We start from the raw sequence: 134,482 nt of genomic DNA on the forward strand, positions 1-134,482 counted from the left end.
TGGTTCACGAGATGTATTTTGCTGTTCATTTGTTTACTTAGGTGTAGCAGCCCTGTCCAACAAGAGTAAGTGACAGTTCACGACAAATGCTATCTATGTATCTTCCCGCCTTGCAAGATGCAGCCCTGGCTGACTGCCATTGTTTCTTGTGTAGTGTGGCGTTGAGAATAAATCCTGTATCATCCAACATAGAATGTATTATTGCAACCCACAGACATAAAAATGACATCAATTAAGCCCATGAACAAATCCGCAATGAGTGCTATTGCTCAGGAGCTCTGTGGGGGGACCTTAAAGATAACCAACCTGATGTACTCCAGGCTAAATTGAAAGGAGGTGAGACAGCCTGTAAGAGTACCAACACTGGGATAAATACAGTACACTCCCGATTATCCGGGTTAATGGTGGGGAGAGATGGCACGAATAATCGGAAAACATGGATAACCCAAACTTCTACTTCAATGCCTTGTAATGTTCATAATTTACATAAAACAAACAATATATTATTTATTTATTCTGTTATTTTAGAGTGCTTCCCGGACTCAATGAGAGCTTTCTTTGCCAGTTTGCGATCTTTTTAGCGGCGATAACATAGTTGAACTCGTATTATTAATGCTCCATGTTAGGCCTGGTTTCGGAGACCACACATCGGTGGCTGTGTGATCACGGATATAGCAAATTGGTTTGCACAAATGCTTCAAAACCACTGCTCAACGTTGGAAACTACATTGTCAGGCACCACGCCACATAGTAGTCTCTCGTACAAGTTGCCCGGGTTGCAACTGCTGCGGGACGTGTATCCGTGATCACGGAGAGCGGTCGTGCACTGCGAGGCTTGGAACACAGGAACATGTTGCTCCCATGAATGCAGCTACCACGCGATTGCTTCCATTTTACGAAAGGGATTTAACGGAAATGATAAGTGCGGAGTATCATAGCATTAATGCAGTAATTCCGATGATTTTGCGTCCGATTTTATTTATTTATTTAGTTTTTTTTTAAAGATCGTGGAAAAAATTGAGCGAGAGTGAAAATCATGCACGGATAATCCGCAACCCGGATAAACTGCAGCCGGATAATCGGGAATCTGCTGTATCATGAAATGGAATGTCACTTAGTTATCACTGAATTTGGTTATGAACATGTCAATGTTACCACAGCCAGGGATTACTCTGTCTAAAAGCCCTAGGCTGTAGCAGAATACAAAAGATGTATGGGGGCAATGTCCATGCCAACATTTTATAAAGAATTTAGAAAAGAGCAATGAGATAAGGGGTCCAAAAGCAGTGCAGCCAGAGCTTAAGACAGGTAAGAAGGCCCTACTAACCACCTTCCACCCTAATAACCCAGAAAAACCTGGCCTCTGCTTGCTTTATAAGTATAAATATACATTTAAATAGAAGATAAAACAAAGAAGTACGAGTACATGGTAACAGAAACACATGATGTGGACTCAGCAGTGGTGTGGAGATATGTAGTATGATGGCTGGCACTACATGGAATAAATATTTTCTTCTCTACCAGGAATCGAACCACTGACCTTATATTTAGACACATGGACCTTTCGAGGCATTGTCAATATTCTGTTTTTTGTTAGATAGGGTGTGTTTTGATATTATTCAGCTATGTTTGGTTATTAAGGTATACTTAGTCAGCTAGATATCTTTAAATGGAAGAGAAAAGATCCCTTGCCAGAATAAATGGGAGTTGAGGGTTGAAAGCCTTACTATTTCATCAAAAAAATTAGGCTCCCTTACAATCCCCAATTTGGTCCTAGGGTCAGAGTCTTTTTGAGGAAAACCATCATTAACCTTTTTGCATAAGAAAGAGACCCATATTCAGCGGCTTAGATTTACAGCCAAGTTCTCCCCAAGTGTATGCCAGGAGGCTTGTGGATTAGGTTGACTCTTAGGAATGGAGGGAGGGGGTACACATGTTCACAACTAACCATACATTATTCATTCTCAAATTAACTCTAACATAAAAACAGCAGATTAGTGGTACCATAAGTCAGAATCCACTCACTCATCTGAGCCAAGCTTAACTTGAAGTTTGCGTGCACTGGAAGTTTGCTCCCTGTGGAAGGTAAGCACGCATAACATTTATCTGTCAATTCTACTAAAGGCAGACAATGCAATGCTAGAGAGTAAATGATGGAAAGTAAAAGAATCACCTTCATCTCACAATAAGTAGAGGTTGGCTAAATGAATCCTCATATATGAAAGATATGTATTATGATAAAATGGTACAATAGATGAACAGAAAAAATGCTAATATTAAAAAAAATTAAAATAGCATTTCTGAAAATTTATCACCCATCAACTTATATATCAACCTCAAAAAGAAATTATGTGGTATTGGTTGGAAAACAGGATTCAAAAAGTTGCTACAAATGATTTAATACATACTTCACAAAGAACTGATCTATGGATGATGGCAAATAAAATTCATAGAGAAAGCTTAAGGTTAATAGAGCAATGACTAAATTAGGTGATCTCTGATATAACCCTTCCAAGCCCAAATGATTATATAAAAACATTTTTTTTTTTGGATGATGATAAAGTAAACATTTTTACCTTCGGACTAAAAGAGTAATCCTATTCATTTCCATTGATTAATAGGACAAGTAAGAGAAAAAGGTGTATGCTCTTGGTTTATTGAGCTACTCAGGTTAAGTTTTTAAAATTTATATTTAAAAAATATGAAAGAAATATTACAATAAATACTACCATGAAACAATATATGGATAGTATTAACAAGGCAAAACGATATATTTACTATACATTGTGCATACTATAGTTTCTGGACAACTCATTTACTGAGGAAAAACTGTGACCAGCCTCAAACATCTGAAATTTTCCTTTTTCTGCTGTTTGTGCTAGCAGAATGACTCTCGGGACCAAATCCACTTTCCTCATTGATTCCATCCTCCACATCCCATTCAGCAGAAATATTTCCCTCACCAATCATCACTACTAAACTGCTTGGATCATTATCAGTCACATCTGATTCATCTTCACTGGATTCCTCCTCTTCATCAGCTTTCTTTGCTTGAGGATCAGTTTGAGTCTCTTCCAAAAATAAGTTGGCGATCACATGTTTCTTCCCAAAGAATGATAAAAATAGCTACATATTAATATCCATGAATTAAAGTTTTAAAGTAAATAGACTAGAAAAGTAGAGAATGGCATCAAAAATTCAGATTATCTGTTATAAGATCTTTTTATATTATTGATTTTGCTGGATGTACAAATGTTTCAAGTGAGTAATTAAAAATATAGTTCAGCAAAATATAATAATATATATGTGGACCCCAAAGGTCAAAGTGACATTGATTTTAATATCTGTTTTCTACTAGTGGTTCCATTCCTTTACTGTGGGCTACAGCCTTGTAATGATAGATAGGTTTGTGAATTTTAATGACTCCTAAATTTGCACTGGAGGAGGTAATTCTCTTTTACTCCTATCAGGGACTCCCATGCCAGATAGGTCAAAGAGCAGCCAGACAAAAGGTAAATCAAAAGGGTGTCACATGAACAAATACTGTTGTAGTGCTTGTGGAAAACCATAGCTACTGCCTCCAGGAATAGAATTAGTTAAGGCTTAGAAACTCATCCAATAAAACCTGGCCCTGGTAGGCTGGTGTCTTTTAAGTACGCAAGGTTGGTAATGCCCTCAATGCCTTTATCATGCAAGTTCCTTACAAGTACTTATCAGGAGAATCCAAGAAAAAGGAAAAATAAAGTGGCAGCAATGAATGTACAGATGTGAAATGTTTAGACAATCATAGGGGGATGAAAGCTATAAAACATAAAAAGGAAGAATAGATTTGCTGGGACTGGGTATGGTGAGTTGAAAGGTTAATGGAAACTAATACAGTAATGGGTAAAGGATGATGCAATTAAGGTCTGTTCACTTTATCTTTGCGGGTGAGCTGGTGTGGCTTAACCGAGTTGGGGTGAGAGGAGGGAAAGTTTATCTACACGTGACTTTCCCTCTCCCAATCAGCAGACAGTAGGCGTGGCCTAGCACTTTGGAATTTCAGTCGCTCTCAGACCTCCGTTGTGTCAACTTCGTGAATCTGCTAGCTGTGTTGCCAAATCTCGCGCGTTCTCTTGGTGCTCTTCGATTCTTCCATTTAAATCCAACTTATAACTTACTGTTCCTTATTCTTCCACTTCAATCCTTTTCCATCGCCTTTCCAGAAATGTTTTATTCACCTTTTGCATTCCCATCAGCACCGACTCCCTCCCTCCACCTATTCCCTCTCAGTACTTTTCCGATCCCTTTATTACCAAACCCTAACCCTTTTCCTCAACTCCGTATTTACTTTTGGGTATTACAACCTATATAGTTTTGTATACCTCTGATTTAAAAGAGTAACATCCGAGCGTGTTTATTGAAGGCTCCGAAAGTGACTCCGAAACTTAAGACACTGACGGGAGGGAGGACGAGGAGGTTGATTTATTAGCCACACCACTCCAGCAATAAGTTACAAAATAAATTATTTAATAAAATACCCGTCGTGCTACTTTTCTCCATTCTTTTTGCATCCTCATCCTCACGAATTCCCTTGCAATCCCCGTTTATCAGAATGTTACGCTTAGGTATGCCTTTCACCAGCGGTCTCGCATTTAGCGGACAATATCCTGGCTTCTGAGATGGGATTATCCTCAATCCCCTCTAAATAAGTAGCTATACATTGTATGCATTGTTTCGCCGCCGGGCCCAAAATATCTGTGGCCACATATGAGTCACACCTTTTCAGTGGGACACTAGGGCGCCTGTGTACATTTGGCAACATTAAGGTCGCTCCTGCTCTCTCTCTCTCTCTCGGTACTACCCCTTCCCCTTCAGCGAGGCCCCTCCCCCCTCAGCGAGGCCCTCCGATAGTGTCCGGGATCTCACGAAAGCTTACCCGCAGAGATAAAATGAACAGATAATAGTTGTAAAGATGATAAGGAAGGTGAGCAAATAGATATTTTTATCATATTTAAATGAGACATTTTTATCAGAAACTGGGTAAGAGATGACTATCCCTTACAATGTTGTCACCCGACTTTGAAAACCAATCTCAAGGCCACTAATTCAATTTTAAAACGAAGTACAAATTGAAGCTCTTTAATTTCTATGTTTACTGATGGCATGCAATCTCTTTTGATGTTAATAACTACTTCATTATGTGCTCAGACAGAATTTTAGCACATTTTTCTGGTTGTTGCATGGATGCATCACGTTTATCATTTATTATTAAGAAAAAAGACTGGAGGCATTCAAGATTTTACTTTAAAGAATTTTGTATAAATGTAGAAGATAAAATGGAAGGTAATACATAAATAGAAACAAAAAATTAAATAGACATGGTGGGTGAGAAGAAGAAATTTCGAGAGGAGACAGAGCGCTTGCATGGAGTAAGAACTTATCAGGAAGGGGAAGCTAAAAATATGTTTTGGTGGAAATAAAGTTAGATATGGGAGGAAGTGGGAGAAAAAAAATTAGATTGATTTGATCAGATTGAAGAAGATTAGAGTGAGAGATTGAAAATTAGATGATTAGATTAGGCATTGAAAGGGGCCTTACTGTGAACTAAAGAGGGAAGTTCCATTTGGGTGGTAGGCAGGCCACGGTGATTAGCAGAATGCTCCATGTAAATCAAACTTCATCACTAGAATTTCTTTCATTATAATGAGTTAGTAATATTGTGTATTCATTTGAGTTCATTGGATACATAACATAGAACAAGAGCATCCTTAAATATGAGTAATTTAAATGAAGAACAAGACACAGTACCAGGGGCGGCACATGCATAATAGCATGATAGCAACTGCACATCCAAAGATGAATAAATTATAAAAGAAAACTATGTATTCCTTCGAAAATAGAAAGATAAAAATCCTGTCCACACACAGATGGGATATGAAGCTCCAAACGCTACTGCTATCTCCTGTTGAATTCACCACTCTACAAGTGTGCGATCCCGTGGCATCGCACTGGCCATGTAATGGGTCTACGTGATCACTTGTGGGTGCTCGGGCGGGATAAGGAAAGCGGGGGGTCATGTCATGTTTAAATGGGTGCTTAGAGCAGACTCAACTCGGCACGAGTGTGCACGCCCATCGCCCATATTTGGTGAGTAACTCGCAGGTAGTGTAGTGGTGTAGATGCCACCTGCACTCAGATTTTATAGTCCATCGATGCATTCAGTGCCACTTAGCAGCATTCATTTGAACTTAATGCCCTTTTTCATCACCATTTATCTTCTCTAATGCACACCCTGGATATATAACTGCCAGCCGCCACTGCACAGTACTCATGATAATGCTATGACAGCAGAAAATAGAAATCTTACAAGGTATAAATCAAAAGCAAAGGTGATACATAATTATATGGGTGTGGACCCCCTTGGGCTCTTTTCATTCTTCATCTGTGACTGACCCATGTGTAAGTTGCTGAATATCATTTTTGTCCACGCCTCCTTAGTTCCTCTACCAATAATAATAATAATATCAAATGAAAATCATATGTGTAGTCAAAATCACTCTTTTGGCATTTCTGTTTTGAATCACCAAACTTTAATTCACATACCAAACTTTACTTGAATTTTACATGCCATTATAACAGGAACACACTCCGGTTATTAAACTAGTGTATTGAATAAAATAAAAATGGCTTACCGATAAATAGTTCCTTGTATTTTTGATGGGTTTTGGTTCAAAAAAATGCATAGGTAGAGTGGGATTCATTGACTTTGCACGTTTCACATCATATTTTTTCATTTTGAAAACTGCAATGTCACACAAGACCCAAAGTTTCTAAAGAAGAAAGGAAATTTTAAGGCATTAATTACAAGAAAAATAAATACAAAAACTCAATTGCACCCATCAGTGGCGTAGCAAGGGGGAGATCCAGGCGGTCCAGATCACCTCCTCTCCCCCCCCCCCCCCCCCACAAATATAAGAACACAATTGCTTTCCTCCACTAAAAAAATACAGTGAAATCTGCCTTTAGAGGAACCTGAGTTAAGCGGAAATCTGTCTTATCTGGAAAATTTTGCTGGTCCTGGTGGTCACAATTGGGTTTTACGTGCATTGGTGCCCTCTGTTAAACGGAAACTGTCAAATGCGGAAATGGAATCGATTCCCGGGCACGTGTTTCTTGGTTAAGCGGAATTGCAAAAAAAAATTCCATGGACAATTTTTACCGTAAGGAAATAAAATCCTAAAATGTTTTGTAAAACCCTCTCCATAGAAAATAATCCAATAGAACCAGCTAAATGACGTACGTTCACTATGGTCTACGTCATTATTGACTGACATCACATCGCAGGAGGGACTCAGGACAATATTGCATCAACCTTGACCATAACACTTCCGTGTCTCCCTAAACCTAGTGTTAATCCTCCTCCAGTGCCTAATGTCCCTCGTCCCTAATGTAAAGTGCAGTGAGTTTCGTTTCACGTACATTGTATCAAATGCTCCACAATACTTCACCCCTCTTCCCTCCCGCCACCACCTTTCTTAACCATTCTGCCAACCCATGCTTGCACACTTACCTCCCCTCCAACTCGTAGAACCCTCTCTCTACATACACAAGCATTTTGTGCATCCTTGCTCGCAACCGAATAAGAAGGAATCATTCTCCTACGTGCTGCCGACAGGGTAAGAATACAACTCAGAACACTAAGAATAAAGGGAACTACTGATTGATTTCCGCCATGCCACGAAACGTATTAATGCTGAAATATAAACTGGACTTGATCGAGTGCTTTGAACGAGAAAAGCTCTCCATGAAGCAGATACAAGAGAAGTTTAAGTGTTGAAAGAGGTAGGTTCTAAGAAACATATTTCTTCTTTTCCCATGCCACAATAGTTTGCAATACGACACACCATAAAATAATTGTTGTTTCCGTCGATTATTTTAGGCCTTTGTTTACATTCAAAGAGGAAAACACCTCTTTATGAATATGAAGAAATAAACGAATTAGTTTGGGAATGGTTTTTGCAAGCAAGATCGAGGAATATTCCAATGTCAGGTTCAATAGTCCAAGAAAAGGCCAAGGAATTTGCAGTTTTTTTAGGAAAATTGGATTTTAAGGCCCCCAATGGATGGCTAGAGAGCTTCAGAGCAAGACACAATGTTGTTTGGAACAGTGTTGTTGGCGAGTCAAATGACGTTGACATGGAAACCGTAGAGGAGTGGAAATGTATGGTTCAAGTAAAAATTAAAGACTATCAACCATGTCATATCTACAACGGGGATGAAACCGGAATGCATTTTAGGGCTCTGCCGTCTAAAACATTGTGCGTAAAAGGAGAAAACTGCAAGGGTTTGTATGCATTTCCGAGTTCTATTTCTAGAAATTAGGGTAAAAATTCACACAATGATGTTATATTTACACTTATTCTTTATTCTGTAGGAGGGAAGCACTCGAAGGAGCGTTTGACAATTTTCATTTGTGGGAATATGGCAGGGGAGCTCCTAAAGCCTCTTGTCATCGGGAAATCAGCTCGACCACGATGCTTCAAAAACGTTGAAATTGAGAAGCTACCGGTCAAATGGAGACATAATAAAAAAGCGTGGAACACGGCTTCAATCATGGAAGAGTGGCTTAAAAGTTTCAATGCCGAAATGAAGGGGAAAAATAGGAAAGTCATACGTTTCCTTGACAATGCAACCTGTCACCCTAAAATTCACCTAGCGAATATGGAGCTAGCCTGGTTTCCGGCAAACACAACAAGCATCACTCAGCCAATGGATCAGGGAGTAATTACATATATAGCTGAAGGCACAATATAGGCAGTACATGATGCGATCATTATTAGCTGCTGCAGATACTGCGAATTCAGTATTGGAGGTGATAAAAAAAATATCAGTGCTGGATGCCATTAATTGGATTAATTTGGCAGTGAAAGATATTAAAACATCAACTATTAAACAATGTTTCGCCAAAGCTGGAATTCTGCCATAACTGATCCCGAGAAAGGTAAGGGAAATAATTTACATCCTAATGTATCACCAATGTAAATGCATATGTATGCATTTACAGGATTATATATGTATATGACCTTTGCTATTTTAGAGCCAATGGTGGATCTAAGCGAATTGCAGCAAGTAATAGGCATTGACATGAATGCTGAGAGATTTGTGGATTTCGACAACAATCTTCTCACGAGCGATGAAGATGGTTCCTTAACATCCAATAATAAAGAAGACGAAAGCTGTGACACTGACAAAGAAGTGACCTTAATATGTGAAGAAAATAAAAAATCGTATAGAGAAATGTTGATCTCATCAAAAGAATTAGAAGATTGCAGTCTCACCAAAGGTAACACTGATTTGTATAACAGCTTACATGGGGCCATTGGCAACGTAGAAAATTGTATTCTACAGGAAAAAAGGGAAGACAGACAAAAATGACTGATTACTTCAAATAAACAATTTAAAAATAATGCGATGCTGTTCTTTTATTATTTCAATATAATTTCGTCTACAAGTAGAATTTGAGTCAAACCAAACTTTTAGGCAACGCATGCAATAGACGTGATATGACTTTTGCGGTCTTTTTTGAAATGTCAGACCCTGAGTTACGCAGAATACTGTCTTACACGGAAAAAAGTGAAGGGCCCGAGAGATTCCGCTTAAGACAGGTTTCACTGTACATGTATAGAAAAGGAAAGCTATGCTTGAAGATAAGAATGCACACTAAATACATGGGTATCCAAAATAAATAATTGAAAATGCACAACACCTTATTGAGTTTCTCATTTTCCCCTTTCAGTTTATGACTCTTCACCATTTCCACCTGCTTCAAGTAAAAATTCAAGTCCACATCCTCATGGCCCAACAAAAAATCCAAGAGCATGGCCAATTTCTCTTTAACTTTCTTTAATTGCTCTGAATCATTTATTCTCATGAATTGTTTACTATGTGATAATGCCAACAATCCATACACCAACACTTCATTCTTATTATCAAATTCTGGAACTAAAGGAGCATAAATTGATCAAATTTCTTTCAAGCAACATTCAAGAAACCAAAATTTTTAGTTGTTATGGAGAGTATATTGTCAAAGATAATACGAGGATTGTTCAATCAGTCTCTAAAAAAGTTGAAAGAGACGTAATATTGGGACCATTTTTTTTATATTTTTCAAATTTTTCTTCCCTTTAGCTCTATAAATTTTAATTAGCACTAAGGCATTCAAAAAGCAGAATTTTGGGATCTCTTCAAAACAAGCATTAGTTTGGGCAATAACCTTCTCCTTAGACGTAAACCATTGTCCACCAATCTATATCTTCAAGTTGGGAAATAAGGAGGAGTCTCTTGGGCCCAAATCTCGTGAGTACGGTGAATTTTGTAACTATTGGAACTTTCATTCCGTAGTTTTGGCCACGGCAAGTTGCACCAGTGTGCAACCATGCATTGTCTTGCTGAAGGAAGAACTTTTTCTGTTTCAAATGAAGATGCTTTTCCTGATTTCAACCATGTACCGGCTCATATATTTGGGCTTGCAAGAAAATTGTCTATAAAATGAGACTTAGGAGATTGCTGAATAAATTTCATTCATGTTCCCTATTTGGCTTAAAAATGAACGTCAAAAAATTGCAACCTCAGTATGAAAATAAACTTTCTGCAGAATGTTATTAAGTGACTTAATCAAGATGTGGTTTTCCCAAATTAAGCCTGAGAATGCAATGTAATTGTATTCTTAATATGTAAGATAGTAATATAAGTTCTGATAGGTACCTACCATAGAAAAACACTGCTAGAAAATGAAATTATTCAAACCAAAATGAACTACCTCGCAGATAAAATACTGTTTTGTCATTACTATACAAGTTTAGTCATTGGGCAATTACTACCTCTACTATCCAGCAGTTGTGTTATCTGCATCAACAATATGAAAGACAGAATTTTTTTGGAGTCCAGTCCTTATCATCAAAGATAATAATCAGGTGTCTATGTTCATGTACCATGAAAAAATGAGTGGTTAAATAAAGAATACAAATAGGGTCCATCTTAAGTAGACTTATCAGAGATGATGAAACTACTGAAATTAATTGATCTAAGGAAGTACATTTCTTCACTCAAGGTGTTTTAGTCAGTGGTATCATTTAAATAAAATAATTTCAATCATGCAGTTGCAAAAAAAATTACTTACAAGGCTTAATATTCATGTGAATATTGATGAAGTTTATCTTCTTAGAAAACAAGTACCGTATATAATTTAAAGTTTCCTTTTCTGTGCTTCCGCCATGCTCTAATTCTTCTACATCACCCAATATTAACAGACTTAATAGCTCTGGTGGAAGAGTGATTTTTGGGTAGTCACAATGCAGTTGTCTAAGTAGCTTTTTAAAAAATGCCTCTCTGACTTGAAGTACTTCATCCTGTCAATTGAAAATAAGAATTTAATTTTTCAGACACTAAATCTTGAAAATAAAAAAAATTTAATTTTTTTCCATATTACTATCCAAAATTGGATGCATTGGATTTTGAATATTCTGGCGAGCTTTTTTTTCACAAAGTTAAATAATTTACAATTCTAAGCTATAGTTGGAATTCATAACAATATTTATTTAAATTAGGGATGGACAGAACCAGGATTTTTTTTGGATCTAGTTACTAATCGGATCCTTTATTTCAGGAATGCTATTTTGATTGTCATACACATTTAAATATTTTCAAATTTTTCTCACACATGTTTCCCCCAAATTTTGTCACTTTCTCATCGCATACTGCAGGGTTCCCACTCTATCTGAATAATGAAATTCACGGCTTTTTCCAGGTTTTCACGGTCTCAATTTCGCTAAATTCAAGGTCCGTTAATAAGCCAACAATAAGAAAATCACTAGCCGTATATCAACAGAACTTTCGTTTAAAATTTTGGATCCAGATTCGATGTCTTCCGCGACTTTGGATCTGATACATCCCATGAAGGGCAATGTCCGCAGATATTTGGATCTGATCCAACTATCCCTAATTTAAACACTTCCTGTTAAATTACATGCAAGATGTCTTTAAAAAGTCTAAATCAAAGAGCACAAGTTTTACATGTAAAACTTGCAACAACTGAGTAAACTGATTTGGAATCTCATGGTTATGGTGTCAATTCTAACTGACCACTCTTGTGATCTGGTATATATGCTACCATTCTGACACTTAAAAACCAATTACATATAATATATATTAACTATGAATGTAAAAGCAAAACATTTTATAGAAAGGGAAGAGATTAATTAGCCATACAAGACTAGTTTCATTTGAATTGAAGGCACTACAAATAAAATCATCCGACCTATTTTTTCATGATTTTTTATGTTAACAGACCATTCATAAAATAGAAAAATCTTCAGATCATAAAGGCATTTATTTACCAAAAAACTTACAGTCATTAGGTCAGAGAGCAGATAAAATTCCTGGCAAGTCAGCATATCCATCGTCCCTCCATTAAGAATAAGTAAGATAGCACACCCAACAGAGAGTCTCATCCAGGAAGCTTCCTCATTTCTGAAATATGATATGAATGATGGACTTATTTTCCACAAGAAAGGTAGTAGAGTAGGGTGGTCAGGCCATAGCCAGAGAAAAATATGGTTATGTGGAGACAGTTCTGTAGTAAGAGCATTTGAAAGGCATATACAGTAGACTCTTCTTAATACGAATAACTTTATTACGAAGTTCTCGTTATTACGAAGCAAATCGTTGGCCCCGACGAAAAGGCATATGCTAGCTATTGTAAAAAAAACGTTATTGCGAAATTTTCGTTTTTACGAAATTACGAACCTCAGTCCCGGTCCCGGCGGCTGTAAAATGAACTTTATTACGAAGTTCCCCGCATAAGCAACGGCATTTAGGTGCATATTCACTACGCTGAGTTATAATAATCGCGCCGCGTTTAAGTTCTTCTCGTGAACTGTGCCCAAGAGCGTCAATTATGCTCTTTCTTCAGTGTACACGCAACATCATGTAATACGTTTCACTCCTGTGGAGCCATGGTGACCCACTCGTAACCACTCGTAAATTGGACGTACAGTAAGTCCTCTTCCAACGCGCATTCGATTTACGAATTGTAAGATATACGAGCATTCAAAATTTTTCAAATTTCGAATTTGGCGCCTTTCGATTAGGCCGATGCTTCGCGGTTTGGCTTGGCGTTGAGGAACTCTCACTTCGGGCACAATCTGAGCAAAGTATCATTGAATCCGGTGTGAATTTAGGAACTGTTCAGCGTTTCGCCCGTTCATCCGTAACCGCGAGTAGTGATATTTTTCGGCTCCGGCTGCGTCGCACGCCCAGCTAGATCAGTTCATAATATCGTGAGCTAGAGCACGATTGTGATTCAGTGTTGCATTTTGTAGGATGACCGTATTTCTCATGATGCAATTCCATACAGTCCGGCCGGCGACAGTAGCCCGATGACGGCACAATAGGAGGGGCGGATAACCCTACGCCAGCACGGTTTACAGTCAATCGCTGTCCTCCCAACGCAACCTTGCCTTGTCTCTCAACGTTGTCAACTGCATAAGGCGCACCGAATATATGGCTGATCATCAAAAAAATCCTTTCTTCGAATCACCAAAACAAGTGATTCTTCCTCTGGGTCCATCGCGCGCGGCGTCCCTTCCGCACCCTTTCTTCGTGGAACCCTTTGTAGGCGTTTCCCTTTCTTAGCTGGCAACCCTGCCCCTACCCCGACCTAATCCATTCTGTGTATCATCGGACAACTCTCAGCGGCCGTGCTGTAGGTTTATCAACTTAGGAACAAGGTCTTGGAACGCAACCAGTGCGTATATCGGACTTACTGTATTCGGGAAGATATCAACCCTCGATTGCGTCGTGCCGCATTCTTCTGCTGAGAAACTGGAATGACTTTTCCTGTTTAAAAAAATTTCCGCGTAATTTCATCGTGTTTATTAAATACGGTTTTTTCCCCGATGATTCCTAAAAGAAACGATACGAACTTCGTTATTACGAACCTCAGGTTTTTCGGTCCCGCGAACTTCGTTATAACGAGAGCCTACTGTGGACGGCAAATGGGTGCAGTTTCATTGGCTTGAGAGCATCAGGACATAGTAGATAGATTACATACTTGCAAGACAGAAATACATGATGTAAAAAAACTTTTGCAGCTTCCCAGCTGCGATGTGGGTTTGGACCTCTAACTATATATTACTTAATAAGATGCAATATTAGGATTAAAAGCATTATTGAAGGCAGGCAGGTAAGAAAGTGGAGAGTGTAAGCTTTGGAGAGGACTAAGCGAGAAGGTAAATAAATGGTAGAGAATAATAAAAAGGATAAATGGGATATAAAGATAGAATATGGAGGGTTGGAGAGGGTTTAAATGGGAATAATTAAAGGTTAAGAGAACTTGCTTATTTGAAGGGCAGTAAGATTAAGAAACCATGGATCATAGAAGAAATAACAAACGAATGTTCCAAAGGTTGGAGAAGTAGTCACACTGTACTCAAAAAGTCATAATATTGCGGATGAAGAGGAGAAACAATACCTAAGACTAGATGCTAAGATTAAGAGTATATAAATAGAATATGAAAAAGGAATAATAATAATATTTATTTGCCTGGAGATCTTGGACATACATGTTCCATGATATATGGCAAGTCAATGTTTAGTTACAAAAAAAGAAAAAATACCCATACAGAACATATTTACATATGTAGTTAAATATTCATCAATGGAATAAAATAAATGTATCATAAAGAACTCCTTCACCTTGAATTTAAAAGTAGACTTTTTTTCCACTCTCTTAATGTTTCTAGGAAGCTTGTTATATAGTAGAAGACCCATGTTATGGGGGGAAGGTTATAGTAAAGGCTGGTTTTACTGGTTCTGATGAACTTTACATGAAGATTGCCACAGTTCCTGATATATTGGTTGTGGATGCTATCGTTGGTAGCATACAAACCAAAATTGCATTTAGCACAAATGATTGCACTCAACATGTAAACACATGGAATTGGGAAGAATTGAGAGTTTCTTGAAAAGAGGGCTACATGGAGCCCTAAGGGGTGCACTATACATCAGTCTCACACTGTCTTCTTTTGTATTTTAAAAACAACATGAGCACAGGGTAGGGCGCCAAAAAGAATGCTATAAATAACATGGGAATAGAACTCGCCATAATAGATTGAGATTAGCACTTCATTGTTAACTGTTGACCTAATTGAGCGAACCAAAAAGCACATTGCACACAGTTTTGTACGTAGACTAGAAACATGGCTATCCCAGCCAGGGGCGGCTCCAGGATTTCCTTGAGGGGGGGGCGCGACGGGATGCTTACCCCTCCCCCCACTCTCTCTCGTGATGTGGCATACAAGCGTCAAAATAAGATAAGAGTTTCGGCATTATAGTTGAGAAAGTATGAAGGAATTTGTACAAATTGTTTGGTTTTAATGAGCGTATTGCACCGAATACACCGAGAAAATTGCAAAAGCCCGCGTTATTTTATGGAAAAAGTTGTAAAAGTAATTTCCGATTTACGTGTGGAATTTCAAACGATCTGTATATTTTTCGTTCCAACCGGGAGACACAAGCTTTGAATAGGCATTCGAGTCGTAGATTTCAATGGAGAGTTGAGGGAAATAGGGCGAGAAAAAAAAACGCTCTGCAATTTTATGGGAAAATTGTGAGTATAATTTACGACTCATGTATTATTTATGCACTTCCAATTATGATCAAATCATGAAAACAGAGAATCCACACCAAATGCAGCAAACCCCATCCCTGTAGATCAAAAATTGAGAGAGAAAAAGCAGACGTAAGTGTAACATTTATAAATAGAGGGTAGTCTACGGTACGTGATGCGAGTTCGCATTTTATACCCCTTGACAAAAGTGCTTAGTGGGCGAAATGAAGTTTTCTCTTCAATATATTAAATTCCAATTTTACCCACAAGTATTTAACTTTTGGATTTCAGGAACTACTGTATGATTGATCAAGAAAAACAACTGAAGTCGACAGTAAAATCATTAGCCGCATTTCATTTGAATACCTTGGAAAATATTTTTACGAAGTTATTACAGAGATTATTATCAAGTATTTATAAATACAATCATGTGCACACATGTTCCATGGCAGTTTTCATTGGTTTCATGTCATTAAATTCCGGGATTTTTTTCAAAAAAGTTATCTCATTATGTAATTCCGTTAACATTGTACTTTTATTTTTATTTTCAATGACGGTGCATATTTATCATATATTATTCAAGCATGCTTTCTAAAGAGTCCGAATTTTTTATTTCCATGAAAACAGCTGGGATTAGTGTATTGAACTTGAAGCACTCTATTGACTCTCCAACAAATCTGTCCTTGATATCCTAATTTACGTAATCTAAGATAGGAATAATGATTATTTTTTCCCAATACGCGATTATATCGTCTTCATCATTGGTAGCCGGGTAATTTGCTCGATTCTTTTGTCGATTGGCTGCACGTGGAATGCAGATTTGAATGTCCATTTCCTCCATAATTTTCTTAGCCTTTGCAAAAATTCCAGAGAAAATTTTATAAGAGTCCATCCGCTTATCCTTTAGTACTTCAAAAGTTTGGTCAACTATTTTTAAGCTTGAAATACATCTACAGTCTCATTTTGCAAATATCTGCTTTAAATATAAATTGCACTCAAAACATCACTCAGAATATATAAATTTCAAATGAATTCACAATTAAAAATTAATAACTATGAACATCTTCCTTTAGTTGCCGTTTTATAATCATCCCACTTTGACACTTTTTCGAGAGCTTTGGCAACATCAAGTAAGTCGTCTCTTAAATTTACAACAGATTTATGCCTTTCTAACCATCTAGTCTCGCAGTTACCTGTCATTTGATGACCTAATATATCAACAATCGTTTTATTACGTTTACTTGATGCTTTAAAAATTCGCGGGAAGAGATGTCGAATCTTGTTCCTTTGAATCATTTTCTAGCCGAGGCTTCTTCCTTATTAGTCACCTCACCATTTTGCACATCTATGCAAATAAATTAGATCTACACGTACACAAAGAAAGAGAAATCAGTTTGATAACATAAAAAAAGAATACAACCCCAAAATGAATGCAACTGTCCAAGCTCACGTGTGATTGATGAATTACTCCAACCGTTTCAGAGAGAAAGTCTTCAACTTTAGAATGTGTCGCCAGAGGAAATCTTCAACAATTTTTGCTCGTAATTGTACAGAGCTCCAACTTCAAACAGCAGGCCAGCAAAACAGATACCTGCGCTCCACCTTTGTGCTGCTTGACCGTGCGCACGAGTGGAAACGACCGATGAATCTGTTGTCGGAGTTGCAGACTTTCAAATTCGAATCATATATCTGGCAAGCTCATCTAAGGAATATAGTGTTGCAGAAATTTTCTACAAAGAAAATAAACTCGCCTGCCGATAGTGAAACAAATTATTCGGAACATCTCAACTTCGAGAAAAACTCTTTCTGGCTGTAGGAATGTATGTACCGTAGAATGGGGTGACTTCGGCCACACGCGCTTCGCTTCACAAATTGATACTTGGTAGCACAATGGGTGACGAGCCATCATTTCATTCTCGCCTTTCCTGGCATAGGTAAGAGGAGATTGCAAGCAGAAAAAAAATTCCGTCAGTCACCGCCCAGGGGGGGGCGCGCACCCCCCGCGCCCCCTGGCTGGAGCCGCCCCTGATCCCAGCTTAGTCTACTATCAAGGGTAACCCCCAGGAAGGAGGCATTGTCGCTCCTAGGAATCATTGTACAGTCGAAAGACACTTGAAATATCTGGTAAAGGCTTATTTCTGTTTACGTAAAGGGTTAAATTGTTTTTTTCTTCATTGACAAGAAAAAAAATTATTATTACATCATTCTTGTTAGAGGGTGACAATACTGTTGGCCTTTAACACCAGGCTATCGATTGAAGAGGCTGATACCAAGACATATGTGTCATCAGCATACAATATGGGGAGTGTATTAGGTACAGAATTCAGCAGCTTTGGTATGTCATTTGTGCATATGAAGAAGAGCAGTGGGCCCAGAACAGATCCCTGAGGAACCTCACAGGAAATTGTTTTTTCGGGTGATATTTGAGTTAACCCTTCTTTATTAACACAAACACTCTGTTGTCTGTTATTTAGAAATGATTTCATTCAATTATATGGAGTACCTCTTATGCAAAGTTGCTGAAATTTCGGCAGTAACACGTGGTGATTGATACAATCAAAGGCCTTGGAGAAATTGAATAATAAAACAAAAGATTCTAGTTTATTGTCTAAGTCGGACAATATTATGTTGATGCTATGGTAGGTAGCGGTGGTAGTGGATATGGATTTTCGAAATCCATGCTGTGATGTGGATAATGGGTTGTGAGATTGCAAGTATGTTATCAGTGGAGCATAAAAAGTTGTTTGGTAAAAAAGATTTTACCAAATTGCTTCGGTATAGATATTGGTATATATGAGCTCATATGCTGTTTATTGCCTTTACCTTCATAGAGGGTATGGCTTTGGTACTTTTAAGGGGTGATGGAAATTGGCCAAGCCTTAGAGATTCATTGACTAAGAATGAAAGAGGATGTTTAATGACATCAAATGATTTTTTAATGATGGCTATTGGATTTTTGAAATACATAAGGAAATCTGTATTATGGTGGGAGCATTCCAGAAAGATTGAACATACAGAAATTAAGTGCAAAGGATGAATATGGTCTTGCATTCTAAATAGAGAGAGCCTTTTGGATCACAAAAGCAATGAGCTGTGGGTGTGGACTACATCTCACCCAAACTACTAAAGAATACAGAGAGGGTAGGAATTTTTGAACTTGTCCATTGAATATATGTATGTATCAAAAGGGGTCTGGGATTGAGGAAATCATGAATAAGGTTCTAATTATGTAACCAAAAACAAATAAAGGGGCCTATTCTGTAACAGATAGCGGCTCCGCTATCACGACGAAGATGCTATTTCTGGCGCAATATTACGCCCCCCCGATTCACTATCTCAAAATAGCGGCCCCTAAGCGGAATTTGGGGTCGCTTTATAGCATCGACAATAACGCCAGCATTTGGCTCGCGTTATTCCGATAGCGGCCCCTACCAGGGGCGGAGTTTTGTACACGTCTAATCATATTTCTCGATTCTTTGCAATAAACAAATGAGACACTCCGAAAACGCAGCAGGATACTCGGCAGCCCGGGAAGAAGTTAAAAATACGATGTGGCTTGTGTTTGGAGATTTTGCTCTTTTTCTATCGGATATTTTCTAGCCTAAGTAAATAAGCGTCAATATTCAAGGGTTACAGTCGCCGATGGAAAAATATCGCCAATTTTTGAGCTTAATATATCGGAATTTACAAGTATAATTGTCTTGAAGAGGACTTCGTCCGCTACGCACTATTCGTTCACCTACGCCTATAATGATTATACTCTTATGATTAGTGGTGACGAAATTATTTTTACCAGTACGTTCATCTTCAGCCACGGCTTGTTTACATCGTTTGCCTCATTGCTCGCCGTAATTCTATGATGTCCACAGTTAATCCACAGTTGTCCACAAGGGTAATTATTTAATTATAAAACATTTTTGTCACTTGAAATCACATTTTAGGCCATTTTAAATACATTCGTTGAGGGAAACAGCTGTTTTCTAGATTACGCGGATGTCACGGAAGGAATCATCGCGGGTGTTGTGATTGTGAACTCGTGTGACATACTTTACGGTTTCTAATACCAATTTCTCGAGCAATGATTATGGATGTGTTATCATGTTTGCATTTTGATACCATTTCCATGTTCCTTCAAACAACTTAGCGTTGATATGACTCGGACTAAATATATACTGCTGTACAGTGTAAATTTGTGATATGCCGCCGGAGGAATGATGTTGAAATGTATGCAGTTTTATGATGAATAATTCATTAAATGTTTCCTTGTTTCGAGCAATCATTGTGTTTATTAGCCCCTTTCTTCCGTTGGAAATCACGGTACGTACGTATTAGTATATATTGTCAATTGCAGCGGTGCTGTCTGTGCTGTGTTATAGAATGCTCGCAAGGGCATTTATGAAGGTCGTAGAGATATTTTAATGTTAAATCCCATTCTCTGCTGATGAGCTTGATCATAAATACTGTAAGAAATTTTCGTCGTCTGCAATGCGCGGAACTTTTCGACCGTCATTTGTATCTTGCTCTCGGAGCTCGGAGATCTTGGATTTGCAAGTAATATCATAAAACCTAAAATTGGCTTTCGCTGACCGCTAGATAACGATGAAATAATTTAAAAAAAGATATTTTAATTATTATTATGTCTAATAATTAGATATTTATAAATAACTCAATGAGTTACTCGACTTGTATTATTTGCCCTACACCAATTTTCATACCGACTACAGATTTCACGGGGGCGATATATTACGCCCCCAAAATCGGCGTAATATAACGCGATGCAATTTGCTGAATCAAAATCGATGCCATTTGAAAGAGGGAAATAGCGGCGGCGCAATAAAGCGCCCCCAAGATACAGAATAGCCCCCAAAGCCACTGAATTCAAAGACTATTAGCCTATTACATATCACATACAGCAAGTGTAGTGCTAAGAATTTTAATAGATAATTGGAAGCAAAGGGAAACAATCACATGTACAATGATCAATTCAGTTTAAAGGTCATTTTGCATGGTACACGGAATTGTGCAATCTGACGTATGTGCGAAGGCGCAATCAAAATTGCGTCGTGTAAAGCAGCGAATTGCTAGAACACATGCGAGAATGCGTGGATGCGAGACGTCAAAATAGCCCGTTCTAATTTCGTTCATGCATTCGCGCAATTCCACACCATTTTAGAAATTAATGCAGCTCTAACCTGCGCAATTCCGTGTACCGTGTAAAACGGCCTTAAGAGAGTGAAAGTCAACCCATGACATGATAGGTATATTGAGAACTCTAGAACATTTTCTAGCCTTATATACTATTTTGTAAAAGCATTTGTTTGAGTGACATGAGAAATTATCAGTGGGATATGATTGGATATAATGGTTGTGTGAACATAAGAAATATAGAAAAATTAAGAACTTAATCTTAACTCTCTGGAACTTAATTGGGCAAAGTTAGATACAATTCAGAATAGCAAATCACACAATCAAAGTTTGAAATGGATATTAATGACTGAAAATAATTGTAATTGAGGGCAAAGAGAATATAAATACTAATTCAATAATTATGTAAATAGTATGATACTTAACTGATAATTATATTACCTTTGCGAATTACTGGTATTTTCTTTTTCAATTACTTTGAATAATGTAGCTAGAACATCTTTATAATCTACACCGCCTTCAAATGCAAACTGAGCCAAAAATTTTAGGTACCTTGCCTGAAAAGAAATGCATTGTAAGAAAAATGAATACAAAATGACACCAGCTTTCCATGGAAATTTCAAAGAAAATTCAATTTGAGAGACAGTAATAAGTAATGCCATGCAGGTCTTACACTATGTATTATAATTAAAATAAGGAAAAACTAATTAACAGAGAACAATGATACCAGCAAGAGAAAATAAATTAGATAATTTAATTCATCATATAACAATGTAAATGAGAGGGTGTGACAATGAAAAATGAGACATATCTATGAAGTATAGGTATGGCAAACATACATATGGTCCCGAGGAACAAATGGGATTCGTTTTTACGAACAGCGGCAAAAAATTTGTCAATAAAACTAGTTATTCCGGCGAAAGCAGCAAAAAAATCAGTGCTTCTGACTGACGTGCATCAAAGTGTAAAATTGTAAATGATAGTGCAACTTTTGAGAGAAAAGGTTCACCTAAAAACTTACAGTGGGAATGGAGGGGAACTAGGAGTTCAGTAAAAATATTGTGGATGACACAATTCCCCTATTGACGTGCCTACTCGTAAACATTGTTGACAATACTTTATAGTTTAACATGTGAGGAAGGTCACGTGGGCTATGTCTTACACTCCTACTTAAACCCTACGTAAATGAATCACACCAAGAAAATGTAACAAGTTACTTTCACAAGAACTTTTGGAAGTAATTAAGTAGATGGAAAATTTTTTAATTGATATTATGATTGGTATAGCTTTTTACCAACACTTCTGCAAACACCCTAAATCATGAAAATTTCTGGAATGTATGGTGTAAATATTGCTTGCATTAAGGAACTTAACTGTTAGTATAATAACTATTGTTACCAATAATTGTTAGTATAAATCCAGCTCAAAAGATTACCAAAATAGCTTTTGCAATAAGGTAGTTTCCTTCATCAAAGAAAACGAAAGGTATTGATTGCGATTCATTACCCACCATTAGTGTATTCATAATTTACAAATTATTTGGTTTTAGGAGTCCCAGGTTAGACGAATGTTAATGGTAAATTTAACCTTATTTGAAAAAAGCCAGATTGGCGGCCATGCGATGCCACTCCACGTGATACCACAGGGACCCAGATGCTATATGAGTAGTCAGGAGTTTTACATCGTCTAAGATTACCAATGCATGCATTAGGCAGAGAGCTCAGGAAAACATCCCTAAATTATCACCTATTAAAATTGCCTATGGTCAGAAAGTTTCCTTCGTTTGATAGGGTATTAATAATCCTTATTTAACCCAAGCACTACCTGCTAGCAGAGTATGCTGCTCCCTGCTAGCAGCCTGCATCGTAGCGGCACACATCGCACCGAGGTGGCCTCATACGGCAGCAGGTGGAACCAGAATGTCGTCACATGGGCTTTTCCCAGCATTCATACTAAGCCGTCACATTTTCACACGCCTGACTTAACTTCATTCTTCATTTAATCGCGAAAAATAGATATACATAGTCATTTAAAAATCTAAAAGCATGAAAAACGTACTCCAGGAGTAATGATCTTACGATTTAGGTAATTGAAAAAAAATAGGAAACCACCCTATTACCAAGCAATTTGATGTTTGGGAGACATCAAGAACATTAACCAGTGAAAAACCTGAGAAACTTTTCTGAACCTGATATGCCAGGAAAACCTAAGATCTGTCATTACACAAGGAATAGAAACAAATTTAACTTAGCATACTACAGGTTATCCACACCTTTTAATAGCTACAAGAGCATAGGGATGAGAATCTATAATAAATTCCCATGTAGTATGGTAGATATCCTTGCAGATAATTTCAAGAATAAAATGTTCGATTGGCTTGTTGTAAGACCCTTTTATTCCTTGCAGGAATTTTTTGAAACAAAAATAAAGAGGTGCAACAATCGGGGTTAATGGGTTATGTTCTGTGCTCATAAAATGAAACACAATGCATAGATTGATCCTTTTTTATACTTAATCTGTGTGCTAACCAAATTTTAAACCATGAATTCACTACACCTAATTAGTAATTACATACTGATTTGATCATGGGATTGCTTGTTTTTTTTAAGTGCTGTCAATGTGTAAAGGAATATGTAAAAAGGAATTGTATATGAATATGTGTAATGTTCTTGGTTTCAACTTGCATATAGCTACAATGCATACTTTTATAATATCTGTAAATGACATTGTCTATTGCTGTGAAGGCTGAATGACAATAAAATCATTATTATTATTATCATCATACAGACCTTTATTTTCATTTGGAGAGAAATACATTCATGCGTCAGCGGAGAACTGGCTACATCACTACCGTTCGTCATCATAATTTTACAAAAGACCTGAAAAAGCACAACGCTACAATAGAGCATAAATTAAAGAAAAACTCAACAACTTCTCACTGAGACAAGTAATATCCAACTGTATTTCATTGTAGGTATTTATAAATGCAAAAATCTGGGAAATGATTTCGTGCCTATAAAGACACACCACTTTTTAAAGAATTGATTCTAAGAATGCATAGTTGGGTGTATGCATATTTAAATTCACTGAATGCATGAGTTAAAATACCTTGACAAGTATTTATTTTCAACGTATATTCCCCACTAATATCTGTACATGGATAAATAAAATTCAGAATTAAGTTTTTTTCTTGTTAAGGCTTCCTAATGAAAGCTCTCCACAAAATTTCAGTATAATTAAACTTACTTCATCACTCAGCGCATCAGACAGGACATCTTTAAAATATGAGCCTAAGTATAATGATATGTAGCCCAAGCAGTAAATGGCACAGTACGCTCTAAGCTGTTCAGATGAAGTAATACATTCAACAAGTTCCTAGAAAAAAAATAAGAGATGGCTATAATTAATTCTTATATTTTTTAAGCATTATACACGTTATAAATGCAGGAGGTTGTGGTATTTTAATATTTCTCAAAACTTCAATTTCAACCTTTTAAAACATACAATGGAAGTAGAATCAATAAGCTGAAAGCATCAGGTTGAAAGGTTAGCATTTAAAGATTGCTCAAGAAAACTATTTCAATAATAATAATTTTTTCCAATTAACAAAAGAGTATATTTTTCGATGGGATAAAAAAGGTTAGTGCCCTTTTAGCCTAGAGACGAAAGTGTAGCCACAGCAAACTTAATGACATGGAATCATTTCCCATGGGAAATTAAATAACCTACCTTAACCACAGACTGAAAGTAATCACACAACTCCTCTCTCTTCGTTTCAGAAATCAAGAGGCTCTTAATGCACCATTTGGATAATTCAGTATCTGATTTAAAGCATGAGTCTTGACACATTAATATTAGTTCATTCATTATATCTGGATACTTGCTCACTGCAATGATAATGCAATAAATAAAATTACTGAACTAGAAACACAGAATTCAGAGGAGCAGAAAACTCCCGAAAACTCACTCTTGATAACAAGCACTCAAAATTTATAATTCTGTTTTAAATGAACAGTAACGCCAAATTAGGAAATAACACTAAAAAAACGTCACTGTAACCAACTATATTAGAACAAGCCACTATCATTTGCTTTCTCAGCCATGTTATCATATTTTAGGACTCATGACCATTCAGGAGACTTCAGTTCAAATACCTCTCCATACTAACAATGAACTGAAAAGTGATACAATAATGGTGATACATAAGGCTTGGAATGCCACTATTTCCACAAAAAAATACATTTAAAAAATTTTTCAAGCACCATCCTCTAGTCAATTTGGGAGAATATGCCTTGCATCAAGAAGTCAAGATGAATGAACAAGTTAATGTAAATGGGTGATATGAAAAAATAAGTTTCGGGAATACAATGGTCTGTGACGAGATAATCACCATTAGAAGGATAATCTGGAAAAAACAAACCTGCAGCTTTATCACTTTGAACTTCAAATTACTAAATTTTACTTTTTAGTACAGTGCGGGATGATTTCTCTACGAAAGAGGAATTGCATATTTGGATTGAATAGTAAACTCACATGTATTGCAATGAACTAGGAGCACCACCTTAGCAGGAGTGCAAAAATAGTATTCTCTTATTTTAATAGTCTCAGGAGTAGGAAAATGCTCAACTATGGACTAAGTGCCATTAAATAGGGTAGTTTCCTTCATCAAAGAAAACGAAAGGCATTAATTGCGATTAGTTACCCACCATTAATGTATGTATTCATAATATACAAATTATTTAGTTTTAGAAATACCGGTTTAGACGAATGGCAATGGTCAATTTTTATCCTCATTTGAAAAAGGCCAGATTGCCGCCCATGCGATACCACTCCACGCGACGTCACAGGGACCTAGTTTCTATACGAGTAGATAGGAGTTTTACATTGTCTGAGATTACCAATGCATGCATGAGGCATAGGGCTCAGGGAAACATGTCTTAATAATCACTTATTAAAACTAGCTAAGGTTGGAAAGTTTTCTTCGTTTGATAAGGTATTAATAATCCTTATTTAAGCCAAGCGCTACCAGCTAGCAGGGTACTCTGCCACCTGCTAGCATCCTGCGTTGTATCAGCGCTCAAAGTCTTGACCCAAGGTCACGTCACTTGCGGCAGCGGGAACCAGAATAACGTCACACGGAGTTTTCCCGGCATTCATACTTAGCCGTCGCATTTTCGTGCACTTGAAAATTTTCACTTTTCATTTAATCACGAAAAATAGATATCGTCATTTAAAAATCTAAAAACGTGAAATACCGTATATCTCCGAATATAGTCCCCCCCCCCCAATTTTGAGACCTCAGTTTTGGGAAAAATTTTAAAATGTAAAGGAAGGCAATTTTTCTGTGGTTAGCAAGTTAAGATTCTAGATTCGATAAAAACTATTATTTTCTGTGAAGATTAAGAACAAATCTGTTCACATATTTTCCATCACAACAAAATAACTATACCTAAAACATGTTGTGATCCATTGCATGTATCAGTAATTTATAGTTCCTTAACCAGATGTAATGAAGAAATGAGAAATTTTTTTAAGTATCCAAGGCTATTGTATTTTTTAAACCTTCACAAATTATTAATATTTTTGATTTCCAAATGACTACAGACAATGTCAATATATAAGCTTTAACTTAAAGCCCATAAACAGTATTGCATTTGGCCCTGAAACTTCCTTAGATCCAGCTTGTAACACACCCATCAAGTCATCACAAATCCAAGTGACCTGAAGAATTTAGGAAATCTAAATAAAATTGTGTTAAATAAATTATAAATATTATAAAAATATTGCTATCAAATGCATGCTAAGCAAAACAATTAAACTACAGGACTTACAAATATCAAAGTAATAAAATTAAGAAATAAACTTTTTCCAACAAACATTAAAACTGAAAAAAATTATATCAATTTTCAATGCCTCGTCGCGAATCATTGCATAAGTTACACAAAGAGCTTCTGCTCTGCATTTGCGCACAAATTCGACGATATTTTCCTCTAATTCTTTGCATCTGCCGCATCGAGACCCCCGAAATGACTTCCGCGATGTATTAGCGCTTTGCTAGCGCTGTAAATACTATGATTTACGGCGTATTCTGCAACGGCTATTTTTAAATTGGCATCGAAACTCCGTCTTTGAAGGCCTCTAATCTGCGGCAGGATTGATCCTCATCTTTCTACTTGGTCCATCACATCACTGTTGAACGTAAAATTATTTTTAATAAAGAAAATATCGCGGAAATAATTGCGAAACGTTATGCGACGTAATTTAGCGATCCTATTTACCCTGACGAATTGAAGATATTCATCAATAAATTGATTACACTTTCGATGCTGAGTCGCTGTATTTCGATCAAATGCAGTAATGCCGGCGCTTCTGGTTTAAAGTCGTCGATTATTGCGCCTTTTCAGAAACAAATGCATCACCTATTGCGCATTCTTGTTCTGTGAAGGCGGTAAAGGCATTTGTTGTAAACACGAACCGCACGGACGTATAGTAGGTACGGACGCAATGAAATGCTAAATCGTCACGAAAGGTTCACTTTATCTGTTTATTTTTCGCAATTATTTAAATCGTGTAGTTATTAAATGAGCGACGGGTACATATACTATTGATTCAATTCTAGTGTTCGATTAATGTAATGATAGTGTGTGTTTAGTTTTCATTTTAATTATTTACTGTTTTGCGTCATTAAGTGATCAGTGACGATTGAATTATTCTAACAATACTTTTCCAAGAAAAATTAGCGGCTACCCGATGGATTCCGTGAAAACGCAAATTCGATATGCTATTTGAATCGGAATAATCGTATCTGTACAACATTTGTGGTAAAAATTGTCTTAATTTCCGGTAAAACGTGGCAGTATTTACTAATATCTCCGATTATAATCCTCATAAATATACTCAAATAGAAAGACTACGAGAACATTAGCCATTATGCCGTTATTTATTACTTTATGGTCACCTTTAGTATGCTAAATTGGATTACACTCGATTATAGTCCCCCCCCCTTACTTTTCCGCGGCCATTTTTGGAAAAAAAGGGGGGACTATATTCGGAGATATACGGTACGTGCTCCAGGAGTAATAATCTTTCGATCTAGGCAATAAATAAATAATAGTAAACCACCCTATAATCAGCCAACAACTCCTCTCGCCTATAGGTTCTCTCTCCCTTATATATATGGTTCTAATTGCTCTTTAACCCATTCAATGCGGATGTCATTCATGAATTACACGGCCTCGGGTCCTTTATCATGCATTATAATGGTACCTCGCTCAGCCCTTTCGGTTTGAGCCACCACGCCGCTTTTCAGTTGCTTCCTAGCTTCTGTCTAGTGTGCTCCATTTCTGGTTACGCCAATTTTTCTTTTTTATACGGATTTTTGAATTTTGTTGTGTATTTTACGAGACTTTTGGTGAATAAGTTTTTATTTTAGAGTGCTTTAGTCTTTTATGTTTAGAATTAATGTCTTCTTGAAGAATTTTTACTTCTGTTCAGAAAATTATGGTTTTAAAAATCTTTATTGTGGTTATATTGGGATAGCCAGTAAGTTTTTCAGCATACCGATATTTCGAGAATCTATTGCAAGGGATTGTTTCCTCGGGATTTTACAAGCATTACATTTTGCAAGAAATCGCAATGAAAAGGAACCGGCGAACCGGCTTGCAAAGAGAGAGATGCTTTACAGCGACATACAGCCATGGCACCTAGTTATCGTCTTTATAAAATAAGACCTCTTTTAGACAGTTTCAAGGAGACGATGGAATGGCTTCGGGGACAATGAATTGGGCGGACAGGGACATGGTGATAAAGTCATAAAAAGTTGTTGGAAATTTTTGAAAATCGTGGCTTCAGTGTTTTCATGAACAATAATTACAACAGCGTAGCATTGACTAGGGACCTTCTTTGTCAAAAAATCTTTTGTACTGGTACATTGAGACCAAATAGGAGGGACAATCCAAAAGAGATATTTGGTCACAAATTACCGAAAGGAGAGGTTTTTTCTCTGTGGAGTGAGCAGGGAACATGTGTTTTCCACTGGAAAGACAAGCGGGACATATCAATGATCTCTTAGGAATTTGGAAGTGACCTAGAGGCAACCACTAGACAAGGCAAACCAGAGGCTGTGGTTGCTTATAATAAATTCATGGGTGGAGTTGATCATTGCGACCAGTTCCTTTTCGAAAAGTAAGGTAATATATGGAAGGCGAATATTTTTCGAAATTTAAAATGTTTTGATGCTTTAACTTCCAAATTACCATATAAATAAATAAAAATGCCATGTTTAAGGGAAGAGGGCAAAATGTGATGCATGTGTATAAAGCTAAGTACATTGGCCTCAGAAAACATAGAATTGGAAAGATTTTGGAATTTCCTATGGTAAGCGCTGAGACAAGGAACTATGGGGATGCCGGGATTGGGAGTAGGTAGGGATGCCGAGGGGCGAACGAGAAGGTATCAGAGGAAAGCACTTCTGTGGAGAGAGGACAATGGTGCGTCGCACTTACCTATCCATAAAAATATAATGACCAAGGAGGGGGTAGGATCCTAAGGACAACTGCAAGCTTATGAATGTCGGGAGGAAAGACTACGCAGTAAATGGCCCTTTGGGATAAAAGGCTGAAAATATAAGTAACAACACGTCCTAGTGTGAAGGAATTGAAATACCGGTCATCAAATGCAAAATATATTTCCGACAGCAGGGTTACAGCGGTAAAAAAACGTAAACATTTTGTCAGCAATACTATTCATCCTGTAAAAAATTTATAAAAACGACCAACGAGCCAGAGCAGAAAACACAACCCTATTATCATTTTTAAATAGAACTAGACAAAAATGTTACAAAAAAGAGAGGAGTCAAAGATATGTTATAGATATAAAATAAATATATTTATAAATATGATACCGATAACTATTAATCTCTTGCTTATTCCATACACAATGCAGTAAAAGCAAATAAAGTCCAATTACCAAAATTACCAGACACCAAAAAATTATATTTTCACAGAAGATTACGGAGAATTTTAGCAGCTAAATAAAAAGAAATGCTGGTTGCATAACGATGGATTTTCAGCTGAGCTGATGTCATTCATGAAAGTCATTTTTTTTTTTCACGAAAAATAAGGTAAAACGTACTAATTGATATTTTTAAATGGTTTATGGTTACTCAAAAAACAATTACAGATATGAGAATGCAAAAATTTGAATTCTGACAAGGAGAAAGAAATTTGCATACAGACCCGCATTGAATGGGTTAAGTCACAGCTGGCAAATCAACCTCAAAAGCCAACTCAAATTCAGACCAGGAAGTTAACTTGGATTTACTCAAATGAAAATAATAGAGAACTGTATCTTTCAGAAGCTATGACAAAACTCTTGATAACTGAACCCCTGATATTCCGCAGTCTTCCCTCAATTCTAGAAATCTAATGAGAAAATTTCCAACTCTAAACACCTGACCCCCCAGAACTTTGAATAACAGCATCTTATTATGATTATCCATTAAATATCGAGTCTATCTTGGGGACACATAGAACAGAATATTCTCCTCTTCTGCCCCTGAGTTTCCAGCTATCTTGGCCATTTCTTTTCTCAAATGGATGTTTGGATGGTCCTTCAACCATGACAAATTTCCAGTTTAAAGCAAAATTCCTCTCTAACAACTAAGCCACTAATCCACTTTCATGAAAGGTGTTAACCCTGCTTATCTAAGCTTCCCATTATCATAAACTCTGCATAAGATATACCTATGTACTAGGTACTTTTAAAGCAGCATATGCTTTGCTATGCAGCATATCAATCACTAGTAAAACTTTCTCCTACAAAAACAGGTCTTCAACCAAGTATTGTAGGTTGGAAGTGCTGGGAAATATTTAATACATAGAGGCAGAATGATAAGTTAGACTTTGAATGTTGTAAATGATCGAAAAGAAAAATGAAATAAAAGTAATTACTTGAAAAAAATCACTCACATAATTCTTTATCTTCTGACTGCAGATGTGTCAGAATTTTGAGGACTGTAATTTTCAATGTTCTACTCCCAGATAGTCGAAGCCAATTGATAAATATTCTCATTATTTCACGATCATGGATTCTAGATAAGCATGAGGCACTCAGTACCTGGAACAAATAGTTTTAAAAAATACTAAGAAAATATGGTGGCACATGCTATGCATTAAGCACAGGGATTAAGGTAACACTTTCTCAGAAGAATCCATCTAATTATAGATCAGATAGAACATGAAGCATCCAATATACAAAGGAGAACATTTTTGCAGATATTTTAATTCTTTCACGATTACTAGACTGAATAAATACATAGCACGAGAGACAGTCAAACATTTGCCTCAATACTATGTCAGATATGAATAATTTATTAGGTACACATATATAAACCCCAATCACTTTTCAATATCCTCATACCCACTACCAAAATGTCAGTCACCGATTGCCTCTAAAATATGGTGAGCATGGAATGTGCTCAAAGGCATCCTTTGTTCCTGTAACATTATTTACTGGCTGAAAGACTTACAGAAGAAATTCAAATAAGCCACAACCAAAACTTTTAACACAAGTGTCTTACGATACATGTTTTGTAATAAGGTTAGGTGAAGCACTATATTGTAATAAGGACATGATGCACTTACCTCAAGCATTTTAAAAACATTCTCAAGTGGAAATTCTTCAAGATTTAATTCATCGATCAAATCTGTTTCTCCGCTCAAACTTTCATCAACATATGACAAAAATATCTGTAATAAACATATTTTGGAAAATTGTACATAAGAACATGAGACTGCATTGTTATATAAGCTAAAACAATACACAAATCGCTGTATGAAACAGTAAACTACAAATCCAATGATGAGAAATAAAGCCATGGAACAAGGATGAAACAAAAAAGGCAAATCCAGAAAACTAATGCAAAAATAAAAACATATTTTAGCACGAATATGAAAAATGACTCCACAGACCTCACTGCCACACGATGAGATATTATGGACTGGGACAACCAAAAAAATGAATGAGAACACGCAAAGTAGCAAAGACAAAAAGGTGGGCAAGTTTTCAAACAACAGAAAATATAATATTTAAGCATGGAAGAATTCATGGGAATGGACATTGCTTATTATAGAACATACACTCAGGTAGCCCAAAAGTAACTTTTAAAAGTAGGATTAGCAGCTGAATTCTAATTTTCTGGAGCAGTTTCATTGGTTAAAAAAATTTTTTTTTAAAATCAGCTTCATTGTTTTGGTCTTCCTGAACCATTTGGTTTAATTTACTTCAAAAGTCTCTTGGAGTATTTGGGATATATCTACTCAAAAGAAAATAATTAATCCACAACAAACTTCATTCTTTGCCTTACATGGCGTATTTTCTTTTATTTCAAAATATTAAGTACATACATATAAATTGAATAAAAAGATAAGTCGTGAATCACTCCTTCCAGTGCTGAATAGTGGATTTGACAATGTTCTTAACACTTCAACATACCTCACGGAGATTTTAACCCTTTCACGCCAAACAGATGGAGTGGGTGGAGTGGAGAACAGGTGGAGCAGATGGGCATTTTCATATGAATAAGACCTAACATCGGGTATAGCTGTCATGGATTTTTCAACGCAAACAATTGACGCGAGGGAAGGGAAGTGACTGCTGAGGTAGCAATTGTGGATTGCCTTCAGGTCCGATCTGTGACCTTAAGGCCACTTCTCAATAATTAAGCCCAAACCTCCCACTCATTTATGATCATCCTCACCGCAGGTGTCCAATGCGAAGAGGCTATACTGTCAATGGTTCTTACAATGATATATTTTGTTGCAGACTGCAATCTTTTCATACTTTGAAATTAATTCTTTGTTTTTTTCTGTGTATAAGCAATTTTTAAAAGAAATTTTAGCGTTAAAAATAACAAACTTGTGGACTTATAGTCTTTTAGTACCTTGTGTTCACCAACTTTGTTGTTATCAATGCTAAAAATCCATTTAAAATTCCACAATGCTTAAATATATGTTAGTAATTCTTATAGAAAAGAAAATTATTGAAAATCAAATGCAATAATTGGCTGAAAAAACCACTGGTAACGCAAAATGCTGACCGTGGATTCGTGCTAAGATAGGGTTAGAGGATCTAGTCCAGTGGCTGGGGTATGGGACGGGCATCCCATTGAGTTGGGTCCAAAATCTGAGGGACGAAAATGCCAGGGTAACTCCACCCAGGGAGGTTTCAAATATGTATGTATACTTTTGCTACTCATAGCATGAAAAACGTTTTCCTATTGTAGGCGGTGGCAGGAAAGGGTTAGTCTGTCAAATGTCTTTCCTACAATCAAATTAATAGAGAAATAAGTTTTAGTTTCACCTCTCGTACGAAGATTCCTTGGCTCCTTTTTTTCCCTATCTATCCTAATCAAAACATTTACAAATGGCAAAATGTTTTATCAAAGCCCTAGACACTGTTTCATACAATATGTACGTACTATTTTTTTAATTCTGTCATACTTATTTTTCTTGCATCTTATCAACTAGATGAAATTAAATACATTAAAATAGAATAATCCTGGCATTTTTGCATATGATTTCATGATTTATAAAGATCATGGTAAATATCAAAACTCTCGTATGGAAAGTCTTCAAATTGGATTTATCCAAACACGGATAATCAGGAGTTTACTGTAAGTCAAATATGAACGTATAAATAGTACTTGTGAATATTAAAATAAGAACAGATCAACCTTATATCATTGATCCATTTCCACTAACCTTAAATGATACCTTGTCAAACAACCAATCTGATGATAACTCAAAAATCCACATGAACTCATTAGCACACTTTCTAATGTCCTGGAAGGATTCCTATGCATGAAAAGAAATACAATTTGACTATATTAGAATCATAAACTAATGACAAACATCTAAGTTCATAAAGTATGTCATCAAAAGTGTTATTTACTTTCGGTGAGCCACTACTTGAGCCAGAGCACAAAGCATGTCAAAATCAAACGTCTTACAATTTTACATTGTGTGGACAGTCATATTCTATTGCATGTATGTCCTACGCTTGAAATCTGCATCTAGGTCAGAGAAGAAGCATTACTGCAAGTTCTTGGAAGATTCGAATCATAACCCAGGTGGCGGTTGTGTCCCTGCCTTTCGAACTGCAATTAGCGGCAATTATGAAATTTTCATCCTTTTGTATACATTTGAAATGCTTTCCAGCTCTCTCCCATGCAGCTGGAGAAGAGTATACCATATTTTGCTTTCGTTTGCAATTTTTCCACATGCATGTCAGTCACGACGAAGGAAGTAAGCGAGAAGTCGAGAAAGATATCAAGAGGAGAGAAGCGTCGCCATTCAAATAGCTGCTAGGGAATATCATATACCAGAGTGTGCCCCTGCTGTTTTATCGGAGTTGGAAGAAGATCAGTCCGGAAGTGATTCAGAAACATCAGTTCATCATCATCTGTCAAATCCATCGTCATCTGGATGTGATGGAAGCGGATCTTCCCGTTCCGAAGTCCAAGATAGTGAATCTGATGGCGACTCCAGTGATGATAGTTCTGGCAGCGACTCCTGTTCATAAGTGCTTTTCTTCTTTTTTTATGATTTTCCTATTTCAATAATATATTTTCTTATTTATACGTTATAACATGAGATAATTATTAACTATGATGGCTCTGGTTTTTTCTGATCCAGCCATCTTAGAATATGGATTTTATAGAATTTTTTATTTGTATGTATTTTATTTTATTAAATAATTATGTATTGACTATGAAGACTTACAAAATGTAAGAGTATGAAATGAATAAATGAAAAACGCACAATATGATATTAATGCTGATATTATTATTTCTTTTATTTTTACAAAAAAAAAAGAATCAACCGAACCACGCAAAATTGCTCGAGATGGAACCAAGTGGTTTAAGATTTCAACTGATCACATCCCAGTAGAGAGAGTCTCAAGGTAAAATATTCTGTATTTAGCACCAGGTCCATCACTTTATGCCAAAATAAATTTACAAGAACCATCAGTAATGAGTGCCCTTTGCTCGTTGATGAGTGATACCCTCTTAGACAGCATTATAAAATCTACTGTGGTGCAAATTTATTGCATTGATACGAGCAAAAGTCATCTTGGGACCAAGTCATTTGTCTGTAAAACACTGCAGGGACGAAACGTGGGGTTCAAAAATATTCTCTAGCACAATGCCTAGAGATCAATTTTTGTGCATGATGAACCATATATGCTTCGATTTGAAAGTGACTCATAGTCAAGCACTGAGGACAGATAAATTTTGTTTGGTTTCTGAAATTTTGTTCCTGAAGACAACCATTTTGTCAATTATTCTCGAGCCATCTACAATCAAGGTGAAAGCGTAAAAGCTGATAAACGGCTCTATCTAATGAAATGCAGGTACCCTTATACAGAGAATATGCCAAAAAAAATTAGACAAATTTGGAATCAAGTACTGGGTTTTGACAGATGTTAAATCAAAATACTGCCTAAATGCATTTCCATATAGTGGTATAGGTGAAGATAGGCAGTCAAATTAAGCATTGGGGAAATACATAGATATACTTGATTAACCCAAACATACAAGAATTCTAGAATAAATGTAACTTGTAACAATTTCCGTATTTCTCCGAATATAGTCCCCCCCCTAATTTTGAGGCTTCAGTTTCGGGAAAAGTTAAAAAAAATACATTTGAATTTTGTCCCTCCCTTTACTCTTACCACAGGCATTTTTGGAAAAAAAAGGGGCACTATATTAAGATATACAGTGCAACCTCGATATAACGACACCCCACGGTGCACTAATAAACACTCGCTATAGCGAATTGTCGCTTTACCGGAGGTGGAGCAAATAATAGCCAATATACCTGTTGCGAACAGTTATACAGGAACAGGAGTGGTGTGGCGACAGATAAATTTCTATCCGATAAACGTAAGTATAAATCCAGACGAAAGGTGATGTTTTTTGCATCACTAAATTTCCTTACTCGAACAACGACTAACTATTCAAACCATTTATAAGCGCTGCACTGAATAGAAATCATGGAAAGCATTGTTTCATCAATCATTATGCTAATGCACAACCGACGAAGTCATTTTTCTATGCACTTAATTAGTTCATTTACGTGATCCAGGCACGCCGACTTACAAAAAATATTGGGGGGGGCCCGAACCGGGGATCTTTTCCCGGAAATTTTATAAGTAGTGAATTGTAAGTCTTTTATAAGAGTCATATGATCAAAGTTAGAACCCTGATAACTCTAATCTCGATATCTGGACACTCCGGGGAAAATCGACAAGCCTGACACTTTTTTCCTCACACCCCTAACGAATTATTGGGGGGGCTCGGGCCCCCTCAAGCCCCATGGAGTCGGCGCCACTGACGTGATCATTCTATTATTTTGGTATTTTCCACTGAAAATTCAAAAATTAACTGACAAAACAGTATCGCGGTTATTTAATGCCTCAAAGGTTTCCATTGGTGTATGTTTATTGTTTCTGTACGTTAACCGGCAGTGAAGTGAAATAACGCATTACATTTGTTTCTACAGGCGAAAACGGTGGAAGGTTGTATAACGTTCCCGCCTTGGAAGACTTTTTCTATCAGATAATGTAATATCTTCATCATCTACGGTAAAAAGTTTGCTAAGCTTGAAAAATGACGTGATTAAAATTACCGTTGTTGAAAAAAAGTTTCTTTTTGAGTGTTACGCTCGCGACGTATTTGACCCGAATAGTTCACCCTTGTAAATCCGCAACGGAGAATAAATACGTCCATCCGGACAATTCACGCTGAGTATCATTGCTTCGTACATCCTACATCATCGCTAAGGCGCACTACCTACCTTTAGAGGCATCATTGCAAGAAATACCTCATACTGCAAGGGTTTTGTCGGGGAGTTGTATGTAAAAAAAAGTTCCGTTTCGTCTATGTTATATGACGCGGGGAATACTTCTAAAGATACTTATGATCGGGGTCCTCTCTTCCACGACTTCAGGTTTACACCGCAGGCATCACCAGGGGAGTTGTGAGGGGAGATAACGCTTTGGTGCTTCGCATTAGTATAATCAACCTTCCGCATTCTTAAAATTCTCGATTCGCAATCTATCCCTAAAATACTCCGCTTCAGGCTTGGGCGTAGCCCCTTTCTCAGAAGTTCCCGCAGATTTGAATGGGCAAAACCACCCGAACAAAGCTCCTTATAACTCTTCATCGTCTGCATTCCTTGGGCGCTTTTGTTTTTTTTTTTTTTAATTTTGCAGAGCGAATAGGAAGATAAATTAATTTCGACACTCATATTACTCCTTTATTTTTATTTTCTCGCTTAGACGTGTTTGGTGTTTTTTTGGCCATGGTGACTGCCATCAAATGCTTTCTATTCACGCAACTCACGGACGTGCGGGTATGCTGCCGACTGCTTTCTGCTGCCCGAGGAACAAAAGAAGATTAAGCATTCGCGAATGCTAATGCCACAATATTTTCACCAAAATTAACTACTTATTTATCGAACGACAGTTTACCACATAAATTTGAGACTGAGCACTCCATTAACTTCATTTCTAACAGATCGCTAGCAATTACAGATGTTAAGGAGTCTTGATGAAAGTCTTCCGGCGGTGAAACCCTCGCTATGGCGAGAGCCAACACCAAAAGGGTCTCGTAAAAACGAATTTTTTAACACGCTTATTGTAGGGTCAATTGACGGTGCATCGGCTATCTCTCGTTATAGCGGGAGTGTCGCTATAGCCCGTACTCGCTTTAACGAGGTTCCACTGTATACAGTATTTTCCAATGATCCAGATAGCAGAAAATTTGGAAAAATGGAAAATTTCTCTTGTAGGGACGATCAGAAAAAACGCGTGACTTAACTCCTTTGATTCACATGAATTTTGTAATTCATTCACGTGTTCAAAAATATCTTTGGCAATACTCTTATGCAATATCCGGCAAAAAAGGACAAGAATGTACTTTTACTCAGCAACATGCACTCAGACAACACTCTTTCCTAAACAAATAAAAGAAAACCAGAGGCCATCCCATTACTTAGTAAAAAACAAAGTGGGAGTAGACATGATGGATAGCATGTATCAATTTATTTACAAGTCTTCAAATCCAACAGCCACATCCTCACGGGCACAAAACAGAAAAAATGTGCCAAATAAATTGTCCAATGTATGCCTTCAATGCAAAAAACTGTTTTGAGGAAAAAGTGCTGAAAAATTAGTATGCCTGAGATGTGAAACAAAGTACATAATATTTTTTTTTTGTGTAAATTTTGTAAACCCACTGTGCCTATTGCTAAAATATTGAACACGACTTTTGTATAGAGTGCAAGTATTTTCATGATTAGATTTGAGTTGACTACTAAATATAGTTTAATTAATTCAATTCATTGATTTAAAAATAATAATTTTTATTAATTTTGACACTGGAAATAATATTAAAAAAAGTGTTTATGATGAGTTGATTTCACAATTTATATGATAAAATTGAATATTGGATGAAAATTAGTCGTTGTGCACCAAAAAACATTTTAAGGTCAAATGACCCCAAGCCACCCTTCTAGGTAGCGTGAAACTCTCATCCTCCAGGTGTTAATATGTATTACCACTGAAAGACAGCTGCCAGAAGGAAGATGAGTGAAGGACCCTGGGCACCCTAAAATAATGGGACCAGGGATTGGGTGCTCTGAGCTGAGAGTAGCATCCATTATTCCATTGGAGAAGCAATCCCACCACCAGTGTGTCACAACACCAAAAATCCACAGCCATCGTCGAATCAATTGAGCTTATCAAGCCTACACACTGGCTGTAATGTGTCGCATAATAAACTTATTTGGTCAATATTTAAGGTTCAGGTTATTTGATCACTACAAGCACGTCCAAACTCAACTCTTAATACATAATAGGTATCAAGTGGCTTATGTCTCCAATATGCTGAGAGGTATTCAAACTAGGTAATACCTTCCTTGCCTCTGTAATAGGAAGAATGGTTGGAATGATCCAAGAAGGATGATAAATTACAAAGTACACAGCAGTTCTCCCCCATCTGCACAGAAATCAGTGCTGCGGTGATGGGATTCAGTGTATGGTGATAACGCAAGGTCAAACTTATATGTGATGACATCAGTATTCAGGTGGGACTATCACTTCCTTCTTTACAGTCGAAGCACTTCCAGTCAACTCCCCATTGATTGGGCCAACGTGTTCCTACTCCAAACTTTACTCCAGCTACTTTTTCCCAACCAACCTTATGCTCCTCTTACCAAATATGCTTTCAAAGGATTGCCAACTGATGATAAGTTCAATGTTAATCTGACATGCTGTTAATCATGTAGTCACTTAGGAGAAGAAAATAACCCCAGACAAGGTTAGATATGAGAACTCCTATAGTTTCATCATATCTTTAAAATAAAAAAAGAGAGATTTAGAAACTTATTTTACCAAAATTTGATCTATATCTTCCTGGGATTCATGAGTCAAAACACGAATAACAGCATCTACTTCTGGTCCATCTTCAGAAAGCTTCCTCACAAGAGCCTCAATACTCAAAGTACCAGCTTTGAGGGGCATGGGAAGATGAAGACTTAATGCTGAAATTTTCATCAGAGTTGTCTTCTTGCTTTCTGTAATAACAGCACCTTCTCTTCTCTCTTTCATGTCTTTGATTATATCTAGCAAATGTTTACAACATCTGAAATTGCACAGATATGAGAAAACTGAATTTTTACAAACACCAACTGTTCAAAACTATTTAAAAGTCAGGTACGGTTATTAAGAAAAATTACTGCAACTATTTAGGGAGGTATAAAAGTGTAACCAACAGATATGGTTCTAACTTTGCAGGATAATAAAAATGAAATTTAATGATGCACAAATTTAAGGAACGGCATCCAATAAGCCTCAGTTTTGAAATTATTTGTGGTAGAAACCTATGTTAAAACCAACAGGAGTAGTGCAAAAACTCATTAGACAAAGAGTAATTACAATCAGGGCCAAATTTAATAACAATAACATAAATTTACAGCTATCAACAACTGATGGCTGCTGGTAATCAAACAGACGACAACAATCTCTAAATTTTGCCCTGGTTCAAAGATCAAAAATGATTACTGACAAAACCTTACCATTAAAATAATAAACTAATATATGTATTTCAAAATTTTGGATCTTAGGCTCCTCATAGAGAAGAGAATGGAGGAGAACAAACTGACTTTCATAGCATTTGTCATTTTAGAGAAGGCATTTGGTAACGTGGAATGGAATTCAATGCTTAGAATTCTGAAAGAAATCAGTGCTCTACAATGATCACCGAATTGTTCATAGTTTGTAGACAAACCAAGTAAATGTGTTCGAATCGATACCTCCACTGCAAAAATGCTCAGCAATCACTCACCAAATCAAATCCACTCATCTACTTACCCTAGTAGCGCTGAGTATCGTTGAGCGTTTTTGCAGTGGAGATATCGAAATACGGACCCAATGGTGCAGAAATAAGAATAGGAAAAGAGGTGAGACAAGGGCATGCACTTTCCCCAATAATTTTTAATGTTTACATCGAGAAAGCCATCAATGAAATCAAGGAGAAGGCTTTGGGTGTCAATATCCATGGAGAAAAAATCAGTATGCCATGATTTCCTGATGACATAGCACTCATACTCAAGACAGAGAAGGATTTGAAGAAGACTTTGAAAATTATGGAAAGGACGATGGCCAGATATCAGCTGAAAATCAACAAAAAGAAGACTAAGATATTAGTATTCAGCAAAAGAGAGGAGGCCAAGACAAACATTAACCTAAGACAGCATAAGCTTGAAGAGGTGAAAGAGTTTTCTTAACTGGGAAGCGGAATTACCACTGATGGACGAAGCAGAAATAGTCATTACAACAGCGCAGGCAAAGAGGGCTTTCTACAAAAACTAGAATCTTCTTACAGCTGAGAGAACAAGCATAGATGTAAGGAAACAATTCATAATGTGCTAAATATGGAGTATGTTTCTCTATGGAAGTGAGGATTGGACATTGACAGCGACCAAAATGGATCGACTGTGAAGTAACGAGGAAGGGCTAAGAAAAGTGGGAGAAATGAGAAGTCTTCTTAAAATCTTAAGCAGAAGACAGGACAACTTAGTTGGCCACATTATGAGGCATGATGGCCTGATGAAGACAATTGCAGAAGGACAGGTGGAAAGGAAGAAGGGCAAGGGACGGCCCCGAATGAGTTACATAGGACGGACTATAAAATATGTAAAAGAGAAAAAATGTCACTATGAAAAGGCTAGCAGATAGGAGAGAGGAATGGAGAGCTGCATCAAACCAATCTTAGGATTGATGACTGATGATGATGATATTTAAAAATATGTATCCTCATGCTCCATTCACTACCAAATTGAAAGAGGCAAACACCTGGAAAAGCTCTGGCGAATAGGTATACAAGATGCAAGAACTGCAGCTCTCATAAGATTAGTTTTGCATCACCAAGAGCCAATAAGAACAGGCATGCACGAAATAGTGAAGGGAAAATTCAAGTCTAGCCACAAGGGTAGTTGCCCAAGTAGAAGGATCATAATGAGGAGCCTCAAGTCCACGGTTTCACTGTTCCACGAATAAGAGAACTATCCTCAGGGCTCACACATACATAGTCTAGAAAAGTTGATACCAGTTGGATACCAAAAATATGAACAATACAAAATTTCATTTTCTATAAGACAGAGAAGTTTAAGAGTTATATGTTGTAGGCACCAGGGTATCCTGCCTTCTACAAAAGAGGCGGCCATAATAGAATACTTACATATGCTGCCTGTATTTAATTACTGATAATCTTGTGCATGAAGTATAGTCCAAATCTGACAAGACCTTAAAGAGCCTTCTCATTCTTTGATCTGGAGGCATTGAATATGGCAAAATATATCTGTTCATTAGCTGGATTACAGCCAGCCTAATAACAAAAGAACAAAAAAATAATATGCATGATATTGTTTCCATCTATTTTCCAATTTCTACTCATATATTTACAACTAAGTAGGGGTACTTTTATAGCATTAACTTTTTTCTAGAAATAAATTTAATTATGAATTGATAATACCTTATGGCCAATGATGAATATAAAACGTAAAATATTTTAAGAGATCCAGAGCAAATAGAGGTGTCCAATCATGAGGGAATATTATACTATCATCTCATGAATCCATTATGGAGAATTAAGAAATGAAAGTTGGAAGGGAAAATATAAATTTATGTGAAGGCAACTTTAGCATGCTTTTCATGGTTTAACCCCTATTAAATATATTTATGAAAATTCCTGGATACTGCCGCAATAGGTAAACAATAGGTCAGTCTTCATAACTAGCCATGCAAGACTGAAGCAAATAGTATTCAATGTATTGGCCTTATAAGAAATACTACTGGAGAAATACTAGGGAGCACCCACTTCACAATATGTACATAGAATACTATTAGCTACAAATACAAGCAAAAAATGTAATAAAAGCACTCAAGTGTCAAATGCAAGGCCTTAAAAGATCAGAGGGCCATTCTGCCACATATTTGAGCACCTGAATAACATAAGGGACTCCTTTATGCATCCACATGGTCCATCAAAGTATTCCAGGAGACTCAAATAATAAGACTTATGTGAAGTTCCATTGAAAAATACTTAGTGCAAATTGGAACTCATCCACCATTTCCAGTTAGTAGCACTGGGCGTTTGCACACATTTGACGCCATGGAAGTACACAAGATTGAACTTGCATTTAATGAATGGATGCTACCAATCATTCAGATATGAACTTTTTATCCATCATGCATGCTAAGTGGAACGAATCTTTGTTTTTCCCTAACAAGGTATGCAATCTTGGTGTACAATAGGGTGGTTTCCTATTATTTTTTTATTGCCTAAATCGAAAGGTTATTACTCCTGGAGTACGTATTTCACACTTTTAGATTTTTAAATGACCATATCTATTTTTCGCGATTAAATTAAAAGTGAAAATTTTCAAGCGCGCGAAAACGCGACGCTTAAGTATGAATGTCGGGAAGTCTCTCCGCGTGACGTATTTCTGGTTCCTGTTGCCGCCTTGCGAGGTGACCTTGAGGCGAGGCTTAGCGCTGATATGAAGCAGGCTGCTAGCGGGTAGCCTAGTATCCTGCTGGCTGGTAGCGCTTGGCTTAAATAAGGATTATTAATAACTTATCAAACGAGGAAAACTTTCCGACGTTAGCCAGTTTTAATAAGTGATTGTTAAGACATGTTTCCCTGAGCTCTGCGCCTCATGCATGCATTGGTAATCTCAGACTATGTATAACTCCTATCTACTCGTATAGAAACTAGGTCCCTGTGAAGTCACGTGGAGTGGCATCGCGTGGGCGCCAATCTGGCCGTTTTCAGATGAGGATAAAAATGGACCATGCATGCTAAGTGGAACGAATCTTTGTTTTTCCCTTACAAAGTATGCAATCTTGGTGTACAATTTGGTTGAAAACATGCTAACTTTGACATTCCTTCAAACAAAAAGTATAAAAATACTAGGTACCTCTCTTAATTGTTTAATTGATAGTAAAAGACTCAAACTACCCACAAAGAAATTTTAAGAAAATAAAAGGTGGCCTTTTTTAGTAATTAATTGCTAAATTATTACTAATTTTTATTGTTTAAACAAGTCCTAGTTGTTTAATATTACTTCAAATTACTTGAAAGCTATGTCAGAATGTGCAGAAATACATTTTCTTAAAAATGAAACAATAGCCACTGCTTTATGGGTCACGGTTCCTTAGTAATCAGCATTTATATGTTTTTTCATTTTTTTACTCAAAGAGGCCAGACTCAGTAATGCTCAAAGAATTATAATTTTATAACAGTTCATTCCTGAGCTGAGATAAAGTGATCATTATTCATCACTAGGATACTGCTTTCACATAAATAAATTTCAGAGAAATTGGCGATGGTCACCTGACATGATTTTGCACTATCTGCCTGATTTGAGATGAAAAGGCCCTGCTGAAATAAAAATCTTCCATAAAGGAATGGTTATTTCCATAAGTTTATCAAAAAGAATGAGTTAAAATTAGAATTACCATCATCGTAGAAGTACGCAATGCACATTAACAAAACACACTTGTATTTAACTTAGTACTTACTGCTACTTCAAGTATTCTTTTCTTTTCACAACTTGCTACCACCAATTCCAATTGTTAGTTAAGACTTAAGCTCATGCAATTAAAAAAAAGCATACTGCTTTTGCCATGATATAGAATCACTATTTCAGCTTTCGCTAGAATTAGCTTTTTTTGCAAATGAGAAATAAAATTCTCTTTTCAGATGACCTAGGAAGCCGGACTATATGCATGGCGGAGGCTTTTTTATGGCTATTAAAGCTGTCATTTTTTTGTGGTGACATGAATTTAAGTACACAAAATTCTAGAAAACCTTTAGCTGAGTCAATAATTTATATTTCTGCACATCTTCTTCAACTATATGTCATTTCAAATATTTTTTTGCAAAGCTCTTTCTTTCAATGAGTGATCAAGGTTCAAACAAGTTTTCCTGCCATTTATTTCAGTGCCATCGTGGCATAGTGAGGATTACTTGGAGGAACAAATGTTTATACTAGAGATGTGCGAATAGTATCCGCGAATACTCGAATACCTCGAATATTAGAAAGTATTCGATATTCGAGGTTTCGAATAGTTATGCGAAAAGTACCGCCTCAAATACCTCGAATACTTTAAATTTCGCGTCATACACTGTCGCACGCACGTCGTTGGTAGTTGACTCGGAAAAATGTAGAGAACTGTAGTTATTTAGTGCTCGCAGCGCCGTTTTACGCAAGTTGACGAATTACATCAAATTCGTGGATTTTAGCGGTGAAAAGAGTTCGACGAGGGGAACCGAAAATGGTCGGGTGAAAAAATGCGAAAATACCCGATTCCCCCCACCAGGAGAACCTCAGTACCGTGGGATAGCAACCTCAGGGCATTTCCCACGATCCGCTATCCCCCTCCATTCAGCACTCGCCTCACCCACTCTGACGCTTTCCTTTTCTCCGAAATCAAACAAAAGGTCCCAGCTCGCGCAGGGATCGCATTACGGAGACCACTGCTTCGGAAAAAATATCGAGTTACGAGAACAATAAAAACGTGTTTCACGCCCTCCCCCCTTTTCTCGCCCACTGACCTTTTTCTGGCTACCTGCTTCGAAGTTCCCCATTTCTGGAGGTCAACTGCTGTGTGAGTACCGTGGGATACTTACATTAGCGCATTTCCCAAGATCCGGTATCCCTCTCCATTCAGCACTAGCCCACACTCTGAGGCTTTCCTCTTCTTCGAAATAAAAAAAGGTCACAGCTCGCGCAGGGATCATATTACGAAGACCTTAGCTTCGAAAAAATACCAGGTTACACGAGAACAATAGAAACGTGTTTCCGGCCCTCCCTTTTCTCCCCCACTGACCTTTTTTTCCTACCAGCTTCGAAGTTCCCCATTTCTGTGGAAGTTAACCGCTGCATGAGTCATCTATTAGCACAAAAGGTGTCTAAGAATGACTTTCGTCAATTGATGTTACACCTCTATTGAATTGAAATATTAGTAATGTGCGCGTAACTTCAAAAAGAATGAGACCAAACACGACGTATTTCTGAGTTTATGTAAGCATTTTACGCAAAGAAATAAATGTCAAAATACGACGGAGACTTAGCATTCTGGCGAAACTCGATATGAGCAGCAGAGCTTCTCGGAAGTTGATGCGGTATTTTTTTCCGAACGCATATATCAAGTTACAATTAATGAGTGGTGCGATAAATCTTTATTGTTACAGTCCCAGACAAAGGGATATTTTCTCAGAATATTTGGTTTCTCCCTGATAGCAATTCAAATTCATCTTCTTATCTCGTGAGAACTCCCAAAGATGGACTGAAAATAATTGAAGAAAATCCGGTGGAAAAGAGCTTGTATGTTGCAAAATGCCTCAGATTGTCAGCCAGCACTTGGCAGCAGAAGTGGGGGTAAAGCGATGTTAGTTGAATTAATTATATGCCCAATTGTTTCCATAAAATTAAAATATTCATTAATCAGCTAAATTCCTGTTCGAATCATTTAAAGGAAATCAAAATTACTCCCCAAAATCTTGTGTTGCCTGCTGCATAGGCAACCGAGTCAAACATTCCAGCATTCATCATTTAGTATTCGAGGTATTCGAATATTCGAGCAATGATTTAATATTCGAATTCGAATATCGAATTAGAGAAATCTGCTATTCGACCCATCTCTAGTTTATACAGTAGACTCTCGTTAACACAAACAACCTTATTACAAAGTTCTCGTTATCACTTAGTAAATCGTTGGTCCTGAAGAAAAGACCTATCCAATCTATAGAAAAGAAACATTTTTACGACATTTTTATTACTACAAAATCAACCTCAGTCCCGGTAGTTACAAAATGAACTTTATTACCAAGTTCCACAAATAAGCAACAGCATTTAGGTGGATATACACAATGCTACATTTTAATCATTACGCTACGTTTAAGTTCTCCTCATGTATTGTGCTCAAGAGAATCAATTTTTCTTTCTTCAGTAGGTGATACTTCAATATATGTATGCAATATCATATAATAAGCTTCATTCTTGTGGATCCATGGTGACCCACTCATTAACACTCGAAAATTGGACGTACAGTTAGTACTTTTCCTACGCACATTCGATTTACGTATGTACATTCGATTTACGTATGTACATTCGATTTACGAACGAGATACAAACATTCAAAAAATTAAAGCGTACCCAAAGTTTCAAATTTGGCACCTATTGAGTTGGGCAATGCAACACGGTGAAGCATAAAGGAACTCGCACTTTGGGCATAATCTGAACAAAGACTCATTGAATCCGTTGTGAAATCAGGAACTGTTCAACGTTTCTACCATTCTTCCTTCGTGCGTACGGAGATTTTATTTGGCTTTGGCTGCGTTGCACGTGCAGCTAGGTCATCACAATGGTGAGTTAACCTCTTCCCTACACAGGGCCTGATTTCACGGCTTGAATTTTCTGATGCTAAAGGAGCAAGGCCGGCTTTTCACGACTTGAATTTTTCGAAGGAAAAGGCCAAAGGCCGTGTTTTCACGGTTTCGCGGTCAAGCATGCCAAGTGGGTCCCAACCGCCATTAGGGTCCCTCGGCGCGAGAGGTCCGACCCTTTCCTATTGTCCGTGTGGGGATTACCTCGGCCCATTCCGGCTCTCAGTGTCCCACTCAAGGAAGGTGCTCATGGTCACTTATTTGTTTATGAGTTAAAATAACTAAAAAACGTAAATGATGCATTTTTTGAAAATCAATGCGAGTAATTACATTCTGTATGTTCTGCTGATTGGTTCCAAATTTTTAACGGAATTCTAGCGTTCATATTAACGGAGTTGATCATCACCTAGAACAATTTTTGGAGACGCTAAGGTTAGATGTTTAATTATTATTTTTATAACTTACTAGCAAGTTTATAGGGGCGATATTGTAATGATTTACATCTAAAAATATACGTTACTCTGTTAGCTACATTCTAAGTGTATATTTGCGGTGAAATTCGATAGAATATCCGATTTAACTTCTATGAAAAAAGCCCTCGTAATGTAATAAAATTTGATTCTCTCAGTTCTTTGTCGTGAGCCAAAATTACAGCGGCTATTTTTAGTAACCTCTTACCAACCTTTGAATACAAAGGTATTATAAACGAATTTCGCTATAAATACTGATTAATGCCTATCCTAAAAATTCGTAAATTTAATGTACCAATAGGGAATGTTTTACGAATAAACATGTTGTGAGAAGCATTCCATACCATTGCAGGAATAAGAACTGCTCTACCCAGGTAATTACTCTCATATTGTAAGTACTCTCATTGGTGTAAGTATTCTCCTTCTGAAATATGTACGTGAAAGATGATAACCTCACTCTTCTCGGAAAAGCTCATTTGGCTATGATATAGTGCCTTTTGCTGAAAACCCTAAAAATAACCGTAGAACTTTGTTTAAAAGTTCTACAGGCATTGCAAAATGAAAGGAATACATTGATTAACTGACATTTAATGCAACTGTAACAATTAAAAAAATTAAAATTGCACTGGCAACAATAAACTGACCGCAAAAGTACGCCGGGATGGGCTGCCTTCGGGGAAAAGGGTCGAGGATTATATTTGCTCAGTTGCCGCGGAAAGGGTCCGGCACCCCGCTAGAAAAGGTCATTAAGGGGAGGGAGCGACTACCTGGTCAGACCCAAGCCGAAAAAAAACTCCGTACGGGGCGAAAAAGAAAATCTCAAACCCTTCGTAGAGCCAAAAGCAACTTCCCGCGAAGGAGCTCGGCGCGAAAAGGTTAACGGACAATTGTGATGCAGAGTTGCATTCTTCAGGATAACCGCACTCCTCGATACCTAGCATAGGTTTATCCACTTACGAGCAAGGTCTCAAGGAACGCATCTTGACGTATATCGAGGACTTACTGTATTCGGAAAGATATCAACCCTTGATTGCGTCATGCTGCATTCTTTTTTTGAGAAAATGAAATGAATGTGCTTGTTTATACATATATTCATACGAACTTCGTTATGGCATAGGTTTTTTGGTCCCATGAACTTTGTAATAACGAAAGTCTACTGTAATACCAAATTTACCTTTCCCGTTTGTCTTGCTTGCCATATGTCCAGTAGTTTTGTAGAATGCATGCGGGGTATTTTTCCATTTGTGTCATAAATGGAAGGTATTCCCTCCCCTTTCCAGCAAAATGATTATATAGCTCAGCCATACTCCTTGAACCAGAACATCGCACCTTAAACTGAAGAATTCAACTGTGTAAAAATCTTCCAATATAAGACCCAATAATACAGTAGAAGTCCATTGCATGTAACGAGTAGTGATAAACCATTAAAAATAACTAACGAAAACATAAACTATTCACAGTGACATATCATTAACATTTTCTTAATCAGGTAAAATTGAGGTAATATTAAAAGTATGAGTTTTTACAGAGGATCAATACAAATTTTAAAAGTAAACAATTTTTACACTATCAATGTCTTCACAATTCAATGCGGTTCTGAGCTTTCAAAGCCTCTAAACATTTTTTTCCAAGCCTTCACAAGGCAGGAGACTTGAAGTTGTTTAAGTGATTTTGGAAGAAAATTTAATAAACATAATGCAGAGACTTCATTAATGAAGTCTCCGCATGAATAATAACTTCTTTTAAGAACAATACTTTCTTTTGATCATCGATTCAAACATGGATTTAACTCCTCATTTTTTACACAAGCAAACTTTTTAGCATTTTAATTTTTCATGCACAATTAATAAACTTGAGGGATACTATATTTGGACTGATTTGGTAAATATGGATTTACTTCTTCCTTTATGTGACTTATGTCTTTATAAAGACTGCTTACAAAGAGGATATTCACTGTAACAAACTTCAGCTGTAATTATAATAATGATACTCATAAAAGGTATATATACCAATTATTTAAAGAATAGAGATATTAAGGGAGATACATTGTATGAATTAGGGTTAACGAAGATTAACAATCTCTCCGTGATGATGAGAAAAACAATGGGAGACGAAAAATAATGGACGAAAATTCTGGTAGACGACGCAAAAATTAAAAAAGGCAGTATTGTAGTGAAAATAATGGCATTTGGTTACACGCGCCGTTGCTTCTGATGTTTTGCCAGAAGTAATTATGAATTGTGTAGGCAATCTGGGTGTAAATTAAATTTGTGAAGTACCGTACAAACGCATGTAAAAGATGCACCCCTATTTTGAGCATCGGAGCTAAAGAAAAAAAATTTTGCAGCATTTTTTTTATCCTATCGCGCTGTGTTGCAGATGTTTGCCTGGACTTTCGACGGTTACCAAAATTTCCACTTTCAATACTAAAAATTTACGCTGCATTTTTCAGCCAATTTTACACAATATGTATGGCCCTTGGAGATAAGTAGGTATTCACTTGTAGTCTTAACCTTATAATGCTTACTAGGGATGGCCGGATTGGATACCTCAGATCCAAATATCCATGCATGATGCCCTTCACCTTATCCTTTGGATTCAAATTTGTCTAAGGAATTGAATCTGAACCCAATATTGTAAATCAATTCTTTCGTGAATGCAACGTACCAGAGGGTGTTGAAAGAATTCCCCAATCCTCTCTTTGTATAAACCATTGCACTTTGATACTTGTCCTACTCACGAACAATTTTGTTTAGAAGTTCTCGTAGGATTATTACAATAGAATTTCAGCCATGGAAAATTTTAATGCAAAAGACAACAGTCACACAGCATGAATCTTCCCAAGAGATTGAACAATAATCGGGGGAATCTCAGCGCTGCAAGGTAATAACCACGGTGTAGATTTCACAAAACCACCCTCGGCCCTCCAACAGTCCATGCGTCTAAGGTTATTTTCCTTTTCGAGACCACACAGACCATAAATCATTATCTTCAAAGGAAAATATCAAGTTACATGGGAATAATGAAAACATGTTTCATCCTTACCCCATCTCACCGACTGACCTTTTTCGGTCTATCAGCTTCAAGTTCTCCCAGTTTCTGGAGGCCAAATACTAGGCAAGTAACCAACTGAGCCTGAATATACCTTGATTACTTTCAGCAATAGTATGAAGCGCACGAGGTTAAAAAAAATGAGACCTAACACGATGCATATCTGACAGCATTTAAGTTTTTTAAGCTCTAATTGATTGACACAAGGCTATATAGTTACAAAAAGGCTGATAATATTCAACATAGTCCAAACAGCACAATTTCTGAGGAAACAGGCGCAGCATGAGCACATTCAAACAAGAGGAGATGGGCTGGACACTTCAGGCAATGCAAACTACATACATCACATTGCTGCACCATTGCCCCTTTGCTTTGAAGGAAACGACTTCACATGCAAGATCGGGCGTGTTGGTCCCTTGCTTCTTCACTCGTTGCCTCGTTGTTTGAAAGACGGAAACCTTCCCCTTCTCCTTCCCCTCTACCTCTCCTTCAGCACTCTTCACTTACAAGCATTTCTGATTTCTTCTATCTGCCATTTCGTCCAACAATGTACACACTCATTTGATTTTTTTAAACCGCAGGTTTAAAACCAATATAATTTTCAATTGGAATAACCCTCATAAAAGCATCTGAAGTTGATTTTTGAAAAATCAGGCCCTTAACATAACGGAAATTACTTGGCAAGACAGATATTGACTATTAATCAGGTATCGTCCCTAAAAACTATGCGTTTATCTAAGTTTGATACATGATTAATATTTGCAGTATAAATCCACGGGATGCCCACTCATAGCAGTGAATTAAGTGCACCCTCCGGAGCAAAAAACCCTGCGCAATCTTTTCCCTGTTCACCTCTGCGGTAATGACGTGACAGCACGATGCTCACGAATAAGAAATGTAAACAGGAGCAATGTAAAAATGCATCACTAAGGGAGAAACTCCCCTCCCTGCTGCTTGTTTTTGACCTAGGGTTTCAGATGACTGACTCACGCTGAAAATCAATGCCACTCACATTCAGTTCCCTTTATACTTGCAACGGGGGAATGATAGGGGGGTGAAAGATAAGAAATTTGTATAAGAGACGCACCTCCAATTTTGGGTGCAATTTCTGGGAAAAAAAGTGTCTCTTACACGTGTTTGTACGGTATTAGAACATGTCATCGCTCCCAGTCTTTGTCATTGTTACCTCTGTATGTAACTAAGCTGATTATATGATATTTGAACTTTGGCACACTTGCCACCAATCTACCGATAGCATGTACCGCTAGTGTCTTCAGAAATAAAGAGGCTGTTGTGAACTGTAGTCTTCCGGTGATGGTTACTTCCGTCGGTGTGTCTTTCCTCCTCCGTGATAAGTCTATAATTATCCAGTGCCTAATTAATAAATCTCAACAGTTATGAGTACCTATTCCTATACTAGTGTGTTTGCAATTACTGTTAACTAAATTTGTTAAATTGCAATATGTGTTGTCGCCCCCGATTTTATTCATGGGAACTTATCCAGGGCTATTGTGATTAATATTTACGAGTTAATTTGATTTGTGTTTAAAATATATGTGTTAATGCCATTTAAAAACTCCTGATTATGTCTATGCTAATCTACCAAAATACACATTTCATCACCACAAAAAAAAATTCTATTTGATCTAAAGAAACAAACCTCATCATCCAAAGTTAACTCTTCAAGAATTGCAGAGAGATTGGATACTATTTCTTCAGTATATAGATCAGAGTCCATCAGGAGAGTTTTCACCAAGAGAGCCAACTTATCTCGAACTTTAGAAACTCGATCCATTTTCCTCTTTTCAATGGTTGACACAAGATCAGCCCTTAGAACTTCCATTTTAAAAAGATCCGGTACCTGATCCAAACAGTCCAGTCGAATCTCGAGTTTTTTATCTTGAAACCTAAAATATATTATTTGAATTATTTTAAGGTCCACAAATATCATTTTCAACTTGCACATAGTAATTATTGACGGACAGCTAGTTAATGAGCACAAAAATATGTACTAATAATAATATTTATCCTTAGATCAAATTTATAAGTGGCACTTAAAGTCATCAAAAATGGAAACAATATCTGACACAGTAGTATTTGCATAACATAAAAAAAACAATCATTCAAAATTCTTCATGAAAAATTTGTCTTAAATGAATTTTACTCTGAAATTTTTTCCATATATGCGTAATTCAGAAATCTACTTTTGTCGCAATGAATATTGGGTAAAGGTGTATTTGCGCCATGAGGGAAGAGTAGATAAGGAAGGGTGGAGAGAAACCCTGCATTGGCATTTTGCCTGCTCTTAATGAAAGGCACCGAGGGGACCACAGCTTAAAGTCCCATCCAATGGACGGAGCTTTGCAATTGAAATGTTCTCCAAACAACGTTAAAGCAGGGATCGGGCAGTCTTTGAAAATTCTCTGCCACTGCCGAGATTTGAACCCGAGCCCTTGGTATGGGAAGCCAAAACTCTAGCCACCACACCAACCCCATCCTCAACTTTGACTTTTTCTTGATAGATGATACCAAAAATTCCTCATTTCTGGATAATTGGATAAGATGTGAGCTTCATTTGGCCTGGTACACCAAGGAAATAATAATTATCTTTCACCTAAGTATGTAACTGGATCTTGGAGCCAGTCAGTCATTCGAGGGTTGAAAGTAAATATTTCACTCAACTGGTTCTTTACCTTTGTATAGGTGTCATTTATCTTAGACTGTCTAAAGTCAACCAATAAGATTTGTAAATCTACCTTGACTGAACATCAGCTGTCACAATGCCGATGTATGGTTGACATTCTGTGAATCAATTTCAAAGGCTGGCCACTATTAGCAAAGTAAATGGCCGACAGTGGTCTACAATTGGCTGTGAATGTCAGGCTACTGGCAGGGCATCATGGGTACAATGTTGGGATGATTGCAGACCAATGCTGGCTTGTTTTTAAGCTTCTTGTATACAGAGCATAGACAATTGTTAAATTACCAATGAAGGCTCAACGTAGAAAGGACAAAGAAAGGTTGGACTGACATTTTGCAGGTCAAAAGTCAATGTTGAGTAAATACTGGGTCGTCACCTGGGAATCTAAGTAGTATAGGTATATGTACCAATGTCAGACTGTTCTGACCCCCTGTACCATATTGATTACCTCTACTGCACAAATGCTCAACAATCACCAACTGGATCAAATCATCTAGGAGCACATTCATATTGCTGGACTCCTAGATGAGCGGATTTGATCAGGTGGGTGACTGTTGAGCCTTGTGCAGTGGAGGTATCGATATACATATAAGATACTTCTTTTTAAAGACTAGTGTTTATCATATGGAAGATAAAAATACATACTTCAAATTAATTTCATTGCATTATGATTGGAACTTATCAAACCGACAAGGAGGATAATTAATGCCCACCTGCCAAGGAAAGCATTCCACAATGAAGGGCAATCTTGATTGAGTTCAATATTGGAGGGGCTTGAGAAAAGTTTACCAAGAAATTTTATCAGAATAGAGCGGCATCCGTGTGTCATATTATAGAGAGCAGGCTCCAGATTCCTCAATATGGGGAGAGTCAATTCACTACATATGCTGTGTAGTTTCCACAACCAGACCAAACAACCCTTAAATTTTTCATAGGTTAATACAGTTTCACCTTCAACAGCTGTATACCTCGGATAATGCACCAACAGATCTTCAAAAATTACCTAGAATTACAGCAATAGAGTAAATAATTGAAAATTTTCATGAAAATTGAATTTTGAGGAAAGTATTTCCATTTGCAATTTTCAACACCTTTAAACTCACTCTTGAGGCCTCACCATAAATATATAATTCCTCCTTGTTTCTGGATGATTGGTTTAGAAAAAAATTAGAGTTTTAAAAGTCATCTAAACCACTAAATTATATCAAAACAGGCCTCAATCGAGATCACAGAATCAACTTTACCTAAGAAGCAATCTGCACATTCATAACATGGTGACAAAACCGATTTGTGTCTGCCCAATACCAGAAATTATCAATTTTACTTAAACAAAAATGTTCAGTATCAGCTGAAAAAACTAGTCACATTACTACTGAAAGAAAGATGGAAAAGTCACTGGATGACCCACAGAACTGAACAGCTTATATGGCTAAATAATTTACTCTAAAAATAATGACAGCATATTTACTATTAAAATAAAAGGTGCAGTTGATTACAATTGGACACCCAAGAACTGTACTTCATATATACAGATCTATAAATATCTCAGGAAACAATAATGTGAAAAAACACAAATAATCTTAAACGAGATATTAAATGAAATTATTCCAAATGGCATACATAAAAATTTACTATTTTCATAGGATTTTGTTCAGTTATTTCATTCATCACCGGAGGGTCCAAAACAATGTATGCCCAAGCTTTCATTGCTTATTTTGTGTTAAAGAAACATCACAACATTATCAATGTTATGACATTTGCATACTTTCTTCATTTTTGAACTCATTTTTCACAAAAGGCAAAACTTAATTTCATAACCACTGGGACGAAGGCAGAGGTAAGTCCTGGATGAGATACAAGTAGGTGATGAAGAAATGCAAAGCAGAAGAATTATGCATGTGTTACAATCAAATTATGCTAATTCAGCAATCAGTACAAAACTACATACTTTTTCAAAGGCAGGCCTAAGGACATTACAATATTTCCTGATGAAATCCACTGTAATACTGTAGACAAGCTTATTTGATGCTTTTACTCTCTTTTGACAATTCAACAATATCATTTGTATCATTTTCTCTGGTACATTAGGAGAATGTTCCACCATAGTGCCAATAAGTTTTATCATTCCATCCATAGTAGTGTAGGACATGCCAGGGCTAATAAGAAATGCATAAAATAAATTCAAAGAAATATAACATTTATCACACCACAAAAATATTTAGCAGAAAAAAAGTTAAGAAAACTGGAACATACACTCCGGATATGAACCATACTTACTGTACAACTTTCAGGAGTGAGGAAAAAACATCGACTATGAGAGGTTCCAGTTCATTCAAATTACAAATAACTGGAATAACATCTTGTGATACAAGTACTCCCAAAATTATTTTCTGACAGTGGTGGAGAGCAATCCTTTCATGTGTAACCCTTTGGAGCTGACTTATTAAAAATAGAATAATATGCTGAAAAGGAAAATATTCTAAAATCAATGAAAGAGGAATAACAGAAGGACAGATCAAGCCAATTTAGTAATTTTTAAAGTTATTTTCACGTACATATTAATAGCCTAAATTAACTGACTTTCCCAAATGTACATTTTTATTAAAATTATGCCATTGAAAACACTGCAACATAGAGGTGTGATGAACATATTCACTGGAACAAAAGCCCAACGATAGTTAACCTATTTCTTTCCATTACTGCCGAAATACTGACAAAAATATACCTAATTACTACTTTCCAGCGGTGGACTGGTTACCCAAAGAAGCAAAGTGGTCAAAGGGTTCCTACAGCAAATCCCTCTCAAAAAAAGTAAGACAACACATTTAGGTGAGGATGTTTTCATAAAAACGATCAAAGTAAACAAAACAATTCAGTTTATAAATCAAAGTAAGTCATTTCAGCTCTTCAGATGTCAAAGCAAACATGATCATAATTTTATTTTCTGCTTACCTCAAAAGCTAACAATTTTTCAATGCTCACATAAAACTAAGGACTCAAAATTTGATTTAAACCAAGAGCTATGCCACTAGGATTTTAGTAGCCAAGAAAATTTCTCCAAGCGTGGGCCAATTTTCAATCTTACTTGGGTTAGTAATTATGCAACTCATATTGGCTTCATTATAGCTAACCTGACCTCTAATTATCTCTTGACATTAGATGTGTTACCAGCATATTGTGGCCACAAGGTGAAAAAAGAAAATTCCAATAAATATCAATGATTTCTTTGCGTGAATCTAATTTCCTCTTAACTAAGTTTACTAACCTCTTATTTGCAAGAAAATATTTGGAATAAAGATTCTTGCTAAACAAATAGGCAAAGGCAAAATGCCAAATATAGTGAGCTATTGACAAAATGACCACTATAACCTAAAACCAAGCTAATATGAGATGAATTCAAGGTTAACCAAAGTAATAGCAGATCATCCATGATCATTCAGATGCTTTTCCCTGAGAGATGTCTCGTAATTCTAATAATTAAAACGTTCTTCAAGTGTACTACCACCCAGCCATACTTGCACAAAGCTAGGACAGTTATACAGCTAATAAACTAAAAGCCATAGTTTAAATTTATTATGACCTGTTCAATGAACAACATTATTTTACTCTCTTCACTTTCAACATACAATTATACACTTCTTAAAACAACACATATCACACACTTGCAAAATGAGGAATTCAAAATACTTTGCATCTACAAACAAACTGAAACATAAATCAACCACAAAAAAATCTGCAGATAATGTTACAACAGTGGCATCAAAATTGGCTTTTAACCCTTAGAGTGCAGGAACATTTTTATACATGTTGCAAGCTGGCTGCAGCATTTACCCAAAATTTTTATTGGTACTTGATTATATTGCACTTGGGCAGGGCCATAAGGATCGCAAAGGGGCTTGCTTAATTCTACTAGACCAGCCCTCATGGCAGAGGGTGCTTCCTGCACAGGGGGTCTTCTGCACTGACTGGCAGCTAAAATCAAGAACTACTGCAGCCTAAGAGTTAATCAGCAGGATGAAATGACCCAAGATGTCCACACTACAGTAACAATGAATTTCAAGTCATAAAGAGTAACACAGAACTTACATTTAACTGCACATCAGAATATGGATGCTTGTCTTGGCGTATACGTAAAACTTGAGCTAAGTTGAAAGCTGTATGCAATTTAATGCCAACAGAGGCATGGGTTAGAAAGAAGGGTGACGCCAAATGCAATACCAGATCATTGTATTCCCATTCCAGAGAAGATGTGGTGATGTCCACTGGAACACCACTCATATACTTTCCAAGATCCTAGTTAATGAAGAATAAGAATTCTTTAAGATAATTTAATCATAATTTTAAAAAATCTTTCTTACGGATTGATAATTTGGTTATTATATGGGTTAGAAAAATTTTTAAACGTAAAATTGGTAATTATTGCATAAAAGAAAAGAAAAATTAATCCAAGCCAAGGACAAATATCAGCTACGTAATGAATAATAGGAAATAAGTTGGCACCGAGGCAAGTTAATACATAAATATGATAAAAGAAAACAAGATGGGATGGCAATCAATATATACAGTGGAACCTCGTTAAAGCGAGTACGGGCTATAGCGACACCCCCGCTATTACGAGAGATAGCCGATGCACCGACAATTGACCCTATAATAAGAGTGTTAAAAAATTCGTTTTTACGAGACCCTTTCGGTGTTGGCTCTCGCCATAGCGAGGGTTTCACCGCCGGAAGACTTTCATCAAGGCTCCTTAACCTCTGTAATTGCTAGCGATCTGTTAGAAATGAAGTTAATGGAGTGCTCAGTCTCAAATTTATGTGGTAAACTGTCGTTCGATAAATATAATGATTGACGAAACAATGCTTTGCATGATTTTTATTCAGTGCGGCGCTTATAAATTGTTTGAATAGTTAGTCGTTATTTGAGTAAGGAAATTTAGTGATGCAAAAAAACATTGCCTTTCGTCTGGATTTATGCTTACGTTTATCGGATAGATATTTATCTGTCGCCGCACCACTCCTGTTCCTGTATATCTGTTCGCAACAGGTATATTGGCTATTATTTGCTCCACCTCCGGTAAAGCGACAATTCGCTATAGCGAGTGTTTATTAGTGCACCATGGGGTGTCGTTATATCGAGGTTGCACTGTACTTGCTCTAGCACATAGAAAACAACTGACATTATGTACACCATACTCATAGCTGATTTAAAATAGTAATTCTGATTTAAAAAAAATAAAATGAGGATTAAGGCTAAACACAACAGGCACATAGTGTGAATCTTCGCCAAGAGATGGAACTACCATCGGGATAACCTCAGCGCCGTAGAATAGTAACTATGTCCCACATTTCCCAAAATCCACTATCCCCCAGCCATCAGTTCTCAGACCACTCCTCTAACGTTTCCCTCCCCTCCATTGTCCCCCAACAAGCCTCTGGCACACCAGATCGTTGCTCGCTCAGGTTTCATGTTACGAAGACCATAAACCCTTCGAAATAAAATATCAAGTTACACGAGAAAAAAGAAACCTGTTTCACCCTTTCTCGCCAGCTCAACTTTTTCACTCAACCTTTTTCAAAGCTCCCAGTTTCTCGAGGCAAAAAAAATGAGTCACCTGTTGAGCCCAAAAGTGTCTAACCATGACTTTCGGAAAATGATGAGGTATCTTGATTAGGCTGAAATATTCGTATTGTGCCCAAGATTCAAAAGAGAATGACACCAAACATGGAGTATTTTTAACATTTTTTTAAGAATTTAAGCATGTAAGTGGTTTCCCTGTAAAAAATTTAAAATGAAAGTGGAATGGGGAGTAGGAATGGATTGAGCCCTGAGTTCTATAGCCAACAAAAATTTCAAGTTACCCTAGAACAATGGTAAGTGGTTTTGTTCTAATAGCTTCCCCTCTCCTTCTCGCCATCTCCCCTCTTTTCACATGACCTGCCTTCCCGGTCCCCAATTTTTGAAGCATGAGTCACATATATGTATACCGTGCTCTTATGTGACAACCAATAACTTTCCGTTATTTGTGTTTTACCTCTGTATGATTTCAAGAGTAGGAATGTGCACTAAATAAAAAAAGAACGAGCCCATTTATGATGCATTTCCGACTAAATTTAACTTTGTTAATCATGCTTCCCTCACTTTTATCTATCGATTTATCAACAAAGCACAAGTTCCTATATTAGAGCGCACCCAAAAAGCAATGAGAAGTTTTTACTTCAACAGCATAATTTTGCTTGAATTAGCATAATTGTATTAGCATAATTTCCACTGATATATCCAATGATAAAAGTAATAAGGATTACACACAATAATTAGAAAAGTAGGTATGTGCACATCACGTTGTATTGTACACGTTAGTGCACATAAAATTGTGCATCCTACATTTTTGATTTTCTTCCACACATGTGAGTTTAGAAATTGACATATGACGAATTTAAAAAAAGTTCTGATTCAATCTAATAAAAATAAGACCTTTTTCAGATTCAACACACAGAAATACATACATGGTCAACATCAACAGAACTTGAAAAACGTGGTAGAATCGTAAAAATGCAGACCTGTATTAATAGTATTAGACCCAATCAAAACGAAACTGGAAATTCAAACTGCACACATCACTTAGCTCGCACGTTTCTGCCGAGAAAAAAAGACTTCACAAAATTTCATGATCTTACAAGCTCCTCCCTCCATATTCCATCTGTCCGTGTTCTCTCCAGTGCCTCGCTGCTAGGAAGGTAGAGTTCCCAAACACCCAAACAACACTCCCCATTCCCACCACGGCCCCTCGCCTCCCATGCTTTCGCAGCCCCTCCTTCCTCTCACTGAGTGGATGAGTCGTTCTATTTCCCACAACTCGCCGCCGGCGATGCCCACTGACGCGTCATGTTTTAGTCATTATTATTATGTATTTGATTTATTATTTTACACATACATATTTCTTGGTTATAAAAGTCGCATTGGACTACTAAATTGGCTAGAATTCTTTTGTTGGGACTGCTTTTTGCCAAAAATAATATGTTCAATTAATTACAACAAGCAAAAACTTACAATTTCCAATTTATGTCAATTTAGATAAGCTAAAAAATACATAAAATGTCGCGACGTGAAAAACCTTACATCATCAAATAAAATCCCTGCAAGTAAAATATAAGTTAAAACGGCAGCGGAATGGGAGAGCTCCAGGGGAAGATCAAATTGTACCGGAGTTAATCAAGTATGGAGGAAAAAATTTAACAAAGAACCTACATATACTGATATGTGAAATATGGGAGAAAGAAGAGATGCCTGAGAAATGGAAGATTGGTTTAATTTGTCCTATATTCAAGAAGGGAGATAAATTGCAATGCAGCAACTATAGGGGAATCACATTACTAAATGTCACTTATAAGATACTTTCTTGTATACTGCAGAGGAGACTTAACATGTATGCTGAAGTAATCCTTGGTGAATACCAATGTGGCTTCAGGCCGGGAAGAGGAACAACCGACCAAATCTTTGTAATGAGACAATGCATGGAGAAATGTTATGAGTACAACATTGACCTACATATGCTTTTCATTGATTTCCAGCAAGCTTTTGATAGTGTCGATAGAAGAAAAATGTTGAAGGCATTGGAGGGATTTGGAATACCAAAAAAACTAATTAAGTTGGTAAATATGACTATGGAAGGATCTCAAGCTAAGGCCTATATCGGGGGCAAGACTAGTGAAGCCTTTAAGATAACAACTGGAGTAAGACAAGGATCTCTATCAGCAGTACTATTTAATCTGTGTCTACATGAAGCCATGAAAGAACTGGGGTTAGAGGGGACAATTGTGCATAAATCTACTCAGGCATGTGCCTATGCCGACGATATAGTTCTAATGGCACGGAATATGGATTCTCTGAAAGAAATACTCAAAATCTTAGAACAGAAGAGTAAGAATATAGGGCTCAGAATCAATGAGAGAAAAACGAAATACATGAGAATGTCGACCACGGAAGACAGAAGATGGACTCAAAACGTTACATTTGGGCAGTACAACTTTGAAAATGTAAAATATTTCAGCTACCTCGGTACTAATTTAAACTGTAAGAACTCAATGACGGAAGAGATCAACAAGAGGATAATGGCTGGAAATAGGGCTTACTTTGCTAATATTAAGCTCCTGAAGTCAACTCTTCTATCTAAGGAGATGAAATTCAAGATCTATAAGACACTTATTAGACCGGTCGTGACATATGGAGCAGAAACGTGGAGCATCTCCGCTGGAAACGAGCAAGCTCTGCGGATATTTGAACGGAAGGTTTTGAGAAAGATATATGGTCCCGTGACAGATGGGGTAACTTGGAGGATAAGAACAAACAAGGAAATAGAAAATATTATCCGAGGTGAAGACATAGTGAGGTTTCTGAAGACCCAATGGCTAGCTTGGCTAGGTCATGTAAAAAGAATGAGTGAAGAAAGGATGCCTAAGAAGATTCTACATGGAAATATGGATGGAAAGAGAAAAAGAGGAAGACCGAGGAAAAGTTGGATGCAGGATGTGGAAGAAGACATAAAGGCTATGAGGATTGTCAGATGGTGGGAAAAAGTGCAGAACAGGAGGGAATGGACAGGCGTCTTGAGGGAGGCCAAAGCCCATGCCTGGCTGTAGTGCCAAGGAAGTAAGTAAGTAAGTAAAATATTGTTTTCATTCCTTGAAAATGATGGATACATGCCTCCGTAGACCTCCTCCGGATGAGTACCAAGTACTTCCCCTTCGATGTCTAATTACACTACAAACAAGTAATTTGAGGAAAGTTGAAGCCAAATTTTTGTTTCCCGAAATCATCAGTTCAAACCTCTTAAAGCAAAGCAGGGTAAAATATAGATTAACCCAGTTAAAAGTTAATTCCATTACAAATAATTTAATTGCAAAATATATAGTGGATATAACATAGTTAAACAATTTATGTTGAGCTTTTCCATTTGCTGAAATAGATTTTTGCATTTATATAACTCATCAAAATAAAGTTTTAACCTATGTTTAAATTAAATTTTAACCATAGCAGAAATTACGAACAAATAACAGACCCGTAAATTGACCGCAAACCTGAACCATCGCATCCTGTTCATCGAATGCGAATGTTCAAATGAACACGAAATCAAAATGAACGTGAGAGCTAAAATGAACAGCCAGAGGAAACGAACAGCCTCCAAAAAAAGAATGCACTGCGACAAAAGAATACGCTGAGAAAAAGAACGGCTAAAATGAACTTAATATTTTGAACACCCGTTCCAACCGTTCAGCAGCTACACTGTTCGTTTTCGTTGACGGAGGGGAATGATATAGAAGGAAGGGAGGGGCTTGATCATCTATGATGCACTTCAGCGGCCTTGGATGGCCTGCATCGTAACTGCCATCTGTTGTGACCACTACACACTTGCTGGAGTAAGCTGCAGTTCAAAATATCTCTTCGTGAGCATACCTGTTGGACCGAATACGCCGCACTTTTGCAGCGTAGACATGACAGTGAACAGGGAGTTTTATAGAACTGTTTGTTTTCAAACCAGTTCATTTCAGGAAAACGTTTGTTTTGGCAGTTTGGTTCTTATTGACCCATCTCTACAATATAATATATTTGTAATATATAGAGGCTACTTTTCAATCTTGAAAGTAATCCTCTGCTATTAAAAAAAATGATCTATTCAATTCCATCCCAAGTAGCCATGAATGCCAACTGAATATTGGCCCAATATCAGCTTCACATTGGCACAAAAGCCCCTCATCGCCATCATTTATTTGCTAATGCTGGCTTTATATGGGCCTACATTGACTGAAATCATTTGCTGATGTCATGCTATGAGGCAAAATAGAGAAAGTTTCAGAAGCATGTTTTAAAAAGCAATTCATGAACTATAGAACCCATTAAACATTATAATGCAAGACATGTATGTCAGGAATAATATTTTTTGGTTTCACACACTCAGGACTTAACCATTTTTGCAGCTGGTTTATAAATTTTTCCATGCTATCCGGCGATTATAGACGAAGCTTCAAAAGCATGTTTTAAAACTTGATTAATGAAATTTTAAACTGACATCAGTTTAAATACTCTATCAGTTAAATATTTAACACAAATAGGATTTTATAATTATCTATCGATATATCACAAATTCTACTGAACTATATGTAAATACCTTCAAAATACCTACCTCACCCCATAAAAAAATACTCATGGAAATGTGGTTTAAAAACATTTTTATGATACACTGGACTCAAGTAAAAAATTTTCCCTTGAAACAGAGCTGATTCTGGGCTAAAACTCCACTGAATGCGTGAAAACTGCCTTGAAACAACCTTGTCACTGTACTGCACTGCCTTGTCCTCAACAAGAAAAAGAGCACTCAACTGAAACTCTGATGCCATTCTCCCTTGCAAGTCCATTGCATTTGAACTGCTTCTCCCTTGCTGCATGTTTGCTCCACTGATACTGAACTGGACAATAGGCTCAGGCCAGGCCGAATTTATGGCTCCACTGCATCTCTCTTGCCGTACGCCTTTACTGCCCTGCCACTGAGCTGCTGCAGCATTTGGGTATCCCCTCTCCCTCATGAATTTCAACTGCTTCTCCCTTGCTGCACGTGTGCTACCCATCACAAGTTTTGCCAACATACGGAACCCTTCTACCGGACATATACGCGACCCCTGTTTTCAGCGGCAATGTATTTTTTTAATTTAGCTTTTGGCAACACGTATATCTTTTGCTGTGCGTCAAGCTGTCGGTTGCCGTTATTTCTCTCAAGTTGCTAGGAGTGAAAGACGAGTGGTGAGCGTGGGTTTTGGCATGAAAAGATTGATGACATAAATATTTTCCCGGTACTTCGACAGTTGTTAACGGCAAGAATTAATCGAAATTAAGGTGAAGAAGAGAACGAGGCCGGTGGGGTGACTGCAGTCAAAATTGGACGAAAGCGTTATAACTTCTCTGATGGTATGTTTATTCCTTCCATGTATAGCCATGAGAACGTTGACATTGAAATCGTGTTTTAATCCAGGCAGGTTTAAGGATTTCGAGCTCCTTTTTCGGGGTTCATGCAGCCAATAACGAATTCTTCTTTCAACGCCTTGGTGACTGCCGTCCACTTTTCCTGCCTCATGGATACCCCAGACGAGGAGGAGAATACACCGACCAGTCATCAATGCCGCGCCGTCCGTTAGTCATCCTGTAGAGGACTTTACAGACTCGGTGAGCTCGAACAGGCTTTCGAAGAAATAAGGAATGCGGATGGGTATCGCTATAGTGCAATGTATATTTACTGCTTATACTTATCAGTTACTGCTGATAGTTTTGGAAGCTTGCGTAGTTTTCGTTTGGAGTTCACACACAGCCTAACGAGTCTCCGTTTTTCATTGAACTATGATGCAAAGCGCATGCTTCCTCAGTGATAATTTAAGTTTTGCTTTCTATAATTTGAATGCTTCACATTAATGCACCATATAAGTAATAAGCCAAGTAAAGGAGTCTTTATTAATGTGCAATTTTGCTAATTTGATTTTGAGTTAAGTCGTTTGTCTCTCTCATCAGTCATGTTTCTTCTCTATTGCAGGAGCATCTAACTTCCATGACTTCTTTCATTTAGAATATTTATGTGCTTTTAACAGTTATTAATTTATTGATGTATTTTCATGTTCTAATGAATTGAGTCTTGAAAAATGTTGTGGTCATTGCAATCGTTGATCGCAATCACCTGTCCACCCTTTATCTTTTATCATGCATGCAAAATTGTGGGAGAAACCTGTTATGTGATCCACTGTTGGCTGGGTTGCGCAAGTTGTTAATCTACTGTGTTTCATATGATTTGACAAGGGAATTTTAAGGGATTGGGTAGGGGAATTGTATTCAGCCAAACAAGGGAGTTTCAGCCTGGCATACAAGGGAGTTTCAGTCTCGCTAGCCAATGGAGTTTCAGTCTAGCTGGCCAAGGGAGTTTCAGTCTAGCTGGTAACCAAGGGAGTTTCAGTCTAGTTAGTAGCCAAGGGAGTTTCAGTGTGGCTAGCTAAGGGAGTTTCATTGGAGTAGCTGGAGTACTTAATTCTTAATTGCACTGCTACTGCACTTCCAAACTCCACTTGTTTTGTTTCAATTTCAATGCAGTTTCAGCATAGAAGCAAGTTCCACCCCCCCTTGTAGGGGGTGGAACCCCTGCGAGAAAGAGTTAATATTAGTTTTGCTTCCTAGTATTGGTAGAATAGAATAAATTTGTTTTATAGGTTAATATTTTTATGTTAAAATTAATTTGTTTGGGGGGGTGACCGTGTCCCCTCTTGGTTATGCCACTGACTGGAGCAATGGAACACATGAGGTACTCCTCACGATGGTGGATATTACTCAAGTCATCAGTCTGATTTCCAAAGGCAGATTTTTGAGCTCCCTCATGCAATTTAATATTATACATCAATCGACTATAGTTGATTTGGATGAATATCAATTACCATCAATACAAGATGTCCATGATTACATACATTAATGTTTGTTACAATTGTTTAGTCTTATTTCATCAATTTGTACTCTTTGAGTTACTGTCACTCGAATGGATTAGCAATCATCAGCGTTGCGCTGTACATCATTAGTCATTTCACTATGCCATGCTTTGTTTGCTTTTAGTGGAATCCTTCCAGATCCCTAGAAAGATAGGGAGGAAGGGAAAGAACAGCCTTCCTTCTGCTGTTTTATACCACGCAATTGCAAGCAAGCATCTGTTGGTATTAATTTAATGTTATGTATTTACAACTTTCGAGTAATAAAAATGCCAGGTTAAAAGTTAAACTTCTTTATCATATAAATGCCGCCATTCCACTCAGCAACCTCTCAAACCATTGATTTCAAAAAAACTGTTCTTCAACAATTGACATAAAACACATGGATTCCATACTCTGAACAAAATAAGTGAGACTTCTTCGCTCACTATTCTCTACTTCTTTTATAAAATCCGGAATTAAAGTTAATTCGGTAAACCTTCGGAAAGCAAATGGATACCATGAATTTGCTTTCCCTTTGCACCATTGGTAAATCGCAATCGGAAAGCAACTTACGGAACATTTCATCAATGCTGTTTTACACCCTCTTAGCAAACACGACTTAAGTGAAAATCTGTAACAACCTGTGTAATCACCTTACTAGCCTAATTCCACGAGAGATGCAATAAAAATACTGATTCTGATCACGACTAACCCTCTGAACAAAAGGCAGTATAGAATGAATGCGATAGATACTTACAACTCATGCGCTCCGTGAAGTAGGCATTATGATCGCAAAACTTGGATCCATACATAAATGAAATGCTTTAAAAGGACAGCAAAATTGTCAAGTTGATTCAATATTTCTGTCTTACCTTCAGTCTTCGAAGAAGAACTAAGTCATCCAAATCAGAAGAGAAGTCTTCACACCGAAATAGCGCCATTTGTATCAGTATCCTGCAGCAAAAATCAGACTCGACTAAACAAATTCATACGAAATCTTCTCATAGATAACTGTCAATTTTTGAATATTACCTCTTAAAACTTTGCAACCTTCAAGAATTGTACTAAGAAGCGTTTTCATTGGTTCACATCGAAGTCGACATCCGACATGACCGGACATGACATACGTCTGCAAAACAAGAGCGACAACTATTGGTTGAATGGGCTGTTCACCGCATCCAAACCTCCAAACCGTGAAACCACGTCAAACTTTTAATACCAACATCCATGTTCCATGAGGGGATATTCTCAGCAGTTGTTCGAAGTGAGGATTCATAAAAATTGTACTTACCCAGCGACCGAGACGGCCCACATATCTCCACTTCTTTCTTGTACAGACGCATGCGGTTTTTACTGTTCGTCATACGGCGTACAGATACGTCATTTCGTGATTTCGTTCAGCGCACCACAAACCAATGAAAAGCTGTGCCGCTCCGGGGAAGTATTTAACGTAAATTTTTATTGGCCGGCGATCCGCAGCAGTTTCAATTGTAAAAGATGACCCATCAACTTGAAAGTTATCTAGATCCAATTCGCTGGAATAATTTTCAGGACAGGATCACTTGAACGGAATGAACGTTATCATTCAGTAATGGAAATTAGATTCACCCTAACTGTTTACGATGGACTCTCGAGGCAAATGATTGAGTGGCAGCATTATAGTTATTAACTTATAAAATTCTATCAATGGTAAATGCTTCAAATATTTGAATGTCCTACTGATATAGTCCTCAAGATCTAGATATGTACCTTAACTGCAATCAATATTATAAAGCATGTGTACTATGATAATTGCTTGTGGCCTTGGCTACTTTTTGCCATGTTTTTCTAACTAATGGCCATTCTTCCATTGGGAGCCACTGATCAGCATTCCATCACCATATCATGATATTTAAGTGAACATTAATGGCGATGGAAACTCTACCTAGGGAACTGGATTATAGGCAGGCATAAGTGCCATCACAATGTCGTCAATTGACGTGCTCTGCTGGTCAGGCCGGGAGCCCTTTCCTCCGTCTTTGTACATAACTAATATCAACTTCCATGTCTTATGATCGTGTGTATGGCATTCAGCAGGCTTTTCTCTTTCATACAGTGTGTGCCGTTTGTAAATAGCAGCATCTAAACGGAAGTTATGGCCTCCAAATCCAAACCTCCCTCTATTTTTCGTTCATATTTGGCACTCCACAGAAGTTATGTCTTTATTCTTCATCAATATTTATGGATGAGATACTTATAATATTGTTGTTTGTAGGTACCATTTTATCTTTTGCATTGTTTTCATGCCAAATTACGTTAAATGTACATAAATTTGCATTGTAAAATTTAAAGAACTAAGAAGAGGATAGCTCTCCATTTTTTGAGCCCCATTAGTATTATTTTCATATTGCTGCCTAAGTTAACATATTAGGATAGTTTATTTTTCTACAATAAAAATTATTTCAAGGAAAGAAAAAATTTTCCGTAGCACCTAGCAAGGGTGGCAGTAAATTTTCATTCTAACTTTGTGTAAATATTATATTTTTTATTTTAATTAGTTGACTGCCTTTGTTTTTATAGTAATGTACAGAAAGGTGACAAAAAAGTTAATAAAATTAGGAGTAGTTGTTGCATCAAAAGAATTATAATTAACGAAGATTTCTTATACATGTCTATTTATGAAAAATTTGCAAATGCAAATGTGTTTTCTTAACCATGACCTGTGTGAGATCTAACTTTTGATGTTGTAAATTATTCAGTACCCATGACATCTCCCATTTTTTGCCTTATGTACGAGCTCATAGTATCCAGCAAGCCACCTGAAAAATGCATGGCATAGGTTGCCTATGGAACAAATTCACTAACTGTAGTTTGCAGTAGGTAACATTCTTTACTTTTCAGAGCGCTTTCCTTTTGAAAAGGAGACTTATATGGTGAGAGAGATGGACCCTGATGACATATTTTTCTCTCCTCGATTCGGCAAATGAGGGAAAAACTGATGTGGAGAGCTGGTCTGAGGATGAGGTAGAAGAAAATGTAAGGGACCCATCTGGGATGGACATTGCAAATGTCTTAGGTCCCTTTTTCTGGAGCCAGCAGTTCCAGTATTCCACCCCTAACCACAACCTCTACCTTTTTGACTCTTCCTCCCCTCCCAACTCCCTCTCCTTCGCCCTACCCCGAACCTCGACCTTCAACACCCTCTCAACCAAGCAGTAATGTGTGGGTTGATAATCTGTGGACACTCCAACTATCTCTTTTGGGTGGGGGACAGGTGGCAAGACTATTTTGATCTCCTACTTTCGGGTAGGTTTTCTCAGTCAGCTGCCGAGGAAACAAACATATTTGCAGAGGAACTCTTTCTTAGAGGTGTCTCCAAGAGAGCTCATATGGCAGGTCACTGGAAAAATCTTATCAGCAGAGGAGTTCCTGATACTTATATTCCACATGGGGATTATTTATCCACACCAGCTAGCCGCTACATAAGTACTGATGCTAAATTGGGCATCATTATTTCTCTTGTAACACGTCCTGTGATCCTGGACATGATGGTGAGATATGTTGTGGATTTTGCTCGTTGATCAGGAGCGGATCCAGGATTTCTTTCTTGGGGGGGGGGGGGGGGGGGGGGGGGACAAACAAGGCCGTATCCAGGATTTTGTTCTGGGGGGGGCACAAGGATGCCTCGTAATACAAGACGAATGCAATGGTATTGGATCATATAAAAAATCTATATTTATTTAGGGTCTGGGGAGGGGCACATGCCCCAATGCCCCCCCTAGATCCACCTATACTGTGGATGGAACATTTAAGGATCCCATTTTTATAATTATTGTTGAGCACTTTCACCATACTATTGAAACAGAGCATTGCACTTGTCAGAATCTGTGCATAGTTGAATCCATGGTGGCTAGGAGAGGAAGGCTTTCGTTATGCCAGTACATAAAATTGAAGCTCTTATTTCATTTGTTTCCTTCAACTTATTCCGAATCCTCTGATTAAATTTTGTGGAAAAGTTATGAGTGCCTGTAAATCAAGGAAACAGCGGTGGAAATCAATTCATTCTCATATATATTTTGTTATAACCATATTTTATCGTTAGTCAAGCATAAGTTATGCTAGCCGAAAAAACTTCATTTCATTTGGTCCAGGTCACATTGTTGTATTTTGGTTTCATAACTCAAGAGCAGTGTGGCCCTATAGCACAGTCATAGTCTTTTCATTAACTTATGATAATCCCCAACACCAAAGACAAAAACCCAGCACCAAAGTGACACAAATAAATAGCTTTACTGCAAACTTCGTGAACATTTGTTCTTATCCTGACATAGTCAACACGCTAATTTTTTTAAGCCTGGCAATATTGAAATATTGTGCACGTCAATTGAGGTGGTGCCAATTTTTGCAAAAATAATATTAAAAAATTGCTCAAATCATATAAAAACATTAGAGATGGGTCGAATAGCAGATTTTTCAAACTCGGATATCGAATTCGAATATTAAATCATTGCTCGAATATTCGAATACCTCGAATTTCGAATACTAGAATTGTGCTAAGCATATTAAACGTACATTTTTTCTTCAATTTCCCTTGATGAATGTATTAATAAAAAGGTATATAGGGGAACCTCGATCTATTAGTTTTTCAGGGGGGACGAAAAAAACAATAAATGCGGGAATGTTTGACTAGGTTGCCTATGCAGCAGGAAACCCAGGATTTTGACGAGTAATTGAGATTTCCTTCGAAGGATTCAAACAGGAATTTAGCTGATTAATGGAATATTTTAATTTAATGGAAACAATTTGGTCATATAGTTGATTCAACAAACATCTTTTTCAAATATCCTAACGGGGCACACCACCTCGCGAAAAAATGATTGCATGCCGTCTCGGCATTTACACTGCTACGATGGATTTCTGTCTGATGTATACGTTCTTATCTAGCAAACGCCATTTCAGCGGCATGCCCACCTGATACTCGGCTTCATCCAACTTCTTATTTTCAACAGGTAGCTCGCTTTACCCTCACTCCTAATGTCAAGTGCTAACAGACAATCCGAGGCATTTTGCAAAATACAAGCGCTTCTCCACCAGATTTTCTTCAATTATTTTCAGTCCATCCTTGGAAATTCTCACGAGATAAGCAGATGAATTCAAATTGCTAGCAGGGAGAAACCAAATATCTTGAGAAAATATCCCTTCGCTTGTGACAATAGAGATTTATAGCATAACTCATAAATTGATCGAGTTTCGCCAGAATTCTAAGTCTCCGTCGAATTTCTTCGTCTTTGCGACATTTTTTTCTAGCGTAAAATGCTTAAATAAAGTCAGAAATACGTCGTGTTTGGTCTTATTCTTTTTGAAATTTCGAGCACATAACTAATATTTCAATCCAATTAAGGTGTAATATCAATTGCCGAAAGTCATTTTTAGACACCTTTTGGGCTAGTAGATGACTCATGCAGCAGTTGACCTCCAGAAATGGGGAAATTCGAAGCAGGTAGGCAGAAAAGGTGGGTGAGAAAAGAGAGGGGGGGCGCGAGACGCGTTTTTATTGTTCTCGTGTAACTTGATATTTTTTTTCGAAGCTAAGGTCTTCCCTGCGCGAGCTGGGACCTTTTGTTAGATTTCGGAGAAGAGGAAAGCGTCAGAGTGGGTGAGGCGAGTCCTGAATGGAGGGGGATAGAGGATCGTGGGAAATGCGCCAATGTTACTATCCCACGGCACTGAGTTTCTCCCTGTGGTAGTTTCATCTCCAGGGGAAGATTCAAACGAAGTGCCTGCCCTTATTAGCCATAAATGACACATGGTAAACACTTGGTCTCATTTTTGTCAAACGATGGCTGCGGGAAAATGGTAAGTGGGGGAGAAAGAGGGAAGGGTGAAACACTATTCCATTATTTTCCTGTTACTTGATATTTTCTTTTGAAGCTTTTGACTTATGGTCTTCGTAATACGAACCCTGTGAGAGCTGGGGCCTTTTGTTTGATTTCGAAGAGGAGGAAAGTGTCGGAGGAGGGGCCGAGGGCTGATGGATGGAAGGGGTAGCGGATTTTGGGAATTGTGCTACGTAGTTACTATCCCACGGCACTGAGGTTCTCCTGGTGGGGGAAACCGGGGATTTTCACCCGATCATCTTAGGTTCCCCACGTCAAACTCTTTTCACTGCTCTAATCCACGAATTTGATGTGATTCGTCAACTTGCCTAAAACTACCAACGACGTGCGAGCGACAGTGTATGATGCGAAATTCAAAGTATTCGAGACGGTACCTTTGGCATAACTATTCGAGATCTCGAATATCCAATACTTTCTAGTATTCGAGGTTTTCGAGTACTCGAAGTTACTATTCGCACATCTCTAAAAAACATGCATAAGGAACAGGTACTAAACAAAATGTAAGAAAAAAAAATTTATCGGCAGATTCTGATGACTTTCATGAAAATCAGTACTGAATTGAATGTGTTAAAAATGAATAGTTATGCCTCTATGTTGACACTCAAAATGCCTATGGTTGACTCCCTACAAGATTTCATACTCAGAGGATCAGCCAATAACTTACTTTGTTACAGCTAGTGGAGGCTAATGTCTTCTGAAAGAGGTTAAGTGCTAATGGGAAGGGGGTATGACACGCAGAGTTAATTTGCAAAATCCTTCATGTAAACCTACCTAAATCATTAGAACACCACTTTGAACCATAATGATGCAGACATTTCCTTTCACACACAAATTAAATGATTGTGTCAAACCTTCCAGGGAGGCTCCCTCAATCCATCAGGATGACATCCTCATCATAACGCACCAGCTAAGTGCGACAGTATTGCATCAGGCACTATATGCATCAGATCAAGTTCACCGAATAGGAGATTAAGAGGGTTAGAAAACTGGGTCCATATGCCAATTAGTCACATCCAGCAATGAATGAGATGATTCCTAATACAGAGGGATCATACCATATGAGCTTAGCTGACAGTCAGCAAAAAATCTCCAACAGGATGGCATGACAAAATTAATGCAAAATGTGTAAAACAGTCACAGTGCCAAACATATAAATAAAGTTACATGATAAGAGATCAAAACTAGGGTATCATATATCACGAGGACATGGATCAAACTGATGTAAATTACTCGACATAAATAGAAGACTTATCTTTTTATTTTTATAAATATATATTATCTAGAGTTAAAAGGTTAAAAAAATATACACATTAAAACATACAGGAAAATAAGTTGTCATAATATCGTCAGTTTTTATTCCTTGATTATTTCCTAGCAGCTCTTGGAGCAGCTCTAGTGCCACGCTTAGGCTTTTTCGGCTCAGGAGATGGAACTCCTTCTTCATCACTACTTTTACCTTTGTTTTCTTTTTCTGAAAGTAAATCGATAATTTATGATATTAATGGTAGAAAGATCAAATGTATGCTAACGTAAATGTCTAAATATTTAACAGGTAACTCACCAGAACCACTTTCATCATAGGTCACTTTACGCCTGGGATTCCTCTTGGACCTTGCAGGAGGCTGTACATCTATAAGCAAATAAAAAATGATTTACCATCAAACACAATTTAAAAAAAAATACCATGAACACAAAAGACCTCAAGCTGCAGCATAGGGAAGAGGCTGTAGGTACAAGGACATGAGTTTGCACAGAACCTAACCACATAAATATGTAATGTACAGTCAAATATACACAGAACCTAATAATTTAGAGTTAGTACCATTATCTTTGACTGAATTCGGAATCGCTAATGAAAAATATCCATTACAAAAAATGGATAATCCAAAACTGCACAATTTTCTGAACACACCCCTAGGTATAAAATCGTTTCAGGCTTGATTTTGTGGAAGTTTGCTGCATCCATGATAAAAACATAAATGGTAATTTCCACACTTTAATTTTACACTCAACGACCGACCATGGTTTCAACACTTAGTGTCATTTTCAAGGAAATTGTAAAATTAAATAGTGTGGAAATTACCATTTGTGTTTTTATCACGGACACCCCTAGATGACAAAACTCAACGCTAAATGAGGACAATGTAAAAAGGGACACTGAAATTTTGCAAAATTTACCCAAAGGAACATATAAGTTTTTCATGTGATTCTGAAAGGTGAAATGTCACCAATTAGGTGGAGAGTAAGAAAGAACGGTAGTATTCCCACATGATGCGGCACGCATTTTGTCCTGAATGCAATATTAGAAAAAAATAACTCGTGCAAGCTAGCATTGTCATTTTGAATACAAAAAGCATTACTAGCACGGCGGGAAATGCTGATAAAAGAATAAAATAAGAAGAATCTTCAATGGTTAACCAATAGTAAATTAAGAAAATTGTTATCTACAATCTTTAAATGTCTAAATTGAGCGAAAAATCCACAAAGAAAAAATCAATCACTTTGACTGGGATATGAACCCGGATCCCCCATTTTATGGTCGAGTGCTTCAGCCAGTTAAGCTACCCAGCCGTCATTCTCCTCTGTGGAAAATTTTGACTAGGTGGTATGGACTGCTGAGCACAAGATGCGACATGCAGTCCAAATCCTCTGCACAGCACCACAGTCAGAGAGCAAAGCCCAAACTTTGCACACATAGAGGCTCTTGACTAATTTGAGCATACCAGGACTAGCCATGGTGATTTGCACGATGATAACACTGCGTGTGACTCCATAAAGTTATCAATGTGTCTAGTCCCGGTATACTTAAAAAAACTTTAAATGGATGTTTCAAATTTCAAATACACAATTACTTCTGTGGCCTCGCATGCTGTTGAATACAGCCCAAGGAAACCGGATATTTTTCCATACTCAGCCATTTTAATGCTGTGACTAGTAGAGGTCAAATTAGATACAGGAAGGAAGAGTAGAAGTGAAAGCATCAGGGGAAGTAGAAGCAGAGATGAAGTAGAGATTACATGAATCACAGCTAGGCACTCGCCTGCGTAGGCAGTTTGCCATCAGCCTTGGTTCCCTAAAACCACTGTTGCACTGTTTAATACATACTACCTTACCCAAGTAATTTAAAAATTTTCGTTAGCCAGAAGGACATTTACCACCCAAATGCATTTTTCGTATATCAGACTCTTTAGAAGAAAATTATAACCAATTTACTAAAACTATTAATGTACTTAGTAATGGTAAGTGTAATAAAGTGATCATTAGTGGAAAGCATCATTGAATTTTAATTTTATACTTACATGCTTAATGAATTGCAAGCAAAGATAATATGGGAAAAGAGGGAACATGAATTTTTCTAAGAAGTTTATGCTGTTCATATTTGAGGTGTGTGCCACTGCCCTGTCGACACCAAATATTGGTCCACTGAGGCACTGGCACTGACCCAGCTGAAAATAAGATAATAAACTGTCCAGGACATATTTACCCAGTGCTATGATGTATACCCAACATTAAAATCTTAGTTTTACCCTTTACCACTGAAACAGAATGAAATTTTTAACTATCATTGACCAATTTGCTAAATGGAGAACATTGCTGAGTACAACTACTTATCCTGCACACAGAAAAAATATGCCTAGATGCCGCCATCAAAATTTTACAGTCAGTGAGCATACATACATACATATATAATTCATAGTCACTTATAAATTTGCAAAATTACCGAAGTTACAAAACAATAAAATTATACAATGACATCAGTGGCCATGCTCAATGGATGAAGGTGAGCTTCTTATGGCCTTCCATTACACATGTATTTCTTTAGGAATGGAATGATGTAGGTAAACAACTGAAAAAGGAATACAAAATCTCCTACACAGATATTTCAGTAATCTTGAGCAGCCAACCACAAGAAGGAACCCTTTTTTTGATCTGTCTTTTTCAATAGATAAAATTAAGAAATCTGGCACCCAAAATTAACCCCCTCAAAAACTTTTTCTGGCTACAGGCTTGACGTACAAGTAGTTTGGGATAGACAATTAAAATCTACATCAGAGAAAATTTTGGAAGGCAAAGATACAGTACGTTCTGCTTTTCCTGAGCTTCATTTATGAAAAACTTAGCTCAATATAAATTACCTTCTTCATCAGAGTCAGCACGTTGCTTTCCTCTCCCTCTTCTCTTCTGCACACTTTTTACAACAGACTGAGGCTTCTTTCCTGAAGGAGAAAAGAAAAGTTTTTAAAAGGACACTGCTTATAGTTTCAAAAAGAGCGAACCCTTGGACAACAGAACATAAAAGAATTGCTCGTGGCTCTCTTCTACAAACTATACTTTCTGAATCAAAGAAACAACCTCAACTGATCAGGCACATAGTCAGGGTTTGGGGGCTTCTGCCTACATCCTTCCCCCACCCCCTCACTACTTCCCTTAAATATTTTATCTATAGATGTGCGAGTACTCGAAAATTTGAGCCGAGCCATTGGTACTCGACTCGAGTGATTCGAGCTGTATTACGAATGTCGAGTCGAGTAGTTTTGGTTTCAGAGCTGTCGAGGCAAGTAATTTCAGAAATCTGCCGACAGAAGGCACTATCATGAAACTCGTGCCGTAATATCATCTATACAGTCGTTCTAATGCCTTGGCAAAGGAGTTTTAGCTTTTGTACACGTAGAAGTCAGTCACTATAATAGTCGCCATGGGTGCCGAATACCTTTTCGTCAGCCTTGGCACCCGACTGTCTTTTGCCAGGCAGCATTTTCGGAGTAATCAAAGAGGACTACAGCATTGCTTATACTTTCTTATGCGATACCTTTGTACCATAGCATACTTCCTTTATTCAGGTGCGGAGGGAATATGTAAAAATTGTTAGGATTTCTATGGAAAAAATGCAAATTTCACGTTACAGCAGGAAAGGCCGGTTTTTCCCGATGTTTGACGTCACATCTTTTAGCCTTTTTGAGTTTGAGAATGCTAATTTTCGTTTATTCCTTTGTTGCGTTTAGTTTCCCTCTTGAACTAACAGAAAATAGAGCCTATGGTTGATTAAACAAAGTAAGAAATAAAGAAAACTTCTTTTTCTGAAGCTACCTAAGCTTTTTATGAAGATATATATTTACAAAGCTAAAGCTAAGTTCTATAGTTCGTTTGCTTCGTCCACTAAAATTGCATGAATATTCAAGATCCATGTACATCGTTGATATAACTTATAATTAAACTTTCCATGGTTCCCAAACCTTGCAACTTTGGAAAGAAAGTACTTGTCCAGCTGCACAAGTGTGTTTCAATAGACATTTTTCTGCAGATAGTGATACATACTGCAATGTAGAGATGTCAAAGTCTACTGCCTAAGCATGTAGGACAATTGGTTTACTGCATGAGAATTTGAAAGGATCAAATATTACATGATAAATTTATGTATACAATCTTATTTACCATTGTACAAATGTTTTTTTTTAGGGTTTTCTGAGCAGTCTGGATACATACATTGACGACAAATTACGAGAGGTTAATTCATTTCAATTGTGCTTATGGAACTCTTGAAGACATTAATTTTCATTCATCTCCTAATTGTTACTCAATGGCCATCAATCATTGTATTTCCCTTTTTTCATCAAGCTAAGCATTCAAAATAGAAAATTCACAAGGGGATAGAAAAAAAAGAGAATATGTTGGACCATGCATTGCCTAGTTCATAAATTACCATACTCGACTCTACACTCGCGAGTAGTTTTCAACTCGACTTGGTACTCGACTCGAGGTCAAAAAGTGCTATTCACACATCCCTAATTTTTTCCTTATGATGGCTACCCACAATCATTAGTCTGAGGAGATCACTAACCTAGCGTGACCAATCCTATGACACTCAATCTTTAAGTCTGACTGTACAATCCAAAGGTAGAGAAGGAAGGGTGGAAAGAAACCCTGTATCAGCATTAGCTTACTCTTAACGAAATTGACCCTCACACAACGACCCTCACAAAAAGTTCAGATACCCAAGTTTGAAGTGTTGTATCTCCACAGCTAGCCAATTGATTATACTGCAATGAAATGGATATGAGGGGGAGTTAATTTCGGCATTTTCTAAATATTATCAGGATTCGTATTCACAATATATTCGTATTCACAATACATGAAAAAGGAAATAGAATCGAACACCAGGTATGATGTATAGATGAATTTCTGATTATGGTGAGGAATTGTAGAAACAAATTTCCGTTCATTTCCAGGGCAGCCATTTGAGTAGTTATCAAGATACATTGATTCAAACTCTGGTATCTCGGCATTTTCCAGAGTTGGCAAACAAGACACAATATCAGCAGAAAATAAAACAACAAAATCACAGTATAATCATAAGCACTGTAACATTTAATATATTAGAAATGTGTGCTTTCTAAATTCTTCTTTTCCTATTTAACCCAACTGAGCCACATCACAATGTAGCCTTTTATAGCCACTACATAATAAAAGTAAACATTTTTAACGCCTGAGATGCAAAAATACCTTTGTCTTCTGCAGCTGACTCAAAGTCACTTTCAGATGAACTAGATGCAACAATCTTCCTCCTAGGTCTAGCAGACTTAGTAACTGAACGAGGAACACCATTGTTAATCCTTTTGGCTATAAAACAAGAATGAAAATAATTGATAATAATTAAAATACCATCAAATACTAAAGCTATTTTCTATATTAACAATATTTGTGCTTCACAAAAATATTACCACAAGTAAAGAGTCCGTAATTTCCCTTTTTAAGATTCATTTAGAATTTTTACCTTTTCACAGAATCAACATTAAACTATTTCAAAAGCAATGCATCATAAAAGTGTCCACACTTAATTTCCCTAAATCACCAAAGTCAATTCCATGAATATTGATGAATGACTGCACAAAAACACAGCACCTTTGATGTATACAGAATTAGACAATGGAGAAAAGCCATAAATACAAAAGAATATGTTCGTGTGCTGACGAATTGATTAGTAAGGTGACACACTTCCAAGGCCAAGGGCATAACACTCCAAAAGTAAACATGTTGAATGAAATTACTTTATACTTTCCGTACAGTTTTAGAAGTAGTAGTAGGAACTCAGTAGATTTGCACAAGTTTTAACATTATTGCTGCACTGAAAGGAATTTCATTTACTCTTACTGATAACAGTGAAAAATGATGAAGAAATTAAGTTTATAAATACATATAGAATTTAAAAAAAACTTTATAAAACATGACTTCCTTATTAACCAAAGATTTAAATGTAAATGGCTTTTATTCAACTTTTAGAATATGAAATATGGTTTTCCGATGGCATAAGTAAATTTTTAAAATTCTTCAACTTTACTTGCTTTTGATGGGCTGTAGAAATTCTTGTGACGAAAAGACACTGAAATAGCCAGTAGCTAAGGGAGTAAATGATTGAACATTATTCTGCGTTAGATTGGTAAATATCATTAAGTTACTGCCGTTATTATTCAAATGAAAAGCTGAACTATGGGTGCTTTGCACACAGCGGATAGTGAGTAGCACCTAAAATAGTTGAAATTGTATTTAACTTTCATTCCTATTATGAGAATGAACAAAACACCAAATATTTCCATACTTTGATAATTGAACTTAATCTAAAATCAGCTATTTCACATAAAACAGCCTTCTTTTTGTCATGAGTTTCTTCGTGCCCAATTTTTCTTGATGAATCATAATTTCAATGCATGAAGCTAACTTAGTGCATGTTCCATGGTCATCATGAACCCAGCACAATGATCAATTATCTTCTATGTAACACCTAAAACAAATTAGTACATCAATGATGATATCATCATATCTAATATTGAGCAATGACAGTGAAGCTCTGCGGTATCTAGTTATCTGTAACTCTAGCTATCTAACATATTGACTTCAACACGAAACAAGGATTATTATTTTGACAAAACTTCAGGACCTTTAAAAGCTATGTGAAACCACAACAACTAAAACACAGAAGGAAAATGAAAAAAAAATCAAATTTAAGGAGGAAAATATTTCTCCATTATAGGGACTAGTTTCTCCTCAACCCCTCATAGTCCCAAATAGGCTTGTTTGCTGCTCATGCAGAACACACTCAGTCACAAGTGTAGGGGGAGCTACATTGTCACCTCCTCAGGAGCAAGTTCTTTGGAAGAAATTCTGTCTATTGCCACTTGGATGTAGTTCATTATCTCGTCCAGGACTGTACAAACTTTCGACTTAAATGACATTACACTTTGACACATTCTCATGCAGCAAGAAGATCAATTGCAGTTAAAAATACATCATTTACCGGGAGTTTGGACGGTCTTTCTAATCACATCAGGAACGTTGCCCTCTTCATCAGCAGTTTTTATACATTCCTCAATCTTCTGTTCAAACTCATCGACTGCAGCCTAAAAATTACAACAAGAGCGAAATATAATAAAAATTTTACATTATTAACTGGGAAAATCTTGATAATTCTAGAAAAAACTTTTTATCATAAAATTGGATGCTGAGACCACTTCAAAAAATCAATTTGTTCTATGATATTATCCAGAACTAAAAGAAAAAAAGCTCCTAATTACAATAGCAATAAGGTAGTCCTTGATTAAAGCATATAGTATGTATGCATGTGCCAAACCATACTCTTTAAATTCCTACAATAAGGTAAAACTAATGCACTGCAATCAATACAAGGCTTAAAATGTCTCAATGTGTACAGACTAGAGATGGGTTCCCGGTTCTCGGTACTGCTGGTTCTCGGTACTGCTGGTTCTCGGTACTGCCGATTCTTGGTTATGGAACCGGTATCAAGAACCGATCGCATAAAGTCGGATCTTTGGAACCGGCTCGGTGCAGTGGCGAGGATTTGAATTTGGTGCCCAAAGCCGAAATGGTTTGCAGCATATTCAAAGCCATAAAGTGAAAAAAAGATTAAAGTGAAAAAAAAGATGCATATATTACTTTCCGATTGCATGGCGTCCACATTTTTTTCTTTTGAGAACACGCACATTTAAGGATTCGTCAGTTTATTGTTCTCACCAACATTACAACATTTCTGTAGCCGAACTGACTTTCTGCCTGCCGCCGTCCGCAGCACGTCGCCGTTCTTTCAAATTACCATAGGTCTCTATGTCAAACTAGTAGATTTGCACCGTTGACGGCACGACGCCCATTTCAATCCAGCCAGGCGATGCAACGTCTTCCGCGTGAAATACAATCAATGCTACATTGAGGCCGCTTTCAGACGATACGACTTTTCTCTGGCCGCCGTTCACATGAAATTCGGGAGGCTTTCAGATGAGACGGCTCTCAGTAATGCCGTGTATCGTGCCGTGAATGGCGACCAGTGAAAATTACTGTTGTCAGTGGTCTTACGATTGAACTATGTATACATACAGCAATTCTCCGACAAGCGAGCAAGATGCATTCCGAGAGCTTGTTCGTAAGTTGATATACCTATGCAAGGCATCGAAAAGTGTGGTTAACCTGCAGAACGCAACACTGCATTACAATTTTGCATTAACTCACGGCCTTCCAATTTATCCATGGTGTCTGTACCAGCGTGTTGAGCAGTTTATTGTTGAGGCTATAAAAACTGTGACAGTGAAGCATCAGAATAAGCTGTCAATTAAAGCAACAGTTTAAGCTACATCACAGAATACATATATTTTAAACCGACACACAAGTTACCAACATTACAACATTTCTGTAAGAATTTATTAAATTAACGGATGTCGTCGCCAGAAGTTGGGGGGGTTTCACTATTGATCCTGCTGCTATACTAACTATCTATGCAGTATGTAAACTGTGCTCCAAGCATATTTTGTGCAGCCCTTTAAAATCAACATCGACCACTACATATTGTTATTATTTAACACCTGTGCAGCACTGCAGGCAATATTTCTGCCAAAAAAAGAATAGACAGGGGAAAAAGTTGAAATTTTTAAATTAAAATCTGGAGAAAGAACCAGTGGCTGCCTGATGTAATGTGACATTTTGGTCCATCATGCATTCTTTAACAACATGTTATTTAAAACTTTTACTTGGCAAATAAAATTATGGAGACGATCTTAAGTTCTTTTTACAGAGCCTTTCTGCTAATTTACATCTTTAGTGAAATAATTTTCATTCACTTCTTGTGGTTGTTCATTAAGATTTGCTATTTATTCTAATAATGAGAGTTCATCTTTGGAACCGAGTATCGAGAACTGAGAACCGATGGGGAGAACCAGACCTGTACGGAGAACCGAAAAAATTTAGGAACCGACTCATCCTTAGTACAGACAATTAACATTATCAATGTGGCACGAAAGGAATAACAATACTGTAAGTCGTACCCGATGGCAAATCTATGAAATGCCTATCACAAGTATAATTATCTTCCAGGCAGAAAAATATTCATTAAGCTTTCAGTAATCAGATATGCTATTCAAATAAATTATTCCACGTTTTAAATGCTAAATAGCTTTCTACTGCAGGTTATGGACACCATTTCAACGACTAATCCATCAGATTTTCTGTGACATTAAGGTAAAACTGACTTTATAAATATCATAAAGATCAGAGAAACACAGGTAAAACTCAATAAAAAGGTAAAGGCACAAAAACAAAATATCTACATTATTAGTTCTGTTTGTAATAGAAATATTCTTACCTTCATTTCTGCCTTGGCAGCTTTTTTAGCAGCTTCCACAATAGACATAAAACTTGAATAGACTTGAGGCTCTTTAGTTATTTTGTCCGCATAACATGGGAGATGAGACATAAGGCGCCTGATGGCCCTCTCTGAATTGTAAGGAAGTAAGGACAAGCAAAATGCCAAGTCACGCCATTGCCGTTTCTCCTCCTCCTCCCGGGCATCTTTCCCAACCTCACTGCTTCTCTTAATTTCCTGACTATCTGGTTTTCCAGATTCATTTTCCTATGAGAATACCAAACAGAATACATAGAAGCTAGGAGAAGAATATGCTTTGATTCTATTTAAAACACCAACATAATTTCATAACTTACCTCGTTTGCATTGTCTTCACTCCCTGGTTGAGTGGGATTCTGTTGAGATTCTGTAGGAGTATTCTTTTCCTGGCCATCACTAACTGCCACTTCAGAGGAGGGATTCATTTTTGGAGCTTCTGGAGCATTATCCATTAATGCACCACTGCCAGTAGTTTGAAATCTTTGGCAGAGTTTTTCAACTAATGAATCCACCAGCCTATCCTTAGTAATCAACTGAATGAGAAAGCTGCAAAAATAATGAACAACTAAAATCAATTAACTGAAAAGTCATGGATAAAAGGCTTTCTTTGAAAAAAAAACTTCTCTTGATGTAAACATGATTTTTTTAAACCAGTTAACAGATCTAGATGAAAACTAATGGATGCCAGGATACAAAGACAATATATCCACTAAAATCTAATTTTTCAGAATTTTGATGACCCATTGATTGGATAAATATCTAAATTTAAATGATTGACCATCCTTGAGGGTGTCCAATTATTTGTCAGAATGATTATCAGAAGTATATACATGTACAGTTACAATTTGCATTCATTTTTAATTAACACATTAGCTTGTTTTGCAATCCAATACCTGTTGGTTTTAAATAATGGTACATTACATTTTTACTTCAATATCATATATGAAGAAATAAGTTTTAATTTCCTACATAATTGATCCAGGATTGAGGATGAGTTGTTAATGATACTTGGAAGACATTTTGCCATTCCACTAAACAACAATCAGACTTAATGTACATACCTGAGAATAGTTTGAAATGATTTCTCTGGAACACCTAATGAAGGATTTGATAATCGTGAGATTATGTCAGTCATAACATTATATAGAGCATTTCCTTTCTGGGCCAGCTCTTGAAAGAAGAGCTTTGTCAAACCTAAAATATAGATGATGAAAATAGAAAATATGTAGCTTGCATAAAAATATACTGCATAGAAAAAAGTAACAAATGGTAACACAACATTTTACTACCAGCATATTTTACCTTCCTCCAAGTGAAAATGAAAATGAATAGAAATTATCATACAAAAATACATTTACTTTGCACAAATTTCCACCATGAAACTTGAGCAAAAAAATCAATGAGTCTCAAAGGTATTGCAAGTTAAGTAACTACAGTAAAGTAAGTTTTAAGAAAGGGATTTTATGCTTTGATGGTGATGATTAGATTGCAACAGTGCAGGAGAACCACAGAGTTATTCTCCATCAAAGTGGTTCACAAAGGTATTAACTATAGTTGATTCATTGGCATGTTATTTTTAGGGGAAAGAACTCCACATGAGATGATATACATGAAACATGTTTAACCAATGTTTAACTTGGTTAAACATGTTTTCTATATCCCCGCTTCACATGAACTCCACAACTCAGGCTGTTAAAATTCCTATTTCCCCTGTCCTGACCACCCCTTCACCCGATGCCCAAACCTTCTAAAAAAAACCCTTGACTATTTCTTAAAGAGTAGACAACCCCAGCATGTAATCCCTCAATAGAGTTCCGAAATCCGACGCTCTCCCACCCCCTTCCCTTCTTCACCGGGGTGGAATACCCAAGCTTACTCTCACATCCTAGAGACTTGTGGCCGATGACCTTTCCATCTCCTTCCCTCCATTCCCTCTTTCATAGAATCTGCATAAATTTCTGGTGTTCTTCCTCCCCCAGTCCCTCTTGGCCTTGCAATAAAAATATTTTGGTCTTTTCACCAACAAATTTTCATTTTTTAACCTCCTCAAATTCCCCCTAACATGAATCCTTTTTACGCCCCCGTTGAGCTCTCCATCCCATCACGAGCAACTGCTACACTCTTTCCCCTTAATGCCCACCAATCCCTCAATAGGATCTCAGCCACACTTGAAGCCAATCCTTTACTTGCTTCTCTGCTCCTATTAGGCCTCTAATTAACAGGCAAACTAATCCAACCTGGGATCCAACTCCTGATTCCGTGGTGATTCCTGAATGTGATCGCACACCGTGATGTTTATAACATGAACACAGAGCTTCCGTGAAGGTAATGAGTGCACGATCACCCCATTGCTCAGCAGGGGTTATAGGAAACCAGGAATTTTGGCAATTTGTCTACCCAGGTGAGTGCCTGGCTATGACTCATGCCATCTCCACATTCTCCGCTGCCTTCACTTCTACTATTCCCTTCCTCTCTAGTTTGACCTTGACCAGCCACAGCGTAAATATGTCTGAGTGCGACGAAATCTCCGAATCCTTTTGGCCATTTTCAACCGAATGTGAAGCCACGGCAAAAGTAGCACATTTGCGATATGACATATACAATTATAGATCATAGACAACATTTCTCTTACCGTATAAGCTTGTGTAAGAGGCGCACCCCTATTTTGAGGATCGAAGCTATAAAGAAAAAAAATTTTGCGACATTTTTTTTATCCTATCGTGCGGTGTTGCAGACGTATGCCTGGAATTTCGACAGTTATCGAAATGTCCTCTTTCAGTACTATTTGAAAGAGGAAATTTTGATAACTGCGGCGGCATAAGAGGGAGTAGAAAGAGTTCCAATCCTCTCTTTGCATACGCCATCGCTCTAAGTTGCTTGTCCTACTCACGAACAATTTTGTTTAAAAGCTCTCGCAGGAGTATTGCAATAGAATTGCAGCCGTGGAAAATTTTAAGGCAAAACACGACAGGCAAATGGCATGAGCTTTCCCAAGAGATTGAACAACAATCGGGGCAATCTCAGCGCCGTAGGATAATAACCACGTCGTAGATTTAAGGCCCCTTGCACACGCACAGATTTTGGACGGCCGGTAAAATATCGGCCGTCCACATTCCAATAGTGAACAATGGGAGAGCATTGGAGCTTGCACACGTACCGACCACACGCCGGCACCGGCAAAATGCCGGTTAGCTGCCGGCTATTGTCACTGTGGATCGCCGACGCCGGCTCAAAAACTTAGCAACGTATCATTTGACCGGTAAAAATCCGGCGTGTGTGCAAGCATCGCTTCGCCGGTAAAATATCGGCCAATATTTTACCGGCCGTCCAAAATCGGTGTGTGTGCAAGGGGCCTAACGGAACTACACTCGGCTCTCCATCAGCTAATGCCTCTGCCGTTTTTTTCCTTTCCGAGACTCCACAGGAAAATATCAAGTTACAGGGGAACAATGGAAACGTGTTTCATCCCTACCCCATTCCACCAACTGACCTTTTTCGGTCTACCAGGTTCAATTCCCCGAGTTTCTGGAGGTCAAATGCTACGTGAGTCACCTTCTGAGCTCGAAGATATCTCGATATCTTTCAGCAATTGTATGACACGTACGAGGTTCCAAAAAAGAATTAGACCTAACGCGACGTATATCTTACAGCATTTAAGTTTTTTGAGCTCTAATTGATTGACACAAAGATTTATAGCTAAAATAAGGCTACTAATATTCAACATAGTCCAAACAGCACAATTTCGGAAGAAACAAGAGTAGCATAAGCGCATTCAAACAAGACGAGACGGACTGGAAACTCAGGCAACGCAAACTGCGTATATCACATTGCTGCGCCTTCGCCCCTTCGCTTTTAAGGCAACGACGTCACATGCAAGATCGGACGTGTTCTTCCCTTGCTCCTTCGCTCGTAGCTTTAAATACGGAGGGGAGGGAGCCCTCTTCCCCTCGACCTCTCCTTCAGCGCTCTTCACTTATAAGCATTTCCGATTTCTTCTATCCACCATTAAGTCCAACAATGAGCACACTCGTTCGAATTTTTTCAACCGCAGGTTTTGACACCAATATTACTATATGCAGTATAAATGCCGCGGGATGCCCACTCGTGGCAATAAATTTAGCGCGCGCTCCGGAGCGAATCACCCCGCGCGATCTTTTCAATGTTCACCTCTGGGGTACCGACGTGACGGCGCGATGCTTGCAAGAAATTCAAACAGGAGCATTTTAAAAATACGTCACTAAGAGAGAAACTCCCCTGCCTGCCGCTTGATTTTGACCCAGGGTTTAAGATGACTGACTCACGCTGAAAACCAAGGCCACTCAGTTCCCCTTGAACTTGCAACCGGTGAAGGGGAGGGGGGGAAGATAAGAAGTTTGTGTAAGAGGCGCACCCCCATTTTCGGCTGCAATATCTGGGAAAAAAGGTGCGCCTCTTACACGCGCTTATACGGTAATTTGATTAACCATTGAAGAATCTTCTAAAATTAATCAAGAGTTATTTTCCTGCAGCTGATTGTCGTCTGCATGCCAGATCAGATTTCCAAGTAAGCTTGAAACATTCCCATCAAAAAGCAAATAAAATACATAATTCCCTTTTACAAAGAGTATTCCCATGGAAATAATAAGCCCAGAGCAGCCTTGCATTAAAATGCATCTATCCTGGTGCTTTTGCATCCTATTAATTTTTTTATAAAGATCGCGGAAAACATTGAAGAAATGTATAACTCATGCACGGATAAGCCGCAACACTGATAAACCGCAGCTGGATAATCGGAGTCTGCTGTATAAATTACTTTATTTCGTTACCGGATTAAGAAAACTGCTATTACATATACAAGAAATTAGAATGTAAGATCTGAACTATATTCACTTTATGGTATTAAACTATAGTGCCTTTCCGGATCGGCAGTTTTTCCTTTAAGTGCCATTTTGGATTCGAGATGGTTTTGTACCATCCCATTTCATACCTTTTCAGTTTCATACTTTTTCAGATTCTAACTTTTTTGGATTCATACTTTTTCAGATTCGTACTTTTTCATATTTGCACCTTATAATGAATGCTGCCGATACTTTTGAATTCTGTACTTTCAAGTGTTTTTTCATATCAGATCACATCCCTGATTGATAGAAGATTATTTTCTCATCCACTGCGTATGAGAAGTTCCGAGGACAAGGAGTTTTCAATATGGTTGCATTCATAACATTTCATCATAAGTAGTACATAATACACACTAGGACATAATTATAGATACAAGCATTACATCAAGCACAGCTTAAATAATATTCATGATTCTCACCTCTGATCTTCTCGCAAGGATCCAATATGCATAGAGCCATGTCTGAAATCTGGCCTTTCACCTTAACCATGTCATTCATTATAAGATGAGTGAGTACCATCAGTGTATTCTGGCGAACTTTTTCTGACATATCTCGTAGCCTAAAATATAGAAGAAAATTTTCATTCAAGAGCAGCACAAACGGAGATTACACAAGGATAGTAATTCACAATGATAAAGCATGTCCTGTAGGCACTAAAAATGGCCCAAGAAAAATAAATTAATGTTGTTAATGTATAGGAATGCCTGTTTTCATAACTTCAAAAAGTTATTGGCAACTTTCCTATCAACCAATCCCTTAATATTTATGATAAATGTGATTTACCTCCCATACAAGTTAGGTGACCATGGCTCAGTAATATTTGGAAAGCGATAGCAAAGATCACCCAATGCTATTATACAATTGGCTCGGATCACTGACTCAGGGCTTTGCTCCATCATAGTAACCAACAACTGGAAAAAAAACAATGCTTATTGCTTCTTAACAACAGATAATGATAAACCAGCACTTCTAATACCAAAGAAAACAAAGGAATTTTAGGGACAAGATTGTTACTATCAATTCAAAGTTCTCAAACTGGAAATTAGATGTAATAATAATGGACAATAAATAAAATAAGCAATAGATCCCAGGTAGTCATTAAATAATTACACATCAGAAAACCAAAATTACTTCTGTTAACTGTCTGAATGAACTGTGATCAGTTCGCTATTTAAATATTTTAATTTTCACAAACAAAAATATGTACACAGAAGAGAATTTAGAGAAGAAAATTTCAAATTTCAAAGTACTTTTATTAGAAAAATCTCATCAGAAGAACAAGCATAAAAACGATATTCGACAGATCTTTTTTAATTTTAATTAGTTCTAACTGCATTATCACAGGGCACATCATTAAAGTCAATTTGCTTCTGTGACACCTGCCTCATTCCACATAGAGTTATGGAACTATGTAACTCAAAATAAGGCCCACAACATTTGTAACCTTAAGGTCAATCCTCGATCCTGACTCATGACTTTTTATAAGAATGGGAGTAGAAAATTTTCCAATGTTCCTCAATCCACTCTGTAGCTATGTCTACTTTGGCTTTGTGGTATTTTCAGTACCAGTTAGGGATGGACGGATACAGGATTTTTTTTTGATCCAGATCTGATCATTGATTTCAGGTGTCGGAATTTTGCATATTTTCAGATCCAAATGCTTTTTTTAATTTCATGCAATAAAATGAGTAATTATTCAAGTTTCTTCTGGGTACATGCAATAAAAGGAATACATTTGATTTTTATACACATTTTAATAATTTCAAATTTTCCTCACGCAAGTTTCCTCCAAATTTGTCCCTTTCTCATTGCATACTGACTTGTATTTCAGTCGTAAATGCTTCAGTAGCAGTGAGGAGGATTTTGCTCTTCCTCGCAATAGTTTTACGCCACTGTGCACGCACATGGCATATATTCAGTTCTCTCTATCCAAATAGTAATGTTTCCACACTTTGGAAGACATTTTTATAAGTATAGTTTATCATTAAAATAAAATTGCAACTGCGAAATATGCAACACAAGAGTGATATAGATGTCAACTGTGGCGAACAGAATGAGACGGCATCTCTGGAAGGGGTTGGGCTGCAGAAGCACGTATAGGAGAAGTGGAGGGGAAGGAACGCACTCGCTCTGTCTTACAAGCAACAAGGCCACGAACAAGCGAGCCAAAGGCCGACACATCAGATCTTGCAGCTTAGTGATGTCATAGGCTTCAAGGAGAAGCTGGGTGAGCTATGTGATGTACGCAGTTTTCGTTTCCAGTCCGTCATGACTTGAGTGAGTGTGATCATGCCATGCTTGTTTCTTTGATAATTGAGCTATTTGGACTGTGTTGAGTATTGGTATAGCTTTGTTGTAACTAAAAAGCTTCACATCAATCTATAAGATCTTAAAAAAACATAAATACTCTCAGAAATCTCGTTCGGTCTCATTCTATTTTTGAATCTTGTGTACGTAATCCAATTGCCGAAAGCTATCGTCAGACACTACAGAGTACAATAGGTGACTCACATACATGCTGCCAGCCAAAATGGGGTGAATTTGAAGTGGGTCGGCTGAAAAAGTTCAGTCGGAGAGACGGGGGAGGGACAATGAGTTTCCACTCTTATTGCATTCACTGAAGATATGATTTAAAATTTTGGATCCAAATTCGATGTCTTATGTGACTTTGGATCCGATGTTTCTGATCTGACCATCCCTAATATCAGCACTTATATTTGTGATTTTATGATATTGTTAGTTTCACCATAAGTTAGCACACTCTTCTTTTATGGAACACGACTTAACTTTGTATTAATGAAATTTTCTTAGAATGCTGTTTGTATTAATGAGTCCACAGCAGATGTTGTAGTGGATCACATTTCAGAAAACCACTAGTATTTATGACAGTAGTAAAACTTTTTAGGCAAGAGATGGTGAAATATGAATGGCTTCAAAAGCAATAGCAGATTTATGGAGGCAGCTATTCACATATTCCAACATAGCCATTCACCCACAACACGAAATATAATATCAATTAAGCCAGCTTTATAAAATAGCTTCTTATAACACAGCTGATGTTACATAAATATAATGATTCCAAAAAAATAATTTCCTGAATATTTTCATTTTTTTAGGATATACCTTTACCATTTGCCTAATTTTGTAAAGTTTAAGGGCAGGTGGCTTACGCTATACTAGAGAATAACCAGGCTAATTAATACACCTAAAACACCAAACACTTACCTGCATGTATCTCTGACATATCACAGAAGAAACACACATGTATTTTGACAATGCTAGCACCACTGAGACACGTAGGGAACTGTCATGATATCTTTTGGGTTTAGCACATACCGTAACCACCAAAGGGCTGCAAAGAAAATACGAAGAAAAATGGCTAAGAAATACAGACTATTTAAGAGCATAACATCAAGAAAACAGCCAAATCCAAGATTATAGATTGCTAATAAATATTCTCTTAAAAATAAATTTGGTATAATTGACAACAATATTAAATTTATTATTTCAAAATGTTATAGGCGTTATGTTTTGTACTGTCAATTCATAAACAAAATTTCTTATCCTGGTTTGGATTGTGAATGATTAGGAATGTGCGAATTCTTCTTTTTGATCTCTAGTCTAGTATGGTAATTTCTGGATTATCAATAGGACAACGCTAGCACTAACATATTCTCATTTTCCCAATTCCCAGGCAAATTTTCTCTTCTGAATGCATAGTTTAGCTTAGCCTGAGGAAAAGATGATGAGGAACGTCGATGGTAATTGAGTCAGAATCAGGAGATGAATGAACTTTGATGCATCTTAAACAATTCCATAAGCAAAATTGAAATGAATTAATCCCTAATGGTATATCGACACATTTATCCCAACTGCTAGGAAGAGCCCTGAGTTTGAATAATTTCATTCGCATAATTATAATAAATACATATTATAAATACATGAATTATTTAATATTTGATACCTTAAAATTCTCATGCATAAAAACCAATTGTTCCACATGTTCAGGCAGCATGTTTTCACACCTCCATGTTACAGTTTTACAGTATTACTGCCTGCAGAAAATTGTCTTTCGCAACTCACTTGTGTGGCTGGAATGGACATGTACTTTCTTACCACAATTGCAAGATTTACAAACCTTGGGAATTTTTATTAAAAAATATATCAACAATTTTTATGGATCTTGAATCTTCATGGAATTAAAGAGATCAAAGCAAATGAACTAAAGAACTTAGCTTTGTTGACCAAAATAAATCATTCTTTATTTATGGCTTTGTTTAATTAACCTATGCAACTCTCATTTAGTAAGTTCAACAATGAAACTAAATGTCAACAAAGGAATAAACAACAATCAACATCGAATGTATGTAGAACACAAATAGGCTAACAGATGTGCTGTCAAGTACAGGTCAATCAGCATTGTCAACTAATATGTACTTAAAAGTTACATATTTTTTTCATAGAAATCTTTATAATTTTTATGTATTTTCTCGGCGTTTGAGTGCGGAAAGTAGGGTTGGGCATAGAGGCATCACATAAGATTATGAGCAATGCAGCAGTCCACTCCGCATACACTGCCAAACCGGTAGAGGGTCAGCTACCACCGTTGCTGGCAAAAAGATAATCGGTGCACACATTGACAGCTGCATATAAAGCAAGCTGAAACTCTCAGGCCAAGGTAATAGAACGATTTATTAACTTTACAAATGATATTCCCAGATGAGTTTGATGAAAGCACCTTCTGTTGGTAGATTTCTGGCCTCGACAGTTCCGAGACCAAAACTACTTGACACAACATTTGTAATGGTACTCGAAGAACTCAAGTTGAGTACCAACTACTTGACTCAACTCAAATTTTTTAGTATTCCCACATCCCAATCCAGGATTTTTAGCTAATGGGACTGTTAACAGAGCTTAAAAAATATCAAAGAAAACACGATCCAAAGTTATGTATGGTTCTTCTTAACTCTCTCACTTTTAAAGCATACAATATCTATTCATTAAGTTCATTCACTAGACTAAACACCATATCTATAACTAATGCAACCAAAGGCAGGCTAATAGTATTCTATTCTCACCATAACAGAGATAGCAAATTATTTCCACCGACCAGCTCCATTTCACAAACATTACGGATGAATTCAGCTTCAGCATCATCAGCAACAGCACCAATGACATCATCTTCCCCATCCTCAGATTTACTAACTTCATGCTGTAAAAAATTTAAAGAATGAGAACTAAATAAACATGGATCAATGCAATTACTGCCTACTTGGACAGTAAATTGTATATCAATGAAATACAGACATTATACATTTGACATAATGAGGCATACATTGGAGATAATTTGAATAAAAATAATTTTAAATTTCAATGACTGTATTTACCATTAAAAATAAAAGATTTTTAACTTACCCTGCTTTTTTCCGAGGCACTGACAGACAATGTTTTAGAAGACATGTTGGCACTACCTCCAGATCGTTTTGATTTTTGCTTTCCTTTCTTACCAGCTTGATCCTTTTCTTGAATCTTTTCACGAACATTGTTACGACGTTTGAGCTCAGTGAATACTTGGGTGTCCAAGTAAACAAACTGAAAAATAGCATCAAATCATTAGTTATATAATGCAAAAAATATTAGTTAATAAACAATTATTATCAGCCATAGTGCTGCTTGGGTAACAGTAATTTTATCAGAGTATATTATACACAGGCTAATATCACACCAACAGACTAATGGCCGAATAGAATGCATGGGTCTCTCAAGCTCATATGTACACCCACCTCGCGGAAAGCTACATGCCCTACAACAAACATTAGACGTGCCAAAACAGGATTTGGTATTTGCATAGTATTCAATGGAGGTGGTGGTGCTGGGGGACCCATCAACTCCTTAGGCTTTCCTTCATCTTCTGTTGAACCTTGAGTCTGAAATTTGAAGAAATTAAACAGGCATAAGATTCTTCCTTTATCAAATGTCATTAAAATTACTTTTCCTTTTTAATGCTGGGTATCACAGGCATGAATACACCCACTAAGATTACTTATAGTCGCTTGATTTCAATACATACACATTAGAAGCTAATGGAAAATTGAAAAAAAATGAACCCCAACAACCAAAAAAGAACATTTTTAAACATATCCAAAATGCTCAACATGAACACCCAAAAATATAGTAATCAGAGTGATGGAAAAGATTTTATGGGTTTTTAACACTGTTCAGTTATTGAGGGTAGACTATTAAATAGAAATTTCTTCATGTCACTATAAGACAAAAGTACGATTGCTCACCAAACTGTAGGGCATCAAGGATCACACCATGGGGAAAACACATGAAACATTCACCCTAATAGGACACGATAACCTTAATCCTTCTTCTTACCATAAGATGGCTCTTGATTAAAGTTCTAACATGGCTCTAATAGAAGTTACTTTTCCTACCTTTTGAGCAGTTGCTATGTATATGTTTTAGTCTTGCTACCAATTAAAGAAGATATGTATATTTAACTGAGAAAATGGATACATATGTGTAGGAGTATTTAATGCAACACCAATTTGGTTGATTAGATATGTTTACAACTAGCTAGGAAAAATCCAATATTCTCACCAACGGCTGAGATTCTTTCTTATCACCATCATTGCCTTCATTTCCTTTACCGCCCAGATATTTGTCTTTAATTTCCATGCAGATATCCTTGATTATCTGGCCACAGATGGAGTCAGGTTTTTCAGCCATCTAAATGAAGAAAAGATAAGAGAAGTAAAAACTTTGAGCTGAACAAATATCCAGAACAAAATATTTAGAATATATTTGCAGTTCTGTGAGCATGGGGTGCAGTTGAGCAATTTGTGACACCAAAAAATAAATATAAGCTTTCACAAAAGCAAGTAATGCACGATTGCACCACCATGCAGCCACAGAAGTGCAGTTCTAGGATACTAATGCTTAAAGCTGCTGATATTTTCATAGGCAAGGTAGTCCTTGCCTGAGAAAATATCTGTAATTGAAATAAACATGAAGATGTCACTTTCACGCTCATGTTTCATCTTAATTTTGGTTTACAGGTCCACAGATTTAATTTTGGAAATGGGTTGCGACTGCAGTTTCATTTGCTTTCATTAATTTCATTAGCTGAATTAACATGGAAGTGGAACGGACAGAAAAAAGATAAAACCAATCAATTGATTGAGGAGATTGGTGGTGCTGGGACGATACAAACTGATGTCAACAAGATTGTTTTTGGATCTGCCTTTTTTTTTTACTTGTATACCCCATGCAAACCAAACACCACTCCATGTTCTCATTCCCATACCCACACCATCATCCTCTGCTGTCCTTTAATTGGTTAGGGGCTTCTCCACCTTTCTCTTCATGCATTTGAATTAAAGAGAAATACCTACATAACACTGCAATTGCATGAAAAATACACCAGCTAAGGCTATAAATGTTCTATGAGTGAATCACCATTGCATCTCTACATATTTTTCCTGCTTGAACCTCTGGTAAGCCTGGGGATTTACACAGCATGAATTAGTGATTAGTGACCAGGAATTTGCTTCAAGAAATTGGGAGTGGAAACCAAGATAAATTTCCAAGTGATGAGATGATTAAGCGTGCATGATGGCCTAGATTTGAATACAACATGGAGACAGTCATACGGAACAGCAGCAGCTTGTGGTCGGCAGCATGGCATAAACAAGTTTTTGATAATAAGGCAATGCACAGACTATTCATAATGGCACATCTCACATTATAACTTTTGACTAACAATACTGCAAGAAAACACCTTCGCTAGAGGAGAAATCTCTGCCCAGTCCAGGCACGGTGCCAGTTAGTCTGGTACATGGCTGTGGTGAGCTCTCGACACACTCCTCAAATAAATGACAGGTACAACAATAATTAAACAGATAAGACACTTCTAACAATACACCAGCACCATCAGTGAGAATTCCAAAGAGCTAATGCATAGGGTTTCATAAATTAGAGCTCTCTGGTACTCTTTGATAAGAGTTAGATGAAGATTGCTTCTTTCCAAATACATAATTACCTAAGTCATGCTTTTGTATAGAGTATGGTGAAGACACCAACATTGCCAAAGTTGAATATTAAAAACAATTGATTGAATCGATTAAATATTATAAATTGGGACATGAGAGAAATATTGATATAATGCCATGAAAAGCACCTTTCATGGATTTGAACAATATCTCCAGGATGGCTATGTACAGCAAGGATTGTTTGCAATGGCCATATGAATTATTAGGCAATATAAATCTTGAATTTTGTATGATTAATCCAAAAGTATGTTTTTAAACTCACCTGGTATATCACATCGATAGCCAGTGAAGCCATAGGTGAAAAATAAGAATCTTCAAAGTCCCAAAGACCCTTGATAATAATATCACACAATGTTGTGAAAATTGTGTGATCAGACAGCAATCTGAAATGAAGAAAATTCCATAAAGATAAAATGTTCAAAAATTAAATGATTGCAGGGTTTTGCCAGCAAAATTTCAAGGTATTTCACAACAGAAAAATGACAAAATACTCTCCTCAAAATTAAAAAATATTGACTCCATTCCTAAATACAAATACCAGAAACAAACAAGCTATCAATCAATAATTTTTCTTTTACTGAGACTGTAGCTTTCATAAAACTTTCTGCGTTGAAAAAAAATGGTAAATTACTTTGGAGAAACACATAAAAGCATATGGAGGTTTTACTGTATATAAAATGAACCATGGCTGCAGCAGGTAGTGTATGATTAATATATATTATGGTTATTCATATTCAGTTCTCTTTCATAAAGACTGATTTTTAGTGTTTCCCTTCAATAGAAATACTAAGCATGGCAAATTAATAGTTATTTCTTCCTCATGTAATCAATATAGTAAACAAACAAAAATGTATGCTTCTTTTCAATCATGCTTGGCATACAATAGCAGCTGATGACATAACTGAAACAGTCACTTCACAACCATCACAGTTGCTTGTACAAAACCCATTGTTGCCTCTTGCCAGCAATTGCTGAAAAATCATCATTGTGACTTAAACAATCATCTCAACAACCATCATCATGCTATTGATATCCACCAAAGTTGACAGTGACTTCCTCCAACAAGTTGTTCAAATACAGCAGATTCCCGATTATCCGGCTGGGGCTCATCCGGGTTGCGGATTGTCCGTGCATAATTTTTACTCTCCCTCAATTTTTTCCACAATCTTTAAAAAAATAAAATGGGACGCAAGATCATAGGATTAATGCATTAATGCAAGGATACACCAGGATTATTATTTCCATTAGAATCCCCTTTGTAAAACGGAAGCGATCGCTAGCTAGCAGCATCCATGGGAGCACCGTGTTCCTGCTTTCCAAGCGTCGCTGTATGCGACCGCGCTCAAGGTTACACGTCCCGCAGCAGTTGCAACCTGGGCAACTTGTGCGAGATGCGACAACATGGCGTGGTGCCTGACAGTGTAGTTTCCGACGTCGAGCAGTGGTTTTGAAGCATTTGTGCAAACCACCTTACTGTATCCGTGATCATGCAGCCACCGATGTGTGGTTTTAGAAACCATGCCTAACATGGAGCATTAATAATATGAGTACAACCATGTTATCACCGCTGAAAAAATCGCGAACTGGAGAAGAAAGCTCTCAATGAGTCCGGAAAGCACTCTAAAATGACAATACCTGCATAAATAATAATATATATTGTTTAAGTAAATTAAGATCATTGCAAGACATTTAAGTGAAAGTTTGGGTTATCCGTGTTTTCCATTATTCGTGCCGTCTCTCCCCATCATTAGCCCAGATAATCGGGAGTGTACCAGGGTTAATTGATTTAAATCACTTTGATTTTAATCACTTGATTTTTATTTTTTTAAATCAGGTGATTTATATCATAATGTGACCTTTATGTTTGATTCTTAAAGAGTCAAGAAAAGGAAGCTGTAAATGCATAATTTTGATTTTTATTTCTTAATTAATACAATGAATCGACAGTTATCAGCACAATGGTGGCTCTTCAATAGAAATGATACTGTAGGAATGCATGTAACATGAAAATTTAAAAAAATGGCTTTGGTTAGAATACTAGTGTATCCGTTGAAAAAAAATTGTTTTCTGATTTAACTTCTAAGCGTAGGCACCATACAAAGTTGCAATTACAGAATTTTTCTAAACTTCATATGCTTTAGAACTGCAGAATATAGTACAATTGATACTTCCAATGGCAATTTTATATTATGCTGGTGTAATTTTTAATTTGATACCATTGGCATTTCCATAGTTCTCTCCCCTGATTGACTAAATGTTGTATTGAGTTTGGAGTATGTTGCCTCTTGTTGTTTCTGCAAACGATCATTCTCCAATATGCTGCCCAAATAGTTAGTTTTGCAAATAACTGAATTTTTGATGAATGGAGAATCATAAAAATCTCATTTAAATCAATAAAATCCGATTTAAATAAAAAAAATCAACAAAAATGATTTTTTTTTTAAATCATGATATTTATCAACCCTGGAGTGTACTGTACTTGGAGCAAACCAAATATAAAATTTAGCTTCATTAAATACAGCATCATGAAAAATGGAAAACAAAAACTCACCTTAAAGGGGGATCAAGAGGGTCCTGCTTCTTTTTATGGGTTAATGCCATTTTTAGAAGGGCTTCACATACTTCACACACCATTAGCGAGTCAAAAGCTGGTTCGATTCTTTCGCCACCATCATCTGGTTGACCCCTCTCACCTTTGAGACCTACTTTCACCATAACATCTAAGTTGGTCCATATGGTCTGAACTTCAGCACTTGAAATGAATAAACATAAACATAATGATAATGAAAAATCATAAACATAGTTCATACTTTTCAAATTGGTTAAAAGATATGACATGATACATAGCACCATATAAGACAATAGTACAAAAAAGTAAAACATAAAATGATGCTTCATTGCTAAAACTTGCGCAGTTATACTGAAGAGGACTGTCTCCCTGTGGGGTAGTGAGAAGGGGTCCAGACCCCCCTATACCCTCTCGGCAAAATATAAAAACAAATTAACTTTGCTTCATAAAAGAAAACAAACTATTAGAAAATCATGAATTTACAAAAGATATCTTAGAAAAATGAAGTTTTTCGATAATGAAAAGTGTTAAAATTAGTTTAAAACCCTCCACTTGGTACCCTGTTTTTAAAAAATTCCCCCACCCCCAGGTTTTGAATGTATGCATATTCATTAAAAATGGAATAATCAATTTTAATTACGGCCCACCATTACATTAAGGGAAGCAATGTTTTAAAAGTAATTGATATTATAATTGTCCTAAAATGTCATTCAAAAATTGCTTATCATAATTTCTTTTATAATTTTTACCTGTTTTTTAAAGTGCTTGCTGCAATTGGGAAGAGCACATTAAATAAATGAAAACTTTTTTGCTGGATGCAGCACCTATTCGTGGCTAAAATTTATTTCTTTTGCTCATAGAAAGTTGTTCCAATCATTAATTTTAAAACCTTAGAAAAAATTGGTAGGACCACTGGTGTATTTCCACATTTCGTGTTTAAAATGTAATCCCACTTGAAAAACCCTATACCATGACTCTACTGAACATGCAATCTTTCCATAAGACAGCTCTATGACATATTATACTGGTGAGGTATTTCACAACATGGGAGCAGAGGAGTCACTTCATAACCGAGGTCATTGTATAAATGAAAAATTTCATGTGGGAGGTTGGAAATATATGGTATCATTCATGGGACCAAAAAATCAGTGAATAAGTGAGGTTGCTGTATATCCAAAGGTAGTGTAATACTGCTTACCAGCCTACGAATTCGTGTTCACCTCTTTCATTAGTACTTTTCCTTTCCTGTCCCCGAGACATGCTTGTGCCTGAGTTGGCATTCCTTTACCCACCCACTTCCTCCCTTTTCGCTAGCATTTGTGTCCCTCCCTCTCACCTATTGAGTCTGCAGTGTACTTTTTGCCTAAATGCTCCATGCACTGACAACATTGGGAGCCAATGAGGCCTTAGCATGAAGCCACGAGGGGTACACCAAGACATCGAGGTACTGTTGGTTCGAGGCAGTCACACACAAGATGTCATTGAGTAGACACAATAAACGCCATTCAGCTTTTGTCTGTCTGTTAATATGCTTGGTTCCCTTCCTCCCTCCAGCTGAATCCGTCCATTGCTTTCACTGGTGTTACAGTAGTATATGAGTTTCCTATGTATTTGGTGAATTGGATGATTATTTATTGGCACCTTACTGGATGAGTAAAATACGAACACAGACAATAATTTTGTCCATGAAAATATTACCCAGCAGCCATTCCTAGCAGAACAGCCGCAGCACGGCTCTCATTGGGGGTAGTGCCAGCCAAAGCTCCAGAAAATCGTTCCCAAAGAACCTGAAATACAAAAGATAACATATGAGAAATACAAAAGATAACATAAAACAACTGAGATTACCATTAAAAAATATAAAATCAAAATCTTTAAAATGACTAAAACATGGTGGACTTACCTTTATACAGTGACCATCAATATCCTCAGAAATCACCCATTCACGCACTAGTTCTTCTATTGAATCTCTCTCACATATATTTGCTCCAATCACAAGCCCGGTCAGATTCTTTACAATACGAACAGCTCTAGTTCTGCAAATAGAAGACATATGCAAAATGAGTAGAGACTAAAAGAGAAATACAATAAAACCTTGTAAATTCAAACCCTCTTAATTTGAAGTTGTGGGCAGTCTCCAGCAAACAGCATAAGAAAACGTCTGCTAGTTGTACAGGTAATTTGAAATACCGCTTAACATATAATTCAAAGTCAAATTTGGAATTATCCTCGACAGCGGCACATTTTCAGAGATTGGAGGCAATTATTTCGGAATGATTTACAATGACCCACTCTTGGAAACAAACCTACACTTCATATTTCAAATTCAGATATTTTCCTAAAATCAAATATCCCATGAGTGGAAACTTCAATACCTTGGCAACTCCGTCTCAGGATATTTTCCTTTGTGCATTTGGCTTAGTTCATTCAGAGGTTGAACAAATAGAATGGCCTGAAGGCAGAAAATCATCTATTAAATCACAATTCCCCTCCTGATCTAAACTCACGGATTGACTTTCTCTGTTTTCCATCCTTCCTGGACATCAAGACATTCCACCCCTTAAGAACCCATTTCTATGCCACCAGCTTTAATCCTCTCTTGCCCTGGCCCAATTGATTCTCCCTCTCATTCCAGGGCTATCCCTATCCTCTCGCTGACATGCTGACAGAAAACTCATGGTGATAATCCTAGACAACCTTGATCACCATGCATTAGGGTTCAGCACTTGAAGACTTGACCATCTCTGAGGAAGTCACTGAGGTAGCACAGAAGCTGGGAAACACGTACTGGAAAAAATTCAGTAGTAGTGGTATCCAATTTGGCTGCTTAGAGGGGTCCCACATTCTTTGGGATCCATCCCTTCCATGCATAATAATAGAATACTCCCATACCTAAGATCCTATAGAACAAGATCCCCCTACCCCACAACCTAGCCTACAAGGACACACCTTCTCTGGTATACGCGAAAGAATTCCATTCTGAAGCATAGTCCGTAGCCTAAGAGCTGACTTGGCAGATAGCAGTTTAATATGTGTTGTAAGTGATCATCCAGCATATTCTGAGATAAATATTTTAACAAAATATTACCAAAACCATCGCATTACTGCTGATGGTTTTTTTGTAGTGATATACTGATGTTGAAAATAAATTTGTTTTTCTGATTTCTACCCACCGAGGTGCCTGTAGAGATTATTATTATTATAAAGCATATTGTCTGAAGGGAATGAAAGTACTTTTTAACAGTTGTTCAAAGTTGTCACATTGAAATTGGAGGACTGTTTTTCGTCAAAATTTTGTGTTAGGGATTATAATAGAAGGATCACAGAGTTACCTCGAGGTATTTACGTTAAATTACATCAAACGTTTTAGAGTGTCAATCCAAAGAAATCAACTACGACCGTTAGCATCAAGCAAAATAAAAATCGATGCTTTGGCTGCGTGCGCAGTTAGCCCTTATGTTATTAACGACAAAAATATGCAGCAGGAAGTTTGTTGATTGGGGAGACGAAAGCCGAAAATTTTCGTCTGAGATTTTCCTGCAGGGGAACGAATGCCGAAATAACATGTTTCCTTGCTCTCCTTCTTTTATGTCATTCGTGGGTGGGCAAAGCAAAATTCTCGGGGTTCAGTGGATATGTGTAATTAAAGCAATCCAGGAGCTAAAATTGTCTGAGGTAATGTTTGTATCTAAGTGCCTTTAAGCAATTTGGATCCCCTCTGCAAATGTGGACTCAGAAAGATTTCTTTCCTGCTATAGCACTGTGTTAACAGATAAGAGAAAAAATCTAAAACAAGACAACTTGATCAAAATATCAATATTTCATTTGAAATTACAGACATTTAAAAGTAATTTCTCTCCCTATGCCAGCTAGATATATGGATACGCAAAGGATAAAATGTATAAAATAGGTGAATAATGTCCTAAATTTACAACAATTGGTGGGCCAGTGAAAGCATGGCTTTCAATCAACATCAATTATTTTGTCGTTAAAATAACACCGATTTCAGGGCAAAACAGCATCGCTTTTGTAAAAATATGTCACCACTTTTGGCAATAAAATAACCCCACTTTTTGAACGTCCCTAGTAACAATGGAAACTTCATATTAATATTGTTGATATTGAAGAGAGTCTACTTTACCTAGGGTTCTGCCTAGCACCGGCTTGAGGAGCCTCCTCCTCCTCAGGATTCTCCTCTCCTTCAGCTGGCTCTGTGACAGCAATATTATCAGGAGAAAGGTAGAGTTTAGCATAGGCACCCACAACAGCATCTTTCACAGCTGCATCCTTTGAAAATACTAGTCGTAGCATCTCACGGACACCAGTTTTTGCTTCCGTGAGTCCAAATAGGAATGCTGACGTAAAAAAATCTATTGCTTCAAGTACATCAGTTGAAGCATCTGAGCTCAGCAAACAACATATTCGAGGAAGAGCCATTTCGGAAACCAGCCGAACAAAAACAACACTGTCCTGTAATATAAAGTAAAAAAAATCAACATATTACATAGGTAATGCAAAGCCATCTAAAATGATTAACTTTCTTGTTAAAACTAGAAGGACGGGGGTCGGATGGTTACCTAGAAAGACCATTACCCATAATTTTGAAGGGAAGTAACTAATTTAAACATTTCTTCGTTTATGCTAAAATTAATTGCAATTGCAATTTCAACTTTAAAAAAAATATAACCTTCTTCTTTATTTATAAAATCAAGAGTAATTTTTTACCAATCATTTTATAATAAAAAATTTTATACGAACAGCATTCACATAGCTCCTGCTTACCCTGCCCTACCAAACGCCACTCCTTATGGCAGATATGCTGATTACATACTTCCAATCACAATGTGATAAGAAATGTTACATACATAAATGTGCTAACTAAAACACCAAAGTGGCCACACGTAAAATAGTGTGGTAATTTCCTTAATAATAATTTATCATTACAAATAAAAATGAAACACCTAACTTGCCATTTTGATGAATGTTGGTCCTATAAGGTAAACAGGTGGTAAAACTTCATTTCTATTTGAAAAAATTAATATTTTAACAGAATACACACCATATAAAATAAATACAAGTCAGAAAAATTGAAGAAGACAGAAAAAACTTTTTAGGCAATATATAGTACATATATAGTAAGTAGAGGTTACCCGTCAAAATGATAGGTCTGGTCCTTCTAGTGCTAATAACCATGCCATTAAGAACATACATTAAACTGCCACATGCAAAAATTCATCTGGATCTAGAAATCTAAAAAAAACAGATGGCCTTTATGAGCCACGGTAAGCATTACATTACCCCCACTTTTTAGTTCAAAGTTTAACCCCTGCACACATTTTAGCTCCTGGCCTCAGACTTTGGCAAAGGCCATCGAGTTTAGGACACTCAAGCAAAGGGTAACAAAATACTGTATTTATCTTAATATAGTCCCCCTTTTCTTTTCCAAAAAATGTACATGGTAAAAGTAAAGTTGGGACTATATTCAAACGCATTTTTAAATTTTTTCCCGAAACTGAAGCCTCAAAATTAGGGGGGGGAGACTATATTCGGAGAAATACGGTAGCTTCCCTCTGAAAAAGTCTGAAATTTCAGAGACAGACAGTGTTATGTATTTTCATACATTCCTGGGTAGGCCTAAGATCAAGGGTGGATCCAGGATTTCTTTCTTGGGCGTGGGGGGGGGGGGGCACAAGAAAGGCTGTATCTAGGATTTTGTTCCGAGGGGGGTGAGGGGTCACAAGGATACCTCGTAATACAAAATGAGTACAATGATAATGATAATGAGTATTAAAAATCTTGCTTATTTTCTAAGGATCTGGGGGGGGGGGGGGGGCACGTGCCACCGTGCCTCACTCCTATATCCACCTATACCTAAGATATCAATCAAGTTCATACTGATTTCATGACATGTATCCACAATGGTAGAGGCTTTAGGCAGTCATTTGCATTGAGGTGTCTTGAGGTGACTAAATTTCTCCACAAATCATGCTAGTGTCTTTGCATCAGAATTTCAAGTGTTGATAGTGCAGTCACCACAACATTTTCTGATGAACTCCAAGCAGTGATTGAAAGTGGCTCCTTTCCCCCTCAACTAGTTTTTAGTGTTGACGAGACGATATTGTTTTGGAAAAGAATGCAATCCCGTTCATTCACTGTCAGGGAAGGAAAACTGGGTCAGGTTAGCGGATACAGAAAAAACTCAAGGATACCTTGGCAAAAGATACCTTGAGTTACCTTTACTTTGATCGTAATAAAAATAGTCAAGTCACATGCAAAGTTTAAGAAGTTTTAAATTAAAGTGATTATGTAAAAATACACGACAATGCCATCTTATGATATAGAAAAGTTACAATTGTGTTTCTGCAATGTTTGGCAATACGGGCGGCCCCACAAGGTAGGGGGGCACACGCCCCCTGTACCCCCCATCTGTATCTGCCACTTATTTAAAGACTGTTTCACGTAGCTGCTAATGCCTCAGGGGACTTCAAATTAAAGCCAGCTATGATTTATCATTCACTAACTCTGTGAACAATGAAATGGTATTCAAATTAGCACAAGCCTGTTATTTGGATGAGCAACAAAGGGGCCTGGGTGACACAATAATTGTTTTTAGGATGGTTTGAAAATTCGTCCACTGCCGGCAATGCATTATGAGCCCCTGAGATAAGAGATGTTAGCCCACCCGCACAACAGGAGGGAATTTCAAACGCCCGTAAGAATTTTCTTTTACATGAATAAAAGTCTTTGAGTGCATGCCTACTATCTTTAAAGATCTTTTAAACTTCAAAAGTTTATATGAATAAGGTTTTCTAAGGCTATTAATAGGAATATATCTGGTTTAGAGGGAATTCGATAATCAACATCTATGCTACCAGGAACGCATCCCTATCTTCCCAATGTTAAAACACTCTCATATAACGCAAATTCGTATGGCGCAAAGACCCCAAGGAATGCATCCCTTGCACTATTCGAGGCATGGGTCTACTGGAGAGAAAATTTATAAAACAGATGAAGAGATTTCAAGTGAAATTTGGTTATTCTTATAATCAGAATGCATGGGATATTGGAGAGAAAAATATGGCATATACATAGACACACACCTCTAAAAACTGGACAAGAGCGGTCTGAGTTTGAATTTTTTCCATTGCTTGACAATCGAGCTCTTGAGTAGGCTCAATAGGATTAGTTTCTTTTTCCCCTCCTTCCACTGGATCATTTCCTTCTTTATCAGCATTAGTTTTGTCTTCATCTTTCTCAGCTACTTCTCCTTCCACAGTCTCACCTGGGTGGTTTTCCAAGAAAATCTTTCGCATAAGTTTACCAAGATATTTCATTCTTTTTTTCATCTTCTGAGCTCTCTTTTTCTCCTTTACAGGAGAGTCATCTTCATCCGACATGACATCCTCTGGTTCACCTTTTTCTTCTCCATCACTCAGCTCCACCTCATCATTCCCATCTTCAGACAACCTATAAACAGAAGGAAAGAATAAACATAATAGATGGCAAAACCATAAGATATCTACCTAAGTGAGGTTAAAAGGGGTCATCATTTCATTTTGCATATGCATATGAAAAATAAGCAATGCCTAAAATATTTACACTAGACGGAACATAATGATAACTAAATAAATCATAACATACTGTATAAAATATCAACAGGAATCCATAATTTCACAGTGTATAAATTTAATTTAGACTTCAGTAAAGAAAATTGTCTAGAAGTCAATTCTACAAATACAATCATCCTGACTTCTTCCCTTGTTATCACAAGATTGGATAGAGGATGCATAGATACCCTAGCGATAACCCTTACAAGGCACAATGAAATTACCCAATCAATATACTTACCAGAAATTGTTGTCGTTTGGATGAAGTTTGAATCTTTGCAAACAATTTAAAATTGCTAGTACTATTTGTAAAGTAGTATTTTTATAGATACTTATCTATAAAAATACTACTTTACAATGATTTTTTTATTGTAATATAATTATGATTTACTGATTTAGGCTTTAACGCGGGTAAATATGTCACCCCTGAAGCTATTAATGATCCTCTGAAACTTGGAGGAAAAATGTCATCTTGAACAAAACCAAGACCACCAAATTTGTAATAAGGATAATAAGTTGATGTCACAGGTACTTATTGTCATTACAAAAACATATGCACTTTCTAAAAGATCTAATAGAAAAAAAAGAAAAATAGGGTAACAATACACAATTATGTATTACATGGATTACTGCCTGATTGTAGCATACATATGATATTTCTTGCGCTTCTTACAAATAAAATACATTAATTCAGTCTACTTATCAACGCATCCAAGTTACAAACAAAAAATAGAAAATTACTGATTCAATGAATGATTACTTACTAGTTATAATTGCATATGCCAGACTTGACTTAAAATCAAAGCAAAGAATGAAAATAGAAACTTTGTATGCTGTCACGCACATGAGTTCAAAGATATTACCACCAAAAGTAAAATTTGTCATGAAAAAATCATTAAGCTTCGGTGAGAATCACACCTGCATCTCCCAATTGCTGGTCAGGTTTGCTACCCATTATAACCAAGCCACTAAAGATATTCAGGTTCGAATCCCAGAGAAGCCAAATGATTTTTTCATTATGAATTTCATCCTTGGTTGCCAGTGCACATATTTTATATATATATTATCACATATCACCTTTACTACTTAAAATGAAATGGGCGTCATTATACTAACTTTTTCCTTAAATTGGAATGCAACATTTGATAGGTAATACAATAACATGTGTAGTTTACAAATAAACTGATAAAAATATACCTGATTTCTGCAGCTTTTGGATGTTTCTTTTTGGAAACAAAGAGTAAATGTGCAACTACTTCATATTTTTCTTCTAGCAAAAATGAAATCAGTTTTTCAAATAGCTTATCCAGGGGTAATTTCAAGGATGATTCAATCATGTCCTTATCATCTGCCTCATTCCCTTCGGTACCTATAAAAAAAATGGAGTCTCAAGCAAATTATTTGCAGAAAGAAATAATTCCTGCGAGACTAGATGCCAAATATGCCTGATAAAATAAACATTCATGAGTTGTTATGATTACTACTCCTGTCTCTTAACCATCTTTTCCACAAAAAAACATGGCTCACATAAGAATAAATTCAATGCGAGGTATATGATTAAAGAATCAAGGCACATTATCAAGCATTAATAACCTAAAAAATAATACAATAAGCCAAATTTTACAATTAAAAAATGTCTAGTTATTTTGGTTAGTATCCAAAGAATTAGACAAGCATCACATGAATACATGTATTATTAATACTGAATATGATATAAAGGCATACTCATTGACAATGGAGGTATCCAAAATCTGGGAGTCAGAATTTGATCAAACTTGGCCATGTTATAGTTCATTGGGACCCGTCTGTGAATCATCCCCCATAAGGAGTTATATAACCAATAGTTCATGGCTTTCAAGTATTCGTTTAATCATTTACAGGTCAAATGTATTCCCTCCAGTAAGGTGACTTCTAATATCTTGCTGTAGTCTAGTGGTTACTGTGAATGACTATAGCACTACAATCAACAGTTTTTCTGTAGCAGAGGCCTGCAATTCACCATTATTTTCATAACTTTTGCTGAAAATTTTATTTTTAGGCATACAAAGTTTTAATGCATGCAATGTTTTCCCATTTTTTTACACAGAAGGCTCCTTTGCATTATGTTATGCCGAAGTCACATGACCCATTTTTTATGATACACATGTTTACAATTTCACTTTTACTTCTCCTAGCAAGAGATTTGCAGATTCTTTTGGGTAAAACATATAGCTTCCTAAGTATGATTTTCCTTTCCTGCTATGCAGAGATCTGAAACTTCAACTAATAAAGCAATGCAATTCAAAACATAGTCCTGAATTTTAAGAATATGAGGCATGATACCCTTTAGGGACATGAAAGGTAACAATGTATAACGTACAAATGCAACGTGTTACGACAAAAACATAACATAATCGTAAGGGGGTTGGTTGTAAGATGAAAAAATGGGAAAATATCAAGCGCTTAAAATATTTTCCGCAAATAAAAATAAAATTTTCAGTGAAAATCATTTAAGTATGGTGAAATGCAGGCTTCTGTTAAAGAAAATGCACAAAGAAGTGTACGAAAAAAGGGCTGCTACAGACATTTGATCTTGAGACTTCAGCGTAGTAGTCTAATCACCAGACTACCAACGGCAATGCGTTACTGACCAGCTTTACGAAGGGAATTGATTTGACCTGTAAATGTTCAAATGCATTTTTTGTATGAACTATTGGCTACAAAACCCAATAAGGGGGTTGATTTGAGGACAGCATCCAATGGAGTACAACACTACTAATTGTACATTAGATTGGATTCTGAGACCTGGATTTTGGATACTCCTCTCGTGAAACCAATAAAACATATTATCCTGAGTAACATACTTTTTACTTCTAAATCCCAAGGGTCGAAAAGAATAATACAAGCTTACTGAAAGAACAACTAAAGGTCACTGAAAATAATTACAGCAGATGCAACATATGTGAAGAATGACCATAGAAAATATATGAAAAATATCAAGTGAATTTACCTTGGTCTAAGTAATTATAGATAGCTTCCAAAATGTTGGGTTCTATTTTCTTCCATTCAGCTTTCAACTTTGCTTCATCCCTCTTGGGAGCTTCTTTGGCAGCAACGGGTTCTTTGTCTTGCAAGCCATATTTTGTCATTAATTCAGAAAGAGTTTTCTTCTCTATTTCAAGCTGAGATAGCATATCTTTCAGACCCAGCTGTAATTAATTACAATAATATAAAAGCGTGCGAATAAATATGAAACAATGTGAGATAGTACAGAAAGAAAATGGACACGATTGCAATGTGTAAATGAAAACATAATACGACTGCGTACATTATTGATGAAATCTTTAGTTGAGTAAAAGCTTAGAATAATGAGAGCTCTCAAGAGCTGGGAAATCAATCACTATAACTAGAGCTCATATCCACAGCTGAAGGATGAAGTCCCTCAATCCCCATAGTCATCCATACATTTTATTTATTTTCATGCTTGCGCTATTAGAAAAACAGTAGGAGTAATTGCATTTACTCATGCATAGGTAATAATGATTTTATAAATAAATATATCTAAAAATAAATTTCTCTTTACTGAAATCTCAAGGTGCATAATTAGTATATCTGTTGGTGACTGCAGGAAAATTATCATCATAATTCACCAAAATACACAGTTTTTCAATGTTCAAATTAAATTAGTCGCAGCAATTATTTGAGCACCTGAGAAAAATGTTTAAAATGTCTACTGCTTCTGTCTGGTATGACCATTAGAAAAGAAAAGAAAGGGAAATTAGACTAAAATCTGGCAGTTAAGGCCAACCACTAGGAATTTAAATCCAGCTCACGGTAAAGGCAACTAGCCCCGTTGTCTATCTTCCCCAAGGCTTTCTCTGGTGACAATGGCATAAAAATTAAACATATATACTACAAACATACTATAAAACAAACATATACTATACAAAAATGGCATAGCTTCATACGTACAAAATCTTAAAAATCTGATAGCACACTTATTACCAAAAGAACATAAATTTAAATATTAATTCTTTGTCTTGGGCTTGACTTCATGGAATCGACTTAACATAATGGGATGTAGAAACTTTATAAATCCACATAAATTGATGCTGTTGGACTAGGTTTCGATGTGGCACATCATCAAAAAATTACGGCGTGCCACATTAAAACCTAGGTCGTAGAGTAGTAATGAACGTGGAAAAATGAAGTTTTATAATATTTCATTATCATATAATAAGTTTAACATTCCCACAGTAAAAAAGTAAAAATACAGCCATACCTTGACCGCAAAAGGATTCCCTTCCAGAAAAGCACGTACAAGCTGAAGAGAATACTTTCTAACTAAATTACTTTTGTCACTCAATCTCCCGACAGCTTTCTCCAACACATCATGCTGACGAGTCAATGGAATGGCTTTCTCTCGGCACAAACGCTGCCAATATTGCAACACCTAGAAAAAAATATATCCTGCAATACTTTCTTTTCATGGCCCATATTAATTCCAAATGATTAAAGAACCATTTTGTCCCATTATGCAACAAAAAACTATACCAAGTTTTAAAAGCACACAATATTTTTACAATCCTGAAGGAACTTTCTCTAAGCAGAATACAACATCAGTGGTGACAAAGCTGAAAAGTCATCTGACATTAGATACTTTAAATCATTCCATTAAAACATTTATTATGCTTGTAAATCTTATCATCCATTTCATACTTCAAAGAAAGTAGGGCAACATGCAAGCAAAATTTCCATTCAGTGTGTAGAGTTGAAGTGTACTGGAGATGTGAACAGCTTGTAGTTCAGCTACTAGGGGACTACCAAATGTCATTAGACTAGTCACATGACACTTATGAGTCTTAGCGCATGACCCAAAGAATACAAGTCAGGGCAGGGAAATATAATTAGGCTTGATCAAGAATCATGAAAAAGTATTGCTGATGACTAATTGGTTAATGAGTAATTGTATCTAATCATTTAAATCATTTAGTTATCACTTTGGATATGACCCCATTGAACGTACAAATTGTTTTTAAGGGGCAAATGGGCTAGAACACCCACTCAAATACCTCTGGCTTTTCCACTGCATCTAACCTACAAGTTGCCCTATAAATCATTCAATTTGTAAGTTTAATTTTGGAATATGTGTTACATGTTTCAAATAAAATAGTAACAAAAACAGTAAAAGCAGTATCTTAAGTATGCAAAAGTGTATGAAAATTTGTTCAAAGCTTCTTACCTTACTCCTAACAAAAGCATTGACATCATGCATATGATTTTCAAGCTCATCCAAAAATGAGTCCCGCGATGCTTTGGCAGCTTCATCCAAATCAACACCATTAAAAAGTTGAGATACAATTTCAGTGAGAACTCCAAGGACACAAATTCTCATAGTATATGACTGAAATTAAGAAAATAAGCCAACTTCTTTGGTAAAAAGAAAAAGAATAGGGATGCTTGTAATAAAAGAAATGTAAAACACATATGCACATACATGTACTGATAGTACTTCATTCCAAGACTTTATTATTTGAAATGGATCTCATGATCTTCAAAGTTCAATTATAACAAAGTAAACTTCCAGCCCCCTCAACTTCATTATATACAGGCTCCATTGTAATTCTTCGTTTAAACTTTCACAGGTACTCGTCATGTTAAATAAAAAACTTTTTGGGCTATGTCGTTGCTTCAATTTTTGGGTGGCCCCAATGTTTCCCGACCGATGATGATCACTTTCCCACGGGAATCTGATGACAGGGGAATTTATATCCATATACATGTATAGGTAGCCTTGTCAGGGGGCGGAGGGAGGGGAGTGGGAGGTTGGAGGAGTAGGTTGTTGATAGATTTTCCGGATTAGTCGCACTTAGCAATCTGTAATCCGGAAAAGCTATCAACAACCTACTCCTCCAACCTCCCACTCCCCTCCCTCCACCCCCTGACACGGATACCTCTACATGTATATGGATATAAATTCCCACCTCATCAGATTCCCTTCACCAGCATCGGTCGGGAAACGTTGGGGCCACCCAAAAATTGACACGGTGACATAGCCCAAAAGTTTTCATTTAACAAGGCTCCACTGGATTTCAAAAGGCATCCAAAACAATATGTAGCTCTATTACTAATCTCAAAACTTTACCATCCAATAACTATTTAAGTTTGTACCCTGAAAACAATGGCATCTTTACAAAAACAATTATGGTCAGTTGAGGGAGGTGAATTTCTAGAGTACTACTAAACAAAGTAACGACACTGAAAACATGACAGATTAAGGACTGGTTAACCACAAGAAAATGGTCATTACTTCAATAAAAAGTATTTTAAAAAATTATCACACATTACTTTTACCTCAAAATCAAGAATTGGAAGGATAAGTGAGATGGAAGACTGCACTAATGCAGGGAGACCAATAGCCAATTCCGTAAGGAAATGACAGATAGCTCGTGTCCCTGAGGCATCAGCAGCAAACTCTCCAGGATCGGTCTCTGATATTTCCCTTAGAACCTCACGCACCATACTCCGACAACTAAGAGGAGGGCCAGCAAATGCGATAACACCCTGGGCAAGTGGAATACTTGTGTGCTCGTATATCTTCAGAAGCTGCCAAAGGATATAAAAAAAATTATCAGCTGAAATGACAATAAATAAGAATTTCGAAAGAATATAAGTTAGGAAAGTTCCGACCTGATTAATTTTTCCAGAACAAAATGGGAGTCCATAAAGGTCAATTGGGTACAAAAAATTAGCATGGCTGGAGATGTTCTAGAGTTGACTGGAGGGTTGACTTTACTTTTTCTATTAAATTACTCAGCATGACCAGGATAAATGCATTTTATAAACAATCACAGGATGCTAATCTGAGCTTTCAAGCCATTAAGTACACTAATTAATTAATTTTTAACATTCACTACTTTTTCGTTGAAGGCATTACAGCGGATCAATAAGTAATTAATAAAATTAATCTCATAAACACGCATTCTATGCACGGTATTTTTCTAAGCACATAAGGAAGGTACTATATTCACTACAGCTTTATATAATCACGGAGTCTCTAAATACAAACTTCCCTTAGTTGGCCGAAAATACCCTTTGCGTTGTATTCTGTCTAAAGGTATTACAACCAAGGTGGCAAAATGGATTTAGCTTCAGTCTCAGAAGAAAAATTTTTGACAGCTGATGCCTTTACTTCATGCTCCATGTAATGCTCTAAATTAATTAATTATTGATCCATCAAAAAATTAACAGCGATAGCAACATAATGACTGTTATTTGCCAATGTTGTGCAAACAGCTAAAGATTGTCTTGCTGTTGAAATTCTTTCATAATTGGAGGACTGAAACCTTGCGTTGCTTAAACCTTGTATTTCTAGTAAATGAAACGTAAAAATACATACTTGCAACAATTATACTTCAGGTACATATTTACACCAAAGCCCACTAAACTTAATAAACTCCATTAATCGAAAATTACTAGGTCAGCTCTATGGGCTACCACCTACCAAATGTCAACATGTTCATTTTTAATCATTTTACGTGTACAAAATTACATTATTACCTGAACAATTTTGAGGCTACAACTGAGGCCATGGCTGTAACGTTTGATGAGAGTTCCAAGAACTTGAAAAATACTCTCTCGTATGTGACGAAACCGTGCATTTGCAATGGTGGTATCTTCCAGGATTTTATAACAGCAGTTAGCAATAAGGCTACAAGACAAAAATGTTAAAAGAAAGGAAAATTAATACTACAGGTCATGAAATGACAAACACTTGGGATTTGACTCATTATTGTAAAGTAGGCAAATCATCAAAACATGATAGTAGTTTGGTTTAATAAATTAACACAGCTGACAGGTCCATACTTGATAAACTCTTCCTCAGCCACTGGGGGGTCCCACAACCGGTTCAGTGGCAGCTGGAGAATAGAGTAGACATGGGCAAGAAACGCTTGCCTCTTATCATCACAATCAAACTGGTCTTCCTCATCTTCAAGACCACCAATAGCATTTTTTCCCTTTTTTCGACCCTAGAACAAAAAACAGAAAATAGGTTAATAATTTCTTTCACATAGTACCCAAATCCTTGTCCTTATCAGCATAAATACGCATTTCAAATTATATTTTTCCAGAATTCTCAGGCAAAAACACAAATTTTCCAGTTTTTTAATCAACTGGAAAGGTAGAAAACTAAAGACAAATGAGAATTATGATTTCATGAAAAAACTTCTTTTCGAAGCTTATTATGTAATAAGTTCTCTGAATTGCACTTCAACCTAAATTGAGACTTTTAACTTTTATTAACATTGATTTTTCATTCCCACTCTTTCAAAATTCATACCATGATTTCTTCTGCAGATTTTGTACACAATAATTCTTCATAAAATACACATTCTGAGGTGTAACTTCATGGAAGTTAATCGTTAAGTTAAAATAAATAAAAGACTTTGTTAAATCTACAAAACAATTTTTTTCAATGACAAAATGGTTACCGCATTTTCATAAGTTCTTGAATATGCGCCAGATGCTGAAGCTTGTCGTATCAATTAAAAAAATGCTCTATAGAATTTTCAAGTCTTTAACTTGTTATTCAGATTATTCCTCATTAAATCTCTACTTTATCCAGATAATTCCAAGGCATACATACAGAAAAATCAGGAGATTCTTAGTTCATGAGTTAATCAGGCCACGTCTACACTTACAGATTTTTGGCTTCAACCATTTTTTCATCATCTTTGCCCATTTGAATTGTAAAATATGTTCATGTCTTTTTTCCTCTTTAACCCTTTAACTGCGCATATAAGCTGAAATAGAGCTCCCCAGAGGCGCAAAAAAAAAATAATAATACAGTAAAACCTCTATGTAGTGAACCACTTTACATCATAAACCTCCATACATCATACCACCCCTATAGTCCCGTCTGATTTACATGTAAATTTATAGGCAAACCTCTTTGTAGTGAACCTCTTTATATCGTAAAACCTCCACTTATCATACTAAGGAGACACCCCCGAGAGGGCCCAACTACCTCCGAAAATTGTACCGAGACAACAAAAGACCATTAATGCAGATGCGATTATGTACATGGAATGACATTTTCAGCGATAAATGTTTCACTCTTTTTTTTCTTATATACCTTATTATGCTATAATTTTCACGTTAATCATTGGTTGTGGCTATTTTGTTCAATATGAGAGCATACCTAACAGTAAATAAGAAAAAAGGAATCCAACTATCGCAATCATTTTAAGTGATTGCTGAATTGGGAGAGTTCACATCATTTTCTCTTGAATCATGGTAAAAATCATGCGATAGCGCTCGCTTTCTGTAATTATTAAATAATAAATATATGTTCACTGATGCATGCTTGTGTGTTTAAACACGTAAATATAATGGTTTAAAAGACAGTAGTGCCTTTCATTTCCAAAGGATATGAAAAAATTGTGCCTATCACTAAAACCTCTCTACAGTGAACCTCCATACATCAAATTGCCCAAATTTTGGTCCCCTCAATTACGATGTAAAGAGGTTTTACTATATTTATATTTTTGCATAATTTTATTAATTATAACTTTTCACTTAACGAAAAAATGTTTCAAAAATATTTAGGGCAATAAAAATAAAAAGAGGTCTAAAAGATGTCCACATGACATCTACTTGTCAAAGGAAGAACTTCTAAGTACACATGGACTGGGAGAGTAGAAGAATACTTCAAATCGTCAATATAGCTGATGGGAGAAGTCTACTAAGGCGATCGCTTATAGACGATGGGAGCATGTTATGGGTTAATTCAAATATGTTTGCCTCAGAGCATTATGAAATGTATTAATGAATTGCTTGAATCTATTTTCAATTGTTAGATGAATTTAGATTCTAGCAATTAATTAGCATTAATACACCCCCTATGAAAAAATTGTATAAACCTGTTTCAAATTTTTATACATTCTTACAAATTGCCATGGTAATGTATAAGAATGTATAAAAATTTGAAACAGGTTTATACAATTTTTTCATAGGGGACAGAACCCACAATAGTAAAAATCAAACCCCTTACCTATCTAAACCTCTTTTTTCTTTTTGATCTCACATAATATACTTTGGCATTATAGAAATCCAACTACAAATTTACATACCTTTTTTGTTTCCGGGGGAGCCATCAAGTTTTTCTTTGCAACGCGATCTTCACAATGAACGAGCATTTGTGAATAAATATATGTAAGCATACGAAGGGTATTTAAGTTGCGTGTTCTAGTCTCAGAATCCATGGCAGAGGATGTGCCTTTATCAGCTCCATCTTTTTGGCCACTATCACCACCATCTGGATTGGATGCATCTTCCAGAAGAACTGAGAGAGTGCTGATCAACTGGGCAAATCCTGAAGTCAAAGCAACACTTCCTTAGTTTAAATGACATCTCACAAAACATATTACTCCATGATAATTACAGAAATGATAAGTCAGTTTCTCCTGTGCTACCAGAAACCAACCATGAACATGAGGAACTCACCATTGGCCACTAAATCCCATGCCCTTCCAATGAGGGACAAGTCTAAATCTTTAAAGTGCACAAGAAAACTGTAGAGAGTGTCAAAATGTTGCAAAATAAAATCAGCTCCTTCATCTTTTAAGGCATCACGGCAATCTGCAAAGTAAACAATATTAATACTGCATCATGAAATTAGACAGGAAGTTGAAAATCCTACAACCAACTTTATCACTAGTCAACAAATTATGTAAAAATTCATACGGCTGATAACATGCAGTTGGATAACTTCGCTTATGTGAACCCTATTACACGATTTAAAACATATCCCCACCACAAGGTGAGAAAACTTTAACTGTCAGTTTGACAGAACCCTTCCAGGACATGTTTCCCACCCACTCCATCATCCCTTAGACCTCTCACTCATCATGGGAGTGGACCACTGAGTTGCATAATCTCAGCCACCCTGAACAGAAACGTTCAGTGGGCTCTACGTGGAGGCTTTTGAATATTCTAGCAACACAAAGTGGACCACCTATAAATAATATTTGACCTCCCACCAATCAGAGACAAGTGCTCAGGCAAGTAGCAGCTGAAAACACCTCTGCAAGAAAAGACTGAGCACTTATGCTGAGCTTCTACGCAGGGGTCACATTCAGGGGAAATTCCACAGTTGCTGTGGCACCACTCTCAGTACTCACTCCCCTGAATGTGCCCAATGATGCTGTTTAAAAGCTTACCCAACTGTAGACCCACTCCCCTCCATGTATTGACCCACCCCATGGCCTACCCTGTGAGTATAACTGTGTTGATGTAATTTTTTCCTCGTGATCCTATTCTGCATTGCAAGGAACGCCAGACTGAAGTAAAAAATGTCATTACTTTCTTTTTAGCACACGAAAACCATAGATATTTCGAAAATTTATACCTGAAACCAATAATTGGATAACCATAAGTAACATTCCTGTCCTAAAAAATCAATGGATAACTCTGTTATAATGTTCATAAGCTTAACCCAGCTCACTTTTTCAAATGTATTTTCAAAATCTGTAAAGCAATCCATAATGTTGCAATGCACCATGTCATGATAAGAGTCATACATTAAAACTTTGTGAGGCAGCATCATCCATAAGTTCCTTTGGTACCAACCGAAAATGCTTCAACATTTAAAATGTAGCAATACATTACCTATGTAAGAAGTTTCAGATGTAAAATTGTGCATAATACACAATGTGTATAACTATACTTTATTATGTACACCTTTCTATGGGAGTCGACCTAATATCATGGCCAGCTGACATTATGTAGCTACATCATAACTTATTGTCAAAAAAGAATTTGTCCAGTATCAAGTCGCATTGTTCATAATACTCAGAAGTAATATTGTCCGCTGGTATATATAGATCTACAATGTCAACATTCACTGCACTTTTGTGGTACTGGAATTATCGTTTCCCATACATCAAATAGACACTATTTCCGGCACTGGATACAGCAACTCCAGCTCCGATAATGTGTGTATAACTGACAGAAATGTCGTTGAAATGCGAAAGGAATAAAAGAGGGATGCTGAAGAAGTCGGTGCCAAGTGAGTTGGAGGATGGGGACAAATAATTTGAAAAAAAATCCAAGTGGCAGCACATTGAACTGCCCACATACTGGAGAATAACCACTTTAACAAAAAGACTGAATCGGGGTAAGACAATATGCCGATAGCTTACGTCAGCTACGCGGAAAATACGTGATGTAGGTTGACAGCCTCAGTATACTTCACATATTCACCGAAATCCAATAACCTGATACGCATTCTAGAATCTATACTCTACTTACCTGAAAGACAGCTCGATAATACATTCAGCGGAACTACGTTTCTGACACAATACTGATCACTTCCACCGCTCTCCAATAATTCATCCTTGTTTAAAGGAATAACAAAGTTCGTGACATACATCTTGTCCACCAAAAGAACACGCTAATAGGTGGAAATTCAAGTGTGACACATATTCTCAATTCGTGAGTAAGTATTCACAAAAAATCACTGCTCTAGAAGGGCTCTTGAAAGTAAAACAACCATGATTATAAAAACACATAAGTTATTTTGGCTGTTTTGGAGGTTTTGGCGCTCAAATTTCGATATATCGAAGACTAGTACAATCGATTGCGGTATCAGTTCTATCGTAACGGTCGACTTTTGAAGTTCTTTGGCGCTACGTTTAAATTTGCTCGTGGTTGGAACCATATTGGGTGCTTTCCAATCACCTTGCGCAGATTAGCTCACATCGCAACAGATTGAAACACATTAGCGCACAAAGGAACAGACGATTGGAACGCATCTGCGCTGATGTGTTTACAAATGGTGGACCGATCGGCGGCAAAAGTTGAATGTTCAAATGACCTGTAGCTTTTGAACTGACCTTCGCCACATGATCAATCAAGAAGGATGATAAATGTTCGTCTATATCATTTTGTATTTATATAAGCACTAGTAAGTATTAATTGAAATAAAATAATGGAACTATCGCTACTTAATAATTACCTCTCCCGAACCGCTACTGTGCCGGCAGTTATACCAGTTATACTTCATTTCGCATTTCTGGATTGAGATACACATACAATAATAATTAATAATCCATATCACGCAGGTAAAGCCGTAAAAAATGTTAACACTGCATTATAAATTTGCGGTACTGAATTACAATTAATGGAATAGAATTAACGCCACATGAACGTTAAAGGAAATTTGGTATATAATACGTCCGCTATCCATGTAAGCTAATGAAATAAATCTGCTTAGAATCTAAGCAATATAACATTTTAGTTTAATAGCTTACATTCTCCATTTCTAATTTTTTTGATAAGGACAATTTCTCTAGAAAATCGACTAGCCTCCTCTTGCTATCGTCCTTTGCTCATGTTATATCAATCATTACGTTTGACGAAGATAATATTATATTTCCCAAATTACGAGCTTAATTAAACTTATGTAAGACTTATACAGATCAAATTATAGTTTATTATTCTCAAATGATCATCATACTTATCTTTGAGATGGTGGCATTCATTTTCCGTCAGCAATATATTTTCCCGCCATCATTAGTTTTGTCTGCTAGCGCAGACGAACAACGGTGCAGGATGTGTTCCCATCTGTTTAGCGCAGATGACGTCACAGGTGCGATTGGAACACGCTCTGAGCTAAACAGTTTCAAACAGATCAGCGCAGATACGTGATTGGAAAGCACCCATTGTATAACGAAATGTTTCGTCAGTAATCCGTAACTTTTCGTAGTAATATGCTTGAGGTGCCTAAACATTCCACGATAGAACCTACAGGACATTAAAATCGCGATATTAATGGGAGATTTATTCGAAATGAGCATCAGCAACAGTGGCGCAGCGAGGGGGGGTTTGGGGGATAAACCCCCCCCCCCCCCCCCCCCATAACTAACAGAAAATTTTAAGTTAAATCTATTTTACTTAATTGGATTAATATTGCTTCTATAATAGTGTGAGGATTAATAAAATATCCCTCAGAAGGCCGTAAAAATCAACATTTTGAACCATTTATCTTAATCTTTTTCCGGCGGAAGCCCTCCGCACCTCCCGCTAACCCTGGCGGGTATGCAATACCCCAAGCACCCCAGTATTAATTGTGCCTGAAACCCCCCCTAGCCTTAATTCCTAACTGCGCCCCTGATCAGCAATAGCGTAGTGCGACCGAATTGGAAGGAAGCGGTGAACGCAAGAGATGCTATGGAGCGAGATTTTTTAAATATTAGAAGATCGAGAAGAGAGCTTGAAGATTTTGAGGTAGGTTGAGCAAGCAGCCACCAAAGAAGTTAGGAAAAGAATGAGATAGGCAACTTCAGAAATCTATTTTAAATAGAACAATTTTGAATTGAAATGACTTAAGAACAGCTGCCGCTTCTTTTAAGCATATAAATGCTTGAAAGGGGTTGGTTGACAATGCACTCCTTCCTCTTACCCATTTCAGTGCGTGCGCTAGGATTATATTTCTTGCTGCGTCCAACTTCAAACGTCTCCATTACAAACTGTTTGCATGCATCACTACCGGTACAACTAGAGTTTTTGGAACAGCGATATTCGTGCGCCTACTTGGTTACCTATCACAGAAAATATGCCGTCATAGACGCGAAAAAGTGTGGGATCAGTTTTTTAACGTATTTTCGCCCTCTTAATTGCTAACTTAAATATATATATAACTCATATGATTGTGCTTAAGCGTTCAAATATTATTCCAATTTAGTATAGTTTCAGTATGCAAAAGGCGCACATTTTAAAGTGAGAGACGTTCTGCAAAGGACTGAAAAAGGGCAAACCTGGATTTAACTTTTTCTTCTAGTGTGAAGAGGTAATTACCAGTTGAATGCCGACAACGCGTGGATTTAAGTATTACCTCGCGTACTCGAGGATGGTTCTGCGTTTTTGCAAAGAGGAATAGGTGTGCCAACAAAATACCGATCGGGATCAGCTTCTAGGAAGGTATCATTGCTGCGTTTCCATTTGAGAATGCCATTGTGACTTCGGAGCATTAGTCGACTGACACGCATTTATAGTCATAGCAAATAACTCGCCCCACCTAACTTTCATCGTCGTTTTTCGATAGTAAATCTAGTATATACCCGTCATAAACATAAATATTCACCGGCTTGGGATTCTAAAAATGATTTTTAAATCGTTAGTATAGAGTATTTGCACGTTTTTGGTGAGGCCTGTTAAAAATATCAGTTTGGTTTAATTAAGCAAAATTCCAACTCCTACAGTCGTTCGACCATGGGCGAATTTGTTATTAACAAATAAACATTCCAAAATCAATGTTGCGCTTAAAACACTACGCCGCCATGCCAGACGGCTTGTGACGTCAATCCCCATACTCAACTGACTGCAGTTCCTCCGATCATCTGCGATTGATGGAAACCTTGTTTATTGTTGTTTACGAACACTGAGGTGAATCTGACGGAATAAACCATCTGTCCTACTATAAATTAGTGGTATATTTCGTACAACAATTCTTTAAGTTCGTAGCCATGAGCGGAGATAGATTAATGGCTTGTGGGACAAAATTCCGGAATGAATATTGTTTTGTTCCGATACGTGGGAGCACCCGTGTTTCTACACCGAACAAGATTTTTGTGGATGTTCCCGATAAGCCTGAACTACGACGGAAATGGTTATTGGCAGCCCGGAGGGATCTTAAGTCGATGCCATTATTACACACAAAAGAGTTTATTATTCCATTCAGAAAGGAGAGACTAATGCGTAATACTGAAGCATATGTATGTTTGAGATGCAGTTATTCTTGTATACAAACGGCCGTGTATTCATTGATGATATACATTGCATATTTTTTCACTTCGGATGCTTACTTTCATTATGTATGCTTGATGACTATGGAAAAACATAATTGGTAACGTCAGTATTTTAAGCATTTATACTCGAAAAGCAGATATAAACAATGCTGGAGTGGAAAAGGAAAATTTAAAGAATTTACAATGCAGTAAAGAATCGTAAAGAAAATAACGTTACGGTAAATGTATAAATGGTACAAATTTGATGCATTGCAAATACCTACATGCGAGCAATTAGTAACATATGTTTACTCCTAAAATGTTATAGTTGAGGAAACACAACAACCTGCCTCCCTACATTTAAATTTTCAAATATTGACAGCATAAAAGTGCGGAAACATAGGGAAAAATAGTTTACTAGAGGTGTTAATGAATAAAAAACTATGCAAAATTACCCTTACTTGTACTTATTTATTGCTCATCATATCACAAATAGCACTACCACGCACACATTTCACGAGCTGTCTTTTTAATACTTATAATCAGTATATGCCGAATCAACTGTTTCAATGAAGAACTTGGCTCACAATAAATATAAAACGCTATTATGTAACACTAATAAAGCATAATTATCGGTTTTCCAATCACTCTGCACACCACACTAAAAGAATTTGCACTCCTTGAAATTCGTAAGGATTCTTCACATCTCACTTCCCACACATCACTAACAACTTAGAATCAGTTTACGTTATTTCACGTTAACATTGCGAAGACAATTAAATGAATAGTCTGAAACAAATTACCTACTAAACCAGTTATTGTAACATGAAAAAACTTAGAATTTCACTATCACTCCTACCGTAACCAAAATATGACCAAAACAATAACGAACAAAAGCGCAACGAATATGCGTGAAATGTAAACACTGACTAAATCTCAAAATGAATTGGCAATAGGTTTAATACGTAATAAAATCAAACAGAACTTAGAAGCGAACAAACGAATGCAAATTAATACGCGTTCGATGTATCCCTAAAGCACAACTAGTCCAAATATGAAACATCCCCTTCGCAATAGTCAGATACCTTTGATCGCAATGCATACGGTTGGTTGAACCAGCATGGAAGAAATAAATTCCTCGAAGATGTTACATTCACAACTCACTTCACTCTTTACTTCATCGTCTATATGCAATCGAGTTAGAGACTTAATTGTTGGATGAAACGCTTCATGAGTCTATTTTCTCCCAACTCGGGAGAAAATGAAGTTACAGACCTTACAAAAACGAAGATAGGCCCTAGGTACAGTGGCGGATACAGATGGGGGGCGCAGGGGGCGCGCGCCCCCCCCCCTTGCGGGTCCGCCTGTATTGCCGAACATTGCAAAACCACAATTGTAGCTGTTTTATATCATAAGATGGCATTGTCATTTACATGTTTACAATCACTTTAAATAAAATTTTCATATACTTTGCCTATGACTTGGTCATATTTTATTACGATAAAAGTAAAGACAACTCAAAATATGTTGCGCCCCCCCCTTGAGTTTTTTCTGTATCCGCCACTGCCTAGGTATACACCGATCACGAAGGAGTCAACGTCTGTGAGGTTATTTGAAGAAGCTTTAACGAAACCAGGTTCCATTTTGCAAATTTACTTGCAGAAAAATGAAGAAATATCGCGTGAAATACGTGAAATATAAGTTATTCGTCAATGCTCCCGTCTGCTTGCAACTATAATATGGGAGATGACGTCACGTAACGAATAGCCAATTACAGGTCGTTTTACCCTCCAGAATTTCGATGCTAAAACAAAGGTTATTAAAACTTAAATAATAAATTAATAACAAAACACATGGAATTTTCATTAAACATATGAGAACTTCAAACATGTATGCACTAAATGGAAAGGGTTTCATGCTTATTCCTCACCCATGCAAACACTCTATTGGGCCCGTTTCACATGGACGCGGACGGTCCGCGTTCCGCGCGAGGGGCGCGGTCGCAGCTGTTCACATAGGCGAAATATCAGTTGTTGCAGCTAGCCATGGTAGAAGAACGTCATTCTGCCAAGTGCAACTCAAGCAATTGCTGTATAACAGGGTAGAAAAAAACGGAAGAAAAGTGCCCGAAAAGGAGGTTTAGGGTGCGCCCTATTGCGGCACAAGGAAAATTAAAAGCAGCTTTCGTGACCACATTTACTGAGATTCGTGCTGATGAATATAAGCTTTAAAAATTATTTTCGGATATTCACTCCCTTTCATTATACATGGTGAAAAATACACTCTCGCACTGTTATCTCAAAGCTCGTTCCATTTCCAATGATAAATCTGCTTGTTCCGCATTAGCCGTCCGTGTTCATGTGTAAGCACAAACCTGTCTCTCTCATAAAAATTACCACGCTGCATATTAATAGTAATACGTAATCCATACGTACTAAATCAGGCGGAGATAGCCACGTTATTTGATTGTAAATAATAGAAATAGTTTACGATTACTATAGGAAAGATTTTCAGGCGAATAAAGCAAGATAAGACATTTACTGGACTAGCACCGTACAGCGCAAGGAACACTTGGACGCGCCTGACGCCCTTGGATTATGCAACCCTCAAATCATATCCATAGCACGGAAATTATATGATGCAAGATCCAACTAGACAGGGGCGCAGCTAGGAATTAAGGCTGGGGGGTGGGTTTTGGTGCAACTAACACCGGGGTGTGTGGGGTATGGTGTATACCCACCAGGATAAGCGTTAGGTACGAGATTAATAAGTTGTGGAATTTTATAGATAAATGGTTCAAAATGGTGAGTTTTACGGCTTTCTGAGGGATACTTTATTAATCCTTACAATATTCTATTAGTAAATCAATCAAGTTAAGTAAAATGGGTTAAACTTCAAAAATTCTCTGAGCTCTGGGGGGGGTTTTATCCCCCAAAACCCCCCCCCTCGCTGCGCCACTGCAACTAGATGTAGCGGTACACAAATCTGATTTTTTCATCCTAATGCAGTGGCGGCATGTTAACAAGTGCATACCCAAAGATGAATGAATTATAAAAGAAAACTATTCCTTTACCAGGAGATAGATAAAAATCCTGTCTACATATGGATGAAATATGAAGCTTCAAATGCTACAGCTATCTCCTTGGCGAATTCAGTGCTCTACAGACGTGCGATCCCGTGGCATCACAACAGGCGCATTTTCGGTGTATGTAATTGCTTGATAGTGCTTGGGCGGGATGAGGTAAGCGGGGTGCAGGCCATGTTCAAATGGGTGCTGGGAGCAGACTCAGAACGATGCGAATGCGCACGCGCATATTTGGTGAATAGCTCACAGGTAGTGTAGCGGTGTAGCTGCCACCTACACTACCTGCGCTCAGGATCCTAGTCCGTCAATGCATTCAGTGCCATTTAGCAGCTTTCATTTGAACTTCATGCCCTTTTTTATCATCGTATATCTTCTCTAATGCACACCCTTGATATATAACCACCAGCCGCCATTGTCCTAATGATTGTTGGGTTTGAATTCTTAAAGTTAATCAAATGCAGTTATTATAATCAAACAGTATATTTTTCCGCATATTTCACAAATTGAAGTACCTATTTTCACATATAATAAAGTGCATCAACTAACCTCTCACCATTGTCCATTCTGCTTGGCTCCATGGAGCTGGAGAGAACTACGTGAGGTCTCCCAGACTATGCAAGAATTAAAGATAAATTAACATTGACATCTTGTCACTTCATCTCTATCATCCACCTCCACAGAACCCACCAACAAACTCAGTTCCTGTAATTGCGAGCAGCCTGCCAACTACCCCTGATGTTCCAGCAACCACCAGCTGCTGCCGCAGAGGCCAACTTCACTCGCAGAACAGTGGGGCAGATGAGGACAGTCCTGAAGGGGGCCATTACCACCAATTCCAACTTTCCTGCAGTAATTTAAATCTTCTCTGTCGCACTAGCATACTGTATGACAAAATGCAAACTGTGCATGGTCAGAGTGACACTTCTTCATCATCACAAGGAAAAAACTTGCCCCCAAGCAAAGTGTAGTGGATCCATCTTCACCAGTCACAACCGCTAATCAGTTTCCCCCTATTTTGGCCAACATTGACTGAAATTTCTCCTCTTGAATGTCCCTGATATTCCGAAAACCTCCAAAATGCCAGCCATTTCTGTACTTAGTATCTCTGAGAGGATCCCATTGTACAAAGCCCTACCCCCTCCGAGTTACTTAAATAATAAAGAGCCAAATTTTTCTTGGCATATTACACTTTCCATGATTGCATTATCATCTACGAAGAGATGACTAGGTTTCCATTAGAAGGGTCTCTGATGGAACTTTTTAATTGTGGAATTTCTAGTGTTCCAGGAAAAAAATAAATATGTATAGTGTACCAAGAAGCCATAACATCAAATTTTTGGATTTCATAATTAATTAACCTACAGCAATATTTTTACTACTTGATTACATTGAAACTAGGAGAAAAGAATAAGTGAAATTCCACACAAATCAAAAAGTCAATGTAGTTGGATTTACCACTTCAATATATGATATCAAAACTGAATTCACATTCTTACTTTGATTGATGCAACAAATTTTCTTTTTATTTCTACTCAATAATTTGAAAATAAAGATGCAAAGAAATGAGATGCAGGAGTGTAGAACACATCAACTTTATACAGTAGTTTTAGAGGTCAGTTTCTCCATGTTGGCTTTATTCAGACTGTAGTGATGCCATCCCTCAAGTCTTGTCATATCAACAGCACCTTTACGTGCATAGAACTCGTTCGCAGGGTTCCAGTTGAGGACTCGAAAGTCCATGCGACAGCACCCAAGTTCTAGTCCCTTCTGAAAAAACAAAATGAACAATGAAACTTTCACATTAACATTAGCATAACAAATCATAGATGCACCAAACATTATTGATGAATACTTTAATCACAGAAAGTTGCAAGGCAAGAGAATGATTGATGAAAGACATCGATGTGTATTTCATTATCTAAACAGGGGCATCTGTCAATTTCCTGAAATTGAGATGCCTATGAACAGCACCATTTTCTTTTACCATTAGGGACTAAATGGAGATACAATATCATTTAAAATTATTTGGGTAACTTTTGCTGCTATAACGGATATAGAATGCAGTGGTGCTGTACAAACAAAAACTATTGAAAAGGGAAATATACGAGAAGATCTTTGAAACTGGGACATTTTTTTAAATTACTATACACTCCCGAGAGCCTATCCACAGCAACTGAACTTGCCTCACATCTATGCAACCTGACAATAATTTTAACATACGTATTAGTAAATAATCTTCGACCTTAAGATATACGCTATTTTCATAATAATCATACATATATGCTGCTATTTCATTGTTAAGCACAAAACAACAAAATATAATAGTATTAATTATAAACAGTGTATAAATTACAATTTGTAGTATTTCTAAAACATACACTTGTCATGTATCACAATCAAAGAGGTTACAGCAAATAATAATCCCACAAAAAACAATTTTGATTGGCTTTCATAAGAAGAATACAAATTTAATTCACATGCTTTTTAAGTAAGCAGAATAAAAACTTAAATAGGTACCTACTGCACTTACCTTGGCAATAGTATCAAAAAGTTTTGAACCCAATCCTTGACTGCGAAACTGTGGTGATACATAAATGTCTTCAAGATAAATTGCTTTCCCCATCCATGTAGAATAAGCAATAAAATAGAGGGCATATCCAATCATTTCCTTATTCTCGCCATCGACTTCTGCAACAATGCATCCAAATATTGGATGCTCACTGTTGAAGCCATCATCCTCAAGGACTGCAAAAACAAAAAGAGGGATATTTACTGCCCTTGAGGTAGTGTAAAAGAGCTTCATTCTCACTTAATCATGTCACTAAACCAAAACAATTTTCATGCACATGTGGTTGGGCAGTGGGAAAGATAATGAAACTGGATCACAGCATTCCACTAGCACTGTGTCATGGAGGGCAAATGATAGCATTTTCGGCAGTTGGGAGTCATACAAAAGATATGTAATAGCACCATTCACAGGATAACAAGAATGGATCAGCTGGTACTTTAGGGCCTCAAACATTAGGGGCACAAAAATTGATGAATTTTCATGCAACACACACTGGTAATAACTTGGGAGAAAATCTCTCATTTTCAACCATTCCAAAACTTGATAAGGTATTTTAACTGTGTCAAAAGGTATATTTATGTAACCATGGTTAACTAAATTACAACTGATTTCACATTATTTTTTCTGGGGCTACTTCTTCTTATTTTCAACTTAAATTCAAATTATGTGATTTTTAACTGATTCAAATTACTTCTCGCCGATATTCCACTCACTACACCTGCATTAACACATTCAATGCGGGTAATGTCTATTGACAATATATTGATGTAGTCCCATCCAAGCCGATCTATGTACCATGTCAATCAATGTACTCTTTTCATCACCAAGGTATTCTTTTCTTCACTCTCTCACAAGGAGTCTATTTCTTTTTGCTATGATTCCGACCCTATATTTTGCATTTGGTTGGTTTCCAGCAACTAAGCAGTGTGCATTATGTGGATATCTCTAGAGTGTTAGTGGTGTTCATCTTTTCTTCTTCTCCAGTTTCAAGCAAGATAACAATGACACCCTAATGACTCTTCCCTAAATTGCTTCCCTGTTGAATGTATTAATGGTTTATATCATGCTTCAACAACTTGGAAACACATTTCTGTAACTTCTAATGGAAAATACTTTGCCGTATTTATCATATGTCATTGAAAATTTTACGAAGCTAGCTCCATGAAATTATACAACCATTGGTTCAGCAGTAAAGAATAATTTAAATCATTCATGAAAATCAAATTGATGCATAAATTAGCATGATAGGAATTGGATAATTCATTTAAATTTGAGACATTTTATTCATGAAATTTCATTATTTCCTGAAATGGCACATAATGAGTGTTCACCAGGACAAGGGCGTACCCAGGATCATAACTTGGGGGGGGGGGGGGGTAGGGGGGGGGGCAAGCCAAGTTGTGACATTTTAGCATGGAAAAGGTAATGAAACCAACATTGTAAGAAAATTATAACAGCACTTCATGAGATTATTTCCTTGGAAAAAAGCTTTATTTAAGTTGCATATCTTATACTAATATATATCATATTTCGTGGGTTTAAAGAAAATTTGTTGAATACTTTTGTTTCAATTCAGTACGGATTTTGCTTGAAGACTTGCAATTTTTGGTTCTAGGGGGGGGGGGGGGGGGGGGGCAGCTGCCCCTCACTGGGTACGACCATGCACCAGGAAGTTAATTTCACAGTGAAATATGCATTGTACTGATAGTTCACACCTTGATCCAATTGAGTGCATCATGTATTCATGTTGACCCAATAAACACTTTGTACACTCCCACAGGATTTTGTTATTTCACAACCATGGTTTTGTCGAACAGTTGAAACCATTAAGTAGGATCTGATGCTTTCCCAGTGAATATATTTGAAAAAGGCTATTCAGGCTTCCAGCAAAAAAACAGAATGAGTTGAAACCATTGTTGTGAAATTAAATAATCCATAGGAAGTATACAGAGTTTTTCTAGTGGGCTCAACATGAATAATAGGTTCCACGAAGTTAAGTCAGATACCATCCAATCAGTAATATGTATTATTAATAAGGCTGATTGGGCATACCTATTATCATTGTATCTGGGCCTTGAGACATTGGAAGCCCCAGTGGGGTATCATAAGTTTTCACCAAATTAGTTTAACATTTAAATTTAAAGGTGCAAATGAACTAAACATACAAATCCATCTGGCCCAATGAAAAAAGTTGTGAAACTGATCAAATATAAGGCCTAAAAATTTGAGACCTCTAGGTGAACCCCTGACCCTCACTCTTCGGCCATTATATGGTGGGGAATGGTAAGAAATTGACAAATTTAATATTTTGTGGTCAAATCCTATAGATTTAGCCAAGTTACTGTTCTTCAAGAGAAAAATTTCATCCAAATTGACACATCTGCTATCGTTAAGCCACAAAATGACAAATTGAGTCAGTGGAGAAAATATTCCAATGCCCACACATGTGTCACAGATGGAAGAGCAGCAGACTGCTCGCATCCTCTCCCTACTCATCTCTCCTCCTCCCACACCCCGAATGCACCAAAATTTACATTAAGTGCGTCTTCTGTCATTTGTTGAACTAATATTTGGTGTTTTGGCATTGTCTGTAGAGGAAAAATCTCAAAAGAATTACTTATTACGTATGAATGTTAAATATGTACTGTAAAGAACACCAAAGTAGAGAAAAATCTTCCTAATTGTGTGGCATATTTTTTTACAATTTTCTCTCTCATAAATAGCTACCAGAGCTCACTGCGTGGACGTACCTGCACTTTAAACTGCCTCACTCATCCATCCATTGGTAAAACAAATTGAGGAAAGCATTATCTGTGCGAAGTGAAAATCTTTTATGAGAAATTACTTTTTAAGAAATTGATTTCATATGCCAATTTGCTACTACAACAGGAGCATTTGATCATTTTTCAGAAATGACAATTCCCAATGGAACCTTCCCAGGTGGTTTGTTTGTATCTCCTAGATCCCCCAAGTGTTCATCTCCATTCATTTAATGTTAAGTCTGACAGAAGGCTTATTAAGATTTGACAATGCAGGCATGCAGCCAGTGATTTAGCACTCTCTAAAATTTATTCAGCTGTCCTCAAAACTATACGAGAGACCAACTAACCACAAAGGTAGCTTAAGTATGTACAATAATTTTTCAAAACTTTATTCTCTTTGTAAATGCATGTTTCAACAATTTCGCATTCATCTCTCATTGATGTCATTATTTAAAAGGCGATGGTTGACTTGCATTAGAGTTACCCCTGAAATGAATCCTTGGCTAAGGGGAGTTTAAATTTTTTAGATGTGAATAGTTACAAATATAATTTTTGGTATAAATACACACATACCTACATGAGAAGTAATTGAGTCATTGATTTTCTGAGGCACTGTTGACAATAACTACTGGAAGTATGGTACACAGTTCGACTACCATTTTTTTCCTAACCCATTGCGGTTAAATTCTTACATGGTAATTACCAGTAATAGACAGTAAATACTCATAAGTTCTGTGAATTTACTGCCAAAAAGTCAGAGATGTTGGAGGACACAAAACATTGGTTAAAATAGGGTTTATGGGTGGTCATATTGGCAGCAACCATTGGAAATGAAGATGTAATTTTATTAGTATGGTTAATTTTGAAGCATAGTTAAAATTAGCAGCTATAGCACATGTAGTTGGGAAGTGCATACTACAATTTTCTGAATCCATGAAAAATAAGGAGTGTGTACCATGACGTTTAAATTTGCGTCACAGGATATGACATTAACCATTACCATCATGTCTTTTCTTCTCTCTGTAAATGAGGGTGAGTCCAAGTAAGAGTTTGGGAAGAGGAGGGAAGTTTTCGGAGTGAAATATTAGAGAGGTGATGATGGCAATGCGAGTGTTTTTTGAGTGAGTAATATTTGAACCAAGTTCATGACACCAACACAGGTTGTTCCCTTAAGTGCAATGAAACCAGAGGGGTTTTGGGAGCTTCAGTCCTCCCCTTCATTTTTTCCAAATATTTTACCAACGCGGCGAATACCCGTGATTAATCTGCTGAGGAGACCACTCAGCCCAGAAAAATCTATCTTCTTACACTCCATTTTTTCGATATAGTTGTATTTCATAATGTCTGCTAATAAAAAATAATGAATTTTAACAACAATAGTTATAGGATACTTAATGAAAGGTATGGTTTTCTGATGCGGTCAAATGGACAACAAAATATTGGGAAAGGCAACCTGCATACCTCTGAAGCACTCCTGAAGCAAATTTCCAGCGACATGCCTGCCACAGTAGTATAAAGAACTTTAAATCTCAGATATTGTGAAAAAGAGAAATATCCATAGTTATATGAGGAGAATAAAACTGTCTCCTTTGGTAGATGTAGAGGTAGGGCCACCTTAAGGACCAGGCAACCTGGGCGACTGCCCGCAGTGATGACACATCCTCAGAGGCCACACACTGATCCATATATCCATTCATTAGTGAAATCTGCTTTTATGCTAAATAACCCAATGTTCTATTGCTGGAATCAAACAATACAATGAAGACTTGAAATTCTCTCCATGAGTTTTCTAATATTTTCTTTCTTATGTCTTTTCTGCCACCAATAATTAAATATCTTCCAATGGAGAAGAAATGTTCAGTAGTTATCAGGGATATATTTACAATTAAAATCCAATTCTAAAGCAATCCCACATTCATTCTACCCTGTCCTGCAGTAAATCACCCTCTACTCTGGATGTCCCAATTTTTATTCTGCCAGATCACTAATTACCCAAAATGCTGATTCCTATTCTTTCTTGTAGCATTACTTTACTAGACTCCCTTTTCACATCAATATATTTACACCCACTACAAAGGAAATTTATTGAAAAAAGGGGAAGTGGAGAGAGATGACATGGAAGCTCCAATTTTAAGAGCAGAATTGTTTGTGGCAGTAAAATATGCAGATGAATGAAGTATCTGGAATTCACCATATTCCTGCGGAGCTAATCACAATTGCGGGAGAAAAAGACCTTGATCTAGCTGTTCAAAACTATAAGTGAAATGTATTCAACTGGTGATATACAAAAGGACTTTGAAAGGAATATCACAATCCTGATTCCAAAGAGAAAAATAGTTGAGAACTATGAAAATTTGGACTATATTCGGAGAAATACGGTATTTATTTACAACCAATGAGTCTATTCCCTCGTGGCAATCATTCAAGTTGATAAGAGTCTACTAGCTACCAAAATGGGGTTAACTAGAGCCAACTTCCATTATATTCAAAGCAAAGCAGGAGAAAGCAAGCACGTACCCAGGATCAAAACTAGTGGGGGGGGGGGGAATGCCAAGCCATGGTTGCTCAAGTTATTGGTTAGATTTAAGCATGGAAAAGGTGAATGAAACCAATATTTTAAGGAAATTGTAACAGCTCTTTAGTAGTTTTTGAAATTGTTTGCTTCATAATTTATATAATTTTCCTTAAAGACATTGTGATTTTTGCTTCTAGGGTACCCAGCAAGGGGGCAGCTGCCCCTCGCTGGGTACACCCATGGGAGAAAGCTAAAACTACAATTTCTTACTCCATTTCAACATTTTTTAAGGAGACATACCACAGGGAAAAAATTTTATGCAGCTTTTAACCTTTTAGCTATCTGCCATGGAAAAGCCCAGTTCAGATTTATGAACATTGAAATATTTAAGGTTTCCCTCAGTGAAAAGATTTTAGGCTAAGGAATTGGAAATAAAAAGTAAAGTTCTATGAATGTTCTAACCTTTAGTATCTATTTGAGGTCCATTGGGCATCTTTTCGAAGTCCGCCAATTCCTGGAAAATTTCCATGAAAGATTCTCAGCTTCAGGTTTTCAGATTAAATAAAATGTGTTTGTAACAGTCAAGAGTGGTATAATATTCAATGAAAATTTGAGGAGCTTCTGGATGACAAAAGAAAATATATGTTACTTGCAACTTAGTAGACAATTTGGATGTTTTTTGTCCACTAGATTGTTGAAGGAATGAAGATTGCAAAAATTATATTATCATCGAACTAATAATTTTTAAAAATTCACTGGAAAACAACAGCTTTAACAGTTGCTTTTATATATGTCCTGCTTTTCCAAAAGTACTGTTGGGGGACAAAGAGTAACATGTCTCCCCAGGACATATCCCTCCTATCTCTTCCTTACATAATTGCCGACATTGATGATGTGGTGGAGTGAAATAAGTTTTAGGGAAGGACTTTATGCAGTGACAAACAAGAATTTATCAAAAAAATGCATTACTTTCATCGTATTACCACACAGAAAAGCTTGTACCATGGAAAAGTGTGTGGAGGCATATTCAGAAACTGGCTCAGTGATAACTGATCAGGAAAGGGTATACATTTCTTTGTGCACAACTAAGGTTTGAAGCATTTGTTATGAACCAACCCCATAAATGTCCAAGAGATGAATTTGTATGAGATGTCAAAAGTGAGAAGATAGAAGAGGGTGAGTAATTTCGAAGACTTGTACATGAACACTGCCATTTTGACAGGAATTTGAACATTAACTTTAGAAATGCTGGCAATTGGAAAGTAGGACTATTTCTTCCCAGCAGTTTCTCAATAATTTTTTCCCCATCCCCTCATACCTCAGCCTCTACCATTATACTATTATACCATGCTCTTGCTACATCAAAATTTTAAAAGAACCTGACAGTTGAATTCAACAGATATATTATGAACTGCCTTACGTGAACCAACAAATACATCACTGAGAATGAGATTCCTTTAACAAAATAAAATAATTGAGTCTTTTAACTGGTGGCATTTCTTGGAAAACTAGGTAAACAAAATTCTGCACTACCATTATATACTGACGGTAACCCACCTTTATAGACAGGATAATCCTTTCTCATTAATTGAGGGAAATGGGGAGAGAGTAAAGAAACATAATTTTTTGAGAGGTTGCAGGGCTTTAATATTGTATTCCAAAAGTATGTATTTTGGATCCTAGTCCAAAAAACATTTTGAAAAAACGGTACACGGAAATAATGACCTATCAATATTCCTAAAATTGATATTTTGCATGTGATTCTCCAGCAAAAACACTCCAGCTATCATAAGAGTCCAACATTTTAGCGATGCTTCCCCTCTAATACAGAAAGCGATGGGTTTTACCTGAATAAGCCGCCGTATTTCTTTACAGTCTTCCTTCACCGCCTCTCGAATTATAAAATTATTCATACTTCAAAAATTTCGTCTTGAAACTCCAATGAATCCAGTGCTTCGACTCGTTTCAATTATCAAGAGAAGAGCAAACGTGAGAGCAAAAAAGACAGCACGACTTACAATTAGGTTCACTGAATATCATTCATTTAATAATTTTTGAGCATTAACAATTTCATATTTTTTCACCATCAAAAGTATTGTTGAACTTGTTGAAGAATAACCCGAATTCGCACATTCGCTTGATGGCGCACGTGTTTCGTCACTTGTTTATTTGCGCTTAGCGCCGCCTTTGGCGCCGCTTAGCTCTTCAACTACCGGGGAACGGGGCGAAGGTAACGGTCGCTAGGGCGCTAGGGCCGCTACTATCCAACGATATACATATGTATATGCCTGGAGCGCCTGGAGCAATATGCCTGGATAATTAGATTGTTTTTTTTGCCTCGTTCAGATTACGATTGTCCGAGCGATCGTCCTAACGATAGTGCTTTAATTTGCCTACCCTAAATTTAACGAGAGCGGACTACAAGAGCACTCTTGGAAAACTGTTAGGTATCCTGATTTTTATACTTACCTGGGTCATTTGAATGATATGATGGCTTGCAGCACCGCGTAAGGTTTGCGCTCAGGGTTTACCATAAGCATGCATTTGTCAGTAACGTCAATGGTGCTTTTACGATATTGGCACATCTTGACATATGATGGCC

The 134,482-nt window shown here is 36.9% G+C and overlaps 4 protein-coding genes across 8 annotated transcripts; 1 reads left to right on the forward strand and 3 right to left on the reverse strand.

Moving 5' to 3' along the window:
- Window positions 1-2,671: 2,671 nt before the first annotated feature.
- On the reverse strand, window positions 2,672-66,905 carry LOC124163764 (sister chromatid cohesion protein PDS5 homolog B-like). Of its 5 annotated transcripts, none has more exons than XM_046540864.1 (23): window positions 66,810-66,887; window positions 66,551-66,647; window positions 66,391-66,472; window positions 57,120-57,326; window positions 55,311-55,495; window positions 54,982-55,189; window positions 53,747-54,036; window positions 51,993-52,239; window positions 48,456-48,616; window positions 41,598-41,744; window positions 39,251-39,500; window positions 33,556-33,648; window positions 31,438-31,542; window positions 30,763-30,910; window positions 24,524-24,681; window positions 24,041-24,169; window positions 23,584-23,673; window positions 21,236-21,351; window positions 12,390-12,510; window positions 11,162-11,390; window positions 9,749-9,984; window positions 6,675-6,812; window positions 2,672-3,102 (listed from the first exon to the last, which is right to left on the reverse strand). In XM_046540864.1, the coding sequence occupies exons 3-23, from the start codon at window positions 66,457-66,459 to the stop codon at window positions 2,842-2,844; spliced, it is 3,588 nt and encodes a 1,195-aa protein (XP_046396820.1). In that variant the 5' UTR covers window positions 66,460-66,472; window positions 66,551-66,647; window positions 66,810-66,887; the 3' UTR covers window positions 2,672-2,841. The 5 variants fall into 5 exon arrangements, with proteins under 5 accessions (XP_046396820.1, XP_046396814.1, XP_046396807.1 ...); XM_046540858.1 differs by having other exon boundaries at window positions 66,551-66,683; window positions 66,810-66,875; XM_046540851.1 differs by lacking the exon at window positions 66,551-66,647 and having other exon boundaries at window positions 66,810-66,904.
- LOC124163794 lies at window positions 7,905-9,425 on the forward strand. Its single transcript, XM_046540888.1, has 2 exons — window positions 7,905-8,983; window positions 9,080-9,425. The coding sequence occupies exons 1-2, from the start codon at window positions 8,938-8,940 to the stop codon at window positions 9,415-9,417; spliced, it is 384 nt and encodes a 127-aa protein (XP_046396844.1). The 5' UTR covers window positions 7,905-8,937; the 3' UTR covers window positions 9,418-9,425.
- A 5,729-nt stretch (window positions 66,906-72,634) lies between the features above and the next one.
- Window positions 72,635-117,772, reverse strand: LOC124163803 (condensin complex subunit 1). Its single transcript, XM_046540899.1, has 31 exons — window positions 117,474-117,772; window positions 115,668-115,802; window positions 115,295-115,536; window positions 113,028-113,191; window positions 112,722-112,872; window positions 111,516-111,767; window positions 110,404-110,565; window positions 109,444-109,614; window positions 108,172-108,370; window positions 106,380-106,551; window positions 104,676-105,042; window positions 101,717-102,045; window positions 99,479-99,611; window positions 99,274-99,362; window positions 97,558-97,758; window positions 95,269-95,389; window positions 93,556-93,684; window positions 92,733-92,876; window positions 92,365-92,541; window positions 92,028-92,161; window positions 90,175-90,301; window positions 87,733-87,860; window positions 87,369-87,508; window positions 83,134-83,266; window positions 82,390-82,618; window positions 82,034-82,300; window positions 79,685-79,787; window positions 77,896-78,012; window positions 75,531-75,611; window positions 72,956-73,024; window positions 72,635-72,865 (listed from the first exon to the last, which is right to left on the reverse strand). The coding sequence occupies exons 1-31, from the start codon at window positions 117,592-117,594 to the stop codon at window positions 72,759-72,761; spliced, it is 5,094 nt and encodes a 1,697-aa protein (XP_046396855.1). The 5' UTR covers window positions 117,595-117,772; the 3' UTR covers window positions 72,635-72,758.
- A 7,707-nt stretch (window positions 117,773-125,479) lies between these two features.
- Window positions 125,480-134,030, reverse strand: LOC124163812 (thialysine N-epsilon-acetyltransferase). The gene is made up of 4 exons (XM_046540910.1): window positions 133,728-134,030; window positions 132,343-132,394; window positions 126,565-126,779; window positions 125,480-125,801 (listed from the first exon to the last, which is right to left on the reverse strand). Exons 1-4 carry the CDS (start codon window positions 133,791-133,793, stop codon window positions 125,628-125,630), a joined length of 507 nt encoding a protein of 168 aa, XP_046396866.1. The 5' UTR covers window positions 133,794-134,030; the 3' UTR covers window positions 125,480-125,627.
- Window positions 134,031-134,482: the final 452 nt, after the last annotated feature.

This window comes from Ischnura elegans, chromosome 1 (genome assembly GCF_921293095.1).
Source record: "Ischnura elegans chromosome 1, ioIscEleg1.1, whole genome shotgun sequence".
NCBI lineage: Eukaryota > Metazoa > Arthropoda > Insecta > Odonata > Coenagrionidae > Ischnura > Ischnura elegans.

Coding starts and splice junctions, on each gene's coding strand:
- LOC124163794 (XM_046540888.1), top strand. CDS start 8,938: ATGTTTCGCCAAAGCTGGAATTCTGCCATAACTGATCCCGAGAAAG. Junction 8,984..9,079: donor CATAACTGATCCCGAGAAAG/GTAAGGGAAATA, acceptor TTGCTATTTTAG/AGCCAATGGTGGATCTAAGC.
- LOC124163764 (XM_046540851.1), bottom strand. CDS start 66,832: ATGTGGGCCGTCTCGGTCGCTGG. Junction 41,745..48,455: donor AAGCAAGACAAACGGGAAAG/GTAAATTTGGTA, acceptor TTTTGTTATTAG/GCTGGCTGTAATCCAGCTAA. Junction 21,352..23,583: donor CTCTCCAAATGAAAATAAAG/GTCTGTATGATG, acceptor ATTTCTTTTCAG/GCAAGGTACCTAAAATTTTT.
- LOC124163803 (XM_046540899.1), bottom strand. CDS start 117,594: ATGTATGTCACGAACTTTGTTATTCCTTTAAACAAGGATGAATTATTG. Junction 99,612..101,716: donor GGTGCTAGGCAGAACCCTAG/GTAAAGTAGACT, acceptor TTCTATTTGCAG/AACTAGAGCTGTTCGTATTG. Junction 90,302..92,027: donor AATTTGCTATCTCTGTTATG/GTGAGAATAGAA, acceptor TTTTCTTTGCAG/CCCTTTGGTGGTTACGGTAT.
- LOC124163812 (XM_046540910.1), bottom strand. CDS start 133,793: ATGAATAATTTTATAATTCGAGAGGCGGTGAAGGAAGACTGTAAAGAA. Junction 132,395..133,727: donor AAATACGGCGGCTTATTCAG/GTAAAACCCATC, acceptor GAAATTTTCCAG/GAATTGGCGGACTTCGAAAA. Junction 125,802..126,564: donor TTTTTGATACTATTGCCAAG/GTAAGTGCAGTA, acceptor TTGTTTTTTCAG/AAGGGACTAGAACTTGGGTG.